The sequence below is a fragment of the Cyclopterus lumpus genome, chromosome 7 (assembly GCF_009769545.1).
Source record: "Cyclopterus lumpus isolate fCycLum1 chromosome 7, fCycLum1.pri, whole genome shotgun sequence".
NCBI lineage: Eukaryota > Metazoa > Chordata > Actinopteri > Perciformes > Cyclopteridae > Cyclopterus > Cyclopterus lumpus.
Window position 1 is genome coordinate 4,945,262 of NC_046972.1, and position 130,706 is coordinate 5,075,967.

Consider the following 130,706-nt stretch of genomic DNA (forward strand, 5'->3'; position numbering starts at 1 on the left):
GATGGAGGAACTCTGCCCCATTAGGAGATGCCCTTACCAACCCTTGAGCTATCCTGCCTCCCACATCCCAGATGCTCTCGGCAGAGGATCCGTCAGCCGGCTGGGTGCACCAGGTTGTGTAACTCCGGGGGGAATTGAACGCCTCATGACAGGGATAGTGGCCCATCTATCATGGTACCGGTTATCATTTGGAGCCCTACGTGGTGTCTCGGCAGCTTTGAATGAAGGGAACAGGAAGCCCCCTCCGTTATCGCGTCACCCCGCTGACGGGAGAAGGCCGCCATGATGAATGTGCGAGCCACGTGTTTTGTATTTAGCTGCCCGGCTTCATGCTCGCGAGCGCGGCACGGCGCCTCTTTATCTCCTGCTGTGCTGTTGCTATTTATCCTGCTGCCAGTGCTGACAATAGCGCCATTAGTCATCAGCAGCAATGGGAGGGGGAGGGGGGGGGTCGTCGTTGGCAGCACCTATTACACACAGGCAACGACTCCCGCATTAACTTTTGAACAGATGCTCGGCACTTGTTTTCTCTAAGGGAGATTGGAAAAGGTTGATTTCCATAACAATCAATAGTTTGAGTGGATCTTTATACCAGGAAACAACTGCGTTACATTGATCGCGTCTCTCCAGCTGTTGAAACCGACTGACAGCTGATCAGCTGATCCGGAGTCAGTGTGAAGCAGACACGTCCTTCACGCCACGCTTGGGCCGAAAGGACGTCTCATTTCTCTCCATACTATTCTCTCCTCGCCTGGTAGAAGAGACGCGTGCATGGCTATCTGCTAAGCTAAAGAACGGGAGCTAGCGTCAGTTAGCAACAAGCTAAGCTATCGGCACAGAGGTGACCCACGTGACACGCGTCGGCTGCTTGGGACGGGCGGAGCCGGGTTTCGAATCTCTGACCTATCCGCTGGACCACCATGGAAATCACGCTAGATCCGCCTATATCATGCATCAGATTGCGCAACCTGGAGGCCTCGTCAGTCGCCGTTGTCATGGTGACCACTGTCAACATCCTAATGTCTCAGCAGAACTTTTTGAAATGATCTCTTTACTTTCGACCCAGTTGTTTCCAACTAAATATTAATTAATTAATTGTTCAACAAACCTTCTAAACATGTCTTTATATTAGAACCAATATCATAATAGTTCTGATTATAATTAAAACATCTGACTGTATGATACTTTATATATAATAAATATTGTGCAAATTATAATGTAATATCTTAGGGTCCTCCTTTTTGGTGTTATGGATATGGTCTAGGACTAATACCGCTTCTCCTTGATGCTTGCGGACAGACACACAGAGCAGAGGGCCATAGCTGGCGTAGCACAAACACCCTCAGTGACCCTTTAGATACACATATGCAGGGGTTGCCCCGGAGGGTCTAAATGAAATGTCCACCGATGTTTCATATACAATTTATTTCATTTGATAAAGCCATACACTTTAGTGTGAGACCCAACATTCTACAAGAAATGTACATTAGACAGGGTTTTTTTTTGTCTTTCTTTTTTTTTTTTTTTTAACAGTGATCTCTTCTTTACAAAACATCAAATCAAAGTCACTCATTGAAAAAAAATAAAAAATAAAAAACACTGGTCACGCCTCTGTCCAGTAAAGCATCCTCCCAGTCCACAGGGTGTCTGATGGATAATACAGTGGAGAAGTAAAGCCCCCCCCCCCCCCCCCCCGAGGCAGTATGGACAACCCATTTCAGTGTTTCACTAACAACATCTTCCTCGCACTTCTTATGGTCCCCTCCCACATTGGCACGGTAGTTTTGAGAAACCCCTGCTTGAGTACTAAGAGACATCAGAGGGAATCCCCTTTCTGAGCAGCTAATGAAGAGAACATCATTCATCACAGCACTTCTGGAGAGCAGTAGAGCCAATCAAAGATCTCTATTTTGACAGGACGTCCAAAGTAGTAATACCTTTGTTTTGTTTTGTTTTTAAACGAACTAAACAAATCAACTAACACACTGTCTCTGTGTATGGTTGGTTGAAAAAAGTTTTTAAGAAAAGTACTGAACATGCACTTTATTTCATATTGTACAGTTATATATACAGTGTGGATTGAGGCTATTATTTAATTTAATTTTTTTTACGATTGAGCACTGGGCATCGGAATAAGGGAACTAAAGCTGGGAAGAGCACTATACTCTTCCAAAAAAAGTATCACATTGCACCAATGTCTTCCTTAGATGTCTTGACGCAGAGCAGATTCAGAGGCACGTTGCGTCAGATTATTTTAGATTTGGATTCTTTCGGGGCTTTCCAAAAACAGGTGGGATTTATTCATAAGCGAGAAGGCGCTGTGGTGAACATACAGCCGTGTGATGCGTCCTGTTTGAATTGTGTACAAATGTGTGTGTGTGTGTGTGTGTGTGGGGGGGGGGGGGGGGCACTGTGTTTGCAGATTTTCGTGGGTGGTTTTGTCCATTATTAGAACGCACACACAGATGCAGTGAAAGCTTGTGCTCGGCGTTAAGAGCTGTGGAATCGGACTTGGGACAAGATCTCCATGGAATATTAGGGACTGGTTTAATTTCCTCCAGTGCACCCTCAGAATAAAAAGGAACTGTGGGCTCAGAGTGTGTGTGGAATGAGAGAGTAAGGCAGGAAGAAGTATGAGGTTGTGTCATTTACAGTATCTAAAGTACAAGAGTGGAGCGCGGGTTAATAGCAAGACAAGTCATTTATTTATTTGTAATTTTTTTGTGTCAGTGCTGAGTCCAGATACAATGGAGCTGCTTAGATCTACACATCCCTCCCCCCCTCCCCCCTCCCCCCCACCCCCGTGCTGAATGCCGTGAAGCCAGCAGTCCAACCCAGACGCACGCACAGCAGGAAAAAGCTACAATCCCCCGCAAAGTCTACACAGCACTGTGCTCTCAACAAGCCCGACTGTACATATATTTCTAGGGAGTGTGGGAAGATTAGCTTTTTTTATCTTTTCTTTTTCTTTTCAAAGCTGTGGCACGCGTCGCGGTACGCAATCCGCGCGTGACCTCTGGCTCCGGCGCCAGGAGCCAGAGCGTCTACGGCGCGCAGCTTGGCTCGTTGGTGCAGTCATTGTGGCCGTGGTTGCTGTCCGCGTCCCTCTTCCTCAGCTCCCGGCCCGCCGCCTTGTGCTGCTGGCCGCTGCCGCTGCCGCCGTGGCTGTGGCCGTGGTCGTGGTGGGCCGGCGACGAGGGCCGCTTGCCGTGCTCCTGGTGGTGCCCGTGGCTCTGGCGATGGCCGTGGACGGGCTCTTTGGCGCCGCCGTGGGACTCGCCGGCGTCCCCGACGGACGGCGCCCCTCCCTTGGTGTTGTCCAGGGCCTCGAAGTTGCCGTTGCCGTTGACGCCGTCGCCCTCCTGCGCCACCTGCAGGTAGGCCCGGATGCGGTGGTGGCGGGCGCCCGCGTCGTCGCTGAAGTCGATGACGCGGCACTCGTAGGTGCCCTCGTCCGACGGCTTGACCCGGGAGAGGCGGAGTTTGTGGGAGATGTTGCTTCCTACGACCTTCACCACCTGGGAATATAAATCACACTTAATACAAGCCTGAGCAACTTTTACTGACTTTTGTGTCAATAACAGGATTTAAGTCATGAAACCGACAACATTTGTCACAAAGCAATCTAAAGTTAGCTAACACCACGAGCTGCTGGTCATATCAGACCAAGTAAAGCTGTGGCGGTACGAGAGTGTATTTAATCCTTTACTTTTCATTTGGAAGAGGAGGAATTACCTCATTCTTCTTTCATAAGTGAATGTACTCTCTCTCGCTCGAAGCAAAAACCTTGAAACGTTCCACCTGAAAGATGTAAATAGTCGCAGGCGAGGCCAGGGAGGTATTTTCAATGTTGCTGCAACGGAAACAAAAATAATGAATTGGAAGTCGATGTCTTCCTGAAACACACTTCCGAATTGGTGATCGGGTCTATTTCTTCCACGATGAACATCCTATAATGTAACGCTGCACGCAATAAACAAACATGGCAGACAAAGAGTGTGTGATGCAAATGTGCAATGAAGCACCAGGAGAACATCAGTCGCACTCATTGTAACCATGCAGCTACATCAGTGAAGGTTCAGTCACTCGAGCAGTGTTAACGTGGACATATTGTTGGGCTGTTTGTGTCTGATAAAGATATATACAAACGTAAAATTACCAAACAAGGTCATAGTGTAGAAAGCATAACATAAATGCAATAAGATACAGTATGACGTGAGATTTATAAAGTCAAACGTATGCCAATAAAATGTCATCGAAAAAGTGCCATAAAAAAGGATAATATAGTATGTTATAAAAACATGTAAAAACAATTGTAAAATTATATATATTTATGTTTATATATATTTTTATATATAACGCCTTTAAAACATCATAAACAAGTCATAGTATAGTAATGTCATAGTATATTATGCCATAACAATATTATACTGTACCATAGTACGTCAAAAATAATTTTTTGTAACTATGTTGTCAAAATTATCATAATATAATGTCTTAAAAAAGTAATGAAAAATGTCACAGCATAGAAAAAGACAAAAAAGAAAATGTCATAGTATAGTATGCCATAAAAATGCCATATGAAATGTCGTAAAAAAAAAAGTCTTTGTATAGTTCATCATTAAAATGTTGTAGAACTCATGCCAGTAAAAAGTCATTATAAATGTATAGTGTGCCCTAAAAATGTCATAAAAGTCCAAAATGTCAACGCATAGAAAGCCACAAAATGGCCAAACTGTCATAAATGACATTACATCTTATATTATGGTATGTCATATGTATGCCATAAAAATATCATAGTATAAAATGCCATAAAAATGGCAAAGCATAATATGCTGTGACGGTCCCCGGCCATGTTTACTTGTAGAAGTTTGTGTCTCTTTAATGCAACTGTTACCTGGAGGCACCTGGGCCTTTATGGCAGCCGAGATGCATTATTATTTTGTTCCCATCCATGCAACATCTATTTTAGTACAGCATTTTGAAAAAAGTCATAATATAGCATGATGAAAACAAATTATAGTATATTACTTCAAAAAGTAAGAAAATAGCTTAGCATAAAGACTGGAGGCGGGGCCAAACGGCACAAAGGTTTGTTTGTTTTTAAAGTGCTTTTGGAGTTTGTTTGTTTGTTTGTTTGTTTGTTTGTAAAAAAAGTTGTATCAACAAAAGTGCTTTTCGAATCTAACTCTCGGCAAGAAAGCAAATAAGTGTGTTCCCCAAAAACATACTTTTCATTTATTAGTGTCGTTGGTGCAAACAAATTCAGTAAAATACAGACAGAAGGTTTACAGCTGCTCATCATAAACTGGGCGTGTCTGTTTCATAAGGAGATCATGTTTAGCATTTATGTAGACGGGTACATATACAGTGATAGGAGTAGACCAGATGTGATGGGAAACCACCTCTGTATAGGAGCCTGGATCCACTACGGCTGCAGCTCCACCCAGCCAATCACTCCCATTCACACACACTCATACTCACACTCACACACACAAACACACGCACACACTCACACACACACACACACACACACGCGCGCGCACACACACACGCTCTCTCAGACAAAGGTGCTGCTGTAAAACAAAGGAAGTCTATTTGGGGCCTTGAAAGTACGAAGAGACGACATCTTGGAAGTAAAAGCTGCGCTGTTTGGAGACGTGTGACGCACCAAGACGTACACACCGCCCTGTGTATCGCCCGCCTCCCTCCCTCCCTCCCTCCCTCCATCCCTCCCTCCCTCCATCCCTCCCTCCATCCCTCCCTCCCTCCCTGCGACGGCGGTGGATGCGTGTGTCGCGGCCACACCTGTGCGTGTGCGTCTATGTGAAAAGCTTAATGATGTTTTGTAGCACCAGTCATCAGTTTGTGTCCGCGTGCATATGCTGGACTATATGAATGTGGACCGACATTCATTATATAGAGAAAGCTCATCATCATCTCCCAGCTGTACAGCCTGCAGTGTTAGAGGTCCACCCACACACACACACACACACACAGACTCAGTCAGTCACCAAAACCACAGCTGGTGCTTTCATAATAGCGAATCAGCAGCAGTTGGCCTCTTGGGAGGAAGAACAGAGGCTTCATGGTTTTGTGTGTGTGTGTGTGTGTGTGTGTGTGTGTGTGTGTATATGTGTGTCTCTGCACTACACATCTTTGCATCTCATATATGCTCTTTTTAACTTCTCAATCGCATGCTCGTGTGAGATTTTATGATTAGCCCGTAGCATCTGTTGCTCATTTTCGTAATCGCAACGTCGGCAGGCCTATTTGGTGAGAGGAAAAGGAGGTAACGTGCAGTAGTTCCTACATCCCGCTTGTTGTGGGGAAACTGCTCACTCGGGTTGAACCTTGGATACAGGAGGAGATATATTAGATATATTAAAAAAAATAAACGGTTCTGCTGACTGCCCCAGCATGTCCCCTTCACTGTTTATTATCTGGATTTGGTGTTGCAGTGATAAAGGTGAGGGGAGAATCTGAAGATGTTGCAATGCAGGCCGTGACACCCCCCCCCCCCCCCCCCCCCCCTCCTCTCTCTCTTGAGGACGACACGACCGCCGCCGCCCACGAGCTCCGGTGCCGCCTGCTCTCCGGCTGACATTGTGATTCTACTGGAGCGAGTGTCTTGATGGGGCGATTACAGCACCAAGTGAAAATCGGTACAACATCTGGAACAAGACATTTTAAATGTAATCACGAGGGCTTCCGGGCCTCGTGTCATCATATAGTACCACGGCAAACATCTTTTACAAAGCATGACAGGAGATAGTGGTTAACTCACACTTATCTTTGTCGCATCCTTTGGCATCTCCTCTTCTGGAGCCACCTGGAAGAGTATTAAAATGATTCATTATTACAGTTAGATTACAGTGATGTTGGGGTTATAGACATATGATATAATATGTACGTGAGTGTTAAGCAATCGATAAATCCACATGAATCCATGCAGGTAACGCCAGAACCAACGCGCTATAAGAATTGACCCCAAAACAGTTGTTTAAGATTGTTAATGCGCTTTAAGCTGAAGCCCGACACGGAGGCTGCTGGTTGATGGACAGTTCATTTGCAGGTGCTCGCAAACAGAGATCTGAAGGCAGCGGAGTTCCTGCCATGAGCCTACCTCATTGGTTGTCCAGGGTTGTCTGTCCGTCCAGTCCAGATGGTTCCTGATGTACCACCACTGGATCTCCAGCGAGTACGAGGGCGTCCCCGCCCCTCTGAAGGAGCACGCCATCTCCACGTCCTGACCTCTCTGAGCGGTCATGTCATGAGGCACCTCTGTGAACATGGCTGGACGGACACAGAAGAGGGGGGGGGGGCGACATGGTTAACACATGATGCCATTTAGATTTTTTAAAAATTAATGAAATGGTCTATGTTTAGCCTGCTTCCGGATAACTGGCAGAAAATATATGGATAGATGGAAATCACAAGATCCCGTTAATTTGGTTTGACTGGAAAAATGTCCTGTTTACAGAAACCCCCAATAAAAAAATATATTAAATGACACCTCAGCAACAAAGACATGAACTACATTTCATAGAAGACCAACAGCAACGCCTACAAAACCAGAGGTAACAAAGAGACAGCTGTTCAAAACGAGTCTTGGGACAGGAAACCATGACGTGATGAAGTAATTCTATCAAACTGAGCTTCATATTCACTAATCCATTACAAAGACTTTACTCAGCAGCACCTTATAGACTGTAGCGATAGTGCGAACAAAATCCTTCATCTGTGATTGGCCGCCGATACCAAACCCAAACAGAGGGAAGTGTTATCTTCAGCGTGCAGCTGGAGCTCAATCTAAACCCACGTTTGGAACATTTTGGCTCCCACCAAGCTGCACAAAACCAGAAAAACAAAACATATGGATATTTAGCTTAAAAGGGAGCCGTTAATCTCCTTTCCCCGCGAATAGTCAGTAGCATTTATGGAGAGGGACTTGTTAGGGTTGTTAAATAGAGACAAAAATGTTATTGAAGAACAAAGTTGTGAATATAGATATTTTTACTGCTCTACTACACTCTATGGTTTCCATTGAAAAGCCACAGCAGGTAGACATTGAAATATGTTCACAAGCACAGGCCTTTACCGTCAGATGGTAATCACATGGATACATTTACAACGAAACATAACCGTGGTACACAAGTGTGTTGGCTGTCAATCAGTTGTGGAAGCCCCTCCTCTAACGGGGGTCATATCTGGACTGACAGTGGAACAGAGATCAACACTTGGACATAGGCCCAAGCTGAATGGTAAATGTCAGTTATCATTTTGGGGACACTTTAATTCTAATCATCTTACAGTACCACGGGTGTACAGACGTTTTTTGGAACCCCCTAAATTTGGCAAATTGTAAATGAGTTGCTCTGATCAGCGAGCTCTTTTTCCTTTCTATGTATTTCCGCAATATCCTTTTCTAATCCTCCAACTCAAAGCACAGACCCAAGTGTAACCGTCGAACTGAAGGTGAGCCTTTTTGAGAGGAGCTCACGAGGTAATTATTTCATACAAGTAGTCACCTTTTCTACAATGTAACTGGAGCTTTCAACCAACACGCGACAGTCTTCCTCCTCGGCATATGCTGTTTGCTCAAAGCAGCGGTTCACAGCTCGCAACATTTGTGATGGAACAATTGAACCTTTTTACGTGGCGTCGGTTTCCAAGCCTCGACCTACACCTTCATCACTCGGGCCCCTGGATTGGCACATCCGGCCTCCTGTGCATGATCTACTTTCTCTTTGTGTGGCGTTCAATGTTACACGGTCACGGAAAAAACTGCAGAGGAGTTGTATTCCGAACGTCGATCAGCGTCCACGTGACTTGAGTTAAATTGGACGTCACTGAAGTGCATCTGGCATTCTGAGCTTTTTCCTGACAGAAGAGTGACACTTCAGAAGGATTGTGAGTGTTTGTTAATCTGTTCAAAAGAACGGAGGAGTCCACGCTCAAAGGTTTGTCTGGCTTATTCAGTCAAAGAGAAGGAGTCAAACCCACACCGGCTAAGAGCCGGTCGTGGATTAACATCGGCTGTTCGACCACCGGGGCTATGGATCCGTCTTGTATTACGAGAGCGGTGCGAGCCTCAAGTCGTACATCCCTCTTGTACATTGATCAAATCTGCTTGTATTTTTCATTTGTGAAACCCGAGGCGCACCGGGTATCGATTTGACATTACCCAGCCGGAGCCAGTAAAAATGCCAACAGCCCCTCTGTTGTTGATAATATTCAAAGCTTGGACTTACTGCTCTGTAAGAGATTGAGCCTCTTTTGCAATAATAATCTGTCTTTTCCCCCAATTAGCTGTGAAGCCCAAAACGACCAAATGCTTCACACAATCGGAAACCAGGAAACTGGGATAGTCATCGCTGGTCCATTATAATTTAAGGGAGATAAAGCCCTTGGAGCAACTTCCAACATGCACCCATCAAATGTGAATCGGATCTCGCGACGTGCTGTTTCTGGGGCCCGTCTCTTATATTTGCACACATATCCGATACTTCAAAAACAGCTTTTAACTGTGAAAAAATAATTGTGACAAAATGAAAAGAAAATCTCACAGATGACGACTCTAAATGTAACCACTATCTCTATATTCCATTAGACTCAGACGCGTGGCTATCTCATGCTGCATCTCTTAGTCATAGTCATCTCTGAGCCCCACGCTCCATTGTTGAGGTAATAAAAGGCTGCGATGAGTCGGGCCTGCTCGCCCTGAAGCATTATCAATATCTCCGAAGATAAACAGCGGAAAGGCTCTCGGGGGCCGTTGCTGCAAATCGGCGCGCGATAGCCAAAGTACGGCGGCCACCCGCGTCAATCGGGAGGAGGAGGTGGAGAAGGACGGAGGAATGGAGACGGGAGAGATGGAGTGCTCACGAGAAGGAGGAAACTCCGGATGTGTTTGTGCGACGAGCGAGAGAATAAATCACCGCCAGAGATTGAATTAATGAGCGGGGTCGGTGTTTATGAGAGCGAGCCTCTGTGTGTTTGTGAAGGGCTAATATATCGTCAGGATACAGGGAGGAATTAATATGAGTGTGCGTGTGACGGAGAGAGAGGAGAAGAAGAAGAAGAAGAAGAAGAAGAGGAGGAGGAAGGCGGAGGACAATGTGTGAGGTAGCAGATAGCTGCGAGCGGGCTTCATTATTGTTTATTTCTTTGACAAATGGAATGCGGTAATTAAAGCCGTGATGAAAAAGGGGAGCGGGAGATGTTTCTTTGCGGCGCCGTATTACGCCGGCCTCCCTCAGCCTCCACCGCACGCCGTCTAAACGCCTGTTCCACACGCGCAGCAGAGGTCCTCTGCACTCCTAAATGACAAGGTCAGCAAGAAAGGGAGGGACGGTTTTACATCAAAGACAATCATTTCAAATAAAAATATATCACGGGGTTTACTTCAAAAGTGGTATGCTGTACATAAATGTTTGATGAGTTGGTGAGAAATATCCGTGGCAGGAGATCAATGCGCTATAGATTGATCATTGGGTCAAACTCGGTACTAATAGCTTTAGAACTCCACGAATCAATATTTTTTTATAGTAACAATGATTCTGTGTAATAAGGAAGGAGTCTGTCACTATATATTAAAACCCGACTTTGCAGCTCCACAGAGCTTCTTTCAGCCTCTTTTGTCAGAGTAGCCTGTCCCAGCTTGTTGAGCTGAGTCAGCTTAAATATGGGTTGAATCCCATTTAGGTGTCCCAGAGCCATCATCAATGCTATTGGTTTTCCTGCATTGAGGAAGAAGACCCGTACTCCCATGTTTCTCTGCACAGTAATTTGACAATGCACTGAGCACTGCTACCTAAAAACTGCAATGAATAACCCACAGAGATTATTAATTGAGAAGTGATTGCATTACATTACTCGTCACTTTACTTTTGTTGCTCAGCCCAGCTCTGTCCAAGGTGCCTTCAAGGGGATCTCTAGAGCATATATGGCATTAATGTAGCATTTTAATGGTCCGGCAGCCATGCATGTTAGTGCATGTGAGTCCCATGTGTGTGTGCCCCTACTGGCTAGCTAATGGCCTTGTACTTGCCATTGTTTGCTCCCTCTGAGCAGTTAACGCCGTTAGTCGATAGCCACGTGGAGGCAACCCCTCAATCGGGGCTCCGTTAAACAACTCATAATCCTCGACACCTGCACGTCACATATTTGCGACTGCGCACTGCTGACAACCAACGCTAAAGCTAATTCACTAAGGGACTAGAATGTTCCCTCGCATGATTAATCAGCAGTGAACTTCTCTGAAGAATAAAGCATCCGCTAATTGAGGCCGGCAGTTTGTAATTATGAAGGTCAATAATTGAACATATTACAAATATACCACATTGTAAGAATCTCATTGAAATATTGTTTGTCTGCCTAAAACATGGCCGCTGAGGTGAAGCCGTGATATAAATGACCCTTCTCTTAACTGTGAACCAGAGGATGCGAGGCGAGCTGGAAAACGGCTCACTTCCACTTGTTATTTTGTTGCAAAATAGATGCCGCCTGCTGCATGATCGGGCAGCCGGCGGCGGCATCAGCCTCTGAATGCCAATGCTGCTCACTGTGTGAGAGGGCTGCTGGTGCATCGGACTCTCCAGAGCTTTTCACCGTCACCGGCTGATTTATGTGCGTCCTCCATTCCCCTCCGACAAAGAGAAAGGTATATATTCAATTACACCTGTGCTAAGTAGAATTGTATTTTCATTACAATGCTAATTTAGCTAATATTCCCTAATGGATAGCCAGCTGTATATTTACATTTGGAAATGTTACGGCTTCACTCAGGCTCCAGAGAGTAAAATCTATGGCGGTTGCATCGTCTCCACGTCTGCTAAATGGAACAGTGGCATCAGCCTCAGGAATCTGATCGCTGTTCACGTCAGCTGTAGCTCTGAACGGGAGGTCAGAGGTCAGACTCGGCAAGAGCGGCAGCCACGGAGCTGGTTGGACTTTAAATCGGTACAGTGTATGCAATCAAATCCGCAGCCACACACCAGCAACATGCCCGTCTCTGGGAGCTCCTGTCACATGAGATGTATTCCTTTAGGTTTGAAAGCCCCGGTGGATCCAAATAAGAAGGTATGCCTGTGTCAAGAGTGTCTGGTCTCATCTGAGATTAGCAGATGGGGAACTTGTGTGCACTGGAGTTCTTCAGCAATGCAGGCTTTGCGTTCGCCATATGTTGTCATCCTTCTACGGGAGTTTTCCCTTCCATACGAAACAGAACCTTGCTGCGTTTGCAGCTGGTGCACCGGCAATTTACGCAGCGTCTTCAGTAAATAACTAATTAGCCGTGTATATTTTTGTTTATTTATTTACCTGGGTGAGAGAGAGAGAGAAAGAAAAAGAGAGAGAGAGAGGCTGATATTTGGAACTATGTTAATAAGTAACCATTTCACCCTTTCCACTTAAAGGAGAATAATAGCACCGGTCCTTGTTGCGGGTCAGCCTCAAACCTGGAGGACCAGAGGGTCTGGACTTGTTCAGCATGGATGTCCCTACCAGGAGTACAAGACTCCGGCCATGGAGACGGGAAAACCGCCATACCAGGATAAGGTGCTGGTCCCTTACGAGACCCTTGGTTAATGAAAACTCCACTTGCTGTGCTGATAAATGAATAAATAAATCCAAATTACATTTCCACAGCATTAATTCCATAAGTACAGCCAGAGTCATCACAAGCTACCAAGGCCACCTAAACCAAGACCAAGTCAAGACCAGGACCAGAGAGGACCGTTATGGAGCCTTTGGATACAGCCATCCCCGTCTTTGCTTTATGGTAAATTTGACTCTGATGAGACCATAATTTACTAAATGAACATCACGCTGTATTGAAGACTTGACACTAGAGATTGAGACCATAAACTCATGTTTACAATGTTTACTGAGGGAATAAATCAAGAGAGAAGTCATTTTCTCGTAGACTTCTATACAATCAGACTTCTTTTTTTTGGAAACCAAAAGGAGTCCCCCGCTGATGGCCATTAGAGAAAATACAGGTTTTAAGACACTTCCGCTTTGAGAAGCTACCGCCTGGTTCTACATGATCAATTCCACAGTAAATGATCTGTTTGTGTGCATCTCATTACACACAAACAAGGACGTGTGTGTGTGTGTGTGTGTGTGTGTGGACCTTCAGCACCCTTGGCCCTGCCAGCTCGCCCCACTTGAGCTCAGCTTCCTGCTGTTTTGGCCCAAATCCCAGCTGCCGGCCTGCCCGCCTCCCCACAGCGCAGGTCAAACACTGTTTTCCTTCTTAATGAAATGAAAAAGGTTAAAAGGAGAACATGGCTTCCTGAGCACAGAGGGCTCAGCCAGAACACCAAGGACAGGGCAGGCTTTTCTTTTTTCTTTCTTTCTGTGTAATTCAACACAACAAAAGGTGCCACCACCTCTGCGCAAGAAATGATTACCACATCAACACCCGGCGATTACTTCCTCGCAAACAAAACAACAAAAAAACAATGGGTGGCGAGAGTTCAGAATAACAATGACACCTTTGTAGTACAAAGCTGTTTGAGGTGAGTGTGCTTTAAGCATTTTGTGTTCAGCACACACGTATCTGAGCGAGGCATCAGGCGGAGGACGAGGCTCGCTTGATCGTTCAAGAGATGGCGAAACAATCAAAGAATCTGTCATCAGCGAGTAACATTAGAGGATCGGCTACATTTGATGGTTTTTTTTATAGTCGTGGGACGGACGGTAGATCTGGATGCAGTCGTTCTCTGTGCGGTGCGGTCTCCATCCCCATCAGGAATAACACATAGCACTATATGTGGCTTCTCATCCAGGAGGGGCCTTATTCTGCTCTGAAGGGCCACATCAGTCGCCAGGCTCAGAGCTCCTTGTTGGAACAATAAGAAATGGCCGTCTGGAGCCGGGGCTATTTCTGTCCTCTGTGATATGCATAAAAAACCACGCGGCATGTGAGATATGCTCTCTCTCTCTCTCTCTCTCTTTCTCTCTCTCTCTCTCTCTCTCTCTCTCTGTGTCTCTCTCTCTCTCTCTCCTCTCACAGTGAGACTGAAGCAGACCGCCCACTGTCAGGTACAAAGGACCAACCTTTTGAAAGATGGGTAAAATTCCATCAATAGCTGATTGCGTTGGCTTTGACGCCACACTGCAGATCCACCTATACAGCAAACAAAGATGGCGTATTCACGTCTTTATGTGCCGTCTAACCCTCAACATATTTGGTTCTGAGTTATATCTCCACTCTGCATTAGTTTCTTGTTTTCTCAAATCCCCACGTGGTTTATTAAAATGTCATCTCGCGTGATCGTGGTCAAAGTCTCCGTCTATCCCACATACAGCCTGGACAGGTTGAAAAGGGAAAAATCTGATGCCCATAAACCTTTGCTGAAGCCCATGTAGCTGCACACTCTCACACACACATTAATGGGCTACTGCAGACAGACTTTGTTCTCAGTCTCATTAAAGAGGCGGGACTGGACCGACCGGAGGAAATGTGTCGGTTGGAAAATCAATCTAAGTAAGAAAAGCAAAGGAGAGGAAACACCGTGTTTGAAATCAAGTAAGAGCGAGTAAAAGGCCGACTACACCCCCGCCCCCAAGGCATGCCATGGTGTGAGAGACATATAGGTATACTGTGTACTAAATATCAACAGCTACTGAATAGATCCAAAAGCTATGATCACTCTTGATTTTTCTTTCTCTCTTTTAGTCATTTTAATGGTTTAATTGCACCATAAAACAAAGACAGACAATATTAACAGAAGCATAAAGCAAAATGCCGAAAAGCTGCACAACAAACTACAAAAAGTGTAAAGATCCCAGAACTAAGATTTATAAGCTGTCCAACCCCAAAAACTGAAAGCGAGCTACATTTCCAGAAGTTAAGCTATGCAACATGTGAATATATACATACATATACATATATGTGAATATATACATATACATATATATATATATATATGTAAGAGCCATTTTGTGTATTTGTTTATGTTGGACCTCCCACCACTGGGGGGCCCTATATAATGAGCAGAGCATTGGGGACAGCTCGTGCTCGTTTTGAAGGAAGCAAACAGTTTTTTGACCGTCTTGTGTGACTGAGGCTGTGCCAGAGAGGCAAATGTTTATGGTTTATTTTATGATTTAATATATGCAAGTAAGTTTTGTTTTTTTTGGTAATAATAAATATGATGGACCTCACAACTGGACAGTGTCATCAATCGAACGCGTCAGGAACAATCGTCAAGCGAGCCCCAAGTAGGCCTTATTGTTGAATAGGCAACGGGGGCACTACAATAATATATATATATATATATATATATATATATATATATATATATATATATATATATATATAGTGGAATATGGATGAAGTAATATGTGCAACAAAAGCCCGCAGGCAAAAAGGTAACAGGAGTTATTTACCAATAATGAAAAATAAACACTGAGTCACAGCTGGTTCAGGTCGCTCAGGTAAAGGCTGAAGGACACTCGAGAGTCCCTCGAGACAGCGACAAGGCCAACAGAAAGATTACAGAGGGTTTGTTATTTGTAAAGAAAATAATAATAATAATAATAATAATAGAATGGTCAAGAATCAGCTTGGATGCAGGCTTTTTTTTCTCAATGCAATGCAAAGCGATTCAACTATCCAGCATATCTATACTTAAAATAAATAGCTTCAATGTACTTGAAGTGTGCTGTATAAAAAAGTCCTCCTGCTGGACACCGAGCCGTCTCTCTGCGCCTCGACGTCCTCATTTCCATCCAGACTCGGCAGGCCGCTCCTCTAGAAAATAATTAGCGGCTATAACGAGTCTCTCGCCAGGCCTCATAACACGCTTCACGCTCCAATAATGAGCCTCCGCGCAGTTCATGTGGTAAACAGCTGCCGTCGGTCACACGGAGAACCTGCCGGAAGCCCTCAGCCCGAGAGAACAAAGACTTTGTAGCTTCTTCTTTTTTAACAGATGCTGTGATGAGAAGCCACGTGTGAATTCAGTGGGAATGTGCGGCGCCTTTTGCCTTTTCATAAAAAAACTGTCTACAACACGTCACAACTTTAATCAGCAGTCTAAACGATGGAATTAATAATGTGTCTCAGGGGAGAGAGAACAATAAAAGAGACCTTTAACCACGAAACCACGAGACCTTTTCCTGCTCCAAAGTCTCCTTCCTGCACTTGTGGAAAATCACTTAATCCGACCCATCCTGCTATTCGTCATGGATTTAGCACCGCTTCCCAAGTGGAGAAGATAATCTGACCAGTTTGAGCGACACATTTGGGGAAGATTAATACAACGTGTCATGTCAACACAGATAATCCATTGCCCTTGTTTTAGGATGAACCTGTGATGTAGTGTCTACCTGCCCTCTCGTACCATGAATCTCTTCCTACGTGCTTCACCTTGAAACCCCCCCCCACGACCAAAAATATGTCCTCAAAGTAAATGGGATGTATCAGAAATTTACGCCAAGGAGGCAGCAATATTTCATCAAAGACGTTATGGAAAAAAGGACACGCACGCAGGTGTGTAATGGTTTTTGAACAAAAACGCCCTGCGGGGTGTGTGTGGGCAGTGCAGCAGGAGCTGAGCTAACTAGCCATAAAATAGTGATGGATGAGGCGAAGGTCTGAACAGCCATGTGTAAAAGCCGCCGTGTTTATGACCCGTGCCTTGGTGTTCATGGGGGTTTGTAAAAAAGCACACCGCCTCCGTGTGGAGTCTCTGATTTAATAAAAGACGCCAAGGTTATCGAGAATTGGACTTTTTCCGCCATAAGCTGTTATGTTACGCTTTTATGACCTGTAGCTTTTTTAATCTCAGTGAAGCCCATCCAGAACAAAATGCACCTTCATACTTGTGCCAAAGATCATTTCTAATTTCTGGTCAGAGAAAGCTCAAGTTGACATTATTTAACACGACTTGGTGCCAGGACCCTTTGAGGTTCTATTTAAAGAAAAAATAAACAATTAATAGATAGAAAATACCATATATGCTGCTGAAGGAACTATATAAACATTTTCTTTGGTGACAAAATGTTAATTGGAATAAGGATACCATTTTTTTTAGAGAAGCCAGCACAAAATAAAGGAAATGCTCTATCACTTGTCAAACAAGAATTAAACTTTAACCGGAGCAGTGTATTGAAAAAGTAAGATATGTGGGACGGCGGCATATGTCCACCCATCAGGGCAGGGCTACAAACCACGAGCTTCTGATGCCCAAAAAAATGGTGCTGCGTTTTTAGTCACGATATTTCTTTTCCTTTAGTTATTGCAGCGTTACTTATTTGATCACATCTGTGCAGGCCAGGGCAGTGGGAGGAGGACTACAGTCTGAGGGAAGAGAAGATGAAGGAGCCAGACGGGCGTCTTCAAAAAGCCTTATTCTCCTGGAGCGAGGCGGCGGCGAGGAGGCATAGCCGGAGAGACGAGAGGTATCGGCACTCACTATCTAATCTCCCTACTTCCTCTAAAGCCCCCTGGAGTAGCCTCTCTAGCGCCGACACAGGCAGATAGATAGGAGGCGACGGCTGCACAACCCAGCGCCCGAGCTTTACAGCTAAAGGTGAGCTTTCCCTGCCGGGCCTGTCTCCGAAGAGAAGGGGACGGGGGACGGTACATTGGGGGATGTAGGAAGGATGGATGAGAGAGGCTGAATCAGCTGGGCTTGTTTAACGTCTTATTTATCTGTCAGTTCTTTCCCCGGGGGGGCTTTTAAGTCGACCTGACTAAAGAAAACCGTCTACGTAGCAGAAACCGTACACAAAGCTTTTAAGCGTTACACCTTTATTTAAAGAATCAACAAGGCCATTTTCTTCTACTGCACTTCTTAAAGTTTTAACAGAAAAGTGTTGGATTTAACTTAAAAAACAAGATGTGGCCCCATCTCTGCTGGATTCTGACAGCAATATGCATTTGTAGCAAAGGGCAAGGGATGGGGAGGGGGGGAATAAATGATGAAACTTTTAAGTCACCTTGAAAACCACAACATTGTTGAACCACAGTGTTTGTGTTGCCCTCTCCTCTTGGCGAGGCTCCCTTCTGAGCATTCTTGGCTCAAACAGTTCGGATTGTGAGACCGGCTGAGCGTGGAGCACTGAGGCTGTTTCATTGAGTGCGCTGTTATTATGTTTTTATGTTGCATCCCAGGAGCCAGCTCCAGGACAATGAATGTTTGAGAGTTGAAAAAACCTAATATATATATATATATATATATATATATATATATATATATATATACAGATTTACAGCTTGAATCTCCATATTCCGCGGCGGCTTGCTGCAAAGGGGACATTTATGGATATCGCATTGGGACGGCGTGTCGCGGATGGGCTTCTTTTACGTCTTCCTGTAACGCGGAGGGGAACGATTGATGCTCTGTTTGGCTCGACTGAGAATACAGCAGCGGTAGTTATGGAGCTGTTTGCAGAGAGCCAAAAAAGAAAGAGCTTTCCCATTATTCCCCCCCCCCCCCCCCACACACACACACACATACACACACACACACACACACACACACACACACACACACTGTTAAAAGCCAGAGATGAGAGCATTGTGTCCCATGCTGGAGGCGGCGACAGGGAGAGCCTCCCTGTCTGGCAGGGTGCGGTGAAATTCCCTTCCACACAAATCACACTTCTTTACTCTCCTTCTCCTCCTCTTAAGCCTCTCATCTTATTCTCTCGCTCTTCCTCCTTATTAGTAGAGCACCGTCAACTTTCAACACACATTTACCAAATAATCCAAATGATCAAGGATTTGGATGAATAATTGGATCAAATGACTCTCGCCAACAAATAGATTGGACCAAATTAAATGTTCTCCTTAGTCCCATGAAAACTTTAAAACTGGCACAAAGCTCTCAGTGGAACAAATGCTGCTGGATGAACATAAAGGGTTAACCGTCTCAAAACCATTTATGGAAATATAAATACCATTTTTAAATATATATATATATATATATATATAGACCAATATACAGCATTTTTTTCACATTCGAGGAGGTTTGTTTCCTAAAATAAATAAATGCATAAAGTCCCATAAACAGCACGTTGCCCCAGCCAGGCCCCAAACTACATATTGTTGTAATATGTTGTTTTAAGTATCAGGTAATGCTACATCAATATAATGGACTCATTTGTACGCAGACAGATCTGCTGACGCCAGAAGGATCACAGAGTTCACTGACCAGCACTGTATAAAAAAAAAAAAAACGTTTACTCAAATGAACAGTAAATAAGCTTTTCTTGTTCGGACATGCTGGAATAATACAAAACAGGGCCGTGGCTGTCAAGCGCAAGATAACGGGACGGAGATACCGCAGCTCAGACTTATCTGTGAGAAAACAAATTACAAAAGTGCCGAGATTAATTCCCTGGCAATGCAGCGGCGGGTATTTTAATGTTCATTTTATTTTTCACATATAGAGAGCATCTGTGAAAAGGAGCTCGTTTTCACCCCGTTTGATGATTTCTTTTCTGAGTATAGATATAGCCACGAGACTATATTTAGATTTCGTTTTGGACTGATGTGACAACATGAACTCTTGGGCATAATGATGCTGGAGCGGGAGAGATTTAAGAGATCCTAAATGTAAGCTCATTACAGTTGTCCAGAAAAGAAGTCAACACTAATTTGTACTAATGCAGTCATGTGCTCATTATATACGCCGCCTTCAAATCCTCGGCCATTCTGTATCGCGTCTCTGCTCTGCTTCTCCGCGCTTTAGCAACCAACGCACAACAAATGCCAACACACAGTTTGGAGCGAGGCTTTGGAGCGGCTCCTGAGAAATGCCATTTGAAAAAAGCAAAAGAAATACTTAGAGAATTAAGCAAGAATCAAAAAAGTGTCGAAATTCAAGGCCAATCGGTAGCGTTTTATGCATTTTCATGACTGGATGGGGCCTTTGTTCCTCGCTCGAGTCACCGGCCACAATCATTCAAGGTAATGTCGGGAATGTCCCACTACAACGTGGATTTGTTAGTCGATGTTAACCGTCAGAGTGAGAGCCGGAGTCACAGGCTTTTGGGGAAGTGGCGTTCAATAAAACCCTTGAGAAGCTCAAACACAAAGTGTGCTGGTATCCTTGTGTGAGGGGAGACACCACGAGGGTAACGAGAGTACGCTACAAACACACAACAACAATCGCAAAACAACAAGGACAAAATGATTTCCGCCGTGATAGCGTTCCAATTTTATCACCCAGAAGGAAATTTGGTTGGCAAGCAGGCATTAAACACAAAGGCCACTCATATAATTTGACTTGCGGCCCCTACTGGCCGGTTAAGGGTAGTGGGAGTCAGCAGTCAGTGTGAAAACTGTCAATAAAATATGGTTTTCAAAAAAGTCTGGATCCCATGCATCTACGACAGGTCCCATATTGTCATAAATGGGCACATAAAATAATATTGGGCTGGTGGGTCAAGCTGTGTGCGAGATTAACCGTGGACAGGCAGATACGCGCGCGCGCGCACACACACACACACACACACACACACACACACACACACACACACACACACACAAACTCATAATCTCCTCAGGCCACAACTGCCGCAGATAAAAAATCAAAGTGATATACTGTCGTGGGCGGACAGAGGACAGGGACTGACTGAGAATGCAACACTGGAGCTTGTTAGCAGCGTGGCAGAACTGTAATTTATTGTCGCTCAGTGAGTAAAAGCTGCACTTATTCAACACCCTGAAAGTCAAGCTGAGCACAGATTCACAACATGAATTTTCATTAGAAATACAGAGAAAAAAACACATTCATCTTAATGCAATCTTTGTTTTTTTCTTTATACCACTGTTGCAAGATGAACTACTAACAAACTGGGAAGATGGGAGCATTATTTTTCTAATAACTGCAGTCTCATTTGAGTACGGCTCATTACATTAAGAAACGTGTAAAATGAAACAAAACAAATCAAACTAACTAAAAAGCGCCCCAGGAGTGCTGACGGGGAAAAGAGGCACCTGGCCTACTTTCCAAACTTACGGAGACATTTTTAACCATCTCCTCAGCAGCTGCCACACCGACGACACCACGGCCACATTAACGCGTGTAGAGAAAAAAAAGAGAGAGACACAAAGACAAAGAGACAAAGAGAAACAACAACAAGAGAGACAAAAAAAGAGGCCAGCGAGACAGAAGATCGAGGGGAAAAGAACGGGAAACAAAGTCGGGTACTCGACTTTGACACGGCGGATTTAAAACAGAATAACAGGAGCGAGAAAGCGTCACATCTAATAGGGACGTGACACATCGAGGCCTCCTCAGAGACAGCGAGCTGTCGCACAGGAACAAGTCTGTCGGAAAATCAGAGCCGACGTTGGGAACACAACTCCGGTTTTAATCTATTCGCAGCGGCGACGCTAAGCTTCGCGTGTAGCAGATCTCATTTGGGTTTGTCTTTCTCAAGCTGCCGTGTGGTTGAGCTAATGAGCTCGTGTCGAGCTCAGGACGAGACATCGGAGCTTACGGGACAAATGATCTGCTTACATCCGTGTTCAAAATCAGATGAGAGGCATGTTATCAAGGTTAAAGTATTGTGAGAAGAGTAACGGAAAAAGTTTCCAATCAACAAAACGGTCAGTTTGGCCTGTACTGGGAACTAGAAACACATGGAGAACACGGCAGTTATCGAAATCACCTTGGAAACCGTAATCTCAACTCAAGGTCCACTTACTTAAATCTTTCGGCCGCATTACACAGTCTTCTCCAATGGAGAGCAAAAGTTCAACCCTCAAGGCGGCGTACAGCCGACCAAACACCATCTGCTGATGAAGGATGTGTGATATGTAGTTCTGGTGGTTGTGGTTATGGTTTCCATGGGTTATAATCTCTTCCGGGTGATTGCTGACATTTTGAAAGATGATCGCAACGCCAAGTCCATCAAGTCAGACGATCAGACTTTGTACTGTAAACAACAAGCCGACGGTTCTGCCATAGTATCTGAACCACTTCATTTGGAGGGTCAAACTGAATGTGAGCGCATCTCAAATGTTGGTGTGAACCCTCTCTGCTAAAGAACTGTGCTTGATACACATCTACGGTGCAGTAGGTCAGCGTCCTGTACACTGTGATGAATGTTTCAGAGTCGAGCAACGATTTGGGGCAAGACCTTTGTAACCAATCCATAGGCCGTTAAGAAATCAATACGCTGTATGTATTAACGTGCAATGGCTCCACGGGAGCTACGGGCGGCTGATGGAGGATGCTGCCGATGTCAGCGACAGGATGGGAAAAGTTTGATCGTCTGGCTTTCCTAACGCCATTTTTGTTGTTGTTGTTGTGGTTGTCTTCAGGGTCACCATTTTGAGACCCTGAAGACGTTTCACTTGAAGAGCGTACTGGAAAAGGAAGGCTAAAATGGCTACTGCAGTGGAGCTGCAGCGAAAGCGAGCGACGCCAAGAATCCTGGGAGAGGCAAACGAGGAAATGAGTGTAAATGCACTGCCGGTGTAAATCATCCCTTCAGTCAAAAGGTGATTGGATATGCAACACATACTCATCACTAATCCCTTGTCTGGAGTTATGGCTCCGGCACTGAGCGGTTTCATGGTTAAAGCATCCCTCAAGTAGCAATTCGTCCGGATACGCACACGCTCATGTCGCTCCAATGTTGAACTGGCCAAACCTCTCTGAGCCGCACAGTCGGCTGCCGACAGAAAGCCACCCGGGGGACAGTTAAGCACAGCTCTGAGCGGCCTCATCCACGGCCTCTCTGTCCAACGTCCTCAGCATGTCTCAGCTATGAAATGTCTGGGACTCCCTTCTGCATTAAGGTGCTTTGCCGCTCAGCTCTCTCCGGAGCCGACTGTCGGAGTCCCGCCGAGGTCTGTTACGGATCATATCTGCTTTTGATTTATTTTAACGCACGCAAAATGATCCTTTAAAAGAATTGCTTCGGGACATTTCGGGAAACCCCTTTCTTTTGGCTTTCTTGCTACAGGGCCTCGTTAGCGTAGCTTAGCATCAAGACTGGAGGCAGTGTGAATAGCAAGCCAGGCTTTCACCAAAAGGTTCACAAGGGCGCTCACAGAGCTCACAAATGAGAAAAAACACCCGATTTCTGTGGTTTGGTAAGAGCCAAGATGGCTGTTTCCAGTCTCTATGCTAAGCTAGCCTAACGGCAATCTGAATCCAGCTGCGTACGTTAAAGCTTTAAAAGAGGTTTGGATCTTCTCCTCTCACTCTCTGCAGGAGTGCAAATAAGTGTAATTCTTGTACAAACTCAATGCCCTTGTTTCATATTGGAGGAAAAAAATAATAACAACAAATGTAATTAGGGTTGACATATTCCCATTACAGAGTTCAAGCCAATGCTGTCGTGTTACAATTGGAACGATTAGTCTGTTGACAGCCATTTTGAAAGTTGTTGATCAAGAAACAAATGCTTCTCAGATATTAATACTGGATCTCATGTATATATCATTATTATACAAATACAGTATATATATATACACACATACTGTATATACATACACAGTATATACGCACACATGTATATATATATGTATATATATATATATATATACACACATGCATATAATGAGGAATACGTAAAACAGTTATTCTGAAGGACAATCTGCAGTGCAGCCAAGCGTTCCAAACCACACTGAGAAAACACCATTTACTTTTCTGCTCTTCTACCAAGCTGAGTGTGAGGTTATTAACGTGTGTGTGTGTGTGTGTGTGTGTGTGTGTGTTTGGGGATGTTAACATGTTTCATTCTACACTGCCCACAGGTATCAAGCTGTCCAACTCAGCAGACCTTTGTAAATACCATTGGCTGTCTTTGAGGGCCTCAAAGACAGCCAAGAGCCTATTAGTTGGACATGTAATATAGAATGTGGGACTCCCTGGCAGCGGGCTAAAGGAGGGAAAGAGCATTGTTGGATCCAAGCAAAATGAGCCTGTCAGTGTGCATGTGTGTGTGTGTGTGTGTGCGTGTGTGTGTGCTTGTGTGTGTGTGTGTGTGTGTGTGTGTGTGTGTGAACCCGAACAATACTTTGAACGGTTTGTCTGGTGTTTGTGTAATTGCGGAAGCAACCAGGAGATGTAGTCATTCACAGGCAACGATGACACACACACATACACACACACACACACACACACACACACACAAATAACGCCTGTGTCCATATACATACACACCCACTGTGTAGCAAAGAGGCTCTCCACAGCGGTGTAATTAGGCCTGGTCACTGCAGAGACGTTGTAATGGATAACCCTGTCTGAAAATGGCCGGGGGCAGCACACATAATTGAGCATGCCTAGTCCGCGTGCGCGCGCGTGTACGTGCGCGTGCATGTGTACGTGCGTGTGTATGTGCATGTGTACGTGCGTGTGTATGTGCATGTGTACGTGCTTGAGTAGGTGCATGCGTGTGTGTGTGCACAGGAGGGCCACAAATATGGCAAACCTTACCGCTCGCTTTGTTTTCCTCTCTGCTCGCTTGGATCGTGGGGTCTGAGGCCCCGCAGTGTCTGTGACATTTCACATTAAAAGAGCCAACATATTTAGCCTTCACATATATGCATTCAAGGAAGAAGAAGAAAAACAAACCTCTCTGCTTATGCAGTACAAACAGAGCCATGTTTAAGGAAATGGCTACACACGAGGGAGTAAAGCCACAAGTTTATAGCACCAAGACACGGCACACAGGCGCATACCGTGTCAAGGAATCGCCGTCTTTATGCTTTTGTGCGCTTGCTTGTTGCGTTGCTTGTGTGTACTTTGTTACAGCTGGGGTTGAGGAGCCACATTTCAAGTCTGAAGCATCTTTTTTCAGACCTGGAAACGGCTCCATCTGTTAAAGTAGTTGTTTGAATGCGTCATTCACACATAGGCCAGCGTTACAGGAGATGGTGGTCGATCCGATAACGGCGTCGGGGTTCCGATATGACGTCATTAACGTGTTGGAGGTCACAGGTGAAGGTGCGTTGGTGGTATATGGTTTAGCACATTGGGTCAATTGGCTGCTCCGAGTCCAGAGCAGGAGATAAACATGCTCTTGATAAACCATTACAACATTTAGGGCTTCTTCTAGAAAGTAATAATAATCTAGTTTGTTGTTCCAGCTGATTTCTAACTCTGCATGGCAACCATAGCAACCTCTCACTTCCGCTATTCAGCATCCGACTCAAACATCCTCTTGCCTTTAATTCGTTGATTAAAAGTAATTTGTGTGTGTATAAAACCATCTAGTCACACAGCACACTATTTAATAACAAAGCTTATTTAAGAAGCAGTCAGGTACATTTCTGTTTTTAAGCTAGTTTGGTAGGTTTTTTATTATTTTTTATGTGTAGATAATTATTTCTCTGCACAGTCAATCTTTAACAACACTTTTATTTAAAATATTCATTTTGAAAAAAGAAAATGTCAACTTTCCATTGCACTCTCTTGAAATTACCTGATAACCTTTGAACTTGTGTATAAAAAGCTACGATTAGTTGGTAATTGTGAAGTCTACTTAATCTACAGTTAAAATACATCGCTTTGGAGTACATTTACAATGCAAATTGCAATGCAATGAAAATGTTATGAAAAAAAGAGCTCTTGGTATTATATCATAGCCGTTACATCGGCAGATATCTATCTATCTTTAAAGTAGTGGAAGTGATGTAATGTAGTTTATGTAGTTGTAGTTTATGTAGTTTTGATGTGGTGTAAGCACTGCACCGGTCTCCATGTAACAAAGAAATAGTCAATAAATGCTACACTGTCAGCAACCAACATAATGGCAAACTCATGAGGCAATTTGGCCTTGTGTGCTCCGACTCATTTGGCATGCAGTTAACACGCCAGACATAATTTTGTTTTAATGAAAACTCAACTCAACTGATATTGATTGATTCTGACATGACCATATATTTAGGAAACAAGCCAAGCTTAAGCTTGCAGTTATGTGCAAGATTTGATGGTCGACTCCCTTCCTCCTATATTAGGCCGCTAAATAAATACAGAATTAAAGTATTTTATCTGCGCACGTTTTTTTCCTTCTTTTTATTCAAAAGCTTGTCAGATGGAAGGGTGCATGGCAAAGTTGTGTGGGTCTGGGCTCACTGGTGGGCCTGACTTGCATTAATATCAGCCACATGAAAGGCAGTGTGGCTTAAAGAAGCCAACACTTTAAGGCAATCTTCAAAGTCAGTCCTCCCACCCTCCACCCCCGGCTCACTTGAATTCATGAGATGCCGCCTGCTGATTATGGGATGGGTCGATTTCAAAGGCGTGACACAGGGCTGCAGCATTACTGCAAACAGGATCGAAGGAAGGAGATACTTTCCTCAGAGCATGAGCCCGATGAGAGGTTAGGAGAGAGGGTGCGTGTTCAAAATAATGAAAATGATGATGACCAATCATTTGAAAAAATAAGTTAAAGGTGCTGAATTTCAGCCGGATGCGATTAGCTAGCCAGCAGAAAACACTCACGTGTGCTACAATGCTACGAGCGGCTAGACAGGCTCCGTGAACAACAGACAAGCTCGGACAAAGTGCTGCAGGAACCAGTCCTAAAACCAACAACAGTTATGAAGTTTTAAAGTTTAACGAGGTAGCTAATTAATTAGTTAAAAACACCGTCTCTGGCTGACTATATATGTACAGTATATATACACACATACACAGTATATACATATATACACATATATATATATATATATATATATATATATATATATATATATATATACACACACACATATATATACATACATACCCAGATGTATACATATATATATATATATATATATATATATATATATATATATACATATATACACACATAAGGCAAGGCAAGTTTATTTATAGCACAATTCGTACACAAGGCAATTCAAAGTGCTTTACAGCTACATAAAATCACAAAAAGGCAAATAAAATCATTCCATAAAAACATTAAAATAATCATTAATTAATTGTATTAAATGGACGAGTGCAGATAAAATACTTTCAGTTGTCAAATAGAACTGTTTTCAGCCTGGATTTAAACATTATCAGAGGCCTGTCTCACATCTTCTGGAAGACTGTTCCAGATTTTAGCATAAAAGTGAAACGCCGCCTCCCCGTGTTTAGTCCTGACTCTGGACCAGCAGGAGACCACTTCCTGAGCTTCTCAGAGCCCGAGATGGTTCATATGGCTCTAACATGTCACACATGTACGTTGGTGCTAGACCATGAAGACATTTGTACACAAGCAGAGCTGTTTTAAAGTCTATTCTCTGAGCAACAGGAAGCCAGTGCAAAGACCTGAGCACTGGACTAATATGGTGGTATTTCCTGGTTCTAGTCAGGACTCGAGCAGCAGCGTTCTGGATGTTCTGCAGCTGTCTTACAGCTCGTTTAGAGCCCAGTGAGCAGGCCGTTACAGGGGTCTAACCTGCTGGAGACAAACGCATGGATTAGTCTCTCCAAGTCTGGTTTGGACACTATTCCTTTGATTTTGGCAATGTTTTAAATACATATATATATATATATATATATATATATATATATATATATATATATATATATATATATATATATACACACATATATATCCATACATACACAGATTTATACATATATATACACATATATATACATATATACACATATATACACAGATTTATACATATATATATACACATATATACACATATATACACAGATTTATACATATATATACACATATATATACATATATACACAGATTTATACATATATATATATATATATACACACATATATATACAGATGTATACACACATATACAGTATATTTATACACACACACATATATATATCATATGTGTATATATATATATATATATATATATATATATATATATATACATATATATATATATATACACGGTGAGTAGAAAAGGTCTCACCAACATGCTTTAACTTAACATGCAGTTGCATAAAATCTAACACAAATCGAAAAGACTCTTCAGGGAACAATGTTCACTAAACAATACTTCACTAAATTATGTGGAGGCTGAGAAGCTCCTTCAGTCTGCAAATGACTGATCCTGGACCACGGATACATCACGTTCCCCTCTTCGCCTGCCTTCCTCTTCCTCCCTCTCCTCCTCCTCCTCCTCTTTCCTCCCTCACTGAGACTGCCAACAGATGAACACTGCCAAGTGTCTCCCCAGGAGAAGTGTGAGTGTGTGTCTCTCTCTGTGTCTTCATGTGCTGTGCGCGCGTTTGTGTGTGTCTGTGTGTGTGTGCCTCTTTCCAACGTTGGCAGTAATGTGTCTAATGGAAGATAAGCAACACTCTCTCAGACAAGTCTTCCCAGCCAAGCACCCCCCCCCCCCTCCCCCCCCAACATCATCATGCTGAGTGCAAGAGAGGGAATACTCTCTCTCCCCCTCCATCTCTTCGAGCCTACACATCTCACAGTGTACAGCCATGCAAAGACACAAACACACACACGCGGCATACGAGAGAGTGGCGGTTTGGATCATCCGTCTCAAAGCTGCCTTTATCGTCTCTCGCACAAAGTTCACAGAGCCTCTCACACACACATACCCCCCCCCCACCACACACCCCCCTACACACACGCACGCACACACACACACACACACACACACGGCGGGTTCGGATGATGAGTTCCGGAGATGAGTTTTAGTCACGGAGGGACACCTCAGAGAAAGTGTGGCTTTGGATCGCCATGCTCAAAGCTACCCGCTATCATTTCTCCTCCAAAGCATGTGCCACACACACACACGCACACACGCACACACACACACACACACACACACACACACACACACCAGTGAAGTGCTTTGCAAGAGGGTAAAGTACGAGAGCAGCAGCAGAAGGCACTTATAGAGAAAGACTGAGGGAGAGTCCTTGACTGCCGACTGACCCTGGAGCTTGTTTGTGCCGATTTTAAAGGAACAGTCCTGATCGAGGGGGAGGATGGGTGAGAGGGGGGCTTGGGGGGGGGGGGGGGGGGGGGGGGGGGGGGGGGGGGGGGGGGGGGGGGGGGGGGGGGGGGATTCCGTTTCTTAGACACCGCGAGGCTGGCATTGACAGGTGAGGGGCGGCAAAAATGATAGAGGACACCGAAGGTCTGAGTCCACATTGGCAAGCAATGAGTACATGAACTGGTGCTGTTTTTTGTTTTTTGGTTTGTTTTTAAGGATTAGACGATGAATCGGCCGCTTCTGTTCAGAGACAGCCAGCCGGTGTCACCACTTTCCTCACTCACCATGGCCACGCTGCGCCTGTACGCTGGAGTGAAGGCTGCGGGCATATTTTATTCATTCTTTTACATTTTGCTCTATATTTCAGAGTTGAGTATTACAGAGCCATCACACTGCAGAACTGCTATATAGAATGTCTATTCAACAGTTTGAATTGTACTTCTGCATAGAAATAAAAATTTTTCCTGCGTTAGCATTATGATAGTCTCTGAAGCCTTGGGCTGTCGATCTGATGGTGATTCAGCCTCTGGGGACAACGACCAATATTATTATATTATATTTCAGGGGTTTCCGGTGCAGCCGCTGACGATCCGGGCCAGGACTTCCTCTTCGGTGTGCTGGTCGTTGTTTACTGTCCAATGGGCAGCTTGAGAATCGAGAACGGATTCGAGAGTCGACGTCTACGGCTAACCTCATCAAAACGGGTAACGAATGCATTTTGAATAAATAAAAATGTAAAAAGCTAAATCATCTCATACAGCCGATGGGGGACGATGCATGGCAAGTTAATGCAAGACAATGAAATGCTTTCAGATCTCAATTCAGCAGAATGGGTTCCCTTTCCATGGTAAAGTTCTCGATGCAAGATTGTGCATTGAACAGGTGTCCTTTGGGACATGCTGGTGCCTGAGTGGTGGAGAGGAGGCGGTTTCCATTGAAGAAAAAACAGAAAGAAGTGAAACATCTTCAGCTTCAAAAAGACATTTGAAAAGACCTATAACCATTCTAATTATCATGCATAGTGATAGGCGTGTCCCTATTGAGATGCTTGCCACACAGTTTGTTTGAATGACATCACTTGGATCAGAGTACATAACTATCTCTGTCTCGCCCTCTCCGGCGTGATTTTTGACCGACTCCGAAAAATAGTTTTGGCTGGGCAGGATGTGGAGATCTATTCCCTGAGCAACATTAGTTTTCCCTTTTATAGTCTCGAAGTAGATCCAGTCCGTGGTGCATCATTCTGCTTCGCTTCCATGCTTGTTGCAGCACTTTGTTCTACAGTCAAAGAAGCGGAAAGCAATCGCTCTCTAAGGTGCTCAAGGTTGAAATGAGGCCAGTCGCAAATCCTACCTTTTTCTTTCTTGTACCAAATATCCGTAAGTCCACTTTTCGTCATATTGGTTGTTTGTTGGTCCAACAAAAGACAATCCTTTCCAAAAGGTCCTTCATGTTGGTTTCCAGTGGCGTTGATGTGTTTTCCGTTTTCCGCTTGTGTAGTTCAAGCCAAGTTTGTGGCCTCCTGTTTCCAACCATCTTGTCCTTCCTCTGGCATCAGCACCACTGGGTTTTTTTTGGGTCTCTTTTATTCATCGTTTTGGAGTTTGAGGTGTGGACACGTGCAGGTATTTGTTCCTGCCTGTGTTCAGTAGTATGAAGCTAGTTTAATCAGCTTTTGAGCACGCTAGTTTTTCAAGGTCTTCTTACTGGGCAACAGGAAGTCTGCGTGCTGCCAAAGGATTTTTTAAGATACTCTGTGCTGGAGCATGCTGATCTTCTATGCAACCAAAAAAATATAAACCGCCACGGCAATATTGGGACAGGATTGTAGGGTTGGTGCAAAAATATTTACACAATGAGATTTCTGATGAATAATCATTAGTAATGTGGATGACATGAATAAGCTGGTAGAGACAAATAATTTTAAAATGACATTACGTTTCATATTCGTGGCAATCCTTGCAATCATGCAGTAGATATGATCTGAATCACTGGTGAAATGAGTCAGTGAACGGGGGAGAGCGGCAAAGTCAACACCCAATAATGTGAAAATGTCACGGATTATTACTTGGAGCGCACTTTGCTCATTTGTGGATATGCAGACAAAGCGGACAAAGCCTGGAGACGCGCAACAAGATTGATTTTTAAGTCCGGAGACAGCTGCGCGGAGGTGAGGTGCAGCTACAGTAATCGTTTCTCTCCTGTCTGTAGTTAATCCGAGGCCGCCCTCCAGCACTTGTCTTCCCAGTGAGGAGTATATGCTGAGGTCACGACCTAAATACATTGGCTCCACCTACCGCTGAGCGCCAACAAGCTATGAAACCGTCAGCCTGAAGCTCTCTCCTCGGCTATCCTCGCCCTGTTTGCTCCGACACGTTCCTCCTTCTATTACCGTTTGTCTCCTTCTGTTTACAGACAGGCCGAGAGAGAGAGAGAGAGACAGAGAGAGAGAGAGCGTTAAGTCTAGCCGAGCCGGGGATCGAACTGCCGATCCTCTGATTGAAGGAAGACCCTGCTCTACCACTGAGATCCAAAGATAATATCTTTAAAGTGAGTCGACCAATTATTGGTCTGGCCAATAAAAGAGGAAGAAGAAGAAAAAAAATGTAAATTACTGGATGCAACTTCAGTTCTATGAGTATGAGAACTGCAAGGAGGTAACAGTGGGAGTGCGAGCGGAGGCCTGGACCAGAGCAACAGATGTGACCCTTGACCACAAGCTGTATAAAACACGGACGTCGTCTCCGTGACGTCCCCCAAAGGGTTCTAAAGAGCCGTTGCAAAGCTAAAAATGGACAAAGAGCAGCAGAGCAGACACGAGATGGGACCCATCTGTCAGTCCAAACAGACACGCCCTCAATTATGCCGAACTTTAAACCTTAATATAATTTACACAGGTGAGTTTTATAAACGTTCAACCACGTGCCGTCGTCATTACCGAGGATATTAGTTATAGAGATCAAAACCGTGTTCTGTACCAGGCTGTAAACACGTTTATTTCTGCTGTAAAAGTCACCATTTTAACATGGAGGTCTATGGGGATTGACTACCTTTTGGGGCCATTCACAGAACTGCAGTTTCTGGCACTTCCGTGTTGGTTTAATGTCTTAGCAATGGAGATTGCCACTTGCCGAATATCGGTAATCTTCTCCCTTCTAATAATTGTAATCAGCACTTAACAAAATATTTGTACTAAAAAACAAGTAAAAACTACTTCTCAAACACTCATGGTGGTAAACAGCAGTGACTGATGTCTATGTTTGATCCAGTGTTACTTCAAATCTTGTGTGGGAATTTAAGTGAAGAATTAAGGCAGATATAATTTTTATTAACTATTATTTTATTTGCAACCGGCCAACGAAGTTACAGCTAGCACGGTAAGATAGGCTGCTGGAAGGCTGCTTGTGGATAACGGTAAAATGTTCTAAAACCAATAATCCAACCAAAGAAATATCACATTTCAACTTGTCAAAGTGGGGGAATCACAAGCTTTTATAAGTAAAGGTTTGACTCGTTTTTCTTGTCATTATTATTCTGACATAAACAAGATTGCTCTTTCTTTCATTATTTTTCTGATTTTCTTTCATATTACTAAATATTGTAAAATTGTTCAAGTAACTGCTATCAATTGTTGATTCAGCATTACTAAATGTAGCTGATGTTCACACTTGACGCGGTAATGAACAACTCAAAAACACTCCTTATCAGCGCATCCCACTTTGGGCTTTACCGTAACAGTTGTTCTTTTATACGATGTCTGGAGCGCCCGCTATCAAGCCAACTCGCCGCCGTCAGAACCGAAGTGTGAGCGAGTGGGAGGCGCGGAGCAGACGGGGGACATTTGGCGTCTAAAGAGAGTAAACCCCACAAGCTGCTGCTGAACGTTTGCCAGTGATACTGCATCGGCCACTGTTAAACCTTTAATAGGCCAACCAACAGTGGGTGGTGTGATGTCATTGCCTCCTCAGTGCTCCAGTTTGCTTTTGGTGGAAGTGGACCCGTTTTGCCCTCACTGCACTGTGATGAATTGCGGAGGATTTACGGTGGATTTACAGCATCTTACTGTATTTTATAATAACCACAACATACCGTTAAATATTCATCCTTCGCATGTAAATGAACAGATAAAGCCGTCGGTTAACCATAGCATAGTAAAATAACAGTAAATTATAGTTTGACAGCCATTACTGCTGACAGTCTTTTACTGTTATTTTACGGAGAAATGTACATTTATCACACAATATACACATCATTAGAAAAGAGCATCAAACACGGGGCTGTGAAAGGAGGCTTAACCATCGCAGGCTGCGATTGCATCAACCTGAGTTTATCCTCACACAGCCCTCCAGTCTATTCCTCTCAAAGACTTAAGGGGCAGCCATGCCCGAGGGCTTTTCAAGGTGGTTCCAGCGGCCGCGAAAGGTTTTTGTCTTCACTGAATGGTAAACGATTTACCTGTTGAATTGGGAGAAAATGGTTCAAACGCAATCGAATAATGGGTGTCAGAATGGGGCTGCTTTCTCTGGTGATGGAGGTCAAAACAGGGTGAAGGTATTAGACTGGATACCATTTTGTAATCCAGTCAGTAGAGCCAAAAATACTCTTTTAAGACCTGGTATCATAACAAATAAAAAATAAAAGTATTAAAATGTGTGCGGCATTTCTCCCGTTGTCTCACTGCAGTCGATTTTCCTTTGTAAGGTTTAAGCAACGTATCGGCCCGGCGGCTCGTTTACCCATCACTGATTAATTAAGGCGATTGATTGGCTGCAATAATCGCCTCGCTGGATAACCATGCCCTAATTATGAGTTAATTGAAAAGTATCAACGACTTAAGCAGCGCTGCGGCAGATATACACTGGAACGTCGTGAACATTTCCAAACCGCTCTCCTTTCATTTCTCTCACTTCCTTTTTTCTTCTTCTTTTATTTCTTCCTTGCTCCTCTGCTCCAGTCGGTGGAGGAGAAAAGGAGGATAAATTATGACCCCCCCCCCCTCCACACACACACACACACACACCCGGGGCTCACAAACCACCGACACGAGCCCAACACAGAGTATATTCTAAGAAAAGCAAATGGAAGGCATTTGCTCAGTCGACCCCTGCGTCCTCTTGCTGTTATTTGATATTACTCACCGTGGCCAATGCTGTGAATTCACTTCCGGTAGCCGGTGTTTAAATGTATTGCCGGAAAATATCAAAAGGTGTTAAAGGGAGTTTAGTGAGTCCCTGAACCTCTCATCGCTCCCTTCCTGCAGATCGCTCCTAAGACTCCTTCACCTCAGTATTATCTGAACGTTTCACTATCTGAATGTTTTACTAATTGCCACGTTGCTGGAACACTTCATATTTCAATTAGCTGTTGCGGCACAAGAATCTGCCCTCCTCCTTTATTTACATTCCACCCTCGGGGACAAAATAATAATTAAAAAACAAGTGTCTCTGCACGCACTCATTTCCATAAAGAAAATCCCACACAGCCACTGTGAGAAAATATATCTCTTCCCGCGAGCGCATTAGTCAGTTTGAAAAGATTCCAAAGCTTTGTGTTATGGATGCGCCATGCTGCCGTGAGATATTACTGATGTTGCTCTGAATAGCAAGGAAACGGAGAAACACTAAACATCTGAGGGGCGTCCTTTAACGGGACATCGGTCGTGCTCTTGTGTATGATATAATAGATGATGGGAGTAAACAGAAACCACCAGAAGCATCCCGCTGGACTCGCTAGTTTCAAGTCTCCTTCAATGCAGCATGATGTTCCTTTAGAGTCAAATAGACCATAAAGCAGGGTATGCTTTTGGGCGTGGCTACCTTGTGATTGACAGGTTGGAACCAAGGCGATGTCCGGTCCGGGAGTTGTCCATATTTTCATCTCAGAACTTTAACCCTTTCACATGATCTTATTCACTCAGCTCCGCCCTCTCTCGTCACTTCTGGGAGCAAAAAAAGAAACCAAAATGGCGACGGCCAAAGTGCCAAACTCAAGGCTTCAAAACCGAGTCCACAAACCAAAGGAGTGTCCCCTTCCTCCCCTTCCTCCTCCTTCTCCATGGTCTCATAGTGTCAGCCTTGAGAGTCGATTGAAAGATTCCCCAATGAAGTTAGCGTAGTGAACATACGCACCCCCACGATAAATTGATAGGAGGCTCAGGGGACACTTGAGATGAAGGAATAATTAAATGTCTGCGCTTTCTTGCCAAGAGTTGGGTGAGAAGACAAATTCCCCGCTCACATTTGCCCATTCCAAATGAAGCTGGAGCCAGGAGATGCTGAGACGATGTCCCGAGCCCGTCGGTGAATGGGTCGACTCAGTCAAATTTGTATAAATCAGAATCGGGCTCAAATTAAGCTGATCAAAATGTGTTCCTTTCTTTGCGTTTGGTCCACCTCTTCTCTCTCTCTTTCTTTAGCTGATCGTGTCACATCGATTTCAGAAGCGTATCAAATAGTTTTGAATCAGGACCTTCAGCACTTGATTAAGTACCCTGTAAATGAAGTGGGCCATTTCAACGCTTCCGATACGTATTGAAACAGCTTCTAGGTAAATGCAACTATTGGATCAACAGAAATCCATTATGAAAGAAAAAAGCTTAATTGGAACATCTCGACATCCGTTTCAGAGCTCGACTTTCAAACACAACTCTTCTCGATGTTTTCAGCTGATCAATATTTACGTGGGTGCCGACGTGATTGCACCCGAAGGGAAAATTCCATTTGTGCACATGGAGTGTCTCAATTAAGGGGAACGAGGATCTCCTCTGCGTTGTGCATTTTGAGATGCAGGCATTTCGCATAGCCTGGCTCATGGGTCGCTACAAAGTTACGGAAAACAAACCGTGAGTGCGTGTTTGTGTGTGTGCGTGTGTGTGTGTGTGTGTGTGCGTGTGTGTGCGTGTGTGTGTGTGTGTGTGTGTGCGTGTGTGTGTGTGCATGCGTGTTATGAAACAAAGTGTAAGGCCATTTAGGGAAGATCCTGGCGAGTGGGATTTAGATCCAGATCTGAGGAAGAGACAGTTAGGGGATATGAACTTTATATCCATCAGCTGACATCACCTCTGCTCCATCTCACACACTGATGGGGGGGGGGGGGGGGGGGGGGGAGGGCTGTTGTGTAACATCACTGACTGTTACACCACCAATAAAATCAAAGAGCTGACACTCATTAACACGCACGCGCGCGCGCACACACACACACACACGCGCACACCGCGTTGGCGCTGATGAGATGGACACACGTGCACTGACTGAATGAAAGCTCTCTTTCTAATGCCCGACAGCATGACGCTCTTCACGATCAAAGGACACACACGCCGGCTCCACTTGGCAGACACGCGCAGCATCAAAGCCCGCGCGCCGCTCTTTGTTTTAATTCGTCCCTCCGCGTGCGAGCAGATGGCATCACCTGTGCCCGTGTCCCCCTCTCCTCCTCCACACAGCACCTTCTGAAGTGCCCCTCGTGAGAGGTGGGGACATACAATGAAATGAGAGAGAAAGCGGACGTCACACCTACCGTTCCCGGAGATGTGGTTCTCCAGCTCGCCGGGTCCAGGCTGCCGCGCGGAGCCACTAAGTTGCATGTAGAGTCCCATGTAGTGTAAACTCCCCAGCAGCACTCTGAACGCTCCCATGTTGTGTCTGCTCTCCTTTCCCCTCTCATGCACGTCGGGGGGGGGGGGGAAAGGACTGCTTTTTTTTGTTTCTTCTTCTTTTTTTCCCCCTTTTGTTGTTGTTGTTGTGTTTTTTGTTGTTTTGTTGTTGTTTGTTTTAAATCCAGGTGACTTGTTCTGGTGAGGAAAGGAGGGTGAGAGATACCTGTGAAGGATGAAGGACCGGGAGAAGCCGCTGCAGCCTCTCGGTGTGCCAGCAGACCGACTGACGCTCTGCTTCCGCTCAGTCGGGTCTACATGCGGCGGAGGGACTTTCTCCACAAATGGGAGGTACCGCGGCTTGCAGCCGGGAATGTCAGTTATGAGAGGAGGGATATCTGAAACACATTCAGCGACCGTAAACTTCACCACGGTGTTTTTTTTATAATGAGAATGCGACGGTAGACTTAACAAATCAATTAAGAAAAAAATGAACAGATAGGGTGGGAAAAAAAGTATGCTTCCCATAGTGCCATGTACGTCAGTAATTGCTGTCTGAATAGATCATTAATTAATTGATTATGACATATTTTGAAGTAAAAATAAATATATACACAAAAATGTCGAAAGAAAAGGCAAAGAAAAACAAATGAGTGTATTTCTTTAGCAGCAGACCATTTTTTCTGTCTGTAAACACAATGACGTCGTTTTGTGGAGACAATTCTCTAAATATGTAGCTAACGCGTGCCAGTAACTTTTGTTGTCTTGTTTGGCTAAAAACAAAAAGGAGTTTGGTCACTCGCTCTCCAGCGTTAACGTACAGGACCAGAGATGCAGAACCCTCCACCTCTCTCCTCCCGGGTGAACTATAGTTCCCTAGCAGCGGGGAGTGAGGCGGAGGGACTGTTAGCGCCATCACCTCGCTTATGTCGCTCGTAGGCCTAGCAGATACTGTATATATGAAGTGACGTAGTCATTGTGATGTCACCCACCGCCCTAAAGCATACTCTGCTTTATGGTCTATTTTACTCTGAATGGAACATCATTTTAATAAATGAACATCACGCTGTATTGAAGAAGACTTTAAACTAGAGATTGAGACCGGAGATGAACTCATGTTCACAATGTTTACTGAGGGAATAAATCAAGTGACAAGTAGAGTCATTTTCTCGTAGACTTCTATACAACCACGACTTTTTTTTTGAGTCGCCCCCTGCTGGCCAGTAGAGATAATGACACTTACACGTCAGCTTCACTCTGCAGAACCGGAGGTTGCCGCCCGACCGAGCAAACTACTTTATTAAGCTGCGACAAGAGCATGTGGATGAAGCATTAAGTTGTTAAGCGTTATTTCCAAGCGTGCTCTCCTCCCGGCAAAGTAGTCTCTTGGGAGTGTGTCGCTGAGAAAAAGGTAATAATCAGCTTGTTGTATCGCAATCGACTGCCCCGACTGTACAATGTGAAGAACAGACTGATGTCTAAAGAACTGCGCTCCACAGTGGAAAGTCTGGTTTAAATATGTACACAGAGGTATGAAGGGAACTGGAATAAACTCCCTGTAAAACTCCCCAGGTCCACTGCAAACACAGCCTGCTGGAGCTCTGTGGTGTCGCTGTCCGTGGTGCTGAAATGCAGCCTCAGTATTGGCCTCGGGACAATAAGTAGACATGAAAAACTTGGCCATGATTTTCTACACATATAGGACATTCAATCTGAGATTTGGTTTGCTTTGTCTAAATGGATCGGGGTTGTACACAACTTGGTATGCTGGTATTTATATTTCAATCTTAACATGCCTTTGGGGCTGATTCACATTCTGAATAAAGATGTGTTTTACGGTATGCATTTGTGTGTGTGTCTGTGTGTGTGTGTGTGTGTGTGTGTGTAATGACATCCGTTACATCAACATTAAAATTGAGGTCAGAAATCGAATACGACAAGTTCCCTTTTGCTAATTTAAATTGTGTCCAGATATCCAACAGCGAACCATTTTCGATTTTCTTGACGGCTTTCTATCCGTTGACAATATTCTTGTTAGTATTTTTCTTCCTTTTTTTCCATTAGTTACTCGTGGACCACAGACCAGACATTAGCGAGTGTAAGAGTTCAGAGAGTCTCGAGCTACCTTGTGCTTGGAAGAAGAAGCTCCGAAGCCAGAGATATATAATAATAATCATTATTTAATCATAACAAACAAGAGTCATCTGTATACATACATGGTCCAGGCCCGGACGCGCTCACATGGCTTCGCTTCCACAGTCTCCTGACTTAGCCAACAGTTTCTGTCTGGCGTCACCACGTAAGAGACCAAATTCACGTCTCACAATTAGTTTTATTCGCAGTCCATTCGCTGAGCTAAGCTCCCATTGGTTAGTGGAGGTATTCATGCAAATACCTTTCAGAGACACAGCATGCTACGCTGACCAGCGAATAAGACATAAGGTTCACACCTGAGGGTTAGTTCCATTGGCCACTTCAAAGAATGCCTCAAATCGATAAACTAGCGGGGGTCAAAGCTCACACTTCCGGTCAAGGACAGGAAGTTCCCCTTCAGAATAAAACCCTATTATCCTGCCTACAGAATAAAAGCAACATCTCAGGTTTCAATCGGCATCCCTTTAACTACTGTCTAAACAATAAAACATCCATTCATTCCCATGCATCATACAATGAATCATTACATTTGTCATTAACAAACAGAATAATAAAACAGTGATCCTCTCTTATGCTTCATAATACATTCCTCAGAATATTCCTCAAATGAATGATCATATCTTTCTTTATGTATTAATTTAAAACATAACCTCTCTTATCTACATGTGCAAGTGTATATAAAATCCACTACAACTCAACACGAGTCACACACCAACAGGTCCTTACCGTTCGGCCAGAGTCCTTTTATCCAGCACATATTTGGCACCGTTCTCTTACCGTTTCTTTGCGCGACCTGCCCGATCCCCTGAGATCTTTAGATGGAGGCCGGGTCTCTGCTTTGAAGAGACGACTCGACTCGTAACCAAACTTTGTACAGCGGCCTTTGCTGTAACCCATATCTGAATGTCAACACACTGATTGGATTACCTGACTCCAATTAGCCTCTTTAATAAAAGCCATTAACCCAGACGTTCAGGTGCTTGCTTATGGACACGAGGAAAAAATTGCACGCTGCCGAAACAACTTTACATAACAGTGAACCCAGTGCACGGAGAATTAACACAAAGGGTGGGGGGAAACAAGGGGATGGCGTGAGATTGATATTTGATTTCTGTTGTGCTCTGGGGTGCCATTAGGTCCCATTTACCGGGAAGAGCTCCTTTGTAGTATTCCGCTGTGCCCCAATAAAACCCTCAGGGGAAATTAATGTGTTTTTGCAGTGACGAGTCAGTTGGACAATTAACAGTTTTGTTTGGAGCTTGTGAGTTTGAGCGATGGCAGCTTCACGTGCGTGAACTTGTTTAACGGCCCGGCTGCTAGGCAGGGTTCTTAATCTCAATCAGCTTCAGCTCCAAACACTCCTACTGGCTCCTACCTGAGCGTGTTCGGGGCCGAATACCTCAGTGAGCGACTCCCTGAGGTTCTTCTCACTCTTTTGTCGTTTTTTTTTTCATGCCACAAGGGCTTCTGGCCAGCTCAAAGTGCCTCGTCATACCAGCACAATGTCACACCCAAATCATTTAATCGCAATCAGCAATCCACTTTGACCAATTGGCGACTCCCTAAACAGCGTTGACCTTTCTCAGGAACGCAGAATCTGCGAGGACAGAAGGGAGGAAGCGCCGCGGTGACTTTTGAGTCAATGCCCCCTGTTGTGTCACCCTTCAAACCCCCTGCGCCGACTCTCAGTAACAGAATACCTTCTCCTCTCGGCCCCCACGACCAGAGAGGAGCCCCGAAAGCACAGCGTCGCACAGTGTTTGCACTCAGTCATTCGGAAAATACAATTATTCTCCTTCCCCTCGGCTGTGAAATTGCTGTACAACCGCTGTTAAACACGCCGCAGTCCTAATCACTGATAAGAGATGCATGGGGCCGGGTCTGCTCCGCCAATACAATATGCAAACGATGCCCCGCCGTTCCACCCATCTTGTTACTGAGCGATATTAGAGTTCCTAAAGACACTTAGGAAAGGCAATAGATGTGGCAGCTGTCAGTGAACGGCCCCCACGCTCCCTCCCGACACTGCGGCTTCCTGCCAGCATCATTGGCCAGGGATCCAGAGAGGCCTTGGCGTACGAACTGAGTGATTAATAATACAGAAAATATACTGTTGACAAGACGCTAATACATATAGATGCTGGCATCTGGTTTCATGTGGGAGGCAGTTAAGAGCCGTCTGCTCTTAAAAAGGTTTGAGCTTTTAGGTGTAAATACTGAAAAATTCATTCAACTAAGCGAGGCATACGGGCTTAACTAAATTACGATGTGTTGTTGTAACACATCAAGTGAAATGCGCCATCAATACGAGCCGCGAAGAGTAGAAGAGTCATTCCTTCTGATGGTCATTCCCGCGTGGCTTTCACACGTGGCAAATGGTACAAAAACATTCAGACTCAGCGACAAGGAAGGGGAAGTCTCCATCGCCTCCGATTGCATATTTCATCACATATTTTGTGTCGTAGAATATTTTGTTTTGTGCCAATTCTTTACAGTTTGTTCAACCTCTGCGCGACTTGTTGTCAAAATGTTCACGGGACAGTTAGTAAAGTGCAGCAAACAGACAGAACAGGACATGTGGGCGACTCAACGCAGCGGGTAAAAGTACAACGCCAATCATCTTTTGGACGTGGCTGATTGCCTGTGTGACGGCCCCTCTCTGCACATTACTCCATTTGTTTCCCGCAGGTATCGGAGGTGGGAGTGGCCAAGGGTCATCAGGAGTGGGAACACATGGGCCCTGTGTGTCAGTGCACTGTTAAAAACCCTCTGTAGGCTCAGTTGGTCTCTCTCTCTCTCTCTCTCTCTGAGACACCCATTTGGTCTTAGGTTTATGGTTTGTTTCTGCACTATATTGCAGACACACTTTCCACTCACCTCCACCGCTAAAATTATTGACTCCACATGCCACTGTTAGATTAAGATGAAGTCTTTTATGTTAATAAATAATTGAGTTAATTGCTCTCACTCTGTTGTCATGGCCGTGCAGCCCGCTTTGTGACACTTGGCCTCAGGTACTTAATACTTACTGGGTACCACATTGGAGGCGGCGCCCCGTTAGTTCCTAGAACCACACTTCTACAAAAAACTAGCTGACTTCGTTCAATAATAATAATAAATAGAAATATGACGACTACTTATGATAACAGCAGCAGTGGATAATAATAATAATAATAATAATAATAATAATAAAAGTAGTAACAGAAATAACCAATCAGCCTAAGGCCATTCCAGAAGTACAGAAAACAAACATTAAAAAAATAAGGCTTCAGCTTCACCAAGACAATGTTTTGGAATTTATTGCGTTATATGAATTATAGATTATATTGTCCGATACCAACTATCAGATGGAGTTCTGCTCCAGTGGCTGCTGCCTTACGATAACAGGGGATGAGGCTTATCTCGATGTTCAAGCCGTCTGCACTCTGATGGATAAATGCTTTTCTGCCCACCACATTGTTCAAATACTTTGACTGTATGCCAAGATTCATATCGGACTAAAAATAGAGGGCCAGTTTGTTTCAGCCGTTCATCTCGGAAGTAATTTGGAATGTTTATTTGCTCCTATGAGGACGAAGACAGCGGAGACACAGTAAAGGATTTGTGCACAGAATGACACCGTAGGTTTGTTTGTCCAGCTCTACAACACACCTCCGCACAGATGTGTGTGTGTGTGTGTGTGTGTGTGTGTGTGTGTGTGTGTGTGTGTGTGTGTGTGCATGCGTGTGTGCGTGCGTGCGCGTCGCAAACAGACAACAGCAGTGGGCCGATAGCTCCGGGAGGCTGCTGGGATCCAGCTGTGGGCGGCTTCAGACAAATGAAGATATATCTCCCTCCCTCTCTCCCTCACTTCCTCTCTCCCTCACTTCCTCCTCCTCTCTCCCTCACTTCATCCTCCTCCCCTTTCCCTCCTTCCCTCTCTTCCTCCAAAGGAAGCTGCAGACCCAGGTTTGTCGTCTCCATCTGTGCTTCTTCTGCGCAACGGTAACCAAGCGAATGCGTAATGAGATGCGTGTGCACAGACGGTTATCAACGAGCACGTGCCAATCTCGCTCCCTAAACCGTGACATTAATCAAACAAACCAAACACGCAATCAGGATTTTATCAGCAAATGTTTTATTAAAAAAAAAAAAAAGTATCTTACACGTGAATCCAAAACAAACACTCGAGGTTAAGCGGTAGAGCCGAAGGACTGATTTGAGTTTGCAGATCCGTCCGTAATGAATCTGCAGGGTTTGACACCACGGGGGGGCGGGGGAGGGGGGGGGGGGGGGGGTGTTCGCCGAGCTTCTGCTCTCCAAACTCCAACTCCAACAGTTTCCACAGAGAGCGGCGTGACGTGCACAGCAATCCTTTCATTAACAGAGATTGTGCTTTTGAGTTGAATTAGATTTAATACATTAAAAAACGGAAAAATAAAAATGAATTATAATGTGATCACATTGGGTGTCAAAGATGCAGGCAAAGTAAACCAGGTTATTGAAACACATTTCTCTGCTGCAGCGTTGCTGTGCATGCACACGAGCACACGCGCACGCACACGCCAGTTTGGAATGTTACAGAAGAACAATTCTGGTTCTTAGACCGGCTCATCAGACAAATCAGGCCAGCCCGTTTTTAACATTCTCAAGTGTGAGAATATATTGTGTGTGTGCGTGTGTTTGTAGAAACGCGCGAGAGAAAGCGAGATTAGAAATTTTCCACAAGGTCCATGATCCTCTTCCGCTCAGCCTCTTTGAACTCGTCGCTCTTCCCGTCTCCGATGCTCTCAGCGTACTCTACAAAGAAAAAAGATAAAGGATTAGTTGACTTGAATAACACGTGGTTTAGGATGGGGTTTCTTGGGTAGGAGTTTTAGTTATGAGATCACCAAAAAGTACAACATATTTATTTTTGTTCCTCAATTGTAAACTTGGACAACGATTTGTAGTGTCGACCGTCTCTAGTCCGGCCACCACTTTGTTACAAAAAGTAGAGGGGTGGGTGGTGGCGGTGGGGGGGGGGGGCGATTTGTGAGTCTAATGTAAAAAAAAAGGAACGCTGCAGCGGTCCCCGGTGGAGTCCAGGCATTCGCTGCGTCTCTCCCTCTGCCAGCCCGCCTCCTCGGGCCGGGATTACACATTAAACCCGGGATGTCGAGTCGGAGGGATGAAAAAGAATAGATTTCTCTGAGAGACACAGCAGAGGGAAGAGAATGAACGGGGCTTCCCCCCCCCCCCTGACAACAACCCGCGGTTCAGGAGGACCAAATGCGGCTGACAAGGAGACTGTTTGTGTGTTATTAGACAGTATATACAGGATAGTGACAGACGTAATGGAGAGGTTGTGTGTGTGTGTGAGAGTTTGTAAATTAATGTCTTCCTGTAGTTAAACGCGCCCCTTTGAGGTTCCTCAAAAAGGTTGGGAACTACTGCTTAAGTGTGTGTGTGTGTGTGTGTGTGTGTGTGTGGTGGCGCAGTCGGCCACACAGGCAGAAAGGTCGGAGATTTCAGGGACTCTTCAACTCTCCGCAGATGCTTTTCTTTGGCATGCTGGTACTCTCTCCTTCTGTCACCACGGCAACGCGGCAGAGGACAATACAGTGCTGAGCATCGCCATTACTCAGGTCAGTGACTGGGACTGATCTGCCATGAGTACAAGGAGAATCATTTCCTCTGCAGCAGCAGCTGCAGCAGCTGAGGACAGGGACTCACTGGAGGACTTAAGGAATGCAGCGGGGACACCGCCACCCATTCCAAACACTGCGACACCGGCCTGATCCAGCCGGCACATACGTGTGCTAATGTCTTGACGTGCTAGTGTATCGACCGCAATGCTTTCAAATGGAGCCGAAGCCACGTCCGAGTGTCGCTGACATCAACGAGCCGATTGACAAAATGAATGAAATCAAAAGCCCTTTTTATGTTCCGTGAAGTCGTGTTGTGAGTCTCAAGCATCGAGATTCATTAATCGTGCAGGGACGAGGAACGGGGCAAAGACGACGGTGTTTCAGATAATGTCTAAAATAGGTTGGTCAAATCCCCAGCTGGAGAAAATAGCTCGTTTTCAAGCGTTAACAAGTGCGGCATGTGGGGCCGACTAATAAAAAGAGACAAAAGAGCTTCTTTTATTACTTCATTACTATGACCGCATTTTGATCTTTGGAGGGCAGTTCGGTGTTGGGCGGATGCCACTGCACATGCTCAGATGCTGATCTGTGTTCATGCCAGGTCACCCTACCTCCCCGTCTGAAAAAGTGCCCTAAACTTGACTTGTTTTAGTCTGGAAGTCTGGTTGTATAGAAGTCTGAGAAAATGACGTCTCTCTTGATTTATTCCCTCAGTAAACATGAGTTTATGAGCCTCAAATATCTAGTTTAAAGTCTTCTTCAATACAGCATGATGTTCATTTAGTACATTATGGTCCATTTAGAGTCAAACAGACCATAAAATAGAGTATGCTTTAGGGCAGGACTACCTGGTGATTGCCCGGTCCGGGAGTTGTCTGTGTTTTTGTCTTTCATAGTGTTCTTAAATTTAATTCTCTACTTTCCAGACGAGGTGCAGTTCATCTGGAATGCGCCTCATGGCTATGCATGGTTAGATAGTCCTGATGGGCAGGCGGCACCTTGCGTCGCAGCCCCGTCATCAGGGTGTGAATGTGTGTGAAAGGGTGAATGATGACAGGTCGTGTTAAAGCATCGAGGGCTCGGACGACGAAAAAAAAAAAAAAGGTCTGTACAAGTCCAGTTACCATTTTACAAGCCAGGCACACGTGTATGCAAATATACAAATGACAACAATCACACGCACACGCGCGCAGTGAGGACTGGAGAACCGCCACGCTGGCTGGCATCGCCATGCGTGGCGGATGGCTCCATCTACAGAGCTACATGCCACCGAGAGCCAGAGGGTGTGTGAACGCGAGCCTCGTCCTCGGGCTTTATCCGACAACGATACAGGAAGGTAGGATGGATGTCGCAACTAAAAAAAAAAAAACACAGCTGCTCGGCCCTTTGAAAACCAAACACGTGAAAAGAAAAAGACAAAGAAATATTTGGGACAGATACAAATGAATGACAGAGACAGACAGGCTCTGCTCCTCTCACCATGACAATATGATTACACTACCACGCATATTGGCACAGCGAGATGCACTTATGCATATTGTTTTGCCATCTGTACACAGGTAATGTGAAGGAAAAGCCATAAAGGCGTCTACCTGGATATTGCAGATGCACAATTTGACTGTTTATTTATTGTTGCCATAATATTCAAAAGTGTATTTGTGCATTTTATATTTTATGAGTGTCACATTAATACCTATATATCTGTTCTCTGCTCCAGTAGTCAAAACTGTTTACTCGTGTCAATGTGCAAATGTGTACACGCAGAGAGGGATGCAATGGACAGAAATGTGCACAAAACAGGGACTCGGATCATTTGAAAAACAATTGTTGATCAGTTTAAAAACACGAATAACAAGCACAGAAGCAGAGCCGTGATTATAGCAACATTTCCCCCTGAAATGTTGCGAGAGGCAGGAAACGTGTCAATAAAATGCTTCTCTGAAAGTAATATGAATTGTTGTCAGAGCAGCTATAGGTATTATGAGTATTTTTGCCCTGATGAAACGGGATCTCTCATTTTATGCCCATTTCACTCAGTGGGGTGAGGGATGCGTGTTCCCTCACTGGTTCATAGGACCGAATGTACAGTTCATCCCACGCTTCTTTTGCTTAATCTTCTGGGTTTCCCTCTTTTAGTCAAATTCATGTCGGTTCCGGACCAGCACAAGGAGTTCATTTCTAATTCACCACATTTTACAAGCCGACTTGACAATTCCTCCACACGTGTCACGTGAACGCCAGCAGTTTTGGAGGGGAGCAGTTGCTCGTTACAAACATCTGCCTTGACAGCGGATGAGCGGGGAATCGAATGGGCCAATGGGCCAACAGCTGCGGATGGCCACGCCACAAGCCGATGCCTTTGCCAAGGTCCAGGTAATGGTAGTTTGTATTGTCCTATCGCGGTCATGACTAGATTGAGTCACTTACCTCTCATGATGTGTCGCACTACTTTGACAGAGCCTCCTCTCAGGTTGAGGATTTGATGGACCCTCTGCTGCAGCTAAATTCAAGAGAAGGAACATTAATTTCTGCAAAGAAATCAGTACATATCTGTTATTTATATCGGGGTGTTTGTTTTGGGTTAGGTGGGCTTATTAGAAAGAAAGCGACGCGTGGTGTCAACGTTTACAAGCTTTACGGGGCTATGATGTCCAGTCAGTGGCACGCCACAGGAAGTTAAACAAGGGGGGCACTAACTTGTGACTATTCCTGAAAGAGTGTCGACTCAGGTAGAGTCCAGAGAAACCTAGCGGAGGACTTGTGTTGACTGAGTGACTTGGCTGAAACTACTTTTATAGCTTGTTTGATCAGATGTCGTAACAATAATGAATGTGTGTGTGTGTGTGTGTGTGTGTGTGTACCTGTGATATTCCCGAGTTGCTGATCTCCACCATAATATAGCAGATCAACTGAAGGACGAACAGTCCGGCGTCCAGGCGGCGAAGGTAGAACTCATCCTCCAGGATGTCGTCGAGGATCTCCCCCCGTCGAACCATCTCCTGCACACACACGCAAAAATAAAAACACTAATTGTCATGCCTGGCTCGGTGAATAAATCACATTTACTTTCCATTGTTCGCTGCACCCTTAAAAACTGATTCAACGAACACAGAAAACCAGACACTGGTTTAATTTAGGTGTTTTTCTGCTTTTTTTCTCTCCGCAAATCCATTTTCGCCATCGACCAGACACACAAATCAATTGATTTCGAGGCTAAGCTGCAAAAAGTGGTGGTGGTGGTGGGGGCACTCACACATGCATACGCAGTCTTGCCTAGTTATCCATCTCAACAACCCTGTCAGAATGCCGATAACACACAGTGCTGCCAATAAGCACACAGCCCACATTAATCATCATTAGAGATTAAGAAGCACACCTGAATGGGATGAGTCTGGAGTGTAAGTCACAGGAGAGGTTCAGAAACACAAAGACACACACACACACACACACACACATGCATGGTAACGTCCTCCACATTCAAATCTTCCCTTTTTCTTTCTTCCTCATGCAGACAAAAGTATTTTGTATAGCTCTTCTATCAGTCATCGGTCAACATTAAGGCAACTTTGAAGAAACAAGCAAGCGGAAGCTGGATTTTCAAAAGTATTCAAAAGAAAAAACCCGGCTCCACCCTTCAGGCCTCCCCCTAAAGCGACTAATAATAATAATAACTAACATATCTTTAGAGGATGATCCCAACAACAAATAAATAAAAAACATACTTCCGTACGTGACACAGTAAATCAAGAAAAAGGGCAACATTTTTTGCAGCGTTCCTAATGAAAACAAATAGCTCTCAGCGTGGAGCTAAAGGGTAGCGCACATGGCATTTACATCCCAATGATTTGATCTCAGAGAAAATTAAAGCTTTCAAAAGGCCTTGTCCTTAAAGATCAATTACACTGTAAAACCTAATTATAGCAGTGAAGTTCAGCTCATTAACACGCTTCAATCAAAAAAGAAAAGGGACAAGACTACTCTGGGAAAACCGCCTGGAGCAGCAGGACGCAGAGCGGACGGGACGCAGAGCAACGCACCCGGTTCGTGAGACAGCGTCCCGAAAAGCAGGAAGTCATCCTGCTTTTTCCTCCCGAGAGAAGAGAAGACAAGCGGACACAACTTCAGAAACAAAGCCCTCCTGTTCAACGTCAGCTGCGGCTCATTACAGATGCAAAACAATGCAGATAATTATAACGAGATCCTCCAATAGGCATTTTCCTCCGTGTCCTCTGGGTAAAAGCGCCGGCCCATAACTCTGCTGTCCTACAAAGCGAGGAGAGTTACGCCGCATTGTGAAACAGTCCCAGCGCTTGGCCTTGTTGCTGTCGCATTAAAGATGCAAAAAAACAAGCTACTTGATTGTAAAATGTTGTTTTATTGTAGAAAAAAAAGAAAAGAAGGTTATCTCAGTTTCCAGGACAACTCACTATTCAGAGCCAATACGGTCGAATACACAGGAACGTAAAACGATGGATGGATGGATGGATGGATGGATGGATGGATGGATCTGACAACGATCTGGGTTGTCAGACCAAAACAAAACTTAAAAAGAGTTGGGAACCACTTTTATAAAGACTAAAATAATCTGTGTTTAAATCGGTCGACTGCAAGCCAGCTGCATGACTGAGGATTTGATTAGTGAAACTGTAAAAAAAACTAACACTCGGTGAAAGCTTCAGTGAATCCAGAAGAAAAATAAAATCAATCATGTTTACGTTGTCTTATATACTCAAAGTACCAAATTGGCATGATTTGTTTATCAAACATTTTTCCCCCCATGTGACATCCAGAGACTGTTTAGTTTATTTAATGCACACAATGCATCAGCATGTGAGCAACATGTTGACAAGAGAAGAGAGGAGAAGGTGGAGCGCGAGGGACGGGGACACGCCTCCTATGGTCAGCAGCTCCGCCTCTAAAAGGAGAGAGACTTTACCAGGACACGTTCACTGGACAACACGTTCACTGGACAACACGTTCACTAGACAACACGTTCACTAGACAACACGTTCACTAGACAACACGTTCACTAGACAACACGTTCACTGGACAACACGTTCACTAGACAACACGTTCACTGGACAACACGTTCACTGGACAACACGTTCACTGGACAACACGTTCACTGGACAACACGTTCACTGGACAACACGTTCACTAGACAACACGTTCACTAGACAACACGTTCACTAGACAACACGTTCACTAGACAACACGTTCACTGGACAACACGTTCACTGGACAACACGTTCACTAGACAACACGTTCACTGGACAACACGTTCACTGGACAACACGTTCACTAGACAACACGTTCACTGGACAACACGTTCACTAGACAACACGTTCACTGGACAACACGTTCACTAGACAACACGTTCACTAGACAACACGTTCACTGGACAACACGTTCACTAGACAACACGTTCACTAGACAACACGTTCACTGGACAACACGTTCACTGGACAACACGTTCACTAGACAACACGTTCACTGGACAACACGTTCACTGGACAACACGTTCACTAGACAACACGTTCACTGGACAACACGTTCACTAGACAACACGTTCACTGGACAACACGTTCACTGGACAACACGTTCACTGGACAACACGTTCACTAGACAACACGTTCACTAGACAACACGTTCACTGGACAACACGTTCACTAGACAACACGTTCACTAGACAACACGTTCACTAGACAACACGTTCACTAGACAACACGTTCACTGGACAACACGTTCACTGGACAACACGTTCACTAGACAACACGTTCACTGGACAACACGTTCACTGGACAACACGTTCACTAGACAACACGTTCACTGGACAACACGTTCACTAGACAACACGTTCACTAGACAACACGTTCACTGGACAACACGTTCACTGGACAACACGTTCACTAGACAACACGTTCACTGGACAACACGTTCACTGGACAACACGTTCACTAGACAACACGTTCACTGGACAACACGTTCACTAGACAACACGTTCACTGGACAACACGTTCACTAGACAACACGTTCACTGGACAACACGTTCACTAGACAACACGTTCACTGGACAACACGTTCACTGGACAACACGTTCACTGGACAACACGTTCACTAGACAACACGTTCACTGGACAACACGTTCACTGGACAACACGTTCACTGGACAACACGTTCACTGGACAACACGTTCACTAGACAACACGTTCACTGGACAACACGTTCACTGGACAACACGTTCACTAGACAACACGTTCACTGGACAACACGTTCACTGGACAACACGTTCACTAGACAACACGTTCACTGGACAACACGTTCACTAGACAACACGTTCACTGGCTCATCAGTTCGTCAAACAAACGACGGACTTTCACCCGGCAGGCCCCGGTTCGAGTCCCGTGTGACACCAACGCGTTGTCATTAAGGTTCACTCAAGTCATTTGAATCCAAGCCTCGATGTTGTTTTGCCCTGAGCCTAACTCAGTGTTCACGACCACAACGCGACTTCACTGCGACCGTGGCGGAGCGCTGCGGTCCGGACCAAGCGGCGGTATACGACGAGCTGGGAGCGACAATGATTTGGATACATTTAAACACAATCGCGTTAGATTTTGTTTTGTAAACTGCAGAGTTTTGTGGCCACCAAAGCATTAAAAAAAAAAACGGTCCAACCGCGTTTACTTTTGGAAACTCTTGCCGCCAGCGATAACTTACCCCCCCCCCCCCCCCCCCCCCCCCCCCTCTCCTCTCTCTCTCTCTCTCTCTCGGGTCCTTAAGAATATACTCGTCAAGGGAAAAGAAAGAAAGTTAAACATTTTCAAACGAGGTCGTAGACGAGCCCCCTCCAGGGGAGCCTCACCATAATGGAACTGAGCAAAGATGTTCGACGCACATGATGAATCATGAATTTGAATGTGTGCGTGGGGGTGGGGGGGAGCATTAAATATTCATCACCGTGAGCAGCCGAGTTGGACATTTAGGATATTAAAAAAAAACCCGGAGCGGACGCGGCGCCGCGTGGGCAGTATTCATTAGAGCAGCAGACGCTTTGTCCGCCCGTGCGTTCTGACACGCCGGCCAATATCTTTGTTGTGCGTGGCGCCTCGGTCCCTCCGGCGAAACGGGCGGACGGAAGAATAACGCGCTGAAGCGAAGGATCGGACAAGTCAATTACTGCAACCTCGGGGGAGCCCGGCTACAGTACAGACAAAGTAATAAGCAGTGATTTCCAGGCTCAGTCCCTTTAATGTAACGCGGTGTGTGTGTGTGTGTGTTTTGTGCACATGGGGTGGGGTGATTTACGGCGGGCTGTGTGCGTAGTGCGAAGAGTCGTTGTGCATATTATAAACCACACATATTAGTGTGTGTGTGTGTGAAATGTGTCCGTGTTCAAACGTGTGCCAATTTACTACGATTGTGCGTATGAGAGTAGGTGTTTGCTGTCCTGTGTGTGTGTGTGTGTGTGTGTGCTGGTTGTTATTCCTGTGCTTTCTTTTCCGTTGGGATGCATGAATGCAGAATTAAGGTGATTTCTTTGTCAGCACTTTGCAAAAACCCACTTTGACCAGTGTGTGTGTGTGTGTGTGTGTGTGTGTGTGTGTGTGTGTGTGTGTGTGTGTGTGTGTGGTAAAGCTCTTTATGAGGCTAAAGCAAATACCGGAAAGATAGAGGTTACATATCCTTATTAAAAGAAGAGATGCAGAGGTTGATAATGAGGTAAACAAACAGAACTTTACAAGAGCACAAGAGGCAACTTGCTGATTTATCAAGTTATGATAATCTCAAAGGAAAAAAAGACAACTGCCCTGTGCGTTGGGGCGCACATCAATTAAGAGTTTGTTCATGAAGTGGGGCAAACCAAAAGCACACAGCAGTGTTACCAGGAGGGGGGAGGACACGGCGTCATTGGGTCCGTGCTGAACTCAGCTGGACTCTGGGAAACGGGTTGTCTGATTTTTATTACTGCAACCTGACAGCTCCCTTCAAAACTGCCAACAAATGGCAAAAATTGTGTTTCAAACATACAAACGGCGCATGATCCCAGCCTCTATGGTTCAGCAGAGAAACTTGCCTGCACATATCAGTTAATCATCTCGTGGGATGTCACATTAATACCTTCGACCCAGCCAGAGGCGCCCGGTTAAAAGTGTGGGGCGCAAGATAAAAGCTTTATATTGCGCTATATACTAGTGTTTCCCACAGGATTTTGCGAGGCTGCGGTGGGTGGACCTTGGACCTTTGGAGGTGGGTTTTGTGCACTTTAAATTGAAAAGCATCCATGTGGTGCAAAAGTAAGAGGCTAGATCTATGAAGACTTGCTCTTGCAACAGTTGCATGCTCTTGTAAACAACTTAATCCCAAAACACAATTGGTTATGTAGATACAACTGGTGATGTCACGGCAACAGTGGTGTTGGAGGCGGCAGGAGGGTTTGGCTGCTTTGCTTCAGATGAAACATTAATCTCTCTTAATGTGTTGCTTGCCAAGCGAGGGTCAGGGTCGCTTGAAGAAAAAGAGGTGGGAAAGAGATGAGTGAAAGCAGTTGCTTTAGAGGGGAAGAGGTAGAGAGGAGATGGGGGTGGGAACATGGAGACGGTATGAAGGACTGATGGGAGGGAAGGAGGCCAGAGGAGACGATGTGAAAAAAAAGACGGGAAGCAAGACAGAAATGGAGGAGACATAAAAGACACGGGAGAAAGGATGCAGAAGAAGAAAAGATAAGCAAGTAAAAGCAGCAGGGAGGATGCAACAAAATTAAAGAGGGCATGAAAATAAGGGAGACCACATGGGGGGAGAGAAACAGGACACAGAAATAAAGAGGGATGGGAAAAGCAACCTTAAGGGAGGAGGAGAATCGGAAGGAGCGAGGAGAGATATAAAAAGGTGGGAGGAAAATAAGCAGCTTATTAAAAAGGGGGCCGCGCTGGAAAAAGCAGCAGCAGCTTTTTATTTTTTTATTATTTCTTTGCTCTCCTCCTGAGAAATCTGTGGATAATATGTTGCGGAGGGAAAAAAACAAACATTTTGCTTACAGACCCTTAAAAACAAGCTTAACGGGGGGGGGGAAGGAACCTACAATTCGGGGCAGAGAGATAAAACGTCGGCCGATTCAACTGAGGCGCCGGACAGAACTGGTTTGCCGTGTTTATCGCCTTATTTAAACATGACAGGCGACAGTCGGTGGAAGCTGCGGTTTCTCACAGACTTACAGCCTCATCTGGGTGTTGTCGTGTTAAGAGTTGTACCGGTAGGAATGAAAGCGCAGCTCAATCCATTGGGGAGAGAAACCCAGTCTTTAATGTGCCACGGCAGTATCATTTAAGACCCAACTCACAATACATAGAAAGGAGAACTACACAGAATACATAAAAGTACCGAGCAAGAACCACCAACTTTTCTTCAAACAAGCTTAGAAATCCGGCAAATGGAAAACATTATTCGACCTAATACAACACGTATGTATGTACGTACGTACATACATACACATATGTGTGTGTGTATGTATGTATGTATGTATGTATGTATATATATACACATTTCTAGAATAATTCCATAAAAATGAAAGACTGAAAATCCTTTTAGTCGATGTGTTTTGTCCCGTCGCCATAGCAACATAGTCAAGCGCATTTCGTTTTGCTGTCACCATTTGTGTCTTTCTCCTGCTGTGAAGAAAGAAAGTGTCTGTCTGTCTGTCTGTCTGCTTGATTCCATGTGATGCAGCATGACGCAGCAATATGAATGAATTTTTTTATGAGATGATTCTACATACCATAGTTTTAGCACATAGGACCTGTGCTTTGTTGTGCTTTTAACAAATAAAATAAATAAATAAATACGGTAAGATGAAAAGATAGACCTTTTTGGTCAGAGTCACACTGGCTCTCACAGTGTGGCTCTGAACTAGGGGAAGGCCGACACTAGTGTCGCTTAGACGATAAGGACACTCTTATCACCCCGGGTATCACAAAGTCATGGCCCCGCCATCCCGGAGGAAGAGGGCGAGAGAGCAACAGAAGGAGACGGAGTGGAGAGAGAGAGAGAAAGAAAAAAAAAAATGAGAGAGTGAGAAAGAGGAAATGTCAAACTGTCTGTTCTTTTCTTGGCAATCCCACCACGATGTCTGTCTGAGAAATTAATCTTCAGTCATCTTTTGATGGGGATCTCTTGCACATATCTGTCTCCATCCACACCTCCCTTTCCTCCGTCTGTCCGTCTTTCTCTCGCATTCATCCACCCTCCCTTCTTCTACACCTCCTTTTCGCTCCACTCTTCTTTTAACTGCACGTCCTGTGCTGATATTTACAGTGTCTCCATCTGAATTATTTCTCATCTTCCATTTTTTCCGAGCACAGGAATTCTCTCCCTCCCTCTTTCTTCTCCTCTCTCTCTTATAGCCATTATCCCCCTGCCTGGCGTGTTATCTTCTATCTGTATCTTTCCATCGGTCTGGCCCACAGCTCAACACACTGACATGCACATACGCAGGCAGGCAGCTCAAAGAGGCCCTCGCATCACACACAGCTATCAAGCTTTTCATTCCTCTATCGTCTTTCATATTGTTATCAGCAGGACTGTGATGTGTCTTTTTGTGGGGTCTTTCTCTCTATTTTCTTTATTTTTATGGTCCCTTCCCCTCATGGCTTTAGATGTGACATGTGGTGGAACTGCACATCTTAACTGCCACCTCTTGATCGCACCTCCCGTCCCTTTTATAACGGAGTCTGTACATTTCATTATTTTTTTATTTGTCAAATCTCGTTGGTGATAAAGAAAACCATGAATGTCGGATGGGGTTGCTCTGGAGTCGGACTGCCGCCGCCGATGAACGGCGTCACGTTAACGATTAATCCTGCCGCTACTGAGGCGGCAGCGGAGTTCGCAGGTCTGACCTCGTCTGTGGCTGGTGGACGTCGGCGTCAGACCAGGTTTTGGCAAGGACCTCTCAGGCTACAATCAGTTCAGGGTCAAACTTTTTGACGGCATTTCATTTAAAAAGGCAATATGAAAAACTCAGTGTTTCGTGGGAATACATCCATCCAACAAGCTGGGCCCCGATATATTAAAGCCAGTGTAAACGAGACAGCACCAAGAGGGGGGGTGGGTTGAAAGGAAAAGGAGATGCTTACGTGTTTCTCTCCTTCGATCCTCTTGTCGGCCTGTTGAACAGCCTCCAGGTACTTAAAATGCAGCTCCATCAGACGATCAACCTGGAAAGGAGATGAAATGGAGGCAGACGGAGAGAAAGTCAGAGAGAGATGATAAGAAGAATATTCACATTCGTCATCCATTGAACCAATTGTTGACGGTTTTGGGGGGGGGTGGGGGTTATCAAAAGGGGGTAAGACAGGAACGGGAAACATTTTTTGTATTACCATGCAGCCATCATTGGGCATCCCCGAACGTCTGCGTTTGATTTTTTGGCTTTTTTTTTTCCCCTACATCAAAAGTCAGGCGTCCTATCAAAGTGGCCATGAGCAGCACATTGAAAGCGAGGCATTTTCTTATGCATATGCGTGTGTGTGTGTGTGAGGGGGAATTGCAGGAGAAACTGCAGCCGCGAATTCGGGCACGATATTTCTATCGCTTTGTCAAGTTGTGTGACACGCGCCAGAGCTCGTTAGACGCCGGTGCAGTCAGTGACTAAAGGACCTGAATATATCCAACCCGCCTTGCAGATGTCTGCCTCTTTCCTCAGATAAAAATAGGATCAGAATGATACACATGAATACAACATATGTCTTTAGAAGCCTGCTTCGACAAAGTAAGTGGGTCCTGCTGAACACGTACAAGGGGCGCCGAGAGCGAATAAACACCGGAGCTAACGGCATAGTTTGCAACATTCCGATTTCCTTTGACATCCGTTTGATCCAAAAAGTCAAAGCATCGCCTTGTGTGTCTTAAAAAAAAACATACAGGAAAATAGGGACAAACCGATGGTTGATAAAGCATCTAAAAGCATTAATGGCTAGTACAAGATTCGTGAAAACATTATGTGAACATATTGTTTTCACAAACGAGCGTTGTCCATTCATACGCGGATCATTTCCCCAGTTCAGTGATTTATCTTTACATCCCGGAGACATTGACATTCCCTTTTTTTATACTTTTTATTTATTGATGGAAATTGGTGGTATACAGAAAGTAAATTGGGAGGAATTAAATGGTACAATCTCCTTTAAAAAAATTTAAAAAACAACATCATCCAACAATACTTTAAACTATAAATAAAAAATAAATAAAACACACAAAATAATACTAATAGTAAAAAATAAAAATGATAAACCCCCACAGTAATAAGATCATGAGAAGAAAAGCACACACTTATATCTTAAGCCCTAGGTGCCTATGTATCACGAATGTGACTAGGCGTTTGAGAGCATTATTACCAGTACCGCACACTCTCAGAGACAGTGTGGAAAGCTAGCGTAGACTATGTCTCCAATTCCTTTAAGTTCTCAAAATAAACAATAATAGAGTGCCATCTCCGGTAGAAATTCTTCATGGAACCTCTCAGTGTAAATTTATTTTTTTCTAGCTTGAGAAAGAGCATGACATCCTCCAGCCAACGGGCACTCGATGGGGGTGTGGTGGATTTACACATAAGGAGAATTCTACGGCGTGACAGTGAAGTGAATGCAACAACATCAGATTGGACTTTGGTGACTGTGTCTGTAGGAACACCAAATATAGCAATTAAAGGATTTGGATCTATAGTTATGTTAAGAGCCTCAGATAACATTTTTAACACTCCAGACATGACATTGACATTCCTGTCAAAGCCTCACGTTTGAAAAGCTGGAAGCAGCAAATATTTTATATATATATGACGAATGACAGAAACGATCAACCGTTCTTTAATCATTCACGGTTGACTAATCGTCGCAGCAATTCTACAAAATGTAAAAAAAAAAAGAATTATAAAAATAACCCTGGGTTTGTGCAGTATAATGAAAAGTATATAAAGACTTAAATAACTTAACGCTTTCATGACTAAATAAGCAACAATCAAAGTTCTTAAAGGTCTCATGTATCAGGAACGGCCCAGATACCGCTCTCTATTAGTCAACCTCGCTATTTGACAAATGAATGATATTTGTTTGGCAAAAAATAATGGATTATGTCTGCTTTTAATATGCTGAATGGTTATTTCCATCTGCATATGACACGGTATTCATATAACCCCTATATTCCCTTTGTTTTCACGTGATTTCACGTTCCACATCGAATGTTCATATTTTTAATCCACGACCACTTCAAACCAGCGAAGGAGAGCACCAATAATAAATTGTTCTGGGTGTTCATTTAAGAGCCCCTTGCCAATCGTAAGAACCACATTGAGAAAATGTGCTTTCAGAGCCTTTGAATTCAAAAAAAATGTAGGACCTGTTCCGTCTCAAGTAAGTGGGACCAAAACATAAAGATGTACGACACCCAAAGGCCTCGCCGTCAGCATTACAGATGAAGCAGATCTGCTGCCAATCAAAACACAGTAGATAGAAAAAGGGAAAGCAAGGACGAGGATAAAAAGGTAGTGAAGACGTACCTTCTCGCAGTCGTTCTCTGTGAACTTGTTGAGGAGCCGGCTTCTCTGTTGGGACTTGAGATTTCTCAGCATGGAGGCGATGATGGAGCCGACGTGCTCTACGGAAAGGGAAGCGAGACGTAAAGACAGAGCTTCGTAGTGTAAACGTCAACACACTGTTATATGAAAGTAAAAATGTGTATTCAAATCAGCGGCCATCAGAAGTGGGCCTTAACTGGCAACGGTTGAGCAGCCCCTCCCTGTCCTACGCGCCGTGAAAGAGCTCGTAAACCCAAACAGACACACGTGCCTTCACCAAAACGCTGGTATGCCCCTCGGTTAAAAGAAACGGTGAACTCCAAAAAGCTGGATCCTCCACACCCACAGCGAGACCGAAAGAAAGACGGACAGAACTAATCAATTAGCACGTGATGATTTGCAATTTGGGCCCGCGGCCGGCTGAGCATGGATACATACACAGAAGGAAGAGGAGGAGAAAATGTTAATGACATTTAGGAAATCAATTTTCTTTTTTTGTTGTCTTTTCTTTTTTGTCCAGGGCACAATGGAACATGCGTAACAGCTTTGGCTGTGGCTGAATTACATTTCTCATATTAGAAATCTGTCTTCGGCAGCTCTGGGGCTATTTAGCGAGGGGGGGGGGGGGGGGGGGGGGGGGGGCTACAAATATGCTAATTGATTAAAACGGTGGCGAAGACTAGTTAGTCCCATTGAGTGCCATTGTCAACCCAATTCACGCTATGCAAGATGTGTTATCTCATTCAAAGGCCTCCTTGCTCACAGGCTGAACCCGTAGAAGGCAATCGTAGGGTAATATTTCTCTATTATATTGAATGAACAATACACTGTGCACACAGAGGGGAGGGGGGGGAGATGACACTGTAAAAATGTCTGGATACACAGACTGGGGGAAAAAAATGTAATTGGACTTTATCAACAAGAGGTCAATATCCTCTCTCATCGAGGCTTTGCAGTTGCTAAGCAACAAGAGTACAGGAATCAATCCCATTTCTGCTTCTTTTTTAAAAAAGGGGTCGCATTTGCTGTCAGCTCCCTCTGTGCAATCCCCCGCGACCACGCAGCTGCCCTTTCTCACATGACTCGGAGGCAGAGAAAACTCAAGGCTGCGACACCTGCCGACGGCTAAAACCGTACAGAATATACACGTAACCGTCGACGTCGTCAAGACGACTGGCAGCACAAAAAGGCAGCGAAACGCATGGAAAGGCAATATAAAACAAACAGTAGTCGTGTTCCTTAAGAAAGAATATTTCTCTCATATATATATATATATATATATATATATTGTGGAGTTGTAGTGGATTTTATATATACTTGCACATGTAGATAAGAAAGTTTATGTTTTAAATTAATACATAAAGAAAGTTATGATAATTTGGGATATTATGAGGAATATTCTGGAGGAATGTATTATGAAACATAAGAGGATCACTGTTTTATTATTCTGTTTGTTAATGACAAATGTAATGATTAACTGTATAATGCATGAGAATGAATGAATGTTTTATTGTTTAGACAATAGTTAAAATGGATGCCGATTGAAACCTGATATGTTGCTTTTATTCTGAAGGCAGGATAGTAAGTTTTATTCTGACGGGGAACTTCCGGTCCCTGACCGGATGTGTGCACTTTGACCCCGCCTGTTTAATAATTAGCTTAGCGAACAGAACGGCGTTATCCTTTAAACCGACCAATAGAACTAACCCATAGGTGTGAATTCATTTGCATGACCATACTAACTGCCGAGCATTTGTTCTGGAGTCAGAGTGCTTTTGGTTCAGGATCTTGAGACGGCCCCGGGCTCTACTGCACCTGGCTGAGAGAGAGGCCTTGGGAGCAGCGGTGTCCGTCTGTGGAGAGCTCTCCCTTACCAGCTCCACGATCGTGAACGCTATATGAGTATTATCTTTGCCATTAAATATAGTTAAACTTTAATTCATTGAATCCTGAATTTCCTGCGGCCACGGGACCCGAGCTTTGAACATTATCTTACTATATATATATATATATATTTATTCATTCAAAAAAGTTTGGTGATTCCACAAGCCCTTCGTGCAGCTCCATCATCAGTCAAGCTTTTAAACACATGGTTCAGGGGTTTAGTTTTCATCTTCTCAAATGAATGCTTAAATTAAGGGATTTAAGGCTGTAACACAAACCTTTTGATTTGGATTAAAGCATTTGGTGTGTTTGCAGAGGGAAATTAAGGCTTAATTAAGGTTTTTCTTTTTTGTTCAATAGTGAATATAATAATATATAATAGTAAATGCCGCTCTCTACTCGTCTTTAAATATCATGGATAAACTGGCTGCTTGGACTGAAACAGGTCCCCTTATTCAAATTGTATTTCTTGTCCACAATGAAAAGGAGGCTAACTGCCATTTCTGAAAGGGCGCTACTTTATCAACTTGATCCGGGTGGTAATTGATGTCGTCACCTCCGCACCCTGCCGGGGAGGCTATCGATCGCCGGCTGCGGACGTTCTCTCCAAAGAGTTTAAAACTAAACAGATCTGTGAAGGGGTGGAGACAGGATTACATCTTGGTACAAGATGGAGGGCACGGCTGCGTAAAAGAGCCTTTTAGAAAGGTGTCCAATCAATAGTTCATTTACATGCTTTGCTTCACACTCAAATCTTAAGAGTTTTAGAAACAAGGAATCATTTCCATCGTCTCCCTGTGATACTAGCAACATCTACCACAGAACCTCCGCAACCGTAATAATCAAATACTTAATTAAGACTATACATTCAAAACACACAGGCGAACCAGTTTGTTGCACAGTGCTGCCGCGCACACGCCTCATTTCCACTGCATGGTTCGGCTCGACCGGTACCAGGTCCTCGGTGTAGACGCGGTTATCAGCTGACCCCCATTAACCTTGACATCATCTTAAATGCAGAAACGGCTGAATCCTTTCAACGGCAGCACTTGCTCAATTGTACGGAGGCTTTGTTGCGGGGTGCCATTTGTTTTCCAATCTGGGCCAGGTAAATTAGATAAGTGCGGTTGCTATCGACGGCAGCTTGGCTGAAGTGACCGGCTTATCCCGTTCTGCTCTAGTGACGATTCCTTGTGACCAATCGGTGGTCTGCAGTGTCATTACCCAACCTTCTAGCAGAGATGCACCAATACCAATATCGGTCCTATACTGACTCAAATAGCTGGATTGGATTATTGGCAATAACAGACTGATCCGGTGTTGGATACCCTTCTTTTAATAGATAACAATTCAGTACATTTGTATCTTTGTATTTATTTGTTATATTTAGTTGTACAGAGATAGGACAGCTATGTTTAAGTCAAGTCTGGTGTTTCCTTATACATATAAAAAGAATGACCGAGCTGGTACCAAAAAACAGTTACTAGCCACAACTTTTGCAAATGGCAATGTGGCAATATTGTTGTTGCATGTTTTAAATACAGACTGATGACCATTTCTGGACTCCACTGCCACATAATAACCGATTTAATGTTACGTTGGGTCAAGTCCAGCAGTCTTCACTAAACGTGTTGTTGTTGTGTGATCTGACAACGGCTCTTCTGTGATTGCTGCAGTGTTGGACAAGAACAGCTGGAAATGTGAGTTTGAGGCCACGGCCCAGCTGTGGACACCTGGGCAGAAAAGGCGATCAGAACGCCACAGGGCCATGAACAAACGTGTCAGGTATAATTCACAATGAGAGCAGGTTATGGTAAATGCAATAGCTACGTGGTGTGCCACCTGAAAATGTTACGTTGCGATGACGGCCGTATCATCTGCCTTGTTGCTGATGATACGGCATTTTGCATTCAGATTGCACGGTGCATGTCCAAAGGCCGGCGTTCGCTCATTCTACGCTAATCGTTCGCCGCTTGCCTCGTTTTTCCCTCCGGGGATCCAGAGCACTAAGTTAACATGCAAATAACCCTGAGTGGCCTGGATTTCACGGGTTGACTGACAGCTGAAGGGAGCGCCGCGCCGTTCGGAATAACAAGAGGGGAACAGATCGGTGGCGCTTCGCCGAGAGAGCAGACTAACTGTGCCCTGGGGAGAGCAATCAGCCTTCGAGCACCACAGGCTAACCTCTCAGGGGTTTTTCAGAGACTGCATTCGCTGTCTGAAGACCAGACATGAACTCTGGCTCTGAACTCTCAGGGGGAAAAAGAAGAGGAAAGTAAAGGAGACATATCTAGCTGGATATGCTGTACACGTTATTGCTATTTTCATCATAATGTATTATTTAGCGTCGGTAGACAATATCTTAGATGTAAAGTACAGAGTACATCGGCAGTGTACAATGGGTAGAATAAAAAGGTGCCAAAAAGGTGAGACTAGAGTGAGCTATTTCTGGGCTTTATACATACTCGCATTTAGACGATTAAAATGAGCCTAGTTTCTCTTCCTTTATGTTGCTCTTTTTAAAGTCATGCTTAGTTTCCATAGGGAAACTAGGGACCCACTGCTTACTTACACTCTGAATGCTGCACGGCCATTGTGTTTGATCAATCTGCTATGTTTACTACCTGTGGGCCATTTCTGCTTCTGGAACATTCACTGGGGACCTCGTAAGAACTAAGGAACTAAACCTGCGCTTTGACCGGGGGAACCAGGGACATATTTTAGTTCCTGTACAAATAGTTCAAGGTTGCGGAAAAAAATAAGTCCTTTCTGATAGTTCAGGAAGAAATAGTGGTGGAAGCTGCTGTGATGGATTGCTTTGGGCTTTGATAGAGAAAAAAAAGAAAAGAGAGAAAGGTTCCTGAATTATTGAAAAGGCTCCTGGAAAAGTTATTGTGGGGAAAAGAGCCACAGGGCGGCTCTCCAAATTGAACTGAATTCTCAGAAGGCTGCAAGTAGAACGCTGTACAAATGACTACAGATTGTGTAATGCACCATCCAGCACTGCTAACTAAACCAGGCACTGCATACTCTGTACCAGTCCAGACTACATTAAACCATATGGCCGCTTTCATCCCTTCTCCAAGAGATATTCTGGGACAACAGAGGGAACACTTATTTTGTACACAGAATTGTCTTCTGTATGCAAAACACAAGTTCCACTTTTAAAATGACGGATACCAAAAAGTTTGCGCTATTTAGGTCCAGCTGAGAGCAAGTCGTGCCTTTCTGTCGTGAGAAATAATGCCCATGTATTTTTGTACCTTTTACCCAATACTATTTCTCATTCTAAATTGACGATGAACGCACCACAACGTAACCTTTGTTGATGGTTGTCAGCTCCATTATTTAGCCGGGCAGGACTGTGCTGCCCACCAAGAGAGAACTGAGGCTTACGGTGTAGCATCATCAGGGGACCAGTAGCTAGCGCGTTAACCACAGGTGTGTAGTACATGTGTCGCGCTAATAAACGATACAATAACGCAATGTTGTGTTGGTACTTACGCGTGCTAGCTGATTCCCAATCCAGCATTTTAGGCGGTTTCGGAGGCAGTCTAGTAATAAAACCACTTTAGTTTATGGAAGAAGAAAAAACATCTTTGTAGACAGATACCAGAACGGTATTCTGGCAAACTAAAGCAAAACTAACGTGCGTCGCCATTAAATCATAAAATATGAACTTTTAACTATAAAACCGCCCTCTTGATTTCCAATTGTCAGATGAGATATTAGTGTGCATACTACTGAATGCACACTACTGAATGTAAACTACTGAATGTAAACTACTGAATGCACACTACGTTTCCCCTAAATGTCGAGCACATCCTGTCCTCAAAGGAATATTTAAGTGTAAAAGCTTTCATATAGAACTAAATATACCTCGGTATATTTCAACAAAGTGAAAATTTGCCGAGGTGGCACACGATCACTCCCCACCAGTAGGAAAGACGTAGGATCTAAAAGGCAAATCTCTCCCTCTGAAATATACTAATAATAGGATTACACAGCGTGACTCTGACAACACAGATTACAATCAAACTTGAGTCATGTTTATAAAAAAAAAAAAATAAATAAAAAAAAAATCTGATCTCGATCTGAGCCGAAGGCGTGCGCTCAGTGATGGGAGGGGAGACGATCAAATGAGGGCTACATTTGATTTCTCCGCTTCTCGAATGAAGCAAGTTTTATCGACGAATCCAGAGACGGTCCCGTTTCTCTCCTAACAGACACTTATCTCGTCTCATACATTCGGCTCTGGAGCTCTCTGAATCTCCATTTGCTAATATCAGAGGAGAGATACTGGCGATAAAGTAATAATGGACTGATCAAATGCCACCTTTTATCTTCGTAATGAAGCTGCCGTCATTTGAGGGGTGAAAAGTTTTAATAGGATCCTCTTGTATCCATACCCCACCCCCCCACCGCATACTCCCAACACAAAATGTGATATTGTTCCTCTTTCCGCTGGCATGCCTCACTCATTGCCTCTTCGAGTGCCTTCATTAGAAAATAAGGGTCACGGCGAGTGCGTTCAAAAACACATCAACGACAGAGGCCTTCGTTCCCACGTCTCTCTCTCTCTCTCTCTCTCCACGAGCACACGAGAAAAGAGAAAGAGAGAACATTCTTTAGCGCTATGACTATTGCGCCTCGCCGTGTGTAAATTAGCTGTTTACTCCTGGTGCCACCCTCGTGCTCGCTCGCATCATTAGCCTCCAAAATATAACAAGCGGCTGCCACCAATTTCCATCAGCAGAAAAACGTGTTACTCTGGTGATGACGGAACACAAACAAACACACACACGACAGGAATGTTGACAGACGGAGAAATGTCATTCCTTCATCTTTATCCACTTACAATGTCTCTATTAATTAAGCCAATGTTGCCCCGGCAATCCCCGGTCATTTGGGCGGTGTCAATTCCAGACAGGATTTCCCGGGGATCAATCTGTGTGCCGAGGTTTGCGACAACGAGCGAGAGACACAGCGCTAAGTATAGCAGGACGGAGAGGTCTCTGCCTCCTAATTACTTTGGTTTGAAGCTGCCGATGGCTAATTAATCGACAGTGTCATTGTGGAGAACCACTTGATTCACAGCGTTTTCAATTAGTCGCCTTAGAGGGCGGGTCACTCGACACGCCTTACAGTATGATGCGTGTGCCGCGCTCACTGAACGCAACGTCACGGTCAGCCATAGTGGCACAAACAGTGGATTAGCAACACCTCTTTTTTATGTGTCCCTGTTGAAGTCAATAGAACGGGTTCATTTTCATAATCTTCTAGTTTACGATCATGAATCAATGATCACGCCTAACAGTTACGAGAAAGATATGAATTTGTGTGTGGAATTCTCCTCTCGGCTTGGAGACATTATGCAGATCATTAAAGGGTTTCATAAAGACGTAAATAAAATGAACACCGCCATCATACAACAGACACCATGCTTTAGTTTGTTGGGCAATCCGTCGACAGAAACTGGGCTGTGAGACGTCTTGGACGTATTCGCTGGTAAAGACTTAGACCACGTTTATGTGGCTTTTCAAGTATCCTAAACTGAATTTGCAAGCAGAAGGTGTCAACAAACACAGCAGCGGACGCCAGCATCGTACCGATTATCACCTCTTCAAAGAAAAAATACACAGCATACATCATCATATCGTGCCTCTCAAGACAGTTTCGGTTGAGAAATACGCACAAATCTCAACCACACGTACCAAAAGTTCAAAGGGAGAAAGAGCCTAGGCGATGGATTTCTCCTTTTAAAGCCCCGTAGTTTAAGTGTGTGTCCGCCTTGTCAGTGGCTTCAACTGACTGGGGGAAGAGAGGTTTTTCCCTACTCTGTTGCTCAGGGGGGGGGGAAGGTTAATTCACCCGGTCCCTGGGTGAGACGCGACACAATGGAAGACAATTTGTTCTCCTCTGCAGGGCTGGGAAGCCCCGCCGAATGAATCAAACTTAATTAATACAGACGGAGAGAGAAAGAGAGAGAGACAGAGAGGATCCCCATTTTGGCAGGTGGGAAATTAAACAAAGAGCAGAGAGATGGACACGTTTCTACCTCTTTGTCTTTCACTCTCTTCTCAGTTTTTTTCCCCGTCTCTCGCGCTCCATCACGTGGATCTCTCACCGAGTCTTGTTTGCTCGTTCCCTTCCTCACCGGGAGACAAGAGGCGTTCAGAGAGCACAAGGCGGGGGAAAAAATCAAAAATCAATCAAGATTGGATTGATAGTGTAAACTGACAGATTGAAGAGGCAGCGAACCGTGATACACAAGCAGATTAGGTCAGAGTGTGGCTGCCTGAAACGGGTGCGACTGCATGTCGCAGAGAGCTAGGATGGAGGAGGGAGGGCGGAGGATGAGGAGGAGAGGAACCAGCGGTGATTAGTGCAGTCATTCAAATGAGCAGTCAGCAAACTAAAGGATTCAGGTCAAAAAGCCCCAACACCTACACCATCGACACCTCAGGCCTTATCACATTATTAAGTTTCAGTAACATGTTAAATGGAGCCTTTAAATATGTACATATTTGGAAGAGTACAAAATAAATAAAAAATGATATTAATGCTACTGCTTAGCATCATGTGCAAGCAGAGCTGTGTAGATCGGGTTGGATTGGCTGTAGCTCATGGGGAGAGTGGTCGTCCCGCAACCATAAAGGTACCCGGTTCAACCCCCGCTCTCCCCATAGTTACATGTCGAAGTGTCCTTGAGCAAGACACTGAACCCCACCCCCGGTGGTTTGGTTTCTATTAGTTTGCTTCCTTAATCCGTTTCTTGTCACGTTCAATAAAATAGTGCAATAATGTCACACCACCGCTTTTCCCCGCTTGGCCCGACCGTCCAACAGGTCAAAACAGAGCGACACCGCTTTGCAGCCGACCGCTGGTTTCCATGGAGAAGTCACTGCTGCAGACGCCTTTGTTCTAATTACTGACTGACCTTCGTGCTCCTTCTCTGAAGCGGCGGCTTTCTTCATCTTCTTGGGGGTTTTCATGAAAAGGGGAAAGATGGTCCGCAGGCCCAGGATGTCCACAAACTTATGACAGTTATCCGCTCCCTCTTGTCCAATCATCCCATGGTCCAGGACCTTCATCGCACTGGTTCGAGACATTTTCTTTTCTCTGAGCGAGAGAGAGAGAGAAAGAGAGAGACTTATTGTTTCAATACCATAGATATGAAGAGCGTGCATATCTGCAACGAGGTGCCCTGAAAGGGGGTGCGCGATAAGAACGCTGCCATGAAACTGTTGTGTATTCACGAAAATAACTGCCTCGTGCTTGCCTCCGTCATCCAATCGCGTTGCAATTTACATCCATGTCAGTCCACAAAAAGTCTGCACTTGTTTATTTATTTGATCCTTTTAGCCATTTGTGTGGAATTGTCACATGAATTATTGAGTCGTTGCCAACATGTATTTCGTGAGGTCACGGTGACCTTTGACCACCGGATTCTAAAATCAGTTCATTCTTGCTTTCTGATTGGGACAGTATGCTGAGCCAAATCTGAAGGCTTCACCTCCAGGCGTTTCCTAAGATGTTGGAATAACGTAAAACCCCTCCTTGCTTACTGGACTGGTTTCTGTGAGACCTCCTTGACCACCTCTTAGCTTCAGGCACGGAAGGTTGTGTTGACGGTTACTGTGAAGGAACCTTTAACTTCATTTGATAGTGATGCTTCTAGAGGAGTTAATGAGACCATCAGCGAAAAGATGAGAAGATATCTCTATCCTGCAGTCACCAGAAACTTCTTCAGCTCAGACTCCAGCAACGGCAAAATCAGAGTATACCTTCAGCTAAACTACTTATTTCTAATCATCATCATCATCATGCATTGGAACCTCAAAAGCTAAGCAACTTTAAATAAGATTCAAACAAAGCCTTTGTTTCCACGTTAATCCTGAAAACCTGTTTCAAGGTAGATTAACTATTTAGTTAGATGATCCGTCAAAACAAATACATTGTGATGACATGCATCCGTTTTACCATTATCAAAGCTTTGGCACGATGAGCGGGACCAACCGTTTCATGCTCGGTCTACACCCCCCCACCCCCCGCCCACTCCACGCCTCCTCTCGGGAAATGTAGCTGTCTGTCACCGTGTCACTTCCTCCATTCCCGCCAATGACAGATGACAGTGTTTATCTCAGAGGAGGGACACATATTTCAGGCAGTTGAGTGTGGATCTCCAGACAGACACATTATATATGATGGATGGCTGGAGGGGCCGGAGGCCGAGGGGGTGAGGGTGAGGGGGGGGGGGGGGGGGGGGGGGGGGGGGGGGTACACAGTGTACTTTCCGTAAGGTAACTAGGCAATTCAGTTAGGAGACAGGTGACTTGGCGCCGCAAAACTATGCTGTCATCGATGTCTAGTAGGCACGACAGCAGCAGTGGGTTTTTCATTAGACTCAAATTCTTCGTGACTGAATCAGCCCCCCATAAAAAAAAAAGGCATGGGAGCTGTACATGCACAAGCGGGGGAGAGTCTTTCTAAATAACTACTGGCGCCCGGCTCACGGTGAACGGTAGCTACGGTGTCTTGGGCATCTGTGAAAAAATCAGTTTTAGGCGTAAAGTCTGACAAACATTGAACTCTGCTGGGAATTCATCAAGACGCCAGGTGTGAAATCTGTATGGAGCTGACGAGGCTTGGGAGGAATAGAAATGGAGTTTTTGATGGAAAACCAATAAATGTGTGACCAATAAAAGGGATGATTTTGTGTGTGTGTGTGTGTGTGTGTGTTATCTTGCTCTTTTGTATTTGCTTTAATTCATTTTTCGGCCACATTGTGTTTGGTTAGAAAGCAAGAGCTGAAAACTATAATGGAACTCTGATGAGTTAAAAGGGAAACTCGAGCGACTTAGTACTGCGCTCTCATTAAGTCGGGGGGGCTCACAAGGGAAAGGTAAAAAAGAAAAGAAAAAACGGTACAAATAAATCCCCAAAATTCTGGATCCTATATTTCCCACAATGCAACTCAATAACAGCATCTTTCTTTACAGCGTCTTTCTCTGACCGACCTCACATAGCACCATAGTACAGAGACTCTGTGTACAAACCATAAAATGTCTATGGTACAAACAATAACCGTGCTGCTGTATTCACGCTTGGAGGACTTTTTACAAATCGGCATTATCGTGTCGTTATTTCGGGGGTGTCCTTTTTAATCCGTTAATTGCAATTAAATTACAGCCAAAGTCTGGTGGTTTCTCGAAATTCCTTCGCATGATGTTATGAAGCCGGACACAATGGTGCAACTGGGACTGATCCCACACGTACAAAGCAGCAATAGCGGTTATGAAGCGCTGATATCGGCGTTGCTACATGGAGGTAAAGACCCCATTTTTCTCTGGAGTGTCTGGCGCAGATTAACTCGAATGACCCCGCGGTCACACAAGGCAAAACGTGATAATTTGCTTCGGCTTTCTGGTGTGAACAAGCCGCACCACACGGGTAGAAATCCCCCTGTGCTTACCCATATTCAATCATTTCAAACATTGTTTACGTTCTGTGCTCTGTAAGTATTGGGCGACATGATAGGAATTAGGGATACTCATAATTAACCGTTTATTCACTGTTAACAGACGATAAGAACGTTGACCGATTAATGTTCATCAGTCAAAATAAACATTGACAGACTGTCCCCGGGCGACAGCACAGCTGGCAACATCGCAGTTGAACCGGTTGCTGCTGTGAGGTCTTGATGGGGAAAAGTGCTGCACATTTCATTTCACACTTCCACCGCAGCGTGTAGGGCGCTACTCCCGCCGGTTAACGGCCAATGATCGGCAATCATTCAGGAAAAAAAAATATATATATATATTCTATATTAGCATCCAAGGTATCAGACTTATCTTGAATTCTTACAAATTCACAATTAGTTTCTTCTTATTTTTCTGTTTCCCTCGGTGGATGATTTACCAGAAGAAGAAGAAAAAAATTCTAACAAAGTTTTTTGCATGTAATAATGAGATATTGATCCGCCTGAAATCTTTGTGTCCAATGATGAGATTATCGGCGCATGGGGTGCGGCGGCTGTGGAGGGTCATAAACGCGTGTAATGTGTCCTGATGACTCTTTAAGGTCACGCCTCTGCTCCACCAACTGTTGATTGCGCCGCTGATCTCGCCAGGCGATACAGCAGAGAGCCTCGGTTCTGTGCCGAGCTACAAGCTGTTATGCAGCTTTATTATTCTTTTGCCTTTTGAGAATAGCACCTAAGCACGCCGTGTTGTAAACTCCGCATTCCAGCAGCGCTTCAGTGTGTTGTAGGAGGTGAAACTACACCGGGAACATAGATCATACGACGTGCAAGACTGCAAAAACAAGCCTATTAACTGCGATATTGCAACAAATGTTTTAGCTTTGACAAAATGTTGGCTTTTCAATTATGAACAAAACAGTCTGCAATTAGCCCCATTAGACATTTTGACCTTCCTAACGAGCCGTGTTAGAGTATAAAAGGGTACAATGCACACAAGTAAATGCAAGCCTCACCTGAGCATGAGATTCATCAGCTGAAGCCCTTCCCCTCTGAGGAAGCGGTCCCGATTGGCTGGCAGCATGAGGCAGGAACACAGTGCGTCGAAGAGGTTCTCCATCATCTCCTGCTCCTCGGCCGTGGACGGGTTGTGGCGCTTGAACACCTGACAGGGAGCGAGGACGGGCAGGTGATGAGGGGAAAAGAGGGGGGGGAGAGAGGAGCATTTAGAATAGAAACGACTAAGCCCAGACAGAAACATTATCCAGGGACGTGCTGTAATTAAGAGAAGAGACCGGCTGGGAAACAGTCACGACCAAAACGCTGGTCAATGAGAACGTGAGAAATATTTCTGCTTCAGAATATGTACGAGTAGGGTTTAATAATGAGGCTGAAAACGGGGTTAAAAAGTGGCTTCGGGGTTGGACTGGGTTTAACACTGCTCATGGTAAATATTTGGTCAGAGAAGTGCGCATGTTAAAGAACGACTGCGAGCCAAAGCAAACTGCTCACTAAAAATAGAGAGGAGAAGCAAAGGAATCTTACAGATAGTTGCTGCAGTAAGACATCAATGCCATCCATCTCGCCCAATAATTCTCTGGTATCTGTGTAGGGGAGAAGAAATGCAGACAACGAGGACTAAGAGATAAAAATGGAGTAACAGGACAACAGGGAGATTAAATTAAGACGGTTGCAAAAAAAACTAAAACATTTAAGGAGCGGAAGGGAGGACTGAAAGAGGTTTAAGTGGATACATGAAAGAAAGAAAAAAAAAGCAAAGACGATGAGACGGAGGGAATGACAGAAAAGCTACAAAAGGCATCCAATGAACACGAGCACTGACAAACACATCGGCTGCTATAGACCTTCAGGATGAAAATAAGGGCACTGGAAAAAAAAAGATACAAAATTACACACACACACACACACACACACACACACACACACACACACACACACACACACACACACACACACACACACACACACACACACACACACACACACACACACACACACACACACACACACACACACACACACACACACACACACACACACACACACACACACACACACACACACACACACACACACACACACACACACACACACACACACACACACACACACACACCATCTAGGCATGACTATTAAAATGTTTTAAGTAAATAAAATAAAAATTATCCTGTAAATTGACATCAGGTCGTGCGCCCGTGTTTACAATATGTCGCGCTTTGCATTCATGACTTTCTGTCGGCAGTGTTCATAACTTACAGTATAATTCAATGGGAGAAATGTGGCGAATCTTTAGGGAGAAATAATTAGCGAGGCCAAGATGGTGTTCTCATTCGCAGCAGCACTGGTTCATATTTTTACATACTTCAGAGTGGAGTTTAAAGTTGAATTTGACAGCAGGAAGCAATAATTACGTTGAAATTTGCACATCAAGGATGTTCCCAAATTGTCATTTCTCCTAATAAGAGCCCAGTGATTCGCCTTATTCTTACTTCCAGACGCTGACAGTAATATAATAGGGAACATTATTCATGCGGCCACATTTCCTTTGAGAAAAATATCTTCTTTCTCTTTTGTGAAATTTTATTTTGTATTTGAAGGGCAGGAGGAGGAGGATGAATAAAAGGCAGAAGAAGAAGAGAATGAGGGTAAAATGAGACCAGACTCCCACTGAATATCGATACGGCTACGAACCATTAGGGAGAGCCCAAGGACCTGATAGTCCTGAGGCTACCTGAGGCCTTACAGGGTTTTTTTTTGGGGGGGGGGGTAGACAAACACACAGGGAGAGAGGAAAAAGAGAAGGGAGACAGGAAGACTGAAGAGGCAGTGGGATTGGAAGAAAGGAGACGGTTGGAAACATGAAAGGGAATATGAAATCAAAAAGTGATTTTTAAAAAAAGACAGAAAGGAAATTACTGAAAGCAGAAACTAAATTGAGAGACAGTTCTAGGAGTGAAAGGTAAGAGGGAAGAGACAGAGGAAAGGTTGAAAGAGAATAATCCAAGACGGGTAAAAAAAAGAAAAAGAGGAAGCGAAAAAGCAATAAAGAGAGGAGGAAAGGAAAAGGGGGGGGGGGGGGGGGGGGCAGTGCATTTTGTGTCCGTTTGAGAAAGCTGAGCGGTGAAGGGGAAGATAAACTAACATTGTTTGGAAGCCACAAACTATTTAGTGAGGCACACTTACTGTCATTGTTCTGCAGCAAGATGGCCAGGATTTCACTGCAGTACAACTTGTTCGCATCAAACGGCATCTTTGCCTGAGAGGGAAAGAGACCAAACCCCAATTACCACTCCTCTTAAGAAACTCCGTTCTCCAGAGATTTAGGAAATAGTCTTGTAATCTAAACTAAATATCTATCTTTTTGTTAAGCAGTGATCCTGCCACATACAACTTTTACTCTCAAATCCTGTATCTTTTAACTTCTGGAACGCATGGTTTTTACAGGTTATCTGCGACCTAATTATATTTTAGCTACAAATTATTTTTTAATCTTTCCAAACATTTCAATATTCATAACGAAGTTGAAAGTGTGGTTGCTACGGAAATACGGAGTAAATGTAGCTATACTGCAATAATCTCCACTGTAAAGACTTAAAACATGATTCAAAATAGAATTGTACGTAAAGGACGTCACGCTGAACTGTGTTTTTATTTACATGACTGAATAAGACATGCAATTGGTTGAGGAATTGAAGGTTTTGCAGTAAAGTTCGATTATTTATTCATAATCTATTAATCTAGGGACCAGAAAACTAACCCATCACAATTTCCGATAGCCACAAGTCAGTCACAGAATCTATTGTTTTCTTCAGTCCAAAACTTTCAAAATATTTAATTTAGTAGCTTGAATATGATTATTAATAATAACACATTCGTATAATAACATAAGTATATCTTGATTTTCTTCTTAAATAAGGACTTAAAACAATGAACAGATTAATTTTCAGTCAGTCGACGAAGCGGTTGATGGACTTCAGGTCGTCTGCCGCAGCCTCACCTTGATTCTCTTGAGCAGCCACTGCATGAGTCCCTGCTGAGCGGCCTCGGTGCACAGGCCCGGTCTGAACTCGGACATATTCTCTGTGATGGCTGGGGGAAGACGTGACATCAGAACTCAAAATGAAACCCTTTGTGTTCGGTGTCTGCCCGGCCAAAGTGTCCCTGAGCGAGTCACTGAGACTTAGCACTTCCTGACAGACTAAGGAGAAGTCGGGATGCACCAATCTGAAAGCGGTGGATCCATATCGGCACCGACGCTGATCTCATTAAGTGGACAGGGCATTACACCACACGACTGATCCCCCACTAAATACATTTCCTTCCTCAATGTCATCAGAATATTCAGTGTTTCCGCTATCTGGGAAAAGTATACATGTATAAACCTTTATTGAACTGTTGTTTGTCGCGTGGCGAAAAAGCAAGACTTAAGAAACAATAACGCGTAGGCTCTGTAGTCCGAACAAATGTATTATTATTCCTTTCAACCTTGTCAGAGGTAGCACCATGGATGTATAAAGAAAACTGGATACAGCGTTAGAGGTAGGTAGTTCATTACGATGAAAGTTGCTCAGTAACCCATGAAGGAAAAGAAGTTTGAGTTGAGTATAAAACAACATTTCACACTAGCGCCAGTGTAACATTTGGGAGCTTTTGGCAGCAAAAACCAGATCCACGCTTTCCGTTCCCACCTTCCACAATTAAAAGGCCTCACCATATAATATTTGCAAAAAATGATTTTACATTTTCATGTCATTTCCCCCCCCCCGGTGTGGGAAGGCCTATAGACCGAGTCTGTGGCTGTCACACATGACATGCTCGGGTGGTTGCGTGTAATTCTGGGGGAATGTTTCAGCATGAGTGATGCATGATTAATCCAGAGGGGAAGACAGGTTGAAGTGACATTTGTAAACTACCCAAAAGCGGCGAATCGGAAGAAGAAATACATTCTTTGACTCGTGTTTTCTCTGCTGGTATAGTCACAAGCCAGTCGCATGTGCAGATGCTATGCAAGCACACTTTGAAGGGGGAGAACTGAGAAACTCAGCAGTCATCCTTTCGTCTGGGTCCTGTCCCAGCGTCTTCTAGTATTATCCATCTATATTAGAAAGCTGTCTCTGCCACATGATATCTCTATCAGGGCACTGCAGCAGGAGGGGAGAGATAGGAAGAGGGAGAGAGAGTGTGGTGATGAAGAAGAACGAAGGGGCTGGAGGGGAGGCAAATAAAAGGGAGATGGAAAAGCTTCAGGGAGGCAAAGGGGTGGGAAGACACGTCAAAGATGAGGGAATGAGGGACTGTAACAACAGCACAACAAACATGGTAAAAAGTTGGAAGAGAAGAAAAAGGAAGAAAACTGAAGAGAGAAAAAAAATATACAAAAGAGCAACATTTGGAGAGAGGGACAGCAGCTGATAGGGAGATGAGAGAAAGAAACAAGCAGAGAGGATGGAGAGAGGGAAAGATGCCATGGGGGAGCCAGAGAGAGGAAGGGCCTTTATCAGGGATTCAAACGGAGCAGACAGACAGCGTCCTGGTGGACAGCAGGCTCAGAGCAGGGCGCAGCCAAGGCAGACAAAAGGCTTATTCAAGCTTGGAGAACTCCCTTGATAACGCGCACATGCATAGACGCTGTAAAAGCACTGCCATTTCATTATATAAGCCACACTCACACACAGAGCCCAATACGCACACCTAAACAGCCCTCCTGACACTTGGCCTCAATCTGGCAAAGAAGGAGGGGAAAAAATGATCTCGGTAGACTCATTCAACGCATAAAAGAGCTGAGAGGCATAAAAGTGGGATTCATGCAGAGGCTGTGACTTCTCAAACTATCTGCTGGCCCGTGCCCTCTGCTGGCCCTCCCCGTCTCCATTTGATGCTGCCACAAACAGACTGTGAGTCTCCATAACTAAGAGTTATGGACCGTAAAAAAAAAAAAAATAATTAAAAAAAAACACTTTTAAAAGTGCTTCCTCTTTGGCAAAACATTGAAATGGAGACCAGACAGCGACTGAAAGCTTAAAGAACACAATAACGTACAGGAGGACTCCCTGTCGCTGTGCTGGCCAAAGCTCGACACACCTTAGAGGGCATCCCTCTCTCTGGAGGGGCTTGTCATGTTTCAGCACGACAACGTGATTCATTACTCTTACTCTTCAAATGCTGCTGAACGGCTATCTTTATGCACGTTTTTTTTTTATCATCAAGTGTCGTACAGAACCAAAAAGAAAAGTCTCTGCAGCACCTGCAGTGTGCAGTGAATTTTGCACCAGATTTGTTCCAAATATTTGACCCACGGGTTTGAATTTAAATGAACGCACAGAGACGTGCACCGAGAGCGTCTTCCGGTTTAGTTTAATTGTGGTTACGCTTCTCGCAGGAACACGTTTAGCTGCTGGAATGGATGCGTGTGAAGCTTATATGCTTTTTTTTTTTAAATCTCTCGTTACGTCGGCTGTAACTGCCGTATGAGTGCTGTTATGTGCGGTTGAGTTTAGCTAGCCAGTGACGGTGCGCACACACGAACGCACGCAAAAGATACTTTGCTTCCAAAGACACAATTATGCTACTTCCCCCCCAATAACAAATCCAGGATATGACAAGTTTCTTCTGGAGGATAAAATCAGAAAAATCATGTGGAGGGCAGTGAGGACTGAAGCCTCATCGTTAAGGCCGTGGCGGGACATTTTCCTTACCCAGTGTGTTATAGATGCCATCAGCCTCCTCCTTCACCTGTTCATCCAGCCGCTCCATATTCTGCACCAGTAAGGCCACCACCTGACCCTCCAACTGCAGACACAGAAGGATCAAGTTCAAGTCGGGCTTCTGACACACGTCTTTGGCTCTTACAAAGCGCTTCTTGTATTAAAATGAAATCATTCATCACATGGCATCACTCAACCCTAAAACACGTTGACCGTCCCTCCTCGCGGCTACTGTGTAATATGAAGTGTGGCTGTCCACTGCATTGGATGTCCATCAACTGAGTCTTTGTCCTTATATTTTGCAACACGATGTGATGTTCAAGAACAAACGATGTTCCCATCCTGAGCCTCCGTCCTGGCAGAAGCAGCTCGGTTTGTGTTTGAGCTTCTCTGAACACGTCCAAGTGTCATCAGTCAAGTACTCTTGCAGATGAAAGAAGAGGATGGTCGACACCGATTTATGAGCCACCGGAGACTTGGCGTGGATCACTCCGATTCATCTGATCAAGAACATAAGGACAAGAGGAGCTGGAGCTTACAGCAAAGAGGAGGGAGAAATGGGTTTAACCAAGCCTTGCTGCCCCGAAACCGTTTTCCCTTGGAAGCGGCCGTAAAGAGGAGTGCTGCTTGTGGGGCGCTCCATTGCGATGGCAGATGGACTGCGTTCATATGATGCCCGTTAACCCCCAGCTCTGTGGACCCACCGGAGCTACCGTCTCACCTGCTAAAACTAAAACCTCCTGATGCCTTTAGTGCCATGTTCTTCAGACATTGTTAACTTTTAGTAGAAAGTGTGTGCTCACACACACTTTCTACACACACACACGCATGCACGCACGCACGCGCGCACGCACGGGAGGTCGTGATGGTGAAGCCTACAGTCTTTACAGGGACCTTACTCAATCGTAGCATCCCGGACCAAGGAGTCGGCCATCAGCATATGCCGACACAGGGAAAACCTAAATCCAATTATGTCAGATGGCCTATTGAGCTAAGTGAGCTAATGCCAAGTTGTGTCTGCATGCTCAAGCGCATGAATATTAGTTATTCCCATTATTATTGCACGGTTCTTTCTTCCATTATGGGAATATCAGCACATTATTGCCGTTTGACCTTTGTCTGTGTCGCTCTAAATGTCAGCTCACATAGTGGGGTGTCAAAGATCCTCCCTGGTTCGTTGACAGCACGCCAGACTCACCGCCAAAAATAAAATAAAAGGGAGAGTGGGGCTAACTGTACAGTTGAGAAGGAAAGACGGCGATAGACGTTGCTCAACAGAGTTGATGCCAACAGGCACATCTGGAGAGTGACGGAGAAAAGCTGTAGAGCACTGAAACGCGTGGGAGGAGTAACTATAATTATATGGTAGACATTACATTTTGAAAATATTTTCTCTCTTGTGCCCCAGTCAAATTACAGTATGCTTCAAAAGTTAAACAATTTGTTTTATATTAATAAACAAACTAATTTAAATGATATTTAATTGAATAAAAATGTTTAAAACATAATTATACATCTAAAAATATGTTAGTGATCTCCTCTGCAGATGGAAAGTAGCGCAGTAGTGTATGTGAATGACATCAGCTGACAGGAAGTAGACATGGACCCAAGCGGCCACCTTGCAATTTCATAGCGTTGAACCCGGTCCGTGAGGTTGATTGACCCCCTGTCCGGGTTTGGATGCCGGAACCCAGAAACGTAAGCATTCGGTCCGCAAAGTGCCCGCTTCTCCAATACCATCAAAGACGGACGTAAACACTCGACTCACCAGAGCGTCTACGAGTACCTCGGCACCTTCATCGCTCTCCTGGAGCGTGTCGATATCCGTCAGCTCCTGCAGCAGGTCCACCACTGCTATGGCAACATGTGGTTCAGGCTAAGGACTACAGAGCTGTGTTTGAAGAGCAATGCATCATGGACGGTCAAAACGACTGCACAAATCCCACAAAACGACATCCACCAACAACGTCGATCTCTCACACTTTCTGACCCGACTGCGGCTCTCAGCCCCTTAAACCCCACCGCTCCTACGGAGGATGGAAACCTTGGCAAAGAGGTGAAACAATGTACATGCATATCGTTTCATTCATGTGAAAGGATATCAGTGTTCTCATGACTGAGGAGGCTCAGCAGGGAGTGGACGGCATTCAGCTCCACCAGCAGGTGGTAGAGGTCCGGCATTGTTGCGATCACGTGCATTTCCTGGATAATGTCGTTCAGGTCCAGCTCCGTCTCCATGAACCTGGTTTGGAGGAGCGAGACATGTTAGCATTCTACGTTACCATTAATCTTAGAGTGAAGGAGAGGAATTTGCTTATACAGTGAGGCACAGAGCTAGAGATTTATCAAAAAATGTGTTTCAGCATTTAAGAGATTTGTAATAAGCTTTGGTAAGTCCACAGGAAATGTGGCTTAATTCACAGAAAGAATATCAGTAATTGAAATTTGTTTTATTGACATCCTCATAGACAAACATGACAGGGAAACACTGTGCACCGACTTACTTCTCTGGGTTGTCCGGAAACTTAATCCTCAGTTCCTGATTTTTGTACGACCTTTTCTCAAAGGTCAGGATCATTTTCTTCACTGAACTCTCGTCCACCGGCTCTGCCTGTTTCATGAGCACAAGTGAAGGGAGGAAAAGATTTAACAAGGAAGACGGAAAGAAAGAAGAAGGGGGGAAAAAGCATCTAACTGAGGAAACTGCTGCAATAACAACATTGAGACTTTAAAGCTGCAAGCAGCGATATAATGACGGGACCAGGCACAATGAAACAGGAACTTTGCGAAATGCAATGACGCCTCCCGCAAGAGTCTCAAACGAGACAAACGGTTGTGAGTTCTGAAAGGAGTGGGCCAAATCATCGCTAATGAAAGAGGATCTCTCTGCAATGTGTATTTGGGGCAGATTGGACAATGGATAGTCAATTTACGACAACTTCCTGTTCCCAGTAGGTAGCGCTGTGACAACGCATAGAGCCGTCTTCACCAAGCAAGAGAGGGCATTCAATTTACAACAATTTCCTGTTTCATGGCGAACGGTGCAAGATCGGTGGCGCGCCATTTTCGTTTAATAACTTTTCATTGTAAAGGCTGTTAGAAGGTCCTGACAAAATTTGAAGTTGGACTGATAACATCTGGAGGACGATGAGTTACAAAAAAAAAAGGGGCAGTGCCGTAAAAAGTGGCGAAAAATAAATGCCGTAAAATTCAAGATGGCCTGCTTTCTGTTGGGTTTACGATACACATCCAGGAAACTTTTTGTCTCCACGTGTTACATTCAGCAACCAAATACCATAGATCTAGGTGAAACACACCACAGAGGCTACTCTATAGGAGGCGTTTGCCACACAGTAATCAAGACCCATAACAGGTGTCGATTTTCGCTCCTTTCGATGTCTGCTGAATTTCATGACTTCACTAGCCCTTAAACAAGGCAATGCATTTCTAGAAATAATAATAATAATTTTAATACCAACAACGGGACCAATGCCAGGAAAAGTCTAAAGAAATTGGTAATAATAGTACAACTGCTAATTAAAGGAGACAGCATTAATTGTCTTGGTGAGACATAATCTGAGGGAAAATAATGTAAACAATGTGTGCGCACGTTAATGTTTTTGTGAGCCGACAGTGAAGGCGAGAAGTAATTCCTGTGACACGCTGTGCTTCACTTCAATGCAGAAATGCATGGTTTAAAACTATGACAAAAGAGAGACATTATCAAATGAAAAGCGTTCGATATAGAATTTAAAACAAAAACATGGCACTTTGCAGAAAAACGAATGGAACAATTCTGTAATAACCACATGAACAATTGTACCCACCTCAGGTTCATCTTCATCCTGGTCCATCAGTTTCTCCAGGATCCTCTTCTTGTCCAGGGCCAGATCCTCGGCCTCCCTCATCTCACCCCCTCCATCGAATCCTGCTCCCGCTGCTGCTTCCCGGTATCTGGCCAACTCCCTGGCACTCAGCCCCTTGTGCTGCTTCCCACCTCGGGAATCCTCATCTCCTCCCGCTGCTCCTCCGTCCCCGTCCCTGTGACGCTTTGCTCCTCTATCAGGCTGCCAGACGAGAAAAGGTGGAGAAATGTAACGTTAATGATCAATGTGTGTCTGAGTCTGTGTGTGTGTGTGTGTGTGTGTGTGTGTGTGTGTATTAGGGTAGAGGGTGCATCAAAATACAAATTTCCAGCATATTGATCTGTCTGGGTGCTAAACGTGTTCCATTTCATGTTGTTACAACACATGCAAAATATTGTTGCAATCTATGGTGATCTAGAGGTGCAACGGCACATCAGCTTTTACGACTGAAGGGGGTTACCAGCAATGCCGAGTGTGTGACTGTGACTGCACGCCAAGCGACCCGGTTCTATCGAAGCCTTGTCACGGCTCGAGGCATTTTTATGTCAGCCTTGTGAAGTTGTCAATTGGAGTTCTGAAAACACCCCACAATGCAAATGTGAAAAATTTCACATGCCGTGTTGCACCTCTAAATCTCAATGAATGTTCCCAAAACTTTGCAGAAATCATTTCTATGTGCATTCGAACGAAATGCAACCCCAGACAGTTAACATTAAAATGTTGCATTGAATTCTGATGCACCCTAGTGTGTATTATTTTTATATATACAAATAAAACTAAATAAAGCGGGATGTTGTAGCTCAAGTAAAATGCTGAGAAACTAAAAAGCAGACATGTCATGCATAGATAGATAGATGTATACTTTATTCATCCCCTGGGGTAAATTAATTGATTTGGAGAGCAACTTTGGAGAAAAGCAAATGAATGCATCGTTTTATCCCACGCGGAAGTATCTCCATGCACCGGAACATAAAGAGAGAAACCAGAGCACAGGAGCTCATCAAGGAAACACTGCGCCGGGGACCTGTGACCCATCTTACTGATCTCCTTCTTTGGTTCACATTAAGCACTAAAGCACACTTTTCACCAGACAGCAGCTGCTCAGAGAAAAAGGGACAACTTTGAGAGCAAACCACCAGCACGCAGTTTAAACTCTCCCTACTTAGAGGGACGTGGTCGAACCGGCTTTGACCACCTGAGTGGACCCGCGTCTGTCTGTGTGTGGGCAACCAACGCTATCGCGAGCTGAAGTGTCACGTTAGCGTCGCAGCCACCTGTCCACGCTTTAGCTGCTGACGCTAGTTGTCGGTAAACACGACATAAAGACAAACAGACGTAAAACGGACACAGCAAAGTAAATAACCGAACAGCCCGCTAGCGGCCACCGGTGACTGCTAGCAACGCTAAGAATGAACAAGTCGAGCTAGAAACGAGTTCCCCACTGGCGAGCTGAATGAAACGTGTACCTGATAGTTCAGAAGCTCTCCGACGTCCATGTCACCGGGTTTAAAAACCTAAACGTGCGAGTGTTTTTGCTCGAGCTCGTGGGAGAAGCAAGAGCGTAAGTTGCACTTCAGCAATTAGCTATGCGGCTAACAACAAGCTTTCCGTACGCACACACGTTTGCCGTAAAACGCCTATTTTCACTGTCGTAGCGAGCGACTGCCGTAAACATTGCCAACTGACGAGAAGCCTGATACCCATGAAATGATACATCCGTGATTTCAAGTCATGATAAACCATTAACTTTACAACAAATAACGTTGAGTCCGTCCACTTTGTGTTTTCTTCTCCTCCTCTACAATAATACAACATAATGAAATGTAACATTATGTATTTTGTTACATGCACAGAAGGGCTTCAAAGCAAGAAATCGAATTTGCTTCTGAAATATCTGTGAACAAACCACAGTGGAGCGTATTCATGTTTTATGTTGAGACAGACTCAATTGAAATGTTCCAGTCCAGTTTTGCCTCAGAGGATCACAGCTGTCACAACTCGGGTCTTGGTCTGTGACAGGAGGAGACGCTCGGGCACATGGACAACAAAAAAGCAATTTATTTACAGCAGTAGTTCCATGTTGCACATGCACGGGTCAAATCCCCATAAGAGGTGGAACAGCTGTGCCCAGATGTGTGTCTCTAATGATCCCTGACAAACACAATGACAGAAGGTCCGCATACTGTTGAGGGGATCCATGCTATTTGTAAAATGTGTGTTTCTATATTCACAAGTGTTCTGACTGCAGGGGTGTGACTTGTTGGCCTAAGAGTTAGGACAAGGACAATAAATAACATGAAACAATACAGCTGTGCAATAAATATCATTTTTGTGATGTTTAAAATGTTCAGATTTGGTGTTTAATGGTTGTTTTTGGTGATCTCTGTATTGGTTCACGTGTTACAGCTCTATATATACCGTTTCAGAAATAATAGTCAATATAGTGTCACACAGCACGTTTTTCCTGCAACAAAATCCTTTCAGCTCATTCGCCAATCCTGAAATAAACCTCCTTAATGATACATGTAAAATGAGACATTTCCTCATCAGACCTCACAAAATGAAATCCTGCTCTCGAGGGCTCACTTTAGCTGTGTTCTCTCCAGGAGAGCTTTATATGCCAAGCTGTCCTATTGTTCCAGGCAGAAAATCAACTTTTAAATGAGCGTCATTGGGAAACGTATGAGTGGTGCACGGCTCGTAAGCCTCCATTGCCACTCCAGTCTCTGGCCAGTGAGCTGTGACAGTGTGGAGCAATAGAAACAGCATTTAAAAGAGAAGCCACTGCCAAGCAGCCAAGCTTGACGCCCTAGAAAACACGAGGAAAAGAAGCACTTGGTCAAAGGAAAGAGAGAGACTCGAAGTGAGAGTGAATGAAAGAGAGAAAGAGGGGTGAGAAAATACAAATGCATATGGAAATGCCGAGGCTAGAGACAGGAAGGCGGCTCCAGCCTTCATTGGGCAAACTGGAGAGAACTTACTTTTATGAAGTTGATCATTTGGATTCAACATGGTCAATTAGTTCAAATCAGACCACTGGCGGGTCACAGAGCGCCATCTCGTTGGTTGCTAGACGTACTGACATTGAATTACATGATATTGAATTTTTTTTTTTACATTGGGGTAAATGTACAAAGCCAGTTATAGTTATTTCTGTTTGTGTACAAGAATTCACATACTTAAAAAGATGCAAAACATCATTTTAACGACCAACAATATGTGAATATCACCATGCCAAACACGACACATCATGAGTTAGAGACAAACGTGTTTTTCTACTGTTCCTCCCAATGGAGTGACAAAGAATGCGCCAGTAAAAGCTCAAAGCCGGTGAGGAAATATATTCATAGACACATTAAATTCCTAATGGCAGGCAGTGATGGGGGAGCAGAATATTTATTTAGGTGATTCCAGCTGACAGTGGCATAACGCATTTTTAAAACCCAATTTATGTTTTCTCCTTTCATTGTCAACAAGAAGTGGGCTTTAAGTTACAAAATGTTGACAACCCTGCTTTAAATGGCAGACACACAGGCAACAAATAGGCTATAACTGAACCGACACACAGAATGTTTTTTATTATATTTTCACGTTAACATATAAAAAACGGTCAACCAGCAACCTTGGAAATCAGAATTTCCTCCACTGCTGCAGCTGCCTTGAAGCCTCCAATATTACAAATCCTTTTTGCTCTCCACAATGATTAACACATTCCACAATCCCTGAAAGAGCCAAACGCTTTTCATACACAACCGTCTGCTAAATGACATTGCCTCATCATTTCCCTGCAGAATTATTCCGGGGCGACGCTGTATGATCGTTTCCACAGAATCCTACTCCTTCTCCTTTGAAACAGAACAATGCAATTTCACACAAGCTGTGAGTGCTGATTGCATTAAATCACATGAGGTCAGTGTGATTGTATCAGGCTGTGGAGGCCAACACAAGTGTGCTCAAAATGGCAATGCTATCATTGAAAGAGAGCACGCGAGCGAGAGAGAGGCGGATGATGAGGACCGATTGGCGTTATCATTTACCCTCGCTAAGTAAAGTGATGCGATCAAATGGTTTTCTCTCCCCTTATGATTTCAGTTGTGAATCACATCAGCGGCCACCGACGCACAGTTGAAGATATATTCCTTATCTCGGTTTCCACAATGGTGAAGAGTTACCAAGGTGTTTGTGTCATGATGGCAGGCCTTCTATGGACGAAGAAAGCCTCTCTATCAAGTATGTATCCTCCTCCTCACTAGGCAACCATTCGATTACTATTTTTCTGACTGGATCTGTAACTGAATGGATGGATTGAAAGGTGGGTGGATTGAAGGATGGGTGGATGGCTGGCTGATGGATTGTTGGATGGATTGATGGATTGATGGATTGAAGGGTGGGTGGATGGATGGGTGGGTCTAAGGATGGATGGATGGAAACCTCCACCTCACAGTTTAATGCTCAAATCGTCTTTAAGCCTAGTTTTGAATGGAACCTCTTAAGTGGCGACTTGTCTGGTGGAGAACCGTCATGGACAGACCAGGGATGGGCAACACAGAGGGAAAGAGAACTCAGCACTGAGAACACAAACAGGTACTTTGAGTCACATAGTTCCTTCCATGTATGTCGCGCTTTGACGGGGGTGGACAACATTTTTTATTTGGGTTTGCGATATTTGGATACTTGAACCCACTCACTGCGTGTGTTCAGTGTGGCACAAGCCTATTAGAGCATTAGCAGTTTCAAGTTGTCACTTTAATTGGTCGAGTCATTCTGAGGGCAATTCCCACAAAATGTCAAAACAGCATCACATGTTCCACTAATGTGCATTGTCGCAGCTGCAGCTTAGAAAGGTCTTAGATTTTCAAAGAAAACAGGAGAAGTTGGCTCATTTAAGGACACCAAATTAATTTCCCCACTCCTGTTCTGCTCGTCCGTTAACACCGGCTGATCAGCAGGCGCTCATTTTGGTTGCATAAGGAATATTGTGGTAACACAATGAAAACAAAGCAAATATAATATATAATATATGGATGTGCATGCCACTCTCCTGATAAGCAAGAAAACTCATGCCTTTTTTTTTTCTTTCTGTAAATGCTTTCAAGGAAGCCAGTATAGTCGAAACGCTTTCCTCTCCATTGTCTGGCATACACAAACCTGACACAGATAGAGGCTGGAGGCTGCTGCCCGGCCTGCTGTAACAGAGAGAAGGGAAAAAGGAGGAGAGTAAGAGAGAGAGAGAGAGAAGGTGGCAAGAGGCAGAGCACACACTCGACTCAAGAGATAAATGTACGTAGGAGTTGCGTAGGATTGGAGAGGAGGAGAGAGGGAGAACAGGAGATAGAGGAGGTGGAGAGTGGCATGCAGAGATAGAGGAGGGGAGAGCAAATTAATGTTATCTCCATTATGAATACGATGGCTGTGGTGTGCTGCGGTGGTGGCCCCTTGCTTTTTGGGTGATAGTGGACCGGGGTAGCATATTGGGGCAGCCGGCACACGCACACTTTGCGGAAAATCCTCTGAAACACACTTTCGAACAAGATTTCATAAAAAAAGAAAGTCTCCAATGAAACTGACACTGATTAAAGTGTTTTAGGTGGATTAGCAGCTCCTTTAGGGCATTGACATTAATTAAATAATCAATCTACCCCCCCGCCCCATGTATAGTAAGTAGAAACCAGATTTAAAGTCACACAGCCACTATTTCACCAATTGCATCTCAGGAATCTTTATGGTCAGAATTCACAAATGAATACCGCAAACAGCAGTCTGACACAAAGACAGAAGAAACATGGATCATCACGTCCAATGCTCTGTGCATCTTTATTTTGCAGTTTCACTATTAGATATGCTTTAAGCTGCAAATAGACAACATGAGATTTATATTCACAGACACGGATTGAAATGTGCTAAAAGTACTATTTGTTTGTTTGCACTATAGAGAAGCTTTCTGCAATCTGCTATAAGTGGACAAGGAACATTGATCTGTTGATAATAGTTCTTTGAGCATTTAAAAGAAAAAGATTCTGCCCATTTTTAGCATCATTGGACATTTTAAAGGTGAGTTGAGTTTACATTCAGTGTTGCTCACCAAACCCCACCGTGTGTATCCTTGAGCTCTGAGAAACATATTTAGCATTATTTACACCCATTTACTTGTCTTCTTCTTCCTCGCCTTTCCTGGCGGCTTTAAGAGGTAAGCTCAAAACACAGGCTTGAAAAGCAAGTTTTTATCTCACATTTTTAATGAATTATTCTCAACAACTGAAGAAATCCCTTTGGATAAATCCTTCCATCGCACCGCCTTAGTGCTCACACACAGGATCAAGTCCTTGAAGCTTTGCTTGTCTTGAATGACATTTGCAAACACACACACACACACACATACACACGCATCACATGAACATTCACATGCATATACAATTGCATTGTCAGACACAGAAAGTGGTAAACGCCACTTGTTCTCATTAAGATTCTCGTTATCGTTCCCTCATTCAAACGTTTCCACACACGTAATCAACTTCACACAATACAGAGATGCGATAGCGGGATTAGCTGTTCGGAAAAAAACATTTGAATTAGACGCTAGTGCCCCACAACGCTACAACACTAAGCTTCGGGTTGAAAGATTAATTCTTGCCAATTAGAGAAAGAAGAAAAAAGCAGACTTTGTCTGAGGGCGTGTGAACAGAAACCACATATCTATTCAGCGGAGAGCAGGGACAGTCTACCCGAGGCTGTGAATGTGCTCCATCATTTGGGAAATCCCCACTGCCAATGCAGGTCGTACACAAGAAAAAGGTTGAGACAGTTTCTAAAGCACCAGCGCTCTGTCGAGTACAAATGCCAATTCAGAGTGAGAGAAAAAATGATTACCTTTGAACTCATAAACAGGCTGTCCTATTGAGCTGAATTCCGACATGCTGCCATGTGTCAACATTTAGGAAATGTGACACAAAGTGATTGAAGGAGGTATGACGGTTGATGCCTGCAACCCTGTACCAGAGCATCAATGTGCTCAGTTGTAATTTCATGTTGGATTTATAGGAATAGTTGGACAATTTGGGAAACACGCTAAGTACCTTTAATACTGAGAGTTTTGAGAAGACTGACACCACACCCATGTCCGTACACAAGACGTTAAGCTAGAAGCTTAGCTTAGCTTAGCATACATTTTTATCAGAATCAGAACCTTTATAGTATATTTTCACATACAAAGAATGTGTCATGGCGGGTGGTGCAACATTGGACAATAACATTAAACAATCAACAATAATCAACACAGTGCAATAATTATGCTGATTGAGTGACACACAAATAGACAAATCGGTGTTGTTTTATGTTGTACATGTTATTGTTTACATTGGTTAGGGACATAACATGAGAAATGTCCATGTACACGATGAGAACGAGTCTGGTCTTATTTTTACTATCGTAATTGTGGTGAAAACTGGGACAATTTGGTAATGACTGCTGAAAAAATGCTAATTTCTGTGTCGGGACACCCAGCTTGAAACCGGGACGACCGCTAACAGAACGGGACGTCTGGTCACGGTAATCTCCCCCTTTACTCCCAAAGCATTATGAGTTAATGGAAGTGGGCTATTGGAAACAGATGTGAGATGTCAGTTCTGAGCTAACAGCTGGGAGCTTGCACAAGGGCTAAATACAGTGTTTGAGTATTTCTAATCTGCCTCGAAGGTGTGGCCACAACAGGGATAACTAACCCGCACCAGTGCCTTGCTCGAGGACACTCAAGTGGTAGATGAGGAGGAAGCATAACTCTTGTCGTTCAGTCACCCTCCACCAGAGGTTTGATCTATCAGTAAACATGTGTGTTGAAATATTTAGCATTTGACCACAAGCTCTGCTACTCATCAGCTTTATTGCTATCTGGATACTACTGCACCAGCGTGTTTGATTAATTTCTCTATAAGCGAGGGTGTGTTCATGTGCAGGATGTCACCTCCGCTTCCCAGACACCCCGAGGTGGCCTAAATAGTTAATGTAAAGCAACTCCAATCCACATAAAGCCAACCCGAGACAGAAATAAAACAAATCAAACTGCCAACGGGCAGCTCCGATTGTAAAATACCAGTAAAATATGGGACACTTGTGGGTGAACAACAAGCACGATGGGATGTTTACTGTCAGCTTTGAAGGACGTAAAGGACACAATCTGCATTTGGGCGAGGGAAAGAGAAATCCAATTTCGCTGTGTATGCCGCGGTCGCATTTTAATGTCAAGGCGTAAATGTACTCCAGCTGAATCATATCCAGAAGCGAACTGGATGTGAGATGAATGTTAAAGGGGCCATAAGTGAAACAGTTATTGCCGAGGAGCACAACATGGCCGCAGTACATTCGCAGGCCTCCGCTGCGATTAGCAAGCTTATTCGTCTCTTTCGTGACACAATCGGACGTTGTCGTTTTGCGACAACTACAAGCCACCGCATAGCTCAAGGAGACAGGTGACGAGGGTTCGGGGGGGGGGGGGGGGGAACTCGTGTCAGGAACTCGTGCTACAGTTCAACCGTTTTGCTTGTTGATTCCCGCTTCGCTTAAGGTCAAGGATCACGTAACTCCAGACGTAAGGACGTCAGAGTCGGCCTCTGTCTGCATGTCATTCTGTCCCTCCGTCTCTCTGCTCCGTGTCAGCCCCGCCTACAGTCCTCTGCCGTGGCGAGCCACAGGCTGATGGCCTCTCCCTGTATGAGTCTGATCCCCACCGCCTGTGAAGTCAAATGTTGACAGAGAATCACGAACCACATCAGAATACTAAAGAGGCCAGTGGGTGTTTTTATGTGAAGAGAGATAAAGGGAGCATGAGTGTGTGTGTGTGTGTGTGTGTGTGTGTGTATCTGTGTCCTTCCTGCACTATAAAAATTATAAGTTTGTTTATTTTGTAGCGAGAATTATCACCCTCGCCCCTGGGCTTTTTTTCTGTGAAATTACAATGCTCCTCCTTCTTTTGAATTCCTCTGGTCTCATAAAGGTATTAACAATCATAAAGTCTTCAAAAACTCATTTTCTTTCTTTTAAAAAAACTAAACAATTCACATTATGCTGCTGGGAGTCTGCAGGCGAGTGAGTTGACTGAAACAATCTTAAAATTAAGCTGATAAGCTTTCATGGCATATAAAATCTCTCGCCAACCTTGCCATTCTTTTTTTTGTGCAGTGCGTGCCTATTATTCTTTTGTGCCTGGCAGGGCGAGTGTGCTGCCGTGTGAAGAAAGAGAATGGGAGAGTAAAGGAGATAGAGATGGAGATGAAAGGCCAGTGTTGACTCTTGGCTGGGCTGCACGGCTCTGTGGTTTCTGAAGGGTGTCTTGGCCCCTCATGCAAATGAGCTTGCATCTTATCAGCTCGTCACGACACCCAGGTCCAAATAATGAATACTGGCCGGAGTGGTCGGGTGCGCTTACCTTGGTCTGTCAAGCACATTGAAACCTCCAGAATAGAAAGCACTAAGCCGGAGTCGCAATGAGAGCCGGGCTTAATGAGGTGTGTGTACCCTCGACTGATGAGATGTAATCTTTGTGCAAAAAGAGCCAGCATATATCAACAGTATCTTTCAGTACTAGTTTCATTTTCTAGTCTGGTGTAAATCTTATGAACCATTAAGTGAAAGTATCAGTATGATCATAGGAATAACCAACAGCACAGCATTGGACCAATATATATATATATATATATATATATATATATATATATATATATATATATATATATATATATATAAGCTAATTATGCACACATCGGCATTGGCTGTAATTGCTGCATTCTTACATATGGCTTGAACTAAAACAGTGAAGTTGTGGGCAGCAAAACCAAAATAACGTCCCTTCACAGTAGCCCACTGCACCTAAATGATTAGATTGGGTTAAATGAGGTAAAATGTCATGTATATAGGCTATATGACAAATGTAATTCAATTCAATTCAGTTTATTTTGTATAGCCCAATATCACAAATTACAAATTTGCCTCAGAGGGCTTTACAATCTGTACACATACGACATCCCTGACCTTTGACCTCACATCGGATCAGGAAAAACTCCCCAAAAATAGAAAAAAAACTTTAACAGGGAAAAAAGGGAAGAAACCTTCAGGAGAGCAACAGAGGAGGATCTCTCTCCCCGGATGGACAGAAGCAATAGACGTCATGTGTTCAGAATGAACAGAGTTACAGAGTTACAACACATTCAATGAATATGAGAACAGAAATGTATGAATAATTAGTAGTAGGCATGGACCACGATCCAGACATCCACAATCCATGAAACAGAAGGAGGAAGAGAGGGAGGGGGCGCATCAGCAGGGCCATGGCAGGAGGCCAGGTCCAGGCCAGAGGCTGGATGCAGGAAGCAGGGGCAAGGAGTCAGGACCAGCTTAAACACAGAGCCAGGAAGTAGAGTTAGTAATGTGCAACGGAGAGATGTAAATTCATCCATAAGGTTTAAGTTTAAGAACTGAGGGATACTTTCAGGTGATAAGAAGGGTTTTGGCACTACTACAATACACAAAGTCATTTGATTTCATGTTCATACAAAAATATTGATTAGTGCAGGTTTTAAGTTCCTGTTTTATAATTCGCTGTGACTTTAATTGATCTCATTTTGGTAATTGCGAATTTTTCAAAACGCTCAGAAGTTTCTCTTGTAATTTAGTTTTAATGTAAGCATCCCCCCAAGTACTAATTATAGTTATGAGCTTGCTGTCTGCTGGCTGGTTACAAGGATCTTTATCTATCATCGTACAACAGGGCTGTGCGACAAAATGCAGTTTGTAGTCCCGTTTGGTTCCATATGAAAAACACACAAAAACCAAAACCATACTATATGGTGGAGGGTGGAGGATCAATTAACGAGTCTCACAGATGTCTGGTCGTACGGTAGCTGATACTTTGGTAGCGCTTGCCAGATAGCAATTGGGTATTGTCTTTTAATATTCCTTGAGCTCTGCGCAGGCACCTCTTGTCACCAATATCACTGATGTTACCAATTAATTTCTGGTGTTGAGGCCTCCTGTCCTGGGTCATGCACAATCCCATGCCAGTTTGTCATTTTTCTAGTCAGGATGTTTTCTATTGCTCCTCTTTAAAAGTCAACAAGGACTTTTGCCTTCTTAGGTTTCCTAAAGAAATACCCGGGAACTTCAAACTCTTTACTTACTCCACCTTAGCGATTGATGGAGACAGGGGTGTGTGTCTTTTGTCCGGATTACAAACAAGGTGTTAATAACAGTTACAGAGTGCAGAGTGATATAGCTGAAAACAGAAAACATCCCATCAGTAAACGTCTGATGTGTGTCATTTCGGAGTGAAAGAATACCTCCTTAAGGACATTTTATCCGCAGTGTGGACTGAGTATAAAGTCTTGTTTTAATTGTTGGTGTTTAATCTTCAGTACCTTCTTTTACATTGCATTGTCTTCTTTGTTGTGCTTTCTATATCCCACTGTCTTCCTGCTGCTGTCATCCCTTATCCTCACGGCAATCATTTAACCTTAACCTTATCTTGAGATCACATTGATTTTCTTGCCAGTGTTATTGCTATTAAAAAACCTATGTGAGGACACTAAGTCAATGTCAGTGTCTTTTTTTGGTGAGAGAGGATGTTGTGCACTTCCCCTCCCTGGCGTCTCTTTTCCTGTGACATCATCCAAATTCAGGAGTTTGTTTACTTCCAGAAAAAAAAGGTTTGAAATGACTGAGTCATTGCTCTGCCCTGCTGATGAAGTGAGCAGATTGGAAATGGGAAGGTTAATGAGATTTTTACAAAGTGTCCGTCTAGTGGTTTGAACTCAGATTAAATTGACACACTCTGATTAAAATTAATTGACCTGTGAAATGAGTGTGTCCCTCAACAGTTAAGGATTGATGGGTATCGCAGAGGGCTCGAGAGGGAAGAAGACGGTGATGGGAAGAAAATAAAATAAACTTAGTTTGGGTGGATGTAAAGGAAAGATATTGTAAAAGACAGCTAATACGCCTTACGAGTGATTAAACAGGAGAGCCCTCTGGCATACAGTGCTGTGCATGCATACAATGACAACGCTTACAGGCAGACTTAGTGTTTTCCATATTCACCATGCTAACATTACAACCCAATTAAGGTACTAGCGTAGACCCTATATAAGAAGTGCACGTAGTAATCATGACTACGTCATGGTTTGTGGCTGTTTTGAAGCCCCGAGTTCACATTTTGTCCTTCGCCATCTTGGCCTTTTGCAACCAGAAGGGACAAGAGAGGGTGGAGCTGAGTACAACCGAACACCGAATAAGACATTTAAAAGCTACCAAAAGGAAATCGCCAGAGGACAAGTCATGGCATCACTTAAGTCTGTAGGATTCCTCAGGACACCAAAATGTCAGTAACACATGTTATGCCACTACATCAAATAGATGTTGAAAACATTTCTCAGACTTGCTGGTGGCACCAAATGTCTTGGTGATCCATCCAATAGTTGTCAAGATATTTCACTAGAAGCCAAGCGCGACCAGCTCATGGTGGCACTGTGGGAAGAGCGGGCTTAATCTTCTGGGGGATTTCTCTGGGGGATTTCATAGCGATCAATCCCATGGTTGTTGACATATTCCAGTCTGGACCAAATGGGTGGTTTGCCCTACTGAACGACATTGCAACCTCCAGAGCCACGCTGCAAGCATGGCTAAAAATACATCAATCCTCACTGTAGAGCACTACACACAGGACCGCTCCATTCTTTAAACATTGGTGCCAATTGTGCCTCCTTGACAACCGTTCATTCGATCTACTTCCCACTTGGCGGTGTATATTGCGAGGGATCCAAGGAAGTGTAGAGTTATGATGTTGCACTAGTAGCTATCATTCTCACTATAAAGAAAAGCATCTCTTTGTCCATCTGTCTCTATGTCTGTATCTGGGTTTGTCCTTCGTATAATCTCAAATACCGTTTATGCAATCTACCTCACACTTGGCGGGTGCATTGCTGGGGACCCAAGAGAGTGCCATGTCAAATTTGGTGTCAGTTGAACACGTTCAATATTAATAAACTTTAAATAAACAAGCGAACAGCACTCTGTGTAGCAGAAGGGTTGGGGCTTCACGGCTTGAATCGAGCAGTCCCATAGAACAGTTCATTTTAGCTGCTGGATGATAGCTATACTAATGTAACAACCAAACTCTTCTTTTACTTCTCTTTAGTCAACAAGTGTTGAGCTGCAAGCAACAATACCGGGGATCAAGCGATCGGCCCACTCCTAGATGGCACTGTGGGAATAAGATATGCACTAAACAAAAAAATGTGTCCAGAAATGGAACCTATTAAGTGTGTGCAGAGGCATAATACATACAGTATGTGTAGAGAAATGTTTGGCCCCGTTCTGTACACATTGGCAGCCCATAGATTCACGTCACATTGTATTACATTCACTGTCTCTCTCATTATTGTAACAGCCCTATAATGTCACCCCTGAGGTATAACCCATTTCCACGCCCTGAATGGCCCCTTTGTACAAAGAGTTGACTGCATTTCAGAGACTGCAGCGTTGAGATAATTCACTTTCAATGATGGTAAAACTAATTGAACAGTCATCAAGGCAGTAATGAGAAAGCCACTTCAGAAATTAACTGAACAGAAACAGGGTCTGGTATTTATTCTATGGATGGGAAACCGTTGATCATACTGCTGATCAAATATATTTCAGAAAGACCTAATTACCATACTTATTCAAAAATATTGTCCCTGTAAAGAGGCCAGGCCAGATAGGAAGATTAAAGATATTAAAAACCTTGTTGGGAGCAGGGATATAAAAATCAATGTTGCTTGCATTTGGCAAGTCTATGCCTCACAAACATAACAAGGATGCTGATGGTAACAGCAACAGTCCAATGAGTGGGCATTATGGCTGCAAGGCCATATGTGGGGTGGGGTGAATGGATTGCATTACAGAGTGAATGTCATGCTTGGAAAGACATTAGTGTGTGTTTAAAAGAAAAAGACTTTACTGCTCGACTGGAAGAGGGTCAGATATTAGAGATGCGACTGAAATGGCCCCATGCAAATCCCAATGTTCTTTTTGTCAATCTGTTCCTGAATAGCTAGCACAGGCGCAAATACAAAAAGTAAAAAACAATGGGGATAGACTACGGTTTTTATTCATGGCTTATGATGCTTAATTATTAAACACAATTTATTTTACAAGCTATTGTTGGGTTGAAACACATTGATGTATTGTCCCTTCTTGTGGTGGCGGATAGTACCAGCTAAGTATCTTGCAAGCTAACTAATTTAGCATTAAGTTAGCATTAGTAGCTTGTGATTGCATGTCCTGTCAACTGAAAAAAGGGGACATCACAGGTTTGTTGCATTTTTTTTACATTTGAAACTTCCTGTTTTGACAATTACATCTATAACAAGAACATAGTTGTTTTGTTTTTTCTAAGTAAACCCAGTGAAAAAGAAATGCCTCTCATAATGTTATCCCATGACCTTAACAAACAAGGTAAAGAATGGAGGCGCATCATGAGGAACAGATCAAAATTGTCCATTTACTTCACCTTTACTGTCGGGAATGCTTTTTGGACTTTGTAACTATTGTTGCTGCTTTGGAAGCTTAACATATCAGATGGAGAAAGAAAGTATCAGCAGCTAAAAGTATCCAACATGTTAAGGTAACATCAACTTGAGCATGTCTTTAACCACATTTCCTCCTCCTGCACAGCTAAAGCACCTATTAACTCTCCTTCAAACAAAACTTCGCCACAGGGACAGCAATCCAGGAGCAGTTAGATTATATAGCCCACTTATTCTCGTATCCAACATTGTGGCACCATTACCCACCATGTAACTTGTTAATATGCAGATCACCTTCCTCCTCTTGCTCGGTGGTGACACTGCATAAAGGGAAACGTAGCATGAAAATACAATTACCATGCAAATAAGTCATGTAAATGACACCACTGTAGGAACCGGCAGTCTCTATGACTGCTGTACAATCTCTACTATCTATTCCTGGATACAATAAATAAAAGTAACTGTTTTAATCTCTGTACCCAAACCTACAGTTCTTCTTAAAAGAAATACAGAATGCTAAATTGATCCCCCTTGTAGGTAGAATGAGAGCATGAGCACTTTATTTATGTCTTCATTTTCCTCTTTTCCCTCGTCTCTTTTTCCTCCATCTCTCTAGTCTTCCATTTCTCTCCATCCCTCATTCCTTTTCTCTCTCCCTCACCGATCAATTCCACCATCTGCTCCTCATCTCCGTCTCCTTTCCTTCCTCTTATCCTCTTTCCTACCCTACTGCTTCCCTCACTTGTTTTCCCTCTTTCTTTCTCTCTCTCTCACCCCAATCCTCTCGCAATCTCTCCCAGGCCTGACTGATGGTGTGTTGAGGTGAGGCAGATGGACGGTGGGTGAGGGATTGGCCCTGCCAGCCCCTGACATTGGGCCCCATTCAGGCTGGGGAAATGATCGATGTTAAATCTAATTTTAAACACCCCCAGTTTAACTCCGGCAGACAGACGGCAAGTAGAGGCCAGCGTCTGGCAACACAGCTGGGGCAACCTGATAAGACCTACGGTTCAAGTCTACCTGCAGGTGTGTTTGTGTACACGCGCGCGTTTGTGTGCGTTGCCTTCTTTCTTGAAACAGCTTACTTGACACATGGAGCCATCTGTCCTATACTTAAAGGGGAGTTGGAGGGCGCTACTTTATAGACAGATATGTGGATTTCCGTTAGCCCAATGATGAGTCCACCAATTATACCCAATCAAACAGCAACGTTAACCCAGTCATTCTTGATATACAGCTCGATAAAAGTTCTATTAAAATCTGTGCAGAACCCTTACAATATACAATGAAGGCCATAGATTATTTAATGTCCCTTGAAATGTGCTTTACAAAAGGCATCTGGGCACGCAGTAGCAGCCTCGTACCCCATGACGATCAAAGAGAGGCAATACCTCAAAGAGGTACATTTGAGCACTTGGTTGGGCTGCCATGGCTCGCATGCCTGTTGAGTGGGTTGTCAAGGGGTTTCAAGTCTCTCAGCAGGACCGATGGGATCTTAGTCATAGCATGCATGTACAGAGGCAAAAGTCTGCTAGGTTGAACAGAGCGCCTATGGATTGGGAGGTGTGCTCTTTGGGGTATATTTGCTACCGGAAAGTGTGGAGGAGACTTTAAAATGGCTCTTAGCAATACAATTTAAAAATGTAAATAAAAAACAAAAACAAAATGGTAACATTTTAATTGACCTTCCCCTAAACTACACTTTATAACACACAACAAATGTGTTGTAAACAGCTTTAAGAACCTCTTTAAAGGATTCAATAATATATTTGTTAAGAAGTCAAACATATCCTATAAAGCATAACTGGTGCATTAACAGTTAATAAATCCTTTCACACATGGACAAATTCTTAGCATTTATTACTTGTTATACGCAGTTATGAATCCTGAGAAATTATAATTGATAACAAACACATTGATACACACAAAACTATGTATTTATTTGCCTACAACGACAGTAGAGGGTGATATACTGAATACTGTGTCACTACAGTGCGTAGAAATTCTTAAAAAACTGTTTGGTTGAAACTAAAATGTAACCAAAATATCTCAGTGAAGGTGAGCTTGATGATAATTATGCTGTAGAATGATTTCAGTCCAATCGGCAGGAACATTTTTTGTCATTGTACGTTTCTGCAAACAACGAACACGTTGAATGTTGCATTGGGTCAGAGAAAGTGATACAGTATATCGAGCGACTGTTTTTGAATGTTACGTGATAGTATAACGAGCATAACAAGCAAGAACGTCTACAATAGGTGGGTTGGAGGCGTGGTGGATGGATCAAACATGACAAACACAGGACTATCACTCAGGAGGCCGCTGTCTGTGTCCTGTAGGCAACATCAAAAGTAAATGTTGACCGTGTGCTTGTTACGTAGCATTACGTAAGACAGTATGCCAAAGGCGCTTATTTATTGATGCTAGTTATTATCATTTAAACACAAACGATAATGTTTTCTCTAACCCTGACAGTAAAGTCGTTCTAACAAAGTTATCCATGTGGCATTTATGTGTTTCTGCAAGCGCGATACGAGGCTGATATGAAACATTCAATGTCGACATTCAACGTACAGTTTGCAGAGATTTGCAAAACCAACATTTCTTCTGACGACTGGGTAAATGGCTTTGTGGAAACTTCACCTCAGTAATTGTTTTGAGAGGTTGTCATACATTTCACTATAATGTTGGTTTGATTACCCCGGCTGGGCTGTTGTAATTATTCTCACGATACATGGAACGACTGTACGGGCACACCTTACACGTTATAAATTCAAACATAAAAGGACGATTACAAGTAGGCCAACTTTTGTGCACTTAGTAATGCATAGCTAGAGGGAAGAAGCTCCGCTTAGCGCTCTGTCCTGGCTTGACGCTAGACAGTAATGTACCATGTACATTACATTACATTACATGTCATTTAGCTGACGCTTTTATCCAAAGCGACTTACAATAAGTGCATTAAACCATGAGTCCAAACTCAGAACAACAAGAATCAAGCGAGTACAATTTCTTCAATAAAGTTAAACTACAAAGTGCTATCAGTAAGAGACATTAAAGTGCTACTAAAGTGTTAAACTACAAAGTGCTATCGGTAAGAGCCATTTAAGTGCTACCAAAGTGCTACTACGGCTCTACCTTTCCTATTCAAGATATAGTCGAAAAAGATGTGTTTTTAGTTTGCGACGGAAGATGTAGAGACTTTCTACTGTCCTGATGTCAATGGGGAGCTCGTTCCACCAATGAGGAGCCAGCACAGCAAACAGTCGTGACTTCATCGAGTGTTTAGCTCGTAGTGACGGAACTACAAGCCGATTGGCAGAAGCCGAGCGAAGTGAACAAGGTGGGGTGTGAGGTTTGACCATGTCCTGGATGTAGACCGGATCCGATCTGTTTGCAGCACGGTACGCAAGTACCAATGTTTTGAAGCGGATGCGGGCGGCCACCGGTAACCAGTGAAGGTCGCGGAGGAGCGGAGTAGGGTCAATTTTGGGAGGTTGCAGACCAGTCGAGCAGCTGCATTCTGGATGAGCTGCAGAGGTCGAATGGCATTAGCAGGTAGACCTGCCAGGAGGGAGTTACAGTAGTCCATCCGTGAGATGACCAGAGCCTGGACCAGAACCTGTGCCGCCTTCTGAGTGAGAAGAGGTCGTATTCTCCTGATGTTGTACAGCATGTACCTACAGGAGCGTGTTGTTGCGGTAATGTTGGCAGTCAGGGAGAGTTGGCTGTCGAGTGTCACACCGAGGTTCCTGGTAGTCGGAGTCGGAGCCAACACTGAGTTGTTGAAGTTAATAGTTAGGTCGTGGGTGGGAGAGCCTTTTCCTGGAAGGAGGAGAAGTTCAGTCTTGTCCGGGTTAATTTTCAGGTGGTGTGCGGACTTCCACTGAGAGATGTCAGTCAGACAGGCAGAGATTCGTGCTGCTACCTGTGTTTCAGATTGGGGAAACGATAGGATCAATTGGGTGTCGTCAGCATAGCTGTGGTAGGAGAAGCCATGCGAGCGAATGACAGAGCCGAGAGAGTTGGTGTACAGAGAGAAGAGAAGAGGACCAAGGACTGAGCCCTGAGGGACCCCAGTAGTCAGAGGACAAGGCTCAGACACAGATCCTCTCCAGGTTACCCGGTAAGAGCGGTCGGTGAGGTAGAATGAGAAGAGTGAGAGCGCGGTGCCTGAGATACCCAGGTCCTGGAGGGAGGAAATAAGGATCTGGTGGTTCACTGTGTCAAAGGCAGCGGAAAGGTCTAGAAGGATAAGGACAGATGAGAGAGGCTGCTCTAGCAGTGTGAAGCTGCTCAGAGACAGCAAGGAGGGCAGTCTCTGTTGAGTGGCCTGCCTTGAATCCAGACTGGTGGGGGTCAAGAAGGTTGTTATTGTGGAGATTGGAGGAGACTTGGTTAAAGATAGCTCGCTCTAGAGTTTTGGAAAGGAAGGGGAGGAGAGAGACAGGTCTGTAGTTATTGACTTCAGACGGGTCGAGAGTGGGTTTCTTCAGGAGAGGGTTGACTCTTGCCTCCTTCAGTGAGTTAGGGAAACAGACGGTTGAGAGGGAGGTGTTAATAAGATGGGTGAGAAAGGGAAGAAGGTCAGGAGCAATAGACTGGAGAATGTGAGACGGGATGGGGTCAAGGGGGCAGGTGGTTGGGCGGGCAGAGGTTACCAAGGTAAGAACTTGATTGGGAGACAGGAGAGTGAAATAGGAAAACAAGGGGGAAGAAGATGAAGTTAATGGAGGTGTAGTTATAGAAGATGGATTAGTAAATGAAGAGCGTATGTCGTCTATCTTTTTTGTGAAGTAGTCAACAAAGTGGCTTGGTAGAAGGGTGGAGGGAGGGGGTGGACCAGGGGGGTCAAGGAGGTTGGAAAAAATAGAGAAGAGCTTTTTGGGGTTAGACAAAGAGGATTATGGTGAAAATATAGTCAAGGTGGTTGCCAGCTTTGTGAGTAGGAGGGGAAGGACTGAGCGAGAGAGCAAGGGAAGACAGTAAGAGTAGCAGGTCCGATGACTTCTCTGTCTGGATGTTGAAGTCACCCAGAAGGATGAGCGGGGGGCCGTTTTCTGGGAAGTTTGATAGGAGGACGTTTAGTTCTTCCAAGAAGTCTCCCAAGGAGCCAGGTAGACGGTAGAGAACAACAATGGTTACTTGAACCGGATGAGTAACCGTCACTGCATGAAATTCAAAAGACAGTGGGGTGAATAATGGGAGCGGGTAGAGAGAAAAACTCCATTTGGGTGAGATGAGTAGACCTGTGCCCCCACCCCGACCCTCTGGTCTGAAGGAGAAGGCAGAGGAGAGAGCAGCAGGGGTTGATGTGTTGTCTGGTGTGATCCAAGTCTCAGTGAGAGCCAGGAAGTCCAGTGATTGCTTGACAGCGAAGTCAGAGATGAAGTCCGCCTTGCGGTTAGCTGACTGGCAGTTCCAGAGGCCCCCTGTGACCAGGCGCTGGGTCTGTGTGGAGCGGGTGGTATAAATAAGAGAGTGGGGATTTTGATGCATGTGTGACCGAGTCTGCAGTCTATAGTATCTACGAGTAGATGTGCACACAGGTATGGAAAGAAAACACATTATCACAGGGAAATGTTTATACTCAGCCGCCCTCAGCCACCACGAAGACTCCCACGAAAGACTCCTAGGTCTTTATCCTCTGTGTCTTCAGACAGTAATGGTAAAAGTGACAGGATGCTCTGGATTTAGCTGTGTAAACTTGACCTTATCTCTTTGTTTAGAAAAGGGGGTGTAGCTAGCCGTTTCTTTTTCATGGGTCCAGTGATGCCAAACGGCCAGGCAGTCAAAACTCACAGCAACAAGTGGAATCCCGGAGCACGCAGTAACATATGGAGTCATGCAGTAACGTACGGTGTGCTACAGTCACCTATAGAGTAATAGCTGGTTAACTGCCCGCGGCGTTACAAGCTATTTTCAGCGCCCGTGCACAAAGGCAGCGCACCAATCGAACCACCGGTACCCGCACTTTCAGTCGGAGCCAGAAATGTGCTCACTAAAGAAGAAGTAAATGTCACAGCATGAAAAAAGGGATATGTACACGGATTTCTTTTTGAAAAATAAATTCTAGGTCTCAAAACATGGAGACAAATCTCAAGGACCACCACTCTCGCCACCCACTGGACCGTGTAATTGCTCCATTCTGAAGCAAGAGTTCAACTTCAAACACGGAAGTCAAAGCAACAAGCTTCAACAACGGGGCCGTGAGTTCTGGTGTTTGTCCGCGTTTCTCCTTTAAGCTTAAAGAACTCAGCCTGATGATGATTTATGGCTGGCTGGGCGAGCTGATTACATCACTGAACAGAATGCCAGGTAGCATTACCGCGGCCATCACCGCTATATATGGCCGCCGTCGCATGGCAACCGCTGCGTACTTATCTGCCTGTCTTTTGAACTGCCTGACAGTCTCTCCCCCTTCCTCTCTTGTTTTTTTTCCCCTCTTCTCTTTCTGTTTTTTCTTCTCTCTCCCTCTTTTTTTCCTCCTCTCTCTCTACATGCACAGAGGGTCTAGAGAGAGAGAACGAGAGAGCCCCAATGAATCTAATTAATCGTCATGGATACGGCACAACGGAGCCAGGGTTTTTAAATTGTATACTGCAATTTTCACAGCTCGACAAAAGAAGGCGAGGGCTCTGTAATGCGGTTTGCATGTCTGAATTAGTCTTAAATGCGGGTCTGGTGCAAATATATCTGCACGGGCTTCGACTGCACCGCCGCCATCTCGCTGAAATGTGTTGGATGTAATTCTATCCGGCGGAACGTGTTAGCGCACCCGTCGTTGTGTTGCTGTGGAGGTGTTGCGTGTGTTACATTCTCACTCCAAAAGCCATTTTGCCTTGATCTTTTTGACACCATGATGTTTGCAACTCGGATACAATGCAAAGCCCCAAACAGGATTCTGACGCGCAAACCAAAAACCTAGGCTGAAAAATACAAAGTATTTGAATTTACACGATATCTTGAATTGGAGCTCTGGACACAGTTTGCTGCAGCACCTTCGTGGTAACGACTAACTCCTCGTCGATTAAATCGACTCCGGGTTCCAAAGCACGTCAGCGAACTGAAAAGAAAACTGCCGTGGGTACAACGCAAGCACAATATCCAAAGGTTTTCCTGAAGTGTTGCACTCTTTGTGTTTAAAGAGGGGACTGTACCTGCTGTAAACGCTCTGTCATGTCAGACACCTAATATACCGGTTAAGTAGCCTCCCAGCAGCAGTTGATGGCCTGTAAATTGTTGATCAGTGGCTTGGCACAGGCAGGGTAAATTGATTCCAGGAGAATCCTCCAGGAGCGAGGCTGTCTCTACAAAGGCCAAATATAGTGCTGTGCATCCGAATGAGATGGGGGAGAGGAGGAGTGGGAGGCTGGGTGGAGGTGGAGGGAAAGAGAGAGAGAGTGAAAGAGAGAGAGAGAGAGAGAGAGAGAGAGAGAAGGGTGAAAATGTCAGTGATTCTGCGTGTGTCAGAGAGGAGACACAAGAGACACTGTGGAGGGCTCGCAAGAAAGAGCAAGAATAACGCCAAAGAATTAAAGTAATTGTGTGCGTGTGTGTGTGTAAGAGAGAGACAGAGCAAGAAAGTCATAGGCTGGGCATACATGAGAGACCGAAGCAGAAATTAATTTATAAAGATTCATTTATAAAGAAACAAAGCAAAGGCAAACGTGTTCCCCCTATAAATGAAGAAATACCCCTCTGGGCCAATCGGTAAAATATATATGTACAGTATGTCCTATAGAAGCTCAAAGCAATAATTTGTGTGATTTTAGAGTAAGTACTGTATATGTATAGCAGCCGAAAGCTCATTTCTGTTCATGTACAGTTAAGCTAGAGTTGCAGTTGAACATGTTTTTGACTTGAACTCTGCAGTTTTCTTTTCAAAATGTTAAACATCTGTGTTTCAAAACCCAGTTTAGAAAGTAATAGTGAGCACTGGTGAGATGCATCGTTAGTCCATGTGACATCAAAATCTGTTGTGCCCGAAAAGATGAGAGACATAAATATTAGCACCACATGTAATGCCTTCATTTCGATTTCATAAGTTTCAAATCCATTGCCGGTAATGAATGTACACTTGTAGATTTTATGACTCAGAGAGAGAAATCCGCTGCTGCTGCTTAACAACAAGCATGAAGGTCTTTCACTTTGTAACCAAGGCCTCTGGCGTTTCACAATGTGTTTGGTCCCTAACTCCCCTTCATTAGCCCGAGGAGCCAAGACTGGCATTAGTGTTCAAAGCCAAAGGAGGAAGTTGCTGGAGTTAACCTTTACTGGGTGGCTTCGGAAGAATTTTAATGTGTGTGGAATCACAGGAAATGGGTTGTTTGTTTGTCTGGCTTCTTTTTGTATGTTATTTGCAATTATAAAGGATGAGGTCATTTTAGGAAAGACAAACAGACACACAGACAGACAGACAGACAGACACACAGACAGGCCGGCAGACATACAGACAGACACACAGACAGACAGACAGACAAACAGACACACAGACAGACAGACAGGCAGGCAGGCAGACAGACAGGCAGGCAGACAGACAGACACGCAGGCAGGCAGACAGACAGGCAGGCAGACAGACAGACAGGCAGGCAGGCAGGCAGACAGGCAGACAGACAGACAGACAGACATATATATGTATATAGAGAGATAGAGAGAAATAAATCAGTGTCCCCAACACTCTACTACACCATTAAGAAAAAACAATCACAACGAGTACACCAATTAAAACCTCTGGAGTTGTGGGACTTCGCACATTAACACACAAAGTTTTGGAACCAAACGGAGACCAAATTCATCAAACTAAAGTTTAGAATGTTATTTCTGCCCCGCCAGTGTAATTTATCACGTTTAGGGAAGCTGTCACGAGTTAAGTGGATTGCCAGTAATTGTGGCTGGCCCACCTCTAAGCAGAACCGACTAAACCAGCTCATCAGGGACAGACTTGTGAAATGGAGGGTAGCGATCTCTTTATCCCTGGGCAGAGAATTGAAGGTGGCAATCTCTCTTTCTCTTAACTTGCCTGTCTTTTTTCCCGCGCTGCGTTTTTTCTTTATTCTCGGGCTCCCTGCCTCAGCACCCAACTGCTCTGCTGCGCCCTGGGTGTAAGACAGATGTGTTGCTAAGAATAATTTTGTTTTTAAAATGATTAACAGAGTCATTAAATGCAGATGAATCTCTCTAAATGCATCATTCCCACATGAATTCTGATAACCACCACAATACGAGCTGCTGCTCACAGTGCGGCAGCACATTTGATTATTTCCTTCTTCACGCTGCAATGGATACATACTCTCTATATATTTTACACCAGAGGAAAGCATTCTCATAACAAATTTCACCGCAATAAGTAAAAGAGACAATTTTCTGAACGGTTTCTTTCCACTTATAGTTTCTTTGTTTGTGGTTTTCCATGGATATGAGCAACAGAAATGTGATTGCTGCCTTCTCTATGAAGTCTCTTTGTTGCCTGTGCGTTCATACAGACTCGGGATGTTTGCATAACTTTGAGGATGATTAGGAATCCAGAGCACGTTGATCTCTTCAGCAGGCCCTCAGACAGGCATCTGCAGCGCCTCGAACAAGCCCAGCGATGAAGAGCGACTGGGTGCCTACAGTGAAGACAAACCGAGACCCGTTCTGGCCCGCTGCGTTGGCTAAAGAGCTCAGCAGTGAGGGGAGTAAAAAAAAAAAACCTACGTATTCTGAATGAAGGGTTTGGATTGTCCGCCATATTGTTGTTGCAGCTGGATTCTCGCGATGTCCCGAGATCGCACAAAAATAACGGGATTGCATATCACGCCAATCAGCATCCTGTGGGGAGCAACAGGCAGCGATACGTAACTTTGGTGTGTGACCCAAAGAGGCAACTGTTAGTTCAAAACAACAATGGCTGCTCCTGAAGAGGTTACCGTATAGCTGCTGCAATAGCATCAGTATTTCTTCATTGAAAGAAGTGCAAAGAATGACATTGAAGGCCTTTTCTTTCTCCATAGAAAAGATGTTTTCACTCTTCTCCCGACTGGTTCCAACACAAGTTTGATTGACAGGTGCTTCATCTAATCACCTACCAAGTATTGTTTGAAAGTGCCTGACCTTTTCCAAGTGGTTTTCCAATGACGGCTTCTCAGATGGTCGTGTGTACACAACCATCTGAGGACAGGTTCTAAAGTCTTTCAAGGTAAACTTACCACAAGCTATGAGATTGTGAAATGATGGTATAACACGTCCATGAGGAGTCCACTTTTAAAAGATGTGTTTTATTCTAAATGTCATGGAGAAGTACTACAGAAGTACTAAATCCTAACGTGTAAAAGCGATGCTTCTGATTGGTGGAGCTCGCTTTTCCCATAAAGGTGTTTACTACATCCGAAAACGGCCAGTGAGGGTACGTGCTGCTCCACGGTCTGTGCCCGGATTTCAAAACAGGCCAACACGGCGGCTCGTTTGGAAACTTGAATTTTAGAGTCGCCATCTGAAGGGGTTTAAGGGATGGGATATCTAAGGCGAATGATCACCAGGCACCTGATCACCAGTGCTGCTACATGAAACAGGTTGATAGCTGGCAGTGAGTGAATGTTAAGGTGCTCAGTGGGATTGAGGGTTCTCGGTCTCTGGAAATTAAAACGCAAAGCCTGTTCACACACACACACACACACACACACACACACACACCTCAGCCCCAGACCACACCAGGTAATTTCATGCCAGGGATCCAGGAAAGGATTTCTCAGGGCCAACTGATTTTTAAAAAGATGAACCCCAAGTCTCATCAGACAAACAGAGAACTATATAACACTGGGCCCACTACTCCCATCACCACGATGTGTGTGTGTGTGTGTGTGTGTGTAAGGGAGGCTGAGGGAAGGGGGGGGGGGGGGACTTGAATAGGAGTAAATGAATAAATCAAAATGATCAGCTCTGATCGTATTAACTGAAAATGTTGTAAGCTGCTCAAGCGATGTAGTCTCTGATGAACAGCTGGGATGATAAAGGCACCACATTGAGAGAAAAAGTAAAGGAAAGATGTGCGCGTTGTGTTAATGTTCGGTGTAAAAATCTGAGTTATCGACCCATTATTAATGGGATTTCCATAATCCAATTAATTATGCCTTTCTTGGTTTTGAAGCGCAGTAATAATCACTGACTGCCATGTATGTCCTGTATCTGCATGGTGGTTATCAGCACTGTGGCAGCTACTACATCCTGTTCTTTTTCTGTAAAGTTAAACTGCGTACAAGAACACTGTCACTATCTCACCTTCAAACCAAGGGGAATAAACTGGCAAAGGCTTGTGAGGAGAAATAAAGTGGACAATGCCTGAGGCCAAGGCAAGGACAGTTTATTTGTATCACGCATATTTAAAAAACACGGCAATTCAAAGTGCTTCCCACAAAACCAGTAAAAGCATCAAAACAGAAGATCTTAAAACAATTAAGAACATACATTTGAACATTTAAAACAGTCAGTCAAAAGCTAAAAATAGAATAAAGGTGGCAGTGCAAATGAAGTAGTGAAATGCATAAATTGATTAATATCAAAGGCAGTGGATGCTTTGGTGTAAACCAAATTGCAGGCGATGTGACAATGTTTTTAAATCTCGAATTAACTCCTATTTTTAATTAAAATACTGATGTGGTGTGACTGATGCAGGATGGTATCAATCTTTGAATGATGTATTAAAAGATGTGATGTGATATGATGTGTTTTGTACTAATCACAGTTTGATCTGAGGGAATCCGTCTGCAGTTGAGGCTGACTTTGTTCTGCAGCGTTAGTTCAGCAGATGACACACGAATGCAGTTGAAAATACAGATAGAAATGGCTTTAACTTGATTTTAAACAAAAGTAGGCTTCTCACATTTAAAAAATCTTCAAAAAAAATCTTCTCAACACAATATCAAAGTATGCCATACTCAAATGTATAACAATGTCAACTCTGTTTAAGCATTGCATTTCTATAACATTGTCAGACAGGATCCGTTGACCATTTTGATACTTGATGGCCACAATACCCATAATGCACCTCTGCTACACAAATCTATTGTTGACTAGTCACGTTCAAGCAGCCTCTGGTAAATAGTAAACAGTCCGTATGCAGAAGGGGCAGAAAGATTTGGCTGAAATGCAATTTCAGAACCCACAGACGAGCAGTTATTATTATTGGTTTAAAATTTGCTTTTAAATTGTCTACTTGTGAAACAATCCGGTCGTACGCATCGTCTCTCAACTCAAAGTCTCAAGTCTAAGACTATAAACAACGTGCAGCCCATGTAAAGGATGTCTCGGCTCCGATAGCTGATGGGTTTGGAGTCGCGGTGCAAGCGGTTAATGTCGTCCCTGAGCCGCTAGCCGCTAGCCTCAAGCAGAGGTGAGGAGCGGGATACAGTGGTCTGGAAAGCTCACTTGCTGCTGCAGCAAGGAATTATGGGACGGCATTATCTCCTTTCCTTTCATAAAGGATATTGCCCTATACCTCATGCTAAAGGAGATATGAAAGGAAGCGTTGAAGCACCTTTCCTTAGCACTTTGAGCGTTCTACTAGCTCTTATCATGGCTGCCACTTCGATACTTCCTGGTCCCACTATCTTGAACTGTAGTATGCCATGTATACTTCCATGTGCTTCCTGAACTATTGGGTTCCAGAGAATTTGGGTTGGTACTTCATTATTATTTTATTATTGCACTTCCACTGAACACGACTATGGGTCAAAAACACACCGAGACACTGGACCGTCTATTTCCCATAGTGAAACTCAACTTTGGTAAACGCCAATGTCTTTAAAAAGCTCTGCTCCCAGTGTAACGCAGGCTTTTCCTCTTATCAGCATGCGGTTCCCCGGTTTCCTGCAAACTGCATTTTGAAATACTGAGCAAATCCTCAGGCTCGAACTGAGCCAGTGAGACAAATTGCTGACTGGTGTTAGGACTTAAAACAGCTGTCTGCACATCAATCCTCTGCCAGGTGGAAAGCAAAGAGAAGAATGTGAGAATGTTTTTGACTCCGTGCCGCAGAGTTTTTCAGAGTGGGATGGCAATACCTGACTGCAGCTCTCCAAAGTGATTCAATTCCCAGACGTCATTACGCTGGCATCAAGCTTTGATTTGCTTTGTAGCGCTTTGTTCTTGTTCAGAGAGCGGTTCCTTCATCAGCTTCTCTGCAGACAGTTTTCCTTGAGTTTGTGTGTCAGTGTATGTTTGTGTGTGTGTGTTTCTTGTTGTGTGGGTGGAGGGGGTATGTGGGCTGTTGCTAATGACGTTGTACCAGTTCCATGTCTGAGCAAACTTAAAAATGAGGAAGGACAATCGGCCCGGCTGTCCACCTCGAAAGACATCAAAGACTTGATGTCTTTCTTCATATCCAGCGCTCATTAAAGACGTCATATTGCAGTGGTGTATATGGTGTATATGTAGCAGTCAGCCACATTACCACGATATTCCAAAGCCATTCTGTTATTGTACCATAACAAATCATAAAGAAAGAGAAGTAAAACTTGCAAAATGAATATAATTCACGAAGAAAATCCCATTGTACTTAAACGATATGATATAAATGACTCTTAAAAAAGCAAGATACGGCCCTCTCTAGATCAGGCTGATAAAGAGACAAGGGTCGGCTTTCATTGGACCCAATATAGTTTGATTTACCTGCAGCGTTTTAAAAGGAGGGCTCGATATTCCCTAATGTGAATTGAAAAGCACTGGAGGAGAAAATCATTTCATCACTCTATCTGTGATGGTGTCAGCAGAGGGAGTGAGAATTGACTAATATGTGTGTGTGTGTGTGTGTGTGTGTGTGTGTCTTTTCAGGGGATCCTCAGAGGATAAATGATTACCTCTGTTAAGATAGAGCTGTGAGCTGAAGAGACTGCGTGATATTGAAGGCCCGGTGTGAATCCTACCGACCCACAGTGCATCACCAGCCACACAGCCGGCCCTCATATAGACCTGCCAGCTGCACACCGAGTGCACACAGTGTCACAGCAACCGCTTCTTAACATCCAGCCTGATGCACAATACAATTCAATCCATCCTTTTATAACCCGGGTAATGTTTTGTGTAGTTTTAGGGCCGTAAGTCTTATGGACTATGGAGTCCAACAAACAGGGCAAAGAACAGGAACGAACAGATATTGCAGACCTTTGACGCACGTAAATTAAAGTAGCTACAACACAACAGGGCACCTTCATTTGGAGCGCCGCAGCCTGTAACTGCTTCATATAGTTGGGTTAGGGTTGGACTGATTCAATGTTGGCTAGAACTGGTGTATCGGCCATAACGGGCACAATAATGCAAATAGAAAACAATAAAATGTTCCTTAAATGTTGCAGCTCCTCAACAGGTCTCCAGTCAAAACTCTATATTCAAGAAATGCTGAACTTTTGTGGCTATCTGATTCGAACGAGCAAAGAAACAAGACGATGTAAACGTCACTTCCAAATGCATGCCGAAAGTGTCCATCTTAAAATGTGACTCTTTCTGAAATAAATGAAATACATATATGCACGAGCACCCTCAAGACACAGGAGCAGACGTATCTGTTTATCCTCGCTGTGGATGCAGGAGAGGAGGCCTTATAATCCATAATCCATATGTCCAGTCTGCACTCTCATCTCCTCAGAAAACAAGTGCTTCGGGGGACGGCCATTTCAAAAGGGCAGTGACCAAACAAGATGCTCTACACTATGTATCTCTCTGCTGATGTTGCCATAGCAACCCAGTCTTCTGCAGAGTGTGTGTGTGCATCTGCATCTTTATGTCCTTGTAGTTGTGTGAGGAGTGTAAATATGCTGCGTACCCTCCTGTCTGTGGAGGCCGACGTGTGTGTGTGTGCGTGTGTGTGTGTGTGTGTGTGTGTGTGTGTGTGTGTGCGTGCGTGCATGCAGGGTTATAGCTGTCCTCAAACCTGGTGCTAAGGTGCTGTTTGAATGAGCATCTCATAGTTAGAAGGTCCTCCTCACTACTGTCATTAAGAATGGGACCAGTGAGAGATTGTGTGTGTGTGTGTGTGTGTGTGTGTGTGTGTTTGTGTGTGTGTGCGTGTGTGTGTGACATTTTTACTGGAGGAGAATCCTGCACCGCTCAGAAGATCCCATAGTCTTCATTCTTATATGGAGCTCTAAATATAGAGCCCTGGACACACACACGCACGCACACACACACACACACACGCATACACACAGGTGTTGCTGTTGTTATTTCCTGCTAGTTAGACCTCTGCTTAGGTTGAAGTTGGGTCAGGAAAACATGTTTCTGTTGAATTTTCAAGCGAATTTAACGTGGCCAATGATAACTTTGTCATAACTGAGGCAACAATGCTAATAGGTGACTGACGGAGCTGTCAATCAAGCACAGTCGGTACACAGCCACACAGGATGACAAGATGTCTCATCATCGGGGCTTTGAAGGTAGAAAAGAAGAATGTGTGAAAACATTTACTCTCGGAAATGTTTCTGTCACTTCCAAATAAGTACAATCAATTTGTCTTTTTTTCTTCTTTTTTTTACAATCAATGCAACGACTTAGTACTTTAAGACCGAATCAAAGAGTGTCTGATTGGATGGCTTTTTGGTTTTGAGTTGGCATAATGGTAATATGGCGACCGTCAACCTTCAGATTCTAGTTAATGTCACAGCTCAGCTTCCGTGCTCCCCTCTCACTCTGCATTACTCCCACCTCACACAGCTCCAAGAAAAAAAACAAAGATTGTAGTCATAAATGTATGAGGAAAAAACATAGATATTATCTGAGATTAAATGGCACATTTATGAGAAAACACTGTACAATGGTGGTGATGAAAAACAGTGGGTTTTGTGTTAATTAAGGAACAAAAAACAGAGTGAAAAAAGAGCAAGCTCTAAAGGACTTCACCGTAATCAGTGGGTCAACACAAGCAGTTATGTGATGTGCTTTTATTGTGTGATGTTTTCCTCTAACACTGACAGTTGGACAGGGTCCCTAAAAGCATTCATCGGTGTGTAACTATGGTAACGCAGTGTGCTTCTCAACATCTGTGCCGGCATAAAAAGACACACCTGCCTTTGTGTCGTCAACGGTAGAAGTTGTTCGTCTCTACTTTCTTGTAACTTCTGCAATATTAGTGTTTGTTATTAGTTTGTGAAACACAGGACCTCCCCCTCGCTCAGAGGTCATCCTTGCCATAATAACATAAGAATTGTGAAGTTGTTTTTTTTCTTTCTCATAAATACATCATTTCATAATCTCATACATTAGTTTTTTTTCCTAGTAAATATAAGCTTTAATCTCAGAGAGCAGCCCCGTTCTTTTTTGTTTTCTCACAAATCTAGGACTTTAATCTTAAAGTATTTTCTCTGTGCTAAATAACTTCCACCCGATTGTTCAATCGGAATAAGAAAAAAGCTTCTGCGAACTCAAGAAAATGTGCAGAATGCTGGTTTGAACACACAATGGCCTTTCGGGTGGAAGAATATACGAAGGCGTGTTTAGAGCGGCCGCTTCCTTTGATGGAAAAGCATCACATTCTGCCTCCACTTGGTCTACTCGGGGTACATTTCATGAAAAGGCCTAAGACAAGGTGAACATATTACATTATAATTATACTGCTACGTCAGACCATGACAATCACTGAACATGAATTAGTTTCCTTGTCACTAAAAAAGATGTATCTAATTTCAAGCCGACTGATCATGTCAAATACACACACACACACACACACACACACACACACACACACACACACACGTACACACACACAGTGCGGCTCCATTAGTTCAAATATTTTAAAAAGACCAGTTTGACTGGTCGCGAAGGAACCAGAGACAGGCAGCGGTTGTTGGATGAAGAGGAGTGAGCTGACATTTGTGTATATATGAAAATGATCTCTGCTGTAATTGCTTTCTCGCTTGTGCATGTAGAACATGTTTCCTCGTGCTGGACTTGGTTTATGAAGTCATCCATCACTGTCCTCGTGTCATCACACAGTCTGAAGCACATACTACATCTCAAAATGAGCATGTGGTGAAGATAGATGCACGTTGTGTTGGATAGCTACAATTTCCTCAATGTTTCAAGATGGGTACGTGTATGCATGTGTATGCGTGTGTGTGTGTGTCCTCCATCTATTTACTGTGAATATGATGCAGAATTTTTAGCATCTAAAGAGCCAGCTATTTCCCTCGGGAGTTGCTAAGATTTTTCTTGGATTTGTATGTGTGTGTGTGTGATGTTAAACTTGTGTGTACTCACATACTTAAACCTTAATTCTAAGAAATATATTTGAATAACACTTGTATGTCCTCACAATGTGTGTATGTCTGCACCAAAACCCCTGCAGTTACACAGCAATGGGTTGGCTAAAGCATTTTAACATTTCCCCATCCGTCTATAGTGGCTCATCTCCACGGGACGACAGCCAGATTTCTGCCTTGCTCATTGTGTTGTGTGCGCGTGTGTGTATATGTATGTGTGTGTGTGTGCGTGTGCGTGAGTGTGTGTGTTCGTGTAGGGCCATGCCCTCTGCAGCCTGCTTATGTCTCTGCAGCACAGCGGTGACTCAGCCATCGCTGTGGAACAAGGTTTCTCTCCGGTCATCATCTTCAGAGCATTTAAAAGTCTGAGGATTAGATGAACATTTTGTCCCATAACATCTTTAACTGTCGTGCTGTTTTTTGTGTTTTTAACTCTTTTTTTGTGTTGGTCTTTCTGTCCCTAATTACACTTTCCCCGTCGGTGTGATGACGTAACGGCAGCGCTGCCGGGTGATAACCTGTGTTGTATTGTCATGCATGTTGTGCGATGAGGTCCCTGGAGCGGTTCCTCAGCTCCATAAATAGAAGCAGCTCTTGGCAGGTACAGGAGAGCGGGCTGAATGCAGACGGAGGCGGAGAGAATTCTGACAGAGCAGCAAGGACTTCGGGAAGTTGGAGGGAAAGAAGATTTGGACGGATGCTCAACCATTGAGGAGGATATATTTAGTACTTTTCTTTTGGGATTTAATTTTACAAAGCACTTCTTATGTGGATACAATGCCAACAATGTGTTTTATTTATTTATTGGATCTAACATTCAGTTGCTGGTGATCGCTGATGGTCTCTTTGCTTGTGAGTTTGTGACACTGATCGTCACATTTTCATATGCACACAGTGTATGCCATCCTAATATTTCTTTTATCTTTATGTTTGTATCAACGGTGGGTGAGCGGAGGTGGTAAAAGATGACAATACTCATAAAAGGCTCAGTCAGGGACAACAAACGACTAGATGCTGGAACACAAAGATGCTGTCAAAGGATGAAATATATGTATGTATAGATATATATCAACCACACATTTAATTAATTAATAATGTATCCCTTTGTCCCCTCATTCCACTGCCTACTGTTTTTAAAGTTTCATCACACAAAGAGCCCCCACAACAACAACAACAACAACAGCAACAACACAGCCAATTCCTTCTGTTCATAACCTGTCTTTGACTCCGCTCACACAAATAAAATGAACGAGTTTTGAAAACATCATTTGCAGAAATCTAAAGACACAAACACAACAAATTCAATTATTTCCACAGCTACATTCCAATGGCCTCCCCTGGCCCTGTGAATGCATCAACTTTGATTGTCTCTGGTTTGGTGACTTTTGGCAGAAAATTAAACTTCATCTCTTCCCTCTCTCTTCCTCTTTGTCTCTCGCCCTGTCCCTCTCTTTTTCACCCTCTCGCTGGTATCGGAAATGCGCGCAGCGTGAAATTAAAGCCAATGCATTTCTGACTGAAATAAAATGTGCCCCTCTGATGAGGTTGGAGTTGGTCCAAGGCTATGAGAGGAAAAAACTATTTCTACACGTATTTTCCTTGACGGTGGAATTATCCACTGCTTATTATTGTTCTGCATACGTGACTCTTTCTTCTGGGAATTCGGCTGCCTGCTGTCAGCGCAGTCAGTGATTTGGAAGTGCTTGTTTTTGCCATGTAGTTTTAAAAAGGCCTTTGCGGGGTGGGGGGGGGGGGGCATCCATGGTTCTGCACTGCGAAACTGAAAGCTGGCGTCGAGGAGGCAAAGCGGAGGCATCGGGAGACACCGGAGAGCGACCTCAACTCCAAGGACAACATGGTAGGCGATCCAGACCATCAAGGGCTGCAAAAGCACATGTGAGGCCTCCTTCACTGCTCGCTTTAATCTCCTCAACAAAAGAGTCAGCCGTCAACTCTGAGCGCCTCCAGAGGACCGGCCGCCGTCGGTCTCCACAGCGGATGTGAGAGGAACCCTGCTGAGAGGGAATGTGAGTGACGCTGTCGGCCCGATAACACTCCGAAGAACATTTGTACATGTCACTGTCGCAGGAGGGTGTTCCTCCACTTGCTTCAAGTCAGCCGTCATCGTTCCTGTGAAGGTTCTGCAGTGTGTGGTGTAAATGACAACCGAGAGACATCTAAAAACAACATCCCAGTCCGCCTGGAGCCTCGCCAGCAGATCCACAGCGGATTGGCATCTTCACTGCCCCTCCTCTCAGGGCGGTTATTCCTGACATGGTTGTCATACATCTCCGCAAAGAAAGATCAGCTCCGGCGGTACTTCTCAAGGAAACTTAAGAGGGTTAACTTTTACGAACAAGCATTAGAAAAACACATCCCCAAATGTAAACATTTGAAACTGGCACGGGATGTGCACGATAGGAGCGGGTGATTAAAAATGGCCCAGAACATCTTGGTAGCCGTCTACCGAGCACCAAGAGGTGCCCGCGCAGCGATCGAGGGACCCTAACAGCGACAGCCTGCTCGCCCTGCTGCCGTCTGGCAGGAGACGCAGACGTATCAGCTTCCAAACCAAACTTCAGAGCAGCTTCTTTCCTTTTGAAAGCATCCTCGGCACGCCACCGTCTATGGATGACTCCTCTCATAAACCTCGACTCTACACGTTGCAATGCACCTGTGAATTTCACTTGGAACTATTCTCACTCCTACCCATTGTCAATTGTACTGTTTTATTCTATTCTATTATGATGATAATAAAGCGTAACCTTGAACCATGAGTCCTGGTATTATTCAAAATGCTCCACGGATAAATTGGTGCTAGAAGAAAAGCAGAAATAAAGATAATCGAGTGAGTTGTCTTACATGAACCCTCCTTGGTCCTCAAGAAACGTAGTAAAAAAAGAAATCATTGATCAGATAAAATATGTTCTCTCTCGCTCTCTGTAGACAGGAACTAGCTTACTTCCAGCTGAGACATGACACACAAATATAAACTCCTCCTCTCAGCCACGCAGACGTCTTCACTTGTCCCGATTAGTCCTCTGCTCAGGTTGAAAGCATCGTCGACGTGCCTCAACAGGTGCAACAACACAGCGAGGGAAGCTGTCAATCAAACGCAGTCCCGAAGAGAGGTCTGAAAAAAACGGTGTCGTTTTGATTTGAGTTTGTTTACCGAGCACCACCACGGCATTCTCCACGATCGCAAAGACAAACACCAAATTAAGTCTCCTGAGTTTACGTAATCTCAACGAAAGGTTACCAACCCTCGGACTCTTATGGAGACACGGTGCTTTTGTTTGACATTCACACGGCTGCATGCTCGGGGTTAAGGGCCCTCGCATATTGTGGTGGCAACGAGGGGTGTCCCGCTACCTTTGTCCACTTTCTCCACCTCGATGAGCCCCACCAGTCCAGGGATCGACCACTCAGTCACGAGCCCGCTTCAGTCCCGATGTGCTCTTTGAATGCTTCGGCCTGCAGCTCATCTTGCCACTCACTCCTCTCATGATCTCCTTCAACCGGGAAATCAGCTGTTCACATCAGCTGCTCACATCCAGCCCATTAGCACAGCTGACACATTGTTATCGCCTCGCCTTGGTCTCCTTTTAAATATGATTCTCTCTCTGCCTTTAGTGGGTTTGTGTCTCTCCTGACTGAAGATATTTTGTGACTATGCGGCCCATTTTAACACGGAAGTGAAGCATCATTGCGAGAAGCCTGCTCTGTGAGCCAAGCACGACTACTTTGCTCGCTCAACCCGCACTAGTGACGCAAACCCTTCCCAGGTGGTTGTCCCGTGCGATACCTTCAAGAATATCTTCTGGAAATACCCAACTTGATCAACATGACGGGTTCCCATGGATGATTTAATTCAGCCTGGACCAAAATATGTCAGAAAAGAAAGAATGCCGATCAACAAATATGCAGTCCATTCTGGAAAATGTGCTTATTAAAGCCAAATATAACTGGCAGCCAAGCCCTGATGCTTGACTCCAAGTGACAGGGCTGGAAACGCCGGCTAAGCCATTAAAGGTTGTAGTTAATTCATTAATTTGTTCATTGCGTGACTTAAACTGAACTTTTACTGTGAAAATAATAATATGAAAACAGTCACACCTCCCCTTCAATCACTTCCTGTAACTGTAATCTCCCGTTCCTCCCTGAACTCAGACTGTGGACGTTTACAGTAACGAGAGCCGATAACCCATGATGTCATCCTATCAATAAAAAACCCAGCTCCTCCCAGTCCTGATTTTCTTCTTTTCTGCCCCCTACTTGAGCGAGACTGCCTAAATAAATGTCGTGGTTAGCTACACATCGCTAACCCACAACTCTTCCCGACCTGGCTTGTCAAAATGCATTTGTCAAAGCACATGTATTGATTTGGTTCAACGTCGTATTGTTTGAAAGCTATGAAAGTTTGGGTATTTTCAGCATTGTTGCCTCGTCAGCAGCTTTAGCTGATCAGATTTGAAGGTCTCATAGCTCCTTCCAAAGCTCAATGACGTCGTGCCGCTTCGTGGCTCAGAGATGGCCAAAAGGGAGCTGAAAGAATCGCTCGATCTCATAAAGTGTTGATTATTAAAACGTAGAATTCTTGCATCTCAAGATTTTGAAAAGTAAAGAAAGAGAGAGTTAAGACTTACAGCCAGTACTTAAATGCATTACTCTATTCCGTATAGCCGCCGGAGTTATCCTTATTGTTCAATTTGCAAATAACCGTCTTTGAAGTTTCATCCTTCTCCGGTCATTCAGAAGAATTGCCCATGGATCATCATACTCAGGAGCTGAGCGCCAGGGCCATATTTAAAAATCTGAGTATATTTCCCCTTTAATCTTTGATGACTATAACTCACGCAGCAGCGCTCCAGCACTGCGGTGGTGATTATTCATTCAGCGGCCCATTTCTCTCTTGGCTGAGGTTGCTCCCAGTCCAGTCATATTAATCAAGCGCCGCTCTAATTGACTTATTAAGTCATCTCTCCAGAAGCCAAAATGGCTGACTGACTCATTAAACCGTGACACATACTCTGGTTGCAAAATGGCTGACTGCAATCCAATTTCCCTGACTTTTATGGGCACTATCTTTTATGGGGACAATCTTTTCCTCTTTTTCTTTCTTCAAATGCTTTTGAGCACACGGGACAGCTCACATTCACACATCCCCCGTTTGCAAATCATGCTCCCTTTTGAAATCAATAATAGTCCACATTCGTTGAAAAAAACATTGCTGTTTTGCTTCAGATTGACATTATGAAAAATCCCCCTTAACCTGCAGTCTTTTCATAAAAGCTTTGCCTTTTTAAAATGGGCGCCTGAAGGGAAAAACACTTCAAAATCTCTAATTTGTTTGGGAATTGTTTGTTTGGGAATTGTTTCTCCCTAACTACAGTTTCCTTTCACAATGGAAGAAATGTAAGTAAACCAGAATGCATCACTTAAAGCTATGTGAGAAGGTTCACTCAGGAAGGTAAACACAGGAGGGTCCTAAAGAAGAAGCGCCGGTCCTAAAGAAGGCCCCGCTTGCCCAAATATCAAGAAGGCAACAACCTTCGGGTCAGACCTCCATTCACTCTTGCTGTTACCAGGTTTCCATTTTGCTCATCCGCGTCCCAGTAGGCTATGCAAAGCACACGGGAGCTGTTGACCTCAAACTTGAAGAGCTCGCCTTGTAGTTTGGTGAGATGGACGTCGGATCACAAACAAACAGCTCAATCCGTGAAGTCCTCGAGAGGTCCTTGGTGCGGTGGTTTCGGTCCGTACCCGGGTATGACTGCTGTGTTCAGATCTGGCCACAGCAACCATACTGTGGTTAGGAACAATGATTTTAAAAAAAACTAAACTTATTTCAGACATACAATCTTCCCTTAAATGCATATCTCAGGTTCCAACTACTGGCTAACTTATTTATTTAATTTAAAGATTTAGTGGCATCTAGTGGTTTGTTGCAGATTGCAACCAAGTAAATATCCTCTGCTCACCCCTCCCTTTCCAGAACTATGGTGAGGACTACAATGGACTTGAGGTAAAGGAGTTATCTGTAGGATTTTATTACAAGTAGGAGCTCTGCTATACTCTTATCAATACTCTGCTTTTCTCCATGACTTCGTCATTGCTTTAAAAAACATATAGAGGCTTACAAATATATTTTAAATAAATCTAAACAGTGTTTATAGAGCAGCAACAGTTATGCTTACAACAATAAAGTCACAATATAAAGTTATTAATATCACACTGGGTACAAATGTAAAATATTCATAAAATAAATAACATTTCTGAGTGAAGTTTATAAGGATGAAGAACACAGACATCTTGTCCTCTGGCCTCCTGTCTTTTGTTCTCTTGGCTCTCCGTCCTGGGCTGCAGGATGGATGGCGGACTCCGTGGAAGACAACCTGGGAGATATAAATGTTTTTTTAAACTCTTAGTTTAGTTAGTGTCAACAGAGTTTGGTGCGAAGATGAAAGCTCCAAGGACAAGTGTGTTAGGAATGTTCCAGAAGTAAGTGCATGGTGGTGATCTGCTGTGCAGCTGCGTGGCGAGGAGGAGGCTGGAAATGATCATATCAAGAAAAAGACAGATGAGGGTGCCGTGGACCAAGTAGACTCCACATCAAATGTTCATCCATCAGATTTACTCTGATTAATGAATAAACTGATTGTGAATTACTGACACATGAATATTTTGTGTCAAAACTGTATTTCTCCCGCAGGCATCCAGCAACAGTAGATCTATGATTCACTTAAAAGGCCAGAACTATAACTATAACACCCGACCGAATTATGTAGATACAGACATTGTCATTGTCAAAAATATGTGTAAAACTCAAAAAATGATCTAGCTTCTATGGCAAAATTAGCGGCAGATCTCCATAATCCCAGGGTGAGGATGAATTTGGGTCCCAGGCTGAAAAATAAGACCTGAATTAGAAAGAAAATGTGTTATCGGTAAGCTGCCAAGTGCCTGTGCAAAAACCTGCTGGGGCCAATTCATTTATATTAGGATGCCCTATTGGCAGCAAAAGCAAGACCTTGTCTGAGGGAAAATGCAGTGACAGGGGACATCCATCTGCACTGAGCTAATGAGGCAGTGCTGGGTTAGCGAGTATTGGTGATATTAGCACACACAAACACACATTCTTACCCATGCACTCATAAATATACAGAATTACACACAGGAGACAGAAAATGTCCAAAATGAACGTGTTCCGGAAGTCATTAAGTGTTAGTTTTGTCTTCTGAAATGTTGTTTTCTGCGAAACCACAGGACAAGTTGAATGTTGACCTTTCTGAACCACCAATGGGTTTCAGATCAGCGTCATGTCACGCTTGCAGAAACAAACAATGCCACGTGGGTATCGTTGTGAAACAAGCGGTTAGGTTTAGGCAACAAAACTACTTCTTTATGTTTAGGAAAAAAGATCAGAGTTAGGATCTGAGCACTGACAACATCGGTCTTAGAGGACCCTATTGAAATTCTAAGGGTTATTATTATTCCTAGGATTTGTAGTGGCTATTCCCATGGTGGCTTGTCCATGTATGAATATCCAGGGGGTGTGGTTTGGTTTAGTGAAAAATAGTCCTGATGGTTTTGCCATGTTTCGGTTGAACAGAGAAAGTCCAGATTATTGTCAGTTATGAATTCGTTGAGTAAGAGGCCCTTGGGGGATAAGGTTTTAACAAAGCAATTTTGAGATGTGGATGAATTTTGACAGGCTTCGATACTTTGGTAAGGGGGCGGAGGCCGGCAACTCGCTCATGTCGATTGTTGTGGTGCTGACGTGCAGGAGTTGCAGCGATGCACTCGTCTGACCAGAGGGAGGGGATGGAAAGAGTGGAGCGATCAGGCCAGGAGTAAAAAAACTTTCTCCGGGAGGCTCTGTGGATGTAACGGGGCCGACGGAGGAGTCCAAGTGCCTTGATGGCTGAGATGAACGGAGGAGCAGAGAAGTTGTTGAGTTTGAGGAGTATTGCACAACCATGCCAGAAGTGACAAGCACGTCAGGATAATCTACAGCAAGCAGGTGATCGGAGCAGAGTGAAAAGGTGGTGGAGAAGATCCAGTTAGATGGACATATCGTGGTTCGTGGAGCGCTGAATGCCACAATCAGGATACGCGGGCTGCAGGAAAACTTGAGTTCTCGGGATGAAAACTACAAGTCAATGAAGGCACACTTCCAGTCTTTGGTGGACCAGGTCGTCCAGTCCCGGGACCAGAAGCAACAAGACTTTGAACAGCTTCATGCGAGGTTCCAGTGGATAGAAACCCACTTAATCTCCCAGTTCATGAGTCAAATCGAATTCTTCCAGACACGCAGTCCAGTATACCAAACCAATCAGTTCAATTTTGGACCCTATAGCCCCTTGTAGCGCTTAAGAAGGAAGAGCCGATGGAGGTAAATAAAGCCAACGCCTTGAGAGCAACTCTGCAAGAGCGCAACAGCTGAACGCCACCATCAGGATACGGGTGGTGCAGGAAAACTTGAGTTCTCGGAATGAAAACTACAAGACAATGGAGGCACACTTCCAGTCTGTCGTGGACCAGGTCGTCCAGTCCCGGGACCAGAAGCAACAAGACTTCAGGCGAGGTTCCAGTGAATGGAGAACGTGACTACTAACGAAGGTGAATTCATCAATTTCCTGCATCTTTGACCTTCCTGATTAAATCGACTCTGATTCACAGCTGATTTTATTTAATCAAAATTAAGTTAAATGTAATTGATAAACACCATTTCTTGAATTCAGCTCCTCGGGTCTTTTTTCTTTTTAAAAATGAAAGATGGCCATGGGAAATAAGATTAGAAAAAGTAAATATATATATATATATATATATATATATATATATATATTCTAATAATAATATAGGAAGAAGAATTACATTTTTTACATATATATATTTTTTTCTAGCATTTTCCCTCATCATTCATGCTATTTGCTGTGCCCCCCCCCCCCCCTCGCTTGTGCACACGTGAACATAGACACGCAAGATATCGACCATGACAGGCCGGAGGAAACACGCATTGTAGTGACTTTAACAAACTAATATGATCTGAAAGCCACTGAGGGGCAAACGGAAGAAGTGTGCGCTGTATCTCTTTTATTAATTTATTCCGTTTCACATTGTCACCATAGCATCTGCATTGTTCAATGTTAATGGAACCAATGAATCTGAGCATATACGTCGCGGCAACAAGTTACACCACACAACACAACACTCTCAAAACCTGCTAGCTCCCCGCGCCACTCACCTGATTCTCATTGCCAACTTATGGACATGCACTTTTACATTAATGCTCCAATCTGTGTTCAATGTCAGAACTGCACGTGTAAATACACCTCGTGTTTAGATCAAATGAAACAAACAAACGATACATTATGGCTCCAACACACGCGTGATTAGACATGCAGACATTCATGCGCAGGTGAACGACCATGCGGCTGCTACAGCGCCACAAACCGCCCCGGCCTGACCGCGAGCTACATACGAGAGCAGCATTAGCCAGCGCTGCTAATGAGCTGTTGCAGCAGTGACCTTTGGGACAAACTCATTACCAGGTGACAATGGACGGACGACAGACGCTAGATTCATTATTCTAATTATCGGCGCTGCCATTAAAGCACCTCGCTGGGGCTGCTGGTGGACCATAGATCAGGTGTGTGTGTGTGTGTGTGTGTGTGAGTGAGTGAATGAATGAAAGCGCAAGACAGACAGCGTTACAAGCTGTTATAGAGTATTTCAGTACCGTGGAAAATGATCTCCTCGCGTATGCGATAGATTGGAACATCTTGACTATATTTCGCTCATATTTTACCGGCTATAATGAGGCGGCCTGTGCTTTCAAATAACATTTGGACTCTGTCCATTTTGCCCACGTAGACTATGGAATTCATCTTTCACGAAGCGGGCGGCTTCGTTTGAACCATTACGTGCTGAAGCTCCAGCTCTAAATCTGGAGAATAGGCCCATGACAAACCCTGTCTCAGTTTCCTCACACAAGTTCGAAGATGGACGGCCACTTCAGGGCTTTCCAGCTGTTCCATCTGTTCGCCGGGATCCATCAAACGCCTCTCGATCAATCTGTTCCCCCCACCGCTCCGTCTCTTCGTCGACTTGCTACGGAAAGTTCACAAACTTGTGCATCCCGGGCTTCTGCTTCTCAGCGAGGCGGAGGGAGGAGCAGATTAGCGGCGCTGTGCGCGCGCGGTGACTTGGTGACTTGACGGATTACTCACCCGGAAGCAACGACTGCTGCTCAGCGTAGAGCCGGTTGGTTAGTTTTACCTACCGCATCCAGATCCGTTTCAGCTATACTCAAGACACTGAAAAGTGTCGACTTTTAATCCATTTATACTGTTGCAGACACATTTTTAGGGGAATAAATTAAGTGGTGGATTTGGGTTTGGACAGCTACATGTTCAGACCGAGTATGCTTACTAGCTTTCTGACATCTGTGGGCCTGTACCGGGAACAGGATCAGGGGGTGAGCCAGCTATGCTTGCTGAAAGCTCTCGATGCAAACAGGTAGCAGCGAATGACCAGCTGTTCATGTACCCAGAGTCAGAACCTGATTTGCTGCAATGCATGGCTGATGAATTGCAGGTCTGTGACAGGAGGCGAGTTTCTGTCACGCCAGTCCACCATCGACGGCCGCACACCCTTACTCTACTTACTTATGCTACATAAAGGGTTCACTACTTCCTAGGTCTGCACCATTGACTGTTTATAAGAAGTGGACCTAGTCATTGCTTGTTGGATGGCAATTTTGTGTGTTGCCATTTCGGATTACTTTATTTATTTGTTGCAGTCATGAGAAGAAGTTACCATATTTGTAATGCGGAGGAGTGACGTAGAGACACCGTATACTCTGGTAGTGGCAGCGACCTGTCAATCACAGTAAGTCCGCCCTAAAGCATTCTCTGCTATCTAAATGGACCATCATTTACTAAATGAACATCATGCTATATTAATAATTAAATTCAGTTTATTTTGTATAGCCCAATATCACAAATTACAAATTTGCCTCAGAGGGCTTTACAATCTGTACACATACGACATCCCTGACCTTTGACCTCACATCGGATCAGGAAAAACTCCCCAAAAATAACCTTTCACAGGGAAAAAAGGGAAGAAACCTTCAGAAAGAGCAACAGAGGAGGATCTCTCTCCCCGGATGGACAGAAGCAATAGATGTCATGTGTACAGAATGAACAGAGTTACAAAGTTACATAAACATATTGCATGAATATGACAATGTATGAATGGAACTCCAATCCATGAAACAGAAGGAGGTAGAGAGGAGGGGGGGGCGGGGCGATCAACAGGGCCAAGGCAGGAGGCCGGCTCACCAGGCATCAGACACCTCCAGGTCCAATGGACCATAAACTCATGTTTACAGTGTTTACTGAGGGAATAAATCAAGAGAGAAGTGTATGGGGTCAGATCAGTCTCAATAATTGCAAATGCACACAGAGAGATTTACAAATGCAAACACAAAGATTTAAAAATGCACACAGAAGGATTTACAAATAAATTAGACTCACAAATGCACGCAGAACGACGTGTCTGTGTTTATTTATTTGTCAATCGCACTGCATTTGCTTATGGATTCTTCACATGTGTGTACGGATTTATGAGACTCCCCTGTCGTGGCTAGATCCGCAAATGCGTTTTTTCAACATAGACCTAGCTGTAGCCAATCAGATGTCGCCCTCATTTTCAACCAATCACATGAGCGTCATTCGCTTTATTTGCGCCTTAGAGGGGGCGTGGCTTATCTCCGCTTTACTCTGTGGAAACAGTTATAACTTCCTTTATACTTGTTGTGGACATCGCATAAACGTCGGAACATCTAACGCCCTCGTGTTTGGGTTCATAACATTAATATTATAAGTATATATTTATACATAACATCACAGCTCGGTGACTTTCACCGACGACGTCTGAATGGCTGCGGGCGAACTTTTCGCTTCGCTCTATTCGCGTCATTCGTGCCGCGATCTGATTGGCTACAGCTAGGTCTATGTTAAAAAAAACGCATTTGCGGATCTAGCCACGACAGGGGAGTCTCATAAATCTACACACATGTGAAGAATCCACAAACAAATACAGTGCGATTGACAAATGAATAAACACAGACACGTCGTTCTGCGTGCATTTGTGAGTCTAATTTATTATTAAATCCTTCTGTGTGCATTTGTAAATCAAACATATTTGTAATTTGTTCTGTGCACATTTGTAAATCTTTGTGTTTGCATTTGTAAGTCTCTCTGTGTGCATTTGCAATTATTGAGACTGATCTGACCCCATACAAGTGTAGTAATTTCCTCATAGACTTCTATACAATCTGACTTCTTTTTGCAACCGAAGGAGTCGCCCCCTGATGGCCAGTAGAGAGAATACAGGTTTTAAGGCACTTCCACATTGGCTTCACTCTGCAGAACCGGAGGCTGCCGCCTGGTTTGCACTGAACTTTAATTCCGAGGGTTCCGGACTAGGTTGATGGCTCTTTGCTCGTGGCCAGTTTGGATAAATCGTATCTGAAAGAGGCCTCCAGTCGCTCAGCACAATCAGTGAAAAGGTTTGCTAGATAACTGAGCGACCGACAGGAGAGGTTTCACGCAAGAAATGATAAACAGGAGAAGGGAAGGGAATATGGGAACCACGGCAAATTATAGCAAAGGATAAAAACAATGAGGACACAGGAAGCAAGAAAGGTGAAGAGAAGGAGAAAGGGAGGGAAGTAAAACGATGAAAAGGAAAGTGGGATATGCGGAGGAGGAAAAAGTAATCAAGATAGAGGTAATGAAGAGCAGCTGGATGGGAGGGATGGAAATCAGTGAAGTCAAAAAAAGAAGGCAGAGAGGAGGGGGGAGTGCAGTGGGGGGCAGGCTGAAGACAAGGAAGGGGCGGAAGGAAGGAGGGATGAACAGAGGAGGAAGGAAGGGGGAAATGATAGAGGAAGAGACCGGGAAGGAAGGACAAAGTAGAGAAGGAAGAGGTACGATCAAGGGAGGGATGGATGAAGAGCAGGATGGTCGAAAGAGCGAGTGCATGAAGAGAGGGAGGCCGTGACGGGGAATCCATTAATAATTTATGATAGCCTCAGCTTTTCAAAGCAGCCCAGCGGTCCCGCTCGCTGCTTTCCCCTGACGTTTAATTTGTCTGAAAATCAGCGAGCGAGGAGTCTGATTATCGTCTCCGTCTGCCAACGCCTCGGCTTCAATCTCCCCGACACCGAGGTGGGATCACAAGCTGTTACGGGGCGCACATCCTCCAGGTCAAAGCGGCCCTCGCCCAGGAGCTCCATCCATACAGACATGAAGTGTTCCCGAGTAAAGAATCTCTGAACCGCTCACAGCTACCCGAGATGAAACGCCCAAATACAGAGCTGAGGTCGTCTATATGGTTCCATGCATAAGCCCATTATATATTGACAGGGTAAAGCGCACGGCGAGCGGTAAAGTGCTCTTGTCCGAGCTCATAGTTTTAGAGGCTATCTGACGGAATGACAACATTCCGTCAGATAGCCTCTATTTTCAGTCTGCTAGTGAACATAAAACAAATTATTTTTTTCTTTAAAGAGAAGAACGTTAAACCGATTGGACCGAATTTGAGACAAGTTCAATAGTGCACGTGTCACCAAAATGTCGCCGCTGTTTGGTTCCAGTTTTAGCGACAGTCAACATGGATCCCAATCGTCCCTGAAGGTCAACCATATTCAATTAGAAAGATAACACAGTCGTCCAATCAGCTGTCATCGAGGTCAGCGTTGTTTTCATTATCATCATTCCAGCGTTGGGACCTTTGTCGCATGTCATATCTCTCCACTGTCATCCCGTCAAATACGAAAGCAGAAACAACCATGTTTGTATCCTCACGTGTGTTAAGTGTTCATGTGTGTTTGCTTCACACTGCGAAACATTCGGGTCTCTGGAGTGTTTCAACTCGCAGTGCATGCTGGGATTTCTGGTCGTGTTTCATCGACGAGTTTACAGATTCATTTCACGTCACGAGACTTAAAATCAAAAGAATCTGTGTTTAAAGTTCAGAAATGCATTTTTATAGCAAGAACTATAAACGAGTCACATTTTAGACAGATGGTAAGTGTCTTTCTGTCCATTTCTAACCTTCACAGCCGTAACTTGGGTGTGCCTTTAACCGCTGACAGCAGATACAGAGAAGAAAAGTTGAACTTTTTATTGAGCCCGAAACTAAACGTCATAAATTCCATAAAACGATCACAGGAGCCAGCTAGTGACAAACAGAAAAGTAAAAAAGAACCCACAGAAAGAAACATTCACGCATACAAAAGGAATTATATTCCTCGTTTCAACAGCTCAAAAGTGACAGAGTGACATTCAGAGAGGCAGCAGACACACAAATGGAAACCCCAATGCTGCCACCTAGTGGTGTAATTGAGTTGCCGCAATTCAAAGGAGGAAATCCACACATTTGACACGTTAAAGTCACTTCACTAAATATGTGAAACAATATAATGGAAACAAAGCATGTACAATGTCTCTAGAAAATAAATACTGAAGGCACAGTTATTGTAAATACAGAAAAAACATACAAGTACAAAATACATATTTTGTTGAAATACTTTTTAGCGTACTTGTTGCATATCAGTGCAATTCAATTCCCCGTTGTTGGTGCTTTTTGGGAGGATGGACGCATGCAACCATGACGGAGACTTTGCGGAAGCTCCTGGAAACGACTCCGGGGCTGCTGCTGTGTGAGAACGTGGCCATGAGCAGTTTAGTGCCGGCCGAAGTGGCCACGATGGTCACCGTCTTCTCGCTCTTCTCGTCTGGCTGCAGGTGAACCAGTCTGGGGGGGGGAGAGAGAGTCAATAATAATATTGAGACAATAATTAAAAAATTTGCGAGATATTTGTTGCTCGACAGCACAAACAATCCGAATATATCTGTGTGTATTGTGTGTGTGTGTGTATGTGTTTTTTAATACCATCAATTATTCAACTAATCCCTTGTCGTGTTGCAGGGATTTTTCTGGCAACCAGAACTAACGTTCCGCCCTTTCTCAAGCCCCCCCCAAAAAAAGGCAAATGCCAAAGCCGCTTTATTGTTCCAGTATTTATAGCACGGTGATGTATGACCTCTTACGGTCACTAGATGTTTCTACTGAATCCTTTCTCTAATTAGCGAGTTTATTCCTCTCTGGGGTGAAACATTTTGCGTCGTTGCCCGTGCCTGTAAGTGCGATTTAGTGAGCATGAAAAGCAAACCAAAACCCAAAAGGGGGTGATCGATGCCGAATACGGATTCCTGCCGCTGCTCTGTCGTTTTAAATAACTTCACCTCATCGAGTGCGACTGACGGGAGACGGAGAGATAGCGATGAAGAAGAGGAAGCTCCGTGGATGCTGCCGTACCTCTATGGTTATCTGCTGCGAGCTCATGTTGAACTCCTGCGCAGCCAGGACTCTTTCTTTTGGTCCTCACGTCCTTCATCACCACCGCCACGTTCACGATGTCGTCGCCTGCCAGGACCGACTCGTACTGGCAGGGAGGGATGGTCTGGTGGAGCGTCAGGACTGCAGACCAGATGTGGGGATGGAGTGGGAGGGGGCGAAGTGCATTCAAAAGGGCATTCACACATCAAATACGGTAATCCGACCGTGGCGCCGGAGGCCCGTCTCCTCACCTTCCCCCGGCTGTATGCGCACTTCTTTGTGTGCTTTCCAGAAGCTCCGCTCTGGGTTGCAGCTGAAGTCCTTCAGCTGAGCGTCGAGGTGCTCCATCAGGAGCCTCGGGCGGCTCGACTGGTTTGTGACCGTGACACGCACGGAGATGTTCTCCCCAACGGACGGCCGCCCATCGATGCTTAGGGACACTTCCGTACCGGGTGGCGTTCCTCCCGGAGGTGATGGGGAGGGATGTGTGCGTGGTTCCAGAAAGCCTGCGGATAAGGTGACGCATAAACCAAACAAAAGCTAAGCATATTATGACTTGGCAAGGGCTCCATAATCTCCATACTCCATGTTTTTTTTCACAATTGAGGAGTTCTTTTTGTAAATTCGCAATTTCCATACAACTTTTCTACTGTATTATACATATATATATATTATAAGCGAATGGAAACAAATCTTCTGTCGGTGCTATACACCTCCAGTGAATGCGCCCTGTGGCATTTGTAACAACATGAGGTGGGAAAACGTACCCGCTTGGATAGAGGAGTAGCACGCCGAAGAAACCACTGCTGTATGAGTGAGAGGGAGATGGTTGTGAAAAGAAGCAACAGTGTCAAAGGTGGAGGGGGAAGACGCTTCATCACAACCACTGACCTGACACCATCCTGTTCCCCACAACGACTGCTGGTTGCTTCTCTGAAATGGGAAAGTCAACGGGGAGAAGATCTTCGTCACATATGAGGAGAACAAAGCCCTCCTCCAGCCTCTACTCGATGCTCCTGGTCTTACCTTTCTTCTTGCTCTTATAAGCCCCTGTCAGATTCTCTGGTGCGTCCGAGTCGATGCTCTTGGTGTAAATCAGCTGCCCCACCCACTCCGCGTCCAGCTTCCTGCCCACCACCCGTCCCTCATGCAGGATCAGCCGCACGACGTTGGCGTCAACGGCGGCGTAGACGAACGACGCGTCGTAGGGGGCGCGGATGTAGCGGCGGCGGACGCCGACCACCGGGCAAGGGCCGCAGCAGAATACCCCTGTTGAGAAAGTGCTCCGCGTTTAGTGCTGCGTACTAATTCACAAACGATTGTGACGGGAGGGCTTTCTTCTCCATGTCACGGTGTTGGTCAGTGTTGGTCAGGTCATGTCCGACAAGGTCAAAGCGTCAAATTGAAACCTTTCGATCCAAATGACGGCAGCCTCCGAGAGAAACTCGGGGCAGCGACCCACCTGCACTCATCTCCTGGGGGGTCGGGGTCCACCACCTGCCAGCCGTCGAACCCCGAACCGAGGTCCGCTCTCCTCATCCAGCACTCCACCCACACATGGAAGTTCCTACGATGAGGACACACACACACACACACACATATGACAATTTATTTGTTTCTTCTTTTAAATATCTGAAAGATTCGGTTGCTGATCATCCTGATGATTAACACGTAAAAGACCAACGGGTATCTCTGTGGTTTGAGAGCGAGAGACACCAACCAGTTGCTGTCCTTTGACAGGTTGAGCTTTTCCCCAGTGCTCGAGTAATATTCTTGAATTTTCAGGTTGCCATCGCCGTCATGGGCGGAGTTGAAATATTTTTTTTAAAGTCAGTCTTTAACACTATATAGTGTAGATTTTGAAATCAGCTGTATTGACATGAAGACGTTATGCCTGTTTAGTACAGATATGACGATGATATTATAAAACGGTTCAGTACAAAAACAAGAAGACAATTACATATTGTCTGTCTTAACTCAAATGGTACCTGGCCATGCAGATGCAGTTTATTTATTTTATTTTTTAAACACAGACATTCTGTCTGAAAACTGTTCATATCGAGGTCTATTTACACACACCAACAGACGTGAGTGTGAACATATATTTGTTCCTACGATGAAATGAAAAAAAAACTGCAAAATGTATTAACATTTACAGACGGTATAAACTAAGCTGGCAAGATCACCGTGTATCCCACAAAAGACAAAGCAAACATAACCAAGCAAATATTGCATAACAAGCAAGGTTTGAGTTGGACGGGGTTGACGTTACAAAGGGAGGCGGGGAATGAAAAGTGGTCCTTGGTGGTTTATTATGGTTCCGGGATGAGGTCCAAAATATGGATATATATACTGTAGAAGCACGTGTTTCCATCTGATCGTCTGTTAGAAAAAAAGGATGCAGAGGATGTTAACGACGAGGTTTTTGACGGAATCGTTCTTCCGCAAAGACGTGACAGCGTGGGACAAAGCACTTGGACAAAGACCCTCACGATCCCGAAGATGAACTGTAAAACAGCACCAAGACCAGCGGGGAGATTTTGGGTCAATTGTTGTCATGACTGTATACTTGGCTTCTAATTTAGTGGCTGGAGAGGCAGCTGATCAGCAAGATGTTCCCTTTTAATGACACTCCACCTCCAAACTTTGCCTTCAGGAACTAATTAACGCTGCTGATTTCTGAAAGAATGAGAATGGATGAACGGATGGAACCCGATTAATAACACAATGCGAGAATCACCATTAAAGTGTCAAACCCGTTCAGCTCGTCCCATCAGGAGCATTGGAAGAAGCTTTCTGGGCCCGTCCACCTGCTCGGCATTGGACACAGCTCGGTAGCGTCGCCCATGAGTTTTGCCTAAATATTAATAACAGTGTCTCAACTATTCAAAGTACCTGTGCAGAGGACCGCCGCAAAGACCCAGCACTGCCCGTAGCGCACGGGGCTGCAGTTGGACGAGACCCAGCGGTGCAGGATGTCGGCGCTGCCTTCTCCACTCCGAGGGGTTGACCCCACCTCCGTAGCTGCCCTGCCACTTCCCCTCCAAAATACCCAGGTCGTCATTACAGGCATGGGGTGGGAATGCATGTGCACGTTTTTCTACATGTCGATCGCACATGCAGCGAGAGTTGTCGTCCCTCACCATGGCGCATATCACTCTGCTGAGGTAGACGGGGTCTGCCCGGCGGATGTAGTCTTTTGTCTTTGTCCCTGAGGTGCTATGGGCTGACCTCCAGGAGCTCCAGCACCCCGGGCTCATACTACACACATGGGAACAGAAACGCAGGTGTGCCGCGAGCTGAGCTGCAAACAAATGATACACATGATCCATTCGTGATAGCCAAGTGTCGCATACCTGACCAAACGACCAGGGCCGCCTGCTAATGTTCTGATAGGTGCCCATGTACACCAGCCTGTAATCGCTCTTGATATACTCTTGTATTTGGGCATCCAGCGGCATGTAAACCGGATCATCTGAAAGGCGATAGCAGGGGTGGGCATTAACATCTACGACAAGGCCACAGCAAAAACTGTGACCCTCCGGTTCTGAAAGGTAAAACCAATGCAGAAGTGTCTTAATGTTTGCATTCTCTTACTGACCACCGGGGGGCGACTCTTTTGCTTGCAAAAATAAGTCTGATTGTATAGAAGTCTATAGAATGACTCTACTTCTCTCTTGATTTATTCCCTCAGTAAACATTGTGAACATGAGTTTATGGT

At 44.3% G+C, this 130,706-nt stretch overlaps 3 protein-coding genes across 3 annotated transcripts in view; all 3 read right to left on the minus strand.

Moving 5' to 3' along the window:
* Positions 1-2,972: 2,972 nt before the first annotated feature.
* Positions 2,973-36,793, minus strand: LOC117733875 (V-set and transmembrane domain-containing protein 2-like protein). Its single transcript, XM_034537785.1, has 4 exons — positions 36,433-36,793; positions 7,127-7,296; positions 6,788-6,832; positions 2,973-3,518 (listed from the first exon to the last, which is right to left on the minus strand). Exons 1-4 carry the CDS (start codon positions 36,548-36,550, stop codon positions 3,045-3,047), a joined length of 807 nt encoding a protein of 268 aa, XP_034393676.1. The 5' UTR covers positions 36,551-36,793; the 3' UTR covers positions 2,973-3,044.
* A 6,146-nt stretch (positions 36,794-42,939) lies between these two features.
* ctnnbl1 (catenin, beta like 1) lies at positions 42,940-81,426 on the minus strand. Its single transcript, XM_034538196.1, has 16 exons — positions 81,261-81,426; positions 79,756-79,995; positions 78,433-78,539; positions 78,031-78,170; positions 77,697-77,794; positions 75,920-76,013; positions 73,222-73,313; positions 72,408-72,480; positions 70,749-70,807; positions 70,220-70,368; positions 66,663-66,844; positions 57,821-57,918; positions 55,404-55,484; positions 47,133-47,270; positions 46,699-46,771; positions 42,940-43,441 (listed from the first exon to the last, which is right to left on the minus strand). Exons 1-16 carry the CDS (start codon positions 81,288-81,290, stop codon positions 43,353-43,355), a joined length of 1,743 nt encoding a protein of 580 aa, XP_034394087.1. The 5' UTR covers positions 81,291-81,426; the 3' UTR covers positions 42,940-43,352.
* Positions 81,427-125,786: 44,360 nt separating this feature from the next.
* LOC117733678 (protein-glutamine gamma-glutamyltransferase 2-like) overlaps positions 125,787-130,706 on the minus strand; it is a 6,983-nt gene continuing 2,063 nt past the window's right edge. Inside the window, 13 exon segments of the mRNA XM_034537496.1 lie at positions 125,787-126,384; positions 126,965-127,024; positions 127,026-127,126; positions 127,237-127,491; positions 127,753-128,011; positions 128,013-128,254; positions 128,448-128,472; positions 128,474-128,552; positions 128,706-128,802; positions 129,881-129,977; positions 129,979-130,185; positions 130,187-130,246; positions 130,342-130,460. Of these exon segments, the coding sequence (XP_034393387.1) occupies positions 126,196-126,384; positions 126,965-127,024; positions 127,026-127,126; positions 127,237-127,491; positions 127,753-128,011; positions 128,013-128,254; positions 128,448-128,472; positions 128,474-128,552; positions 128,706-128,802; positions 129,881-129,977; positions 129,979-130,185; positions 130,187-130,246; positions 130,342-130,460 (1,790 nt within the window). The 3' untranslated portion in view covers positions 125,787-126,195.

Coding starts and splice junctions, on each gene's coding strand:
- LOC117733875 (XM_034537785.1), bottom strand. CDS start 36,550: ATGGGAGCGTTCAGAGTGCTGCTGGGGAGTTTACACTACATGGGACTC. Junction 7,297..36,432: donor GAACCACATCTCCGGGAACG/GTAGGTGTGACG, acceptor GTGTCCGTCCAG/CCATGTTCACAGAGGTGCCT. Junction 6,833..7,126: donor AACCCTGGACAACCAATGAG/GTAGGCTCATGG, acceptor ATACTCTTCCAG/GTGGCTCCAGAAGAGGAGAT.
- ctnnbl1 (XM_034538196.1), bottom strand. CDS start 81,290: ATGGACGTCGGAGAGCTTCTGAACTATCAG. Junction 72,481..73,221: donor GGCTGCTCAAGAGAATCAAG/GTGAGGCTGCGG, acceptor TTTCCCTCTCAG/GCAAAGATGCCGTTTGATGC. Junction 57,919..66,662: donor TTCAGAGAAGGAGCACGAAG/GTCAGTCAGTAA, acceptor CCCTTTCCGTAG/AGCACGTCGGCTCCATCATC.